This window comes from Parasteatoda tepidariorum, chromosome 11 (genome assembly GCF_982258835.1).
Source record: "Parasteatoda tepidariorum strain Cologne lab strain chromosome 11, Ptep-v5.0, whole genome shotgun sequence".
In the NCBI taxonomy this organism is placed as follows: Eukaryota; Metazoa; Arthropoda; class Arachnida; order Araneae; family Theridiidae; genus Parasteatoda; species Parasteatoda tepidariorum.
Genome location: NC_141765.1, coordinates 37,114,396 through 37,232,123, shown reverse-complemented (window position 1 = coordinate 37,232,123; position 117,728 = coordinate 37,114,396). Strand labels below are relative to the sequence as shown.

The 117,728-nt window shown below is 28.6% G+C and overlaps 2 protein-coding genes and 1 long non-coding RNA gene across 4 annotated transcripts; 2 read left to right on the top strand and 1 right to left on the bottom strand.

Moving 5' to 3' along the window:
• Positions 1 to 603: 603 nt before the first annotated feature.
• LOC107443761 (proton channel OtopLc) lies at positions 604 to 32,356 on the top strand. 2 transcript variants are annotated; one of them, XM_016057725.4, is made up of 7 exons: positions 604 to 777; positions 7,936 to 8,127; positions 11,452 to 11,572; positions 15,334 to 15,526; positions 17,614 to 17,768; positions 22,148 to 22,394; positions 28,461 to 32,356. In XM_016057725.4, exons 2-7 carry the CDS (start codon positions 7,949 to 7,951, stop codon positions 29,345 to 29,347), a joined length of 1,782 nt encoding a protein of 593 aa, XP_015913211.2. In that variant the 5' UTR covers positions 604 to 777; positions 7,936 to 7,948; the 3' UTR covers positions 29,348 to 32,356. The 2 variants fall into 2 exon arrangements, with proteins under 2 accessions (XP_015913211.2, XP_015913212.2); XM_016057726.4 differs by lacking the exon at positions 604 to 777 and adding an exon at positions 1,212 to 1,402.
• Positions 19,624 to 91,809, bottom strand: LOC139427066 (uncharacterized). Its single transcript, XR_011638227.2, has 3 exons — positions 91,666 to 91,809; positions 45,903 to 46,028; positions 19,624 to 19,760 (listed from the first exon to the last, which is right to left on the bottom strand). It is a non-coding gene; the product is annotated as an uncharacterized LOC139427066 (long non-coding RNA).
• LOC107443756 (proton channel OtopLc) lies at positions 37,282 to 65,065 on the top strand. The gene is made up of 7 exons (XM_087155394.1): positions 37,282 to 37,431; positions 50,430 to 50,579; positions 53,289 to 53,415; positions 56,748 to 56,943; positions 57,468 to 57,622; positions 60,867 to 61,113; positions 63,210 to 65,065. The coding sequence occupies exons 2-7, from the start codon at positions 50,446 to 50,448 to the stop codon at positions 64,142 to 64,144; spliced, it is 1,794 nt and encodes a 597-aa protein (XP_087011520.1). The 5' UTR covers positions 37,282 to 37,431; positions 50,430 to 50,445; the 3' UTR covers positions 64,145 to 65,065.
• Positions 91,810 to 117,728: the final 25,919 nt, after the last annotated feature.

Here is a 117,728-nt window from a genome sequence, read left to right as displayed (position 1 = left end):
CACGCAAGGCGCAGAGTAATAAAAATTAACACATTTTTTGCTACTACATAATATTTTGGATTTGTCATGATATGAATCAAAAGTTCAATTAACCAGAAGAAAGATTAACTATACATGTAGTATTATTTAAAATATTATATTCAAAATTCATCACAATTATCAAATAGTTTAATAAATAACTTCAGTTTTATTGTATTAAATCTTGTTGTTTTCCAATGCTTAAATTTATAGAGACTCGCTTCAATTACTGTAAGTATCGTTATGAGAAACACATGATTTTATGACTATGCAGCAATTTTAAGTTCTGAAATTATAATATTATTTTTTTTAATTCAAAACCAAATTATCTGTTTGAAAATATCGCCTCACACAACAAACTGCAGTAAGCAGCTGTAAACTTTCAGAAGACGTGAAGGTACGGATCTCGAGATTTGCTTTTGTTTACATCCATCCATTGGTCGTTACAGGCAACTGATTGATCATTGATGAATTTTCAGTTGCTAAGAAAAGGAAGTGACGTCAATTTAAACACCTCCATTTAATGGACTATGCTATCTGCTAAGCTGCAAGTTAATATTTTAAACAAGCTTGATTGAACTGAAGTTTGAAGAAAACCAAAACCGCAAGAGAATAGTGTTTTTGTTTGTGTTTATTCTCCTAAGAATTTTTATACTATTGACAGATTAATTTTCTATAATTATCAAATCGAGAAAAGTGCTCATGATGTTTTCTTAGTTGATGAGTTTCTTTAAGTGTTTTTTTTTTATCTTCAACCATGTAAATTTAATAATTTATCATTCTTTATATAACTTGTCTCTCAGTTTACTAATTTTATATTATGCATACCAGTAATATTTATTTTGAATTGTATTCTTGCATTGATAATTCCGACTTACGGGTTTTTACTTACTGACTGAGGAATTTATTGATAAATGTGTACATGTTTAAAAAAAAAAGTTGTTAAAAATGTAGCTAAGTTAATAAAGTAACTTCAAATTTGTTAATATATTTTATTAATTTGTTTAACTTAATGTCGAATTTTGATTGATGTTTTAAATGTAATTTAATAATAAGAGTTACCTTACAATCATTTTATTATTTATATTTATGTATTACTTGTAATAATGACATTAACTTTTAATAATAGATGCTAGAATTCAACGAAATTAGAACTTCTAAATAATGCTTATTTTGTAAACTTTTATGATATATTTATCGAAGAAAAATAAATCTTCGTAGCTGTATTTCTTAGTTATTTACCTTCTTCACCAAAACATGGACTCTATTTCCCCAAACTGCACTACTTAACCTTTTTACGTTTGCACCAGAAAATGAATAAATTAGGTGACATGGAACTTTTGCAGCCCGCTCCAAGTTGTTCTGAGGATGAAACTTAATTCAGGTTGAAACTTTTAAGCTGTTTTCATCTTTAAAGAAAAATAGAAATTTTTCTTCCTTCTCTCTTTGTTATAAATAAACGATTTTTTTATAGAATTCAAATGTTTTCGAAACAAATTTTTCATTTTAATACGAAATATATTCCAAAACTGCACCAACAATAAAAAGGTTTTGATAAGGCTACTATATAAATAACTTGAATTCCTTAAGGATACAAATGTTATTGTAAAAAAATAATGAGAGAGCCATTAAAAAATATTAATTTAAAATACGTGAAGAAAAATGAAAGTTGTATGAAACTAAATTTATTCCTTTCTTATTAAAGGAAACAATGTTTTCTGACAGAAAGTAAGAAATTATAATTAACATGGTAGACCTGAATGACATTTTGAATTACGTCTGCAAAAATTTAATTACCAGCAAATTCATTGAATTATCAGCAAAATATGAATTTCATATTTTGCTGGTTTTTCATTTGACATTCCATAGAATGACTGGGAAATGTCTAAAATAAAAATTGAATTATACACAGCTCTCCCTAGGAATAAAAGAGGATAGTGGATACTCACCACTGTTAAAATTTATCAAAATATGTAATATTACGTAATAACTGAGTTTAATCTGCAATTTTTAGATTACCTTCTTATAATGTTTTATGTGTATATTTCTCAAAGTAATTCTCATTCATTATCAAAATAACAGAAAAATTTGGAGCTTTTGAAAAATAATTGAAGACAAGCTAAAAGACAATCTATGTGTATAAATTTTGTTGAAAAAAGTACGCTGTAAAAATTATTAATTGATGAACAACTTTAAAGCATTTTCTGTAATTTAAGCTAAAAATTATGAGAAAATAAAAATTTAAAGGAGCATTTTTAAGTAAAAGGAATTTATTTAAAATATATAATGGTAAAATTTAAAACCACTAAAAAATTCGTTAATATCTCCCTCCCCAATTAAAAAAATAACTAGACAACATAAGGAAAATCTTACTAAAATGAAGGAATCAAACTAAAGTTAAATAATAATCAGTCACTAAATAAATCAGAAGTGACTTTTCATCAAAACAAATTAATAATAAATGAAAGTTAAGAAATCAACCTTTTCCTGAAAAAATAAAGTAACAGTGTTTTTATGGGATGACAGTTTATTTTTACAAAAGAGCAATGAGGACGCATTTATAGTGATCAAGGGTAAGTGGGACGGATCGCCCTTCTAAAAACGTTAAGGGAGAACACTGCTTCATACACTTCCCATAGTTTTAGGCATTGTATACAATATCCTAGGTATTCTATAGATTGCCAGATTTCAAACTTACCTGGTAATGTACATAATAACTTGAAGTTTAAAATTATTAATTCAGTATACTAATTACAATTTAGCTGTCAAAAGTTCTATGAGAGCAGGGTTCGCCAAGTGGGCCCACTTTGAAAAAACCCGCCCGGGTTTTATTGGGCGGGCCCACCTTGAAAAAACCCACTTGGAACGATAAGTGGGTTTTTTCAAAAAAAAAAATTTTTTTTTTACTAAAACTTATTGTTTTGCATTTACTTTTATATAATTTATAGTGCAGCATAAATTTGTCATGATTTATATGATTAAGTTTTTAATATCAGTAAAGTAAAAGAAACTGGAATCTTCATGTAATTTTATAGTAGGTATCTACTATTGAAAACTTCAAGTGGGTTTTTTCAAAAAGTTATATTTTAATAATATTAAATCAAATAAAAATTTAAATAATATACTCTGAAAAGATCAATTTTTCAAATATAGTTGCATGCTTTATATATTAATAAACAGGTTATTATTATTAATTCATATGTTTAAAAAAATTGAAAAGAATTTTTTTTTTCTTTTTTTTCCAAGTGATACATTAACAAATTTGAACAGTTTTATTTTCTGGCTTTAAAAAAAAAAATCTAAAACTTTTTATAAGAGAACTTTTTAAAATTATTTATCTAAAAATGAAATCATTTTCCTAGGGTTAATTATTTGAAAACAAATGGGACAAGTAACTGATACTCTTTATAATTATTCGTAGTTTTAATTTCACTTTCTATTAACTTTATTATAAAAACATGTAAGACCATTAAATATTTATTTCAGTTTTTTATTTAACTCAAGTCAGATGAAATTTTAGTTTTTACTGATTATAAATATTTACAGATTATAATTTTATAATAGGTAATATCCATATGTTTAATAAATATAGTAAATAAATGTGTGTGAAAACAAAAAGATTAATAAACTTGTTCCTTTTATATTACTGCATTTATATTTTATAGTTCCTAATTTAAAAAATTATGAAACATAATGCACTTAACAATAAAGAAGATTCAAATAGGTAGTGATAATGCGCTATTTAAATTTAATATGAAATACATATAACCAGGGTTCCCCAAGTGAGCCCACTTTGAAAAAACCCACTTGATGTTTTTTTACAAATTGGTTTTTTTAAAATTTGATTAAAAAAGAAGTAGCTCCACTATCATTGGACTATCATTGTACTATCATTGGACACATCGTTGAAGTTAACAAATATTTTAGAAATGTGCATCAAGCACATGGATGGGCAAATGAAAAAAACTGCTTGATGACCCAATGACACTAGGTGAAATTCATATTATGAGCACGTAAAAACTTTTGCCAATAATTACCATATATATGAAGGGATTGTTCTTGAACATCAAAATGAATCTAATAATAATATGTCAAAAATATTAAATAATGTTGGGCTTTACCAATAAACTATCAATTGGGAAAAACAGGTATCAATTGTTTCTTAAGCTTTAAAAAAGCTTCAATCAGAAAACATTTCAATTTCAGAAGCTGTTGAAATATGAATTAACTTACTATCGTGTGATGAATTAGAACCCCATAAACATTTTGTAAAAAGATTCAATCAGGCTGTTCAGCCACATCATTTATTAGCATATGCGTCCTGGATCCCGAAACAAGAGACAATTTTTAAATGATGAACAAGACCAATTAGCAGAAAACTGTCTTTCTAAGCATCATCCAGAATTTCTGCCACGTGTTATGGCATTCAAAATTTCCGATCCTGAATACTTTCCAAAATCAATGATGCTTGAGTGCAAAAAATAGTGGTAAATTATGGCAAAAAAATAAGTAAATAAATAAAATTCCTAGCTTCCACAAAATTTCTGTCAATTCTTTTTTATTTGAACTCAGCACCAGCATCCTCTGTCTCTATCGAAAGACACTTTTCAAGTTTCGGTTTGGTGCAGAGTAAACTTCGAAATAGATTAGGAATAGATAAAGCTACAAAACTCGTAAAAGTGTATCACCATCTAAGAGAGAAATGTAGACCCTTTGAATCTGTTGTATGATAATAATAATAAAGGAAAAAATTGGACCTTTTTTTTTAAGTTAACTCTTAACATCTGCTGACAATTTTTAACTATTTGGAGAAAGTTTATCACAATTAAAAAACAGTTAAAAATTAAAATATTACTTTTAAGGTTTTTTAAATATTATTTTTAAGATTTCATTTGAATACAATTTATTTTGTTTCTTTTAATCATGTTTAAAATAATGAAAGCAAACAAAAAAAAATTTCTATTAAGTGATACATTAAACAACAATAAACAAATTTAAAGTTTTATTTTCTGATTTTAAAAAAATAAGCTATAACTTTTTATATATGCTTTTTTTATAATTTTAAGATTAATTTGTCTTTTGAAACTATAAAGTTAAAATGTATCTAAAGATGCATATATTTATCTAAATATTTGAAAAAAGGGGCAAATAACTGATACTCTTTATAATTATACGTAATTTTAATTTCACTTTCTGTTAATCGTATTATAAAAACATGGAAGACCATTAAATATTTATTCCAGTTTAATTTTATTACAGGTAAAAGTCAGATGAAATTTTAGTGTTTACTTGTACAACTCTATTTAATAAATAAAAATATTTTCACAGTAAAATTTATGAGCACTAAATGAAAAAACCCAATTTCCCCCGGGTTTTTTCAAATAAAACCCAATTTTCCCCGGGTTTTTTCAATAAAACCCAGGTGGGTTGGGTTTTTTCAAAAATCCCCGGGTTTTTTCAAACCCTGTATGAGAGTGAATAGAATTTCTGATATAAAACATAGATTTCTAAACTTTTCGAAGTTAAGGTACCGTTACTCATATATTTGTCTGCAGTGCATTAATAATTACAGTTGATAAGCAACCATAATAAAGGGAGAGATGGCAGGGACAACAGGCATGGGGCCCTGGCTGTTGGTGCATTCTTTGAAACTCATGAAATGCTTCTATTTCATTGCATATTAGTTTTTCTTCATAAATATTTAAATATCTTGACAATGTTTAATAATTTTATTGAACGAAGTCTTTACATTTAATACATATTAATAAATACTGTCAAACCCCGCTATAGTGAACACGGTTTATAGTGAACTCCCGGATATTGTGAACGAAATTTTCAGTCCCGTGCCTTGCTATACACGTATAATGTTATTTTTTGTGGATATAGTGAACCAAAAAAGTGATGAAGTTGGATATAATGAACTTTTTTCTGTCTTCGACTGATTTTTTTCTTCATTTTTTTGCAATAATTTTAAAATTTCTACTTCGAAATAAATACATATACCGATTTTTAAGACCATCTATAGAGGGGAATGTAGCGATAAGCATTTTTTCTTGTTTGCTTCTTTTATCTCACTTTCCCATCCCTAAATGAACCAAGCAGATATTTCTAACTCAGGCAGATGATACACCTGTAAGGTGTCAGTGGGATCAATATACATTTTCTGTCAGAGGGAATGAGTAATTATTAATTATTAGTCAAAGGGTTGGACACTGATCTATGTAGATAAGGCCCTTATTTCATCTCCTTTTTGCTCTCAGTTCAGTTAAAAAAAAGCCTGTAGACAAGTGTCTCAAATTTAACTATGGCAAGCAGTAAACATAAAGCGTTCTCCATTGATGTTAAAATGGGCATAATCAGAAAAATTGAAAATGGATGTAATCAAGCTGATATTTACGGAGAATATAAACTATTCAAATCTACAGTTTGTAATATATGAAAAAAAAAGGCAATTAACAATTTCTGCTCATGAAAAAAATTTAGGTGACAGAAAAAAGTTGAGAAAAGCAGATCACAAGGATGTTGAAGAAGCATTACTGAAGTGGTTCAGCATTCGAAGAGGCCAAAATCTTCCAGTATCTGGGCATATGTTGACGAATTTGCTGTGCCATTTTGTGAGACTACTTTTATGTGATCGAATGGCAGATTAGACAGGTTTATAAAGCTGAATAACAGAAACTCAGGATCTGAGATTCGGGAAGTGTTTCCATATCTGATGTTGAGGATTGCTCATCAGCTAAAGATTACTAATTTTTTTTTTGTACGTAAGAAGAAGAGTAATAAAAAATAACACATTTTTTGCTTCTATATAATATTTTTCAGTCATTTATTTGAATAATGTGTAATAAAAGCGAGGAGTTTGGGAACCATTAGTTAAATTGCCTGAGTAACGGATATACTGAACTCCCGGTTATAGTGAACCGAAATTTCGGTCCCCTGAAAGTTCACTATATTTGTGACTGTATATAAATCAGCAAACATTTAGTTTTTAGCTAAAATAAGTACGAGAAAATATTGATTAATACTTTAATATATAATTAAAAAATTTTATTCCAACAATCAAAGTAAAGAACATAGTTTGAAAAGTATTTTTGAAAAAGCTTACAAAATATGAAAATTGGAATTTTCATATTTTTGGGAAAAGGCCTGTAAAAAATTTATCCTAGACCCTGTAAATTCTTTGTTCACTCTTGATAATAAGTATTTATAATATTAGGAAATATATCAATTATCTTTCATACTCAAAACAATTATAAATTCTTTTAATCCCAAGAACGATCTTCATGCTCGTTGCATAATTTTTCAAATCAAGGAATAAAGCTCAACATAGCTACTTGCACTGTTTTTTTAAAGCAATATTTTCATCTCTCTTTCGAGCAACCGTTAAAGATTCTGCATTTTTCTCTGAGTTTAGAGCAACAGCTAAATCCTAGCTTCTTACAGGTATAAAGTCCAAAATGAGCAAAACTGTACTTTCATTTTTAATAGATTTCCAAAATTCTATCAAATCAATATAAATAAATTTAGTTTTGAAATTTTTCTTACAACTATTATGCTTATAAAATTTGCTTCAGATAGGGACTACTTTAGTTTGGGAGTGAAGAAACTATTTTTCGACTTGTTATTAAAAGCTATTTGCTAAAAGTTAGATTAGTGATTTTGAAATCCAAAATCTCACTTTTCAAATCAAAATCTTTTAATCTCACTTTTCACTACTGTGCTGCAAGAGATATTTCTCTGCTAAGAATTGGGTAAAATTGCAGACATTTCAACAACGGTTGAGAAATTAGTATTTGTAAATGCATTAAAATAATTATTTAATGTATAATAATTGTAATTTATGTATTTTTTATTTTACAAATAAATCATGTAAATTATATATATATATATTTTAATAATTTGCTTTTTTGACTGTAGAATAAATTCAAAAATGTATTCTGGCAAAGTTGAACTTGGTGATCTACCTCCCAGTATTGATATTAAGGATGAAAGTGTCTGCTGCATAAAACTAAATGGATTAAAAGAGAATGAACCATGCCACTTTAATTTGTCTGATGAGGCTACAAATCCGGAAACATCAGATGATCATGAAACTGTTCACTCATCTTTGTAAGTAACTTTATAAACTTTAAATTGTTAAGATTAATCATTATAAAAAAAGTGTTTAGCAATCATGGAAATTGGCTTTGAGTCATTCACAGAATATTATATTACCTGGTTATATTACCTATGTCTGTATTACCTGATATTACCTGATTATAGTATATCCTATGTTTAAATTATTGTACCTTTTGTGTAGGAGGTGTTGCTTAGGTGGGTAAAACTAGGACATGGCATTTTGGCATTTCTAACAGGTTTTGTGCCATGTATAAAGTATTCTTAGTTTTTAAAATGGGATTGTTGGATAAAGACATAACCATCTGTCAAACATGACCGAATAGTACAAAAAGCTAAGCTACTGGTGAAAATATAGGATAAGTGTATTCAGTGTTTCATGTGTACAGGATTGACCCAGGAAACCTCTGGCCAGGAAGAAAAGCATCCTCAAAATTTCATGTTTTGTTCTTAAATCTGATCAGCTAACTCAGTTTACTAAAAGTTAAAAAAATGTTTTATTTAAACTTACTTGTGTTCCTGAATCTATAAATCCCTCTAAGATAATCAATGTAGGAAGGTAATTTTACTTGTGTAATGTTATGAATAAATATTTCAGTTTAAAAAAATGAGTATTTATTTGTTAATCTATATTTATATGTACTTGGTGATATCATTACAGGTTGGCTATAACCAGGTACTGGTATAATTTCAAAAAATATTAATTTACTTTACAGAATATGATTCTTTTCACATGAAATATTGTTCTTGAAACTAAAGGGCTAATATGTCATTGAATTATATATATATATATATATATATAGCTGCTTAGGTAAATTAGAAGAAACTGAAGATTTCTGTTCAATTTTCTCCAATATCCATTGACAGATTTAAAAAAAGACTTGTTGTGGAATATCCTACACAGTATTACTATTTATCTGCTATAATTTGCAATTTGATTTTCTTTCATTTTTCATAAATGTATTTAGTTTTTGGATTTTTCAAAAATATTTTGTTGCTTTGAAGCTTTTATGCACTTAATATAATTTTTGCATTTTAAAATTTTTGTATTATTTAATTTTTTTTCTTATTAAGGTAATCTAGCAGTCACACTTTTTTTTAGAATTATTAAAAGTTGTGAAAGTAAATGATCAACTTCTTATTTTTAATCGAAAGTAGGCAAAATTTGCTACAAATATTGTTTTATATTTATATATACATACACACTAGCGTGCAAAAGTTTTTGGTCAACGCGTGAAGGACATTTTAACCTTTCTATGCGTTTTTTTTTTTTTTTTGTAGAAATGATTTACGTTTTATTTAGTCTAGCCAACATATATATATTACACTTGATTTCCGAATTTTTACTTTTCTGGCAATTTAATGGAAAATTTTATCTTCTTTGAATTAAATTTGTTTAAATCTTTGAACTCAGTTCAGTTGAATATTTGTTTTTTTAATATAATTCGAGTTTTGTAAGAACTAATTCTTCAAAAATGAATGTCAATAATAAATTAAAGTTAAAATCACGATTTCCGTAAATAAATATGCAAAACTTATGCTTATTTGTTAAAATTGTATCCTTCAATTATATTTTCATCCAATACTTAGATGTAAAAGAAATCGCTTCACGAAAAACAAATACCTGACTAATATGAAAATTGCATTTGATTTAAAGTGACTTTCAAAGAGCTAACTTTGTTTTCTGATTGATAAGCATATAATGTTTAGGAATAAATTATACATTATTTATTACATTTCCAATCAACCATTTATAATATTGAGTTTGACCAAAGACTTTGCAAGTGTGGGTATATATATATATAGCATAATAAACAAAAACAAAAAAACATGAAGAAAATTAAGAAAAACAATAACTTTTATTTATTGCACATAACTGCAAGTAAATAGAACTCATAAAATAAGTTCAAAATGTAGAGAAAACAAGGGAAAAATTACAGAACAATGAAAAAAGGGAAGAAAGAAAAAGAAAAATAATAATAAAAATAACAAAAAACCGGAAAAAAAGGACAAAAAATTAAAATATTTTAAAAAATCCGGAATATAAAAGATATAATCTTTTCATCAGCTCACAGGATTATATCCGCTAAAAAGAGTGCTTTCTAATATTGCATCAATATAGCCAAAGCAAAATATATCAATACAATAGTGTGAGAAGCACTCAAGAAATTCTACAAAAGAATTACAAGAAATAAAATAGAACACAAGAAATAAAAATATCACGTAAAAACAGAAAATGAAATATAAGGAAAAAACAGAGTAAAACATGAAATGAAATCTATAAAGCGAGCAGCGAATTCAAATGAACTTACGTGAGCGGGAAATTTTTCAAGAATGATTTAAAATATTTTCGTAACGAAATTGCCAGATTGCAAAAAAATGAAAACAAAAGCGTAAATTGAGCTAAGCGTAACCAAGGGAGTTTTGTATTAAAGTGCATTCTTGCTGCATTACAGAAGTGTGTTTAATTTGTTAGTTACCAAGAATGGTCCTGAAAATGGATGGTATTATACCTTGGTATAATACCAAGGTATAATATTACGTAGCGCACATCCATTTTTTTTCTGGTTTTTTGTTATTTTTATTATTATTATTCTTTTTTCCCCCATTTTTCCTTATTCTGTAATTTTCCCCTTGTTTTCTCTACATTTTGAACTTATATATATATATATAAACACTGCTACTTTGATAACTCATGTACAAAATTTATAGGTTAATAAATTTTTTATAGGTCTTATCAATAACGGAATATGATCAATTCTAAACCATTTGTTTAATATTAAAATAAGGTATGTAAGTAATGCCTGCGCATTTTAGACTCAAGAACAAAAATTAAAAAGTACGAAAAATTTAATTGTATCTACTCACTCACTCTATTCAAGAATGAACATAGTGAAGCTTATAGTTCAATGAATTTTTAACTGATTACGTGTTGGTACAGTAAACAGTACAGTAATTACGATCTCTAAATAACAGTAACCTCCAAAGAATGACCATATGTTTTATGGTACCAAATGTCTTCTATAAAATTTACATTATGCAAAGCCTCTGAACAGTGAACCATCTTTTAATCCCAGTCACAGCCCTGTAACGGACTGTTGTTCGAAGGTTTTACTGTATAGTAAATTTTAAATTCATGCAATATTGTTGAGTTGCATAAAACAAACTTAAAAATGTGTTTTATTTTATTATTTTTTTAAAATTTATTTATTTATTTTTGAAATGAAGAATACATATTTTTACGTGATTTTCTTTGTCCTACTCTGATATTTTATATATTGGAAAATTAATTTTTATTGTTTGTGAATTGTTTTACAGCTCAAGTGATAATATATTGCATACTTTAAGTGGATTTTATGCTACATTACTTGTTGTGGTTACTTCAATTGCTATATTTTCTGAATTGCTTCATGAACGTCTTGCATTGTTTTATATTCATGTGAGTAGTTTTTTTTTAAAATTACACTTTAGCTAAAATGGTATGTATCTGCATATCTTTGAATCTTTTTTTTCATTCAATTACATGGAGAAAAGCTGCTTTGCTCTTTCAAGAAAGCATCCAGGGGCAATCCCTTTATACTTTCCTGAAGAGCAAATGAGCCTTTAAAGTTGTGAATCAACAGTAGAATAGTCGAAGTAGTTTTTTCAAATAAGAGGAAGTGGGTGATATGAACCGTATTGTACAGTAGAGAACCAATTAACCGGGATGCTCGGGACCATCGCTATCCCGGATGTCTGAATTTTCTGGATTGGCCAAAAGTGCCGTTATTCAATGTTTTATCAAACCTAAATTACAAGGCAAAAGTTAAACATATTTAAAAATCGGGAAAAAACAAATAGATCTCTTAAATTAAAAAAAAATGGTAGAAAAATAACATTTAAAAGGATAAAAACATTTGCAAATTTAATGATCTTCATGGTCAATGATCTAATGATCTTCAAGGTCAGGGGAAGAATTGAAGTTCCTCTGGGCAAGTGAGGAGAAGAATTCCCCCCTTTCTCTCTACTCAACTTTAAAGATGAGTCAAATTTCTGCTTTTTTTATAATCCTTATAGTACTTTAAAATAGCGGGAAAAGCAAGCAAAATTCTTCCCGGTTATTTGGATACGGGATAAATGGTTCTCTACTGTACTTAGAATTTTAATTTTAAATTGAGCCTGAATAATTCAAAATGTTATTCAATTCAAATTTTTATTTACTCCTCACGGTGGAAAGAATTATCAAGTTACAAGCAACAAAACCACTGAGACTGTTACTCATTTTCATAATTTGTTATTTTTAGAGGGTAATAAAGTTAATTAAATTTTTGAAGAATGTGTGAATTTACTTATAATTGTTTTGCTTATTATACTATGTCTGGGTTGCAAAAAGAGTCAGGCTTTTTAAATTTCTAAGGTTGGCAGGACTGAACTTAAGCTTAGATTTTAGAAGTTGATATATAATTAATTTCTCATTTTTATGGTAAGCTGAACTATGAATCAAAGTATGTTTCTTTAAAGATTTTTAAAAAATTTTTCGTGTATTTATTTATTACTTTTTTTACCTAGACCAAGAAAATGAATTAATTTACAAAGAATTATCTTTAACTTGTGATTCCTTTCATTAAATTTGATAGGTCTGATGACATATATCTTGTGTATGAAACATTAAAATTTTCAAAAACTAAACATTTTATGAATACTGTTTTTTGAGTATATTGTTTATTATTCTAATGCAGTTAATTTTGATAATTTTTATTTTTTACTCTTCAACTTAATTCATTTTATCTCATTTATTATCATTTAAATTGACTTATTTGCCATCTACTCTAAGTATTTCACAACTAAGCAATGTAAGAATTATTTTAAATAATTTTAGTATAATTAATTTTAGTACTCATGTTTCTTTTTATAATTTATTTCAAATATATTTATTTATTCTTTAAAATATACTTGAATATTAGAATTATGCTGCAGAATAAATGCTGCACAAATTAAATCTTGCTTTATTTAAGTATGCCAAAAATTGTGGTGCATATACCTGTAATGTGTGCAAAGTTACACTGTTTGTTTAAATAAAAAAGAAAGACTAGTAATTTACTTTTTTATTTACAATCAGTTGTATTCAATGAATCTGAAATAAGTATTTTTTTTCAATGTTTTCTTTTTTTACACTTAGTTTATTTAATTAAAATATTTATTTTAAATTACTGTTTTCTGAGTAGTTGGATTTGATGTTTCTGAGACTATTTTTTGAATACATGACACACTTATTAAGAACTGACTTGTCAACATACAAGCTATTCCTGATTTAAAAATTTTTACTATCTACTTCTTTTTTTACAGGCAGTTTGATTTAAATTCAAGCAAATCACCATTTAAATATACTTATTATTTATGAATATAACTAAGTAAATATAGTCATAGTTTATTGTATACTTAGTACAGTGATAAAAATGAAAGTACAGTGTGTTTCATGATACAGTCATCCCCACTTATTGCATATCAGATAATCAAATAATCAGTTTATATGAATGAAATTTAGTGGAACCAAATTATTTTATAAGAAACCAATGTTAAATCTCCTCATTTAAATAATTATTTATAGTTACCAGTCTTTGTTTAATTGCATAAAGAAGTGAAAAGAAAAATTCTTTAAAAAATGTTTCATCAGCCAAAATGGAAGATGGGAATTAGAGATGAGCTAAGAAGAGGAGAATAAGAGATGAGTTAAGAAGATAAGAATACAATAGGTGCTACTTCAATGGGGACTTTCTATTGAAGTGAATGTTAATAATATAATAGGGAATCCATTTCCTGCTTTAGATAAGTTTCAGGGAGGTTCTTTAAAAATTAATCAAATCTTGTTAGCAATTATATATTAAACCAAGAAGAGTTTACCTCTCTTTGATACACTTCATTTAGAATGTAGGAAGGTAAGAAACAGAGAAATGATCAGTTAAATGTGGGTAAACAGTCTTCAGTTAGCATTCTTTGGAGGGAAATAATAGTATACTTTTCATTAGTAGAGTACTGATTTATTTTTATGTAAACTTACATGTCATTTATATTTTGCGATTCTGACACTTAATAATTATAATTGTTTATTGATCATTAAAATGTCTTTATTCACTCAAAACTTAAAAACTTATGACTTTATTACTGACTATGTATTGCATACATTTTAAAATAAAATTTCGAAGAAAAATAGTATTTGAGATTGACTAATACACTCCCCTTATAATTCAATGACCTACTTATTGTAATACACTCGGTTAAAAGCAATAATTTTCTTTTAAGCTGGGCTGACTGCCCTTTAATTTTTTGCACTGTTGTGTAGCTTGTACAGTGATTTACTGAAAATGCTAACATTTAGTTAATTGGGAATTACTGCCTATATGTAATTAATTAGTTTAAATTAGTTTACAATTTTATTATTTTTGGTTAGTTGACAATTTTTTGTGTGCTATGGAGGAAAAGCATTGAAATGTGAATTTCTTACATCATCCTGAGTTAACTTCATGTATTTAGACACCAAAGGGAATCAATATTTATTAATTATTCTTTGAATTTTGCATTTATCTAATTTATATAGTCATCTCTTAACCTTTTTATATTAGAGCAAGGTAAAAATTCAAAATAAAAAGATTCATAGAACTGAATTTTCTTCATTATTATTATTTGTTTTGCTTATTATTATTCAAATTGTATCTATGAGATACTTCTTAATTAATCACAAAAGTTTTTAGGTGTATTTCTGAAACTATTCACAATTTTTCCATGTTAGCTGATTAAAATTAATTTTTGATGTAACCTTGTCAAAAATTTTTTCATTATTTATTTTTTGTTTTTGTCTGATAGGTTAAAGCTGAAACAATTTTTTGCTTTTGAATCTTTTACCAAAACAAAATAGTAGTATTTTGTCATTGTTAATAAAATAAATTTTGCTTTACTCTATATATTTTTAAAATATGCCTTCTGTTGAAAATCCAGGTAAACAGGGTCGCTGAAAGCTTAGATCAATATAAATTTCTTTTTAAATCTTCAAAGCATTAAGTACAGGAATTTTCTTCCAATTCTCTTATTTCCTATTGAATGACATGGGGAAAAGTATGTTTGTTGAACAAGTTAATATTTATTATTAAATGTTATATAATGTTCAGTTTTGCTTAGTACATTCATTTTATTTTTATGTTTTTATAATTCATATGTATATTGCAGGATTATCTTTTTCTCTATCTTCTAAGTATTGGGATACTTCTGCTTATTGGAGCATTTGCTAACAAACTTCATGAGAAATGTTTTCGTGTAAACATAAGAGATTTAGTGAAAATGCCTCAATACTTGTCTAAAAAGTTAGTAGGAGAAGTTAAAAAATCAAATATTGATCAATGTTTTAAAGTTGGGATTTATAGTAAGTATTAAAATGTTTGTACAATTTTAAAAAAATAATAATTATGTTATGATTATTTAAAATCAGTAGTTTTTTGTAATATTTTGTGATAAAATTTAATGTTCGGTAAAAATTTCTGCAGACTTTTGAATTTATATATTGTGAAACTTTAATACAGATTTTTTATTTTTATTTTATAAGTTTCTTTTCACTATTTTGTTATTCTTTTTACAGAAATTCTTATTTCTTTGTATGTGACTATTTGCCACAAATTTTTATTTATACAGTAATGTATCCTTAAGATGAACTTAATAAAATAAAAAAGCATATGTTAGTTTAATTTCCCATTTTTTTTTTGTCAATCTTCTCCTAAAAAACATTACAGTGACCACCATTTATTAAAATCACTTTCACTCTGAAATCATTTGATTTTATAAATAGTTAAACTTTATAAATATACCAAAAGCTAAATTACTAAATTTATATTTCATGTTAACTACTTCAATTCCATTTGGCATACAGTTTCATTAAACATGAGCAGTATTTAACAGAAAAGTCTTAAAATATTTACGTGAATATAAATTAGCAGAATTTGAAATTAAAGAATCAGCATCATTTTAAAGTTTATAAAAGTTCTTATGATTTTCAATATTATCTACCTCAAGGTTCATAAAAATTTTATTACATTTTGAATTCACTTATTGCACTCAAATTTTGCTATTTAGATATGGTGCTAGCAAACAAATGTAAAAGTATATCAACCTGCAACCTTTATTCATAGTTGAACTATAATGGATCATGAACAGGTAAAAAGTTTAAAATTAATCATAATTCATAAATATTCTAGCTCCATTTTTGTTAATTTTATAAAATCATCTGCATAATGGATATTTGTTAGTTGTATGGCTTATTTCATTGAATATGTAAGAAATTTAATTTATTCTTTAGTTTTTGTTTCTTGCATTTGCATTCTTTTTCCACCCTGTTTTGGCTGGTTCAATCTTTCTTAACTGTTATAGTCAATGAGTGAGTAATGATCACTGACATTGAATGTTCATGGGCATTCAATAAGAAGTTCTCTTTTGGATTCTTTCGAACTACCCCTTCCTTTTTCATTATTTATTTACTAATTTAACCCTTTGATTTGATCAAGAAGTGTGATCTACACCTGTAGCTTTGTTTCTTTTGTTCTTGGTTGGCAAACAGACTTTATCCACAACATATCTTTCTACACATGATAGAAAGTAAATTCTAAGCATTCATATGAGAAAAAGTATGCATTTTTTACTGTTGAAAACAAATCTTTACCGAAACAATTTCTCTACCTTTATAAAATGGCAATCATGATTTTATTAAAGAATAGTTTCTGTATGTTTTTATAATGTGAGTGATCTGAATAGTACTGTAGAAATCTGTTCTTGCAGATTTCAAAAAATTGCGATTTTATAATCTAGTGATTTTATTAATGGTGGTCACTGTATCACTAGTATTAGAAATTGGAAATATCTCAAAACTAATATATGTATTATGTTTTTTATTTATTTTTAAATTTACTTGTGTTAAAATATTATTGCATTTATTAAAAAGGTGTAAAAAATCTATGTTTTCAAAGCTTATAATTTCAAATTTCTGTGAGTGTAAAGTTTGAGTGTTGTATGTTTTCATTGCAACCCCATTAATTTTAATAATCGTTGGTATTTCTGATGAAAATTTCATTAAAAATGGTGCAAATCAAATTGAAGATGCATTTTAAGTTGTTTCTTTTAAACAGAATTCTTATTTTTACTTATTTGAAGAGTAATATGTTCTTATTGAGATTATTTATTATTTCTTTTCAATAAATATGAACAAGTTCTAATTTATATATCTTGGATGCCATGAACTATAAAAATTAAAATAGCTTACAGTTCATGAAAGTGATAAATAAAATAATTTTTTGATAAAATTATTTTGTTGTTTATGTTTACTTAAAATAAAGTGAAGTTTTATTTTTAGTTTTTTATTATTTTTTAAAATTTTTTATTATTATTTTTTTAAGTAAATAATAGTGCACTAAGCTTCTCTTGTCATTCTTTTTTTATTTATTTATTTATTTATTTTCTTTTTAGTGTTTGGCTTAGTGGTGCTTATTTCAAATGGATTAGAGGCGCTAACTATATTTATGTCTCCTATTACTTGTTTATACCTGGCTAGCACAACTCAAACTATTTTGCGTTTTATTTTTAATGGCCTTCAGATAGCATTTTTTCTATTAAACTCAAAAGTAAGTCATTATAATTTTTCTCAGCTTTCTATTTTAATTCTATACTAGTTATAAAATATAGTCAATTTGTTATAACTATTTACTGAACTATAGCTATTTACTGAAATATTAATGTAGCTTAATTTTTTTTTTATGAGCCTGACCTTTTTATCTTTTATTTGATCCAAAGAGGTAACAACTTCTTGTTCTTTCTTTTTGTAATCTATTTACAATAGACTTAACTGTTCAAACCAGGTTGAGTCAGTATGGGAGAAAGAAATATTACCCATGAAACCGTTGTGTTCTTTTGCCCATATTGGTTTCATTGTCCTCATCAATACTGCAAATGTATTCCAGAGGATTGCATTTTAAGTCCACCAAATTCTGGATGAACTTCTTTGTCTTTATCATTTTCTCTAGAGTTTGTATGAAATTATTTCTTATCATGGAAAAAGTCTTAGCAAAAGATAAAAAACTTTTTCTTTTCCAGATTAAATTATTTCATTAAAACTTTCCTTAGCAGTTAAATAATTCTTCTATTAAATTATTCTATTAATGATGTGAACAGAAATTTTACCATGAAAGAGAAAGATATAGCGTTAAAGTATGAATTCCACCGAATACTGTTTCTACCATGGTAAAAGAAAAAGAAATATTTTTAAATGATATTAATTCATGAAGTCTCTGACAAAAAGGATTATTACTATTGTTTTAAAGGAAAAAACTGAAGTTGACCGTCAAGTAATAACAATAAAGTCAGAAACTAAGATTTCCCTTAAGTCATATTTTTTGTTGCTTCTATTAGGTTTAAGTTATCAGAAACTGACATTTTGACTTTTAAATCATGGTGAAGAATTACTAATTTCATTCTTTATTAGTGTGATTTTTTTATTAAATATAACTTTGATAATTGCATGCTCACTGAAATATTTAAACCAAAAAAGTAGATTTAGTCCTCTTATACTACCAAATATTGAAGAATTTTGATTATTCTGTCCCCTAAAGAAAACTATACATTTTTTCTTTTTGTAAACTAAAATGAAATTATGTAAACGGGAACCACCCTAATCAATTTCGTAAACTATTACTAGTTATTAATAAAAAATATGAATACTAGTAAAAATTATTCTGTCTTTATTTATAAAAGATAATGAATCTTAGTTTTAACAGGTTCTGTAATAAGTGCAATGAAATGTTATTTTTGAGGGATTTGCATTATTAAAATTGTTTGTCTTTTTAAAAATGAATTGACAAAAATCAAAAGCTTAGGGTAACAATGATAAATCACACTTTTAAGTTATCTAGGACAGCCTTTTCTAGGAGAGAAAATTCTATGATTTCTAAGATAAGCAATAAGATTTTTCTGTGTATTGTGCTGTTATCTTATGAAAATTTTGAAAACTTGTAACTACATGGGAACAATATTAAGGAACAGTTTGATGTAAAAATGTAGTCTTTGGAGAAATATGTTAATATTATATTAATTCTTTTATTTTAATAATAAAAAATATGTACACATAATGTTTTATTATTAAAATAAAAGAATGAAACTTTGAATCAGTTTTATTCGTTTTGTAAATAGTTTATTTGGAATGAGAAACAAAGCTTAATTAATAAATTTTCTACCATTTTTTCTTTATTTAACTTTTGACCTTATATACTACTAAAACATTTAAAAAGAAATACTATCAAGAGCCTTCTTTAGCATTTTTTTAAACCTTTACTCATAAACTATAAAATTTCATTTTAGTTATATTATTAGAAACTGATAAAATTTATTTGTTTGAACAATGAGAAATAATTTAAATAAAATATATATCATAGAAAGTGTCTTGAAAAAAATATTGTTATTTTAAGAATAAAAACATTAAAATGATTAGGATGCTTTCATAATAATCAAGACACTTATAGTGTTGACTTCTGAAATATGGAGCTGAGCTGCAGTTTTATATGTTTCTTCTCTTCTCTGCCTAGATCTGTTTTCAAACTGTGTTGCATAGTATACAAGCTGGGCTGCAATAAATAAATAAAATAAAAGGTTAAAGAAAATTCAAAGAATTATAATTGAAAGCAAAATCTACAAATTTATAACACTGATAAAAAAAAGTTGATTCTTAACATGTTTTAATGCTAAGCACTATTACATTTTTGCCATCAAAAACTGGTTAAAAATCTGAAATTGTAGTTACAGAAGTTATAATGCATAATGCAGTTTCATTTATGACCTAAAAGTGAGTAATATTTTTTCTTTAAAAATCCAATTTGCTTGAAAGTTTTTGCAATTTTAAGTACATTTTTAAAAATTCTTTTTTTTTTTTTTTTTTTTGCTTTATATGATGATAATTAGTATTCAGTTGTAGAAAAAATATATTTTTCGCTTGAGGTATACATTTTATAAGCTTTTGCTTGACATGATGTCAAAAGTAATAAAAAAATATAGATAAAATTGAGGAAAAAAAGTTAAAAAATTAGATGTTGCCAGATATCAATCTTAACATTTATGAAGTTTTTAAAAATACAAAATATTCAAAAGAAACCATTTAAAATTTCAATTGTTACATAATATATGGTTGTCATTATATATTGAAAACAAGTAAAATTACTTCTTGTGTCACATAATCAGTATTCCTAAGTTTTAAAATTTTTTTTAATTGCAGCTGCTTATTTTACAAATCTTAATCCAAATAATTATTTATTTTGTTACAATTAACATAGTAACAAAATGTTCTTACATAAAATTATTATAATTAAATATTTTAAAAAGAAAATATATTTTTAAGAAAAAATATTAACTTTCAGGTAAAAGACTTAAGATAACCCAGATAGTTTTGTGTGCTATTACAATGACATGAAAAAATAAATTTTCTTTACTGTTATACAGTAATGTGTAGGTTCATTAATTGTGTGGGTAATACTTAGGTATGTTAGTAAATATAGCCAAGCCTCTTCCTCAGACTGCATTTTGGCTGCTGATAATAAAAAAATACTAGAAATCAATTTATTTCTATTTATGGAGAACATTGGTAGCCAAAGTTAGATTTTCCAGTAGGATAATGCCTCCAATTACATTGTTAAATCTTCTAAGTGTTGGTTTTTGCATATAAGGTGCATGTCATGAATGGCCTACCTGAACTATTGAAACTGACCTTTTACCTGGCCTATGGGGATATCCCTAAGAAAATGAGAGAGAGTTGTCTTCAGTAGGACTGTATACATCAAAAAGCAGTTTCAGTTTGTGGTAGAATTAAGGAGCTGTCATAATTTGAACTTTGGATAATATTGATTCAAATATTCTCGAGGGTTTGATAAATAAATACATAACATCATATATTTCAAGTCATATATAAACATGACAGATTTATTAGCTATAATTAGAAGTGTCTCCATTTTGATTTTTTTCCCTTTTCTTTATTTGATGTTCTTTTTCTGTCCAGTTATGGTAAAGAATGAAGGCCGATTTATTTAGTTAGGACGCATTGTATGGTTAACTATTTTTACATGTATTGCATAATTTTATTGCTATAATATTATAAAGGATTTTGTTTATATAGTCTACTACCATTACAACTAGTGTTGATTTGGAAAATAAAGGAGGGTTTACTTAATGCTTAGGTTTATATAAAGTGAAAAATCAAACGTAATCTCACATTAAACAGAGAAGCAATTGTTTTGGTATAACAAAGCATTTCTTCATTGTTTAGCTAACATCAATGAATTTACTATCATTAATTTTCAAATAATTAGTGCAAACTTTGCTTATATATATGCGCACCAGTTTAAATTGTTTTATCTCTGTACTTTACTTTAACTTAGTTTTAAAATGATAAAAAAACATTTAAAAAATGTTTTAATCTAAATAATTTCTTAAAAATGATTGAATGTGCTTGAAAAGAAGAGTTAAAATTTCTTTTTTTATGAAAAAGAAATTTTATCTCAAGAAAGTTTCTTTTTTTATAAAACTTTTTTTATTTATCCTTATTTTGTTATCTTTATAGCTATTAAATTACAATTTTATACCTACTATTAATTATAATATTCTAGATATATCAAATTATGATATATAAAAAATTCTACTTCTTACTAGGAAAAAAATATAAGTAATTTTTTTACATTTATTAAAACTGTTTTAATTCCTATAAGATTTTTTTGTAATGCTGATTTATTTGTTGTTTAGTATTATTTTACTAATTCCTTTCTATCCAACTTGTACTGCATTTTTATGAGTGAACTGTTTTTATCTGCATTAAAGAATAGTTGGAATAACTCTTAGGTTTTTTTTTTATAATGCTGTATTACGAAAAATGCTTTTTTTTTCTGCATTCATTTCAATTTTTGGACAAATGTAAAATTAAAAATTCTTTGTTTCATCTTTATTTCTAATTTTATCATTATTTATGTAGGAAATATGGAATATTTTTGGGTGTGTTAGAAACTTAGCGTTTATGCATTTACTGGCTACCAATCTTACTGTGTGGATACGATTATTACTTTGGGAGAGTGCTAAAGATTGGGAATCAGCAGTTCATGTAAAACACAATTCATCCAGGAAGTGGCATCAAAATGAATTAAATATTACCCTTCATTCTTTAGAATCAGATATAAACTCTGTGGATTCCAGTAAACATTCTCCTATTCATACTGTACATTGTAAGTTGATATTTAACTTTTGTTCCAGTAAATATTGTTAAGTGATAAGCAATGCATTTAGAAATTTTTAATATTTAACAATTATCAAGTCTTGTATAATGTAAAATTTCTTTTATTATAGCCTCAGTATAAAATACCACTTCATTTCCAAATATTTTTATACAGGATTTTCAACAGGGTTGCCACTCCACTGGGAGAACAGGGAAAACCTGGAAAATACAGGGAATTTAAAAATAACAGGGAAAATGCAGGGAATTTTGAGTTTTTCTTTAGAAACTGGGAAAATACAGGGAATTTTGTTTCTTATTTTTGTCTTTTAAAAAATGGTGACCACTCAAAGCGTAATCTATGGGATGTTTAAGGATGATTTTTCAGCTATACTAAACTATTTCATTTATCATAGCATTATTTAAGTACGTTCAGCTGTTTTCCCACCGATTAAAACTAATAAATATAGTTAGCCCTATATAGCTCACACAAGAGCACAGTAATTGTTGTTTCCTCTTAATATATTGTGTATAACATGTACAGGGAAAATACAGGGAATTTTGTTTCCAGATTTGAGTGGCAACCCCAATGCCAATACAAATTTTTTTAATTCTTTTCAAAAATGAAATGCTGATACTTGTTAGCTTTTCTGATTCTGGCAAAAGACTTCCATATTTTTTACCTGTTTTATGATCTTTTGATCAAAATCAAAACTCTTTCACTATTTTTAAGTTTTTTCTTTTCATACAATTAATTTTTAAGTAAGAGAGAAATTTTTAAAAAAGCACAAATAAAAAAATATTTATTTTTAAAGCTATTGAAGTGCGCTGTTATAATAAAATAATAAGTCATCAAATCTTCCTCATGTTTTCACCTTTTTTTTTTTTTTTTTTTGCTTGTTACCAGAATAAATCAAGTAGTTCAAGTAGAAAAATTCTGTGTTGCAAATCACACGAGTTACTTAGTGCAAACAAATAATCCTTGTTTCTATTCCACAGAGATGAATTTTTTTTGCTTTTTTAAAATTTTTTATACAGGATGACAATAAATAATGGGGATAAATATTTTCAAAATTTTTTCATTAATCTAAAGAAATTTAAGAAAAATAATAATTGCTTTGACCTTTTCTAAAAACATATTCAAAATTTTTTTAAGTGGTTCCTCGGTGAGTATAGGGCCAAACGTGGCTTATAAAAATGTGAAAAATAAACAATGCAAACACACAATATCTTAGTATTCCCAGTTTATCACACACTTTCCTTCCAACAACATTTAGACAAATTTTCAGATTTTTTTAAAAATGGCCCGTTTGAGTTATGATCATTCAAATGTAGCTCAGGATTAGCTTGCAAAGAGCCTGATTTTCCAACGTATACAGTCTTTGTTTAAAATAAAATTTGCCATAAAACTACTATAAGGACTTTTAGATTGCTGTCTTCACTTATTCAAAAATATAATTATTTAGTACGAAAAAAGGAAACTCTGCCAAAACTTGGTTCTGTTTTTTCTACTTAACATAGATAAAATAAATGTAATTAAAGTTTAAGTTTCATTTAGTATTCAAGTAATGGAAAAAAAAATACTGGAATATGTTAAATAGTTTTGATACCGTTACCCAATTAAAAATGTGTCTTCTTCATGTTATTTTTTTTAAAATGAGATTTTTGGTTACTACTGTATCAACAAAATTTTATTTATTACTTGTTCAAAATCTTTTTAGGATATTTCATAACTCTAGCAACCGTAACAACATTTATTTTTTCAAAAAAAAGTCAGTAATAATCACCTGATATATTTTGATAGTAGCTGCTCGAATTGAGATAAAATGACTTGAAAGTTATCACATTCTATTATTCTTAAAAATATAGGAAATAAATATCTTATTGAATTATTAAGTGAAATCGTTGTTTAAATCTTCTTCTTCCTAATCCCCAAAATTAGCTTGACTAAACAATGTCCATGAAATTCATGACCTGGAGGAAGTCGGCTACCAAAAGTGGGTTTTCTAGAATGTCCCTCTTGTCCAGTCCAAGACAGTCCAGTATATGTTGGGAAGAAGCCTGCATGTTGTGGCACCTGGGGCAGTTTGGGAAGATTTTAACACTACCCTCGAAAGAAAGAGACTTAAGGTGGCCGCTGGTAAGCGCTGTTTGATCCTTGCTGTTGCACCGAATGTTGAGTGCACCTCCTGGACGGGTGCTCTGGTACCAGTGATGTTTGGGGGGTACGAGCATGGAATCATTGTCTTCTTTTTCGATGCCAGTTCCATGAAGGTGAGTGAATTTGGACTCATCAAAGTACCTTCTGTCCCCTCCTTAGCCAGAGTGTCGGCGATATCATTGCCCAGAACCCCAACGTTAGAAGGGATCCACTGGAGGTGGACTTCACGCAGTCGTGAGAGGATTTTAAGTTTGTGCAGGATTGAAGCACCTGTTTTGTCTCTCACCTTCCTCCAATGCGATAAGTACTGTATGGAACTGAGACTGTCAGAGTATCCAGATATTATTGTGATCCTGTAGCGTTAGAAGTGATTCCAGGGCAGTATCAATAGCAATGAGTTCACTTCTAAAAACTGACCAGTAATCAGGATTCCTTTTGGTGATGTTAAAGGAGTAATTAATTGATTTAATGTAGACACTACTGCCAGATGATGATGTGTCCATCTTGCTTCCGTCTGTGTACACCAGTATTGAGTGTTTGGGGATAGTATTTATAACCTCCAAAGCAAGTTGTTTAAGCATCACCAGGTGATCCAATTTCTTGTTAACTTGTGATGAAAGGTGTTGGTGGAAATAAACCCCAGGAAGTCCTTCAGTTGGGTCAATGAATTGTTTATTAAGGCAATCCTCAACATTTCCAGCAAGAACTTTGTTAACTACAACCTGGCTAAATGGGCTATTCTTCTTTAGTCTTTGGTTGCTGCTCCACCTTTGTAGATAATCTGCTGTTCTGTTTTGGTGTCCGAGGCTAGAGCTTATTAAAGTATTTAGTTAGGAAATAATTTCTTCTGAGGCCTAAAGGCTAGAGGTCGGCCTCAAACAAGATAATGTCATTTGGGCAACTGTTTCTGAGTTCAGTAATAGTGCAAGCAGCAGAAAGCTGGACTCATTCAAGAAGTTGAAGGTTTGAAGCAGATGCACAACTATAGACTGGTGCTCCATATTCCAGGATTGGCCTGATGAGAGCAAGATATGCGGCTCTTAAGGTGGTAGCGTCAGCACCCCAATCTCACCCAGCAATATACTTTAAGATTTCTCTTCCTATTTTTCAACACTAAGTTGTTGATATGCTTATTGTTGGTGAGTTCAGGATCTAGAAAGAAGCCCAAGTAACTGGGGTGTTTTTCAACAAGTAGAGTTTGACCATACAGGGTGATATTGGGTTGAAATCTGTAGAGTCGTTTGTTAGTAGTGACGAAACTAATAGATGATTTTGAATGATTAAAGGTTAATTTGTTACTCTTTGCAAATTCTTGAATTTCCATTAAAGTTAGATTAAGGTTATTTTCGATATTGCTGACATCTGAATCAGAGCACCATAAGACAATGTCGTCAGAGAATAGTCCTACCTCACATCACTTCGAAATGACCCTCTCAATGCCGGCCAGAAACTAACAAAACAGAGTTGGACTCAGGGTGGATTCTTGTGGAAGTCCCTGCTTCTGTGTAGAGGTGTCAGATAAAACATTGTTGAACTTAACGTTAAAAAGTCTGTATTTCAAGAAATCATTAATCCATGGCAAGGCAAATCCATCAATTTTGAAGAAAGTAAAGAGTTTGACAATAAGTTTTTGTTTCCAAACTCTATCAAATGCCTTAGTCAAGTCCAAAAAGGCAGCTCCAGTATGTTTAGTGGGCCGGTGATTATGGGCATCACATATTCGCTGTCCAAAGAATAGTACGTGATCTGTAGTACTGTGTCCTGTCCTAAAGCCGTATTGTTCCTTCGGAAGTAAGTTATGCCTCTCAGGAAAAAAGACGAGTCGATTTAAAATCATCCTTTCCATAATCTTGCAAGCAGTGCTGGTGAGTGCGATTGGCCTATAACTATCGGGAGAGCTAGCTTCTGTGTTGGGTTTTCTGATCAGAATGATGATTGCTCTTTTCCACTCATTGGGAAGGCGACCTAGTCGCCAAGATTGATTTATGATGTCTAGGAATCTACTCAAAAACTTCTTACTCAGATGTTTTAACATTTGACCTTGGATGCCTTCCGGTCCCGGGGACTTGTTAAGATTTGCTCCATTCATTGCACTCGTCAATTAGTGCAAATTAAAGTTACTTGTGAAGATTGTGTTTCTTGTTGAAGAGGTGCGACAACCATGTAAAACGTTTTTGGCCTTATTTTTGACCTTTGAATCCTCCTTGGAAAAATTCAAGGTGCTTGCATCCCGATAAAATAAACCTAATAGGTTAGCAGCCGATTTGTCGTCTTGTGCAAAATTACTATTTTCGTCAACAATGGTGTTAAATTTTTCGCGTTGCTGTTGTTCCTTATTGAGGCTCTTAAAAATTTTCCAAAGTTTAGTGTCAGATGATCTTGAGTCAAACTTGGAGCAAAGTTGCAACCATTTCAATCTTTTGTTTCCAGCAGAAGATCTTCTGATGTCTGCATTGACCCTGTTTAGCTCAATTCTAGAATGAACATTAGTAGAGTTGGTCAGCTCTGTGATCAGTTAATTCCTCTTGTCCAACAGTGGCTTTAACTGAGGGGAATTATGATTGAAAAATGGAATATAATTCTTCACGTTACCTCTTGGAATTGTCCTACGAGCTGTCTGTAATATGGCATATTTGAAAGATTTCCAATTGCAATTTATATCCTCTTCAAGCTGTGTGGTTGTTTCATTATCTAGCTTTGTAGTGAAACTGCTCCAATCAGCTTTTTTGAAATTCCAATACCTTCTGCTTGTTTTTTGTAGTCATTGGCGCTTGCAGAGTTCAATCAGAATAGGTAGATGGTCACTACCAATGTTCTCCAACACTGACCATTTGCAGCCAGGAGAAATATCAGGAGTAACTAAGGCTATGTCAAGTGCCTTGAAATTGTTGTAACTGTAAGAGAAGTGCGTTGTGGATCCATCATTGAGTAAAGTAAAGCCGCTATCATCCAGTAAGTTTAGGAGGGTTATTACCTCTCTGATTTTGATCTGACCAACTCCAAATTTGGTGCTTTGCGTTAAGATCCCCAATGAAAATAGTGTTATCAACAAAGCCATCACAAAAATTAGTTGGAAGATCTTTGTTATTTGGATGATAAAGATTGATAATGTTAAGCAACTTACCTCTCTAAGCCACCTGGATTCCCTGTGTCTCAAGGTCAGAATTGTTCCCAATGAGCTATTGATGTCTAAGCTCCTATAATTAATGTCTCTGATGAGAAACGCAAGGCCACTTCCATTGCCTTGTCTATCACAAAGGGAGATGTTATATCCCTTTACTTTAAGTTACACATTGTTATTTAATTTGGTTTCTTGGAGGGCAACAATCTGTACCCCATGAGTGTTTGCAAGTTCCAACACCTGATCTAGTTTGACTTTTGAGGCTGTGGTTGCGATCCCATTGATGTTTCATTGAAGGATTTTCAGAGTTCCATTGGAAGTACTTGAGGAAGGTAGTATATTTTTCGAGCGTGGTCCACTTCCAAATCAACAAACGCGATCCTTTTTATCCTGCACGACGATCGAAGCAGTATGAGAGTTAGAACAAGACATGAAATTCATAGTTGGGGTAATAATGCAGCTTCTGAAGTTCTATGACTGGAGCACTATGCTGGCAGAAGTCTGACTTGGCTCCTTCGCCTGTTGAATTTAGCTGAGTGTAATGGAACGGCCTTCTCGCCAAGGGTGACCTTTCCAGGAGTAAAACTCCAGACGTACATCACCCGTTCCACCCCCTCGCCACGATGAGGCAGCCAACAGGACTTGAGGGGGTCCATTCTTGATAATGTAGCTCAAAAATTTTCATAACTGGATTAAAAAAAAGCTATGATTTATACCGTAAAATATAAACAAATCTTTAATTTTTGCATCACAATTAACTTTTTCATACTTTTATATACTATTTTCTCCTATTTTAGATACTTACAACTGCTACTGGAGAGTTAAAAATTCTGATGAAATGGATGTTATATCAGTTCAAAGTTGTCTTGAGAATTCTACTGTTGGATATGCCTGGTCCAAAACAACTGAATTTTTATATCCAATTATATCTCAATATTATTTCATAATTTTGTGTATTATATATATTATATGGATTAATGGCGATTCAAATCACATTGATAATTATTGCTTTACTTCACCTAAAAAGAGCAGGAATGAGTCTGTATGTAGCCGATCTACTAAAGGTCTCTTCCTTGGGTTAATAATTTTGGCTGTGTGTGTTATAATATCTATAGTATTTTTTTCAGTATCTACTGATTTAAGATTTTCTCTTAGAATTTTGTATTGTGTAATTTTTGGTTCATCATCATTTTCTGCTTTCATGGGAACAATACAATCCTGTAAAATGAAAGCCAGAAACTTTTCTGATACTTATTACAATGGCTTTCTACAAAATTTTGGTCTATTAGCTGTTTACATCTATGGATCTTGTAATGTGTTGGCTGGTGCTATTTCAGATGAGGAAATGAGCTTTGTGCTCATCATTGAAGCAGTTTTCATGGTGGTTCATGCTTCTATTCAAAACATATTCATTACTCAAATTTCTCAAAAGAAAGTTGATCAGTCTAACTACAATGAAAAGCCTGCTAGACAGTCAGTCATGTTTCTCTTTCTTTGTAATATTTCTTTATGGATTGCTGAGTGTGTTATATCCTGGACTATAGTAAAAAGAGATCTTCAGTTGTACACTTTTGGTAATATAGCTTGGCCTCTTATAACTCGAATGGTATACCCAGTTCTTGTGTTTTATCGGTATCATTCAGCTGTCCTACTTTATAAAATTTGGAAAAAATCCTATTCATAAATTTTAACATTTTGATTTAAATGCAAGTAGCTGATTTATTTCATAAGTAAAATCAGCTTTATGTACTGTGAAATTGCAGTTGAATTTGAATGCTTTTTCACTGAAGAATTGAAGTTCAACGAATTAAAACATAAATGTTGTATGATAATGGTGCCTTATTAGCATTTTTAGCTTTCTTTTCTGAGTATCAATATTGAATGATATTTTCTCAAGAATTCTTATATTTTGTGAGAGTAACTATTTATGCAAAAAAAATTTATTATTTTTTTATAATGCAAAATTTATGTGGAAATATTGTAAAAACTTTTTTAAAAGTTAACTAAAAAATTGAAAATATTTTAAAGTTTAGTCTGTTGAAAATTATTCGCTAGCATAAGTATTTGACTACAACATTGACTACACTATTATACTTCATTCAAGTTTTATTAAAATTTAATGCAAGTTGTAATTTTTTTTTACTTTATTGTAATAGCCTTGAACATGAATGGTCTCTTAAATAAATATCTTTTGCACACGTTTAATTTTTTACACAAAAAAGTGCACAGCATTTTAGTTTATGTTTCTTGGTGAAAAAATACTTTTAAAATGGTTTTATCAAAGGGTTTAGATCTGATTTTTTTTTGCATTGTTTTGTTCATTCAGTTTTATAATGATCTGGTTTTTTTGTTAGGTTTTCCTCCCTTCTATATAGGACTCGGAGAAAAAGTTCAAAACTTAATTTTTTTTATTAAAATCTATTTTTAAATTATCTTCATTTTATAATTAAGTAAATTAATTTTTTATTAATCTCAGTTTTTTTTCCAATTTGAATGGCTGAAATCATTTCCTCTCATTAACGAAATTAAAATGTATTGTAATATAAGTTAATATATAATTTTCAACATATTTTATGTGGCATATTGTAATCTTGTATTATTAAAGTCCATGTTAGTCTTTGTATTTTAGATTTCTTTTATAAACTAGTTTACATTTACAATTATGTAGCTTTCAAACTTCATTTACACTACAAATACTTAGTCTTGAGTATATTTTTAAAGTGTAACTTAAAAAATCACTTAAATTTTTTAATTTCTCTTGCTAATTTGTTGTTTAATAGTTAGTTTTTTTTCTCTTTAAGTCTTTTCTCTCTCTCCAAAGTGGTCCTTTAATTTTGTGCTATTTTTATCAGTTTGATGTATTTTTTTTTATCTGATAGTGGTACAAATGCTTTAATTTAGTTCATTTTATATTTAAGTGTTTTGAATTAAATGTCCTATTATATTGGTGCTTTACAATTTACACTTTTATTTTATGTATATTAAATTTTTGTGATGTTTTTATTTTATAAACTTGTTTATTTTTATGTTTTACTTAATTTGGTATTATACTCTTCTTTATTTCCAAATTGATGGTTTTATATTGGTTAAATGTGTGAGTGTTACCTTTTCTTAAAAAAATTCTCAAAATTGGTTATTTGAAACATGAGTATAGTAAACAACTATTTTACAACCTTTGTTGGACTCATGATTTTATGACTTAATTGTTTTTTCAAGTTATTAATTATTTGAAAAGTTTATTTTAAGTATTAGAGAAACAGTATTTCTTTAAAAATTAAATAATTTCCAGTTCACATCATTGTTTAAATTTATTTATTTCATATTGAACTGTGTTGCAAGCTGTAGTGTGGTTTCAAAGTTAATAATTTTTTTCTACTTGAAATTGGGATAAATTTCCTTTTAACAAATGAAACTATAGTATATTTTTTGATCATGTAAGAGTTCAGATTCTACATTGAAGAATAATGATTGAATTTACTTTAGCTTGTAGAAACAGCTATATAATGATGGCATTTTATTAATACCTTTACGTAATATGTGTATAGAATAAAATTTATTTGTTACTAAATATTGATATATATTTATATATATATGCTTTTAATATTTTTGATGTTGGGGAAAATTTAGGAAAGATACTTTTTAATCTTTTTTCTTTTTAAATTTTTTTTGGCAAGTCTTTCATTCTATTTTCTTGCAAAACTGCTAAAAGTATTATATCATAGTATTTTTTTTTTCTTCTTATTGTTGATTTCACTTTTTACACAATAAATAATTTGAAAGGACTATCGTTGCAGTGAAATTAATATTGGTTCTTACTTTATTTTCATTGTTGTATGATTTACAGATTCAAATTAGTGAAGTATCATTTTTAAAATTAAATTCAATTGCTATCAACGAGTTCATAATGAATGTGTTTTCAATGGAGATAAAATACATAATTTGATATCCATTAACTTAGATATGTAAATCAAACCTTATAAGGCTATAAAGGCTATCTTTTCATCAATTGCAATTTTAATTTTTTCATAGTTTTGTTATCCAGGCCATACATGTAATCAACATATTTGAAATTGTTTTAACTGAAGTGAAAATGAAACAAGTGTTGATTTTAAACTTTTATTCCCGGTGTGATTTCAGCGTTGGAGTAAAATTATGTATTGATTCTCTTTCATGAGTTTTATTCTATTGTTTGTTTTAAATGTTAAGCAGCATGTAGACTGTTACAAATGTTGGCTCCCAATTCAGCTCTTGTTGGAATTATATTACTTTCCAATATGACTAATTGTTATCTTTTTCTTCCTTTTGTACAAAAATACCTATAGCTGTACAGCTAGAGGAGTTATCTATTTTTCAGGGATCAAAGTAACCTAAATATTTGGCAAGATATTTTCTTTAAACTATTAAAATTTTTTATCCTATAATTGTTTTTTTAAGAAAATATATTACTGTTACAACATTTGTCTAAACAATTTTATATTGAATATATATGTATGTTTTTGCTATTATTTTTATAATGCTCTTTTCAACCAAATTTATCTGCATTCTTGTTACAATGTTGAACATATTTTTATTATAGTATATTGTTAAGGGAAATATTTAAATGTTTAAGTACAAGATGTGGAACTTGTGCCATATAACTATTTTGTAACTGATTGTATGCTTTTTTTTAAATAAATATCACTTAAGGTCTCTGTACATTGATATCATTTCATTAACAATTTTTTTAAATTTTAACATTTAGGATCAAACACATTTTACTTAGCATGCTATTGTGTGTGTTGTTTTTACCTGTGAGTAATGGTACTGACTTCATGCATTAAGCTAGATGATGAGAGTAGTGTTTTCAAGTGCAGTAATCTAATGGTAGTGAGTTTATATAATTGTATTTTGGTATTCTTTTTAGCTTAATTGTCTCATTTAGATCATACCTTGAACATTTGGATCTCATTGCTCATCTAAGTTTTTGGATCACTATTTTGTCAAGGCTCTTATCTCATCAGTGGCAATTAATATTTCCTTTTGTTTCATTTTAAGCTGTAATTTTCCTAAAATCTATAACATAGAATTCTTGTTTAACTTTCTAGTTCTGTTTGTCAAAAATACAATTTTTAAAATACTATCTTAAGATTTTAATGAACTTAGCTTAACTCTTGTCTTTTTTTTCCAAACATTTCTGAAGGTTATTTGCTAATAGTTTTCAGAACTGATCAATAAGTAAATAAATAAAAAATTAAAAAAGAAATCAGCTCTAAAAGTTTATTTTTTAGGAAATTAATATTAAAATCAAATCCTACTTCTAACGTTTGTTAACTAAATGGTATTTAAAAAATTCAAGTTAATAATTTAAAGTTTAAGGAAGATGGTAAATACAGGGTGTCTCAGTTAAGCGTTTCAGAACTTCTGAGAGGGGTAGGGGGCATCCTGACGACTCGAAATCATATAGCAATGTGGGGTCAGAAATGCTTTCCTGAAGCAGTGACGTACACAGAAGCACCATAAAGAAAAGAGACCGTAAGTGAAAAATCGTTTTAATAATGCATTGAAAAAAGCATAAGGCTCATGGGTCAAAGTAAGTGTTCGAAGTTTCTGCCACCGGCGACAATGCACACCTCACATCTCCGGTGCATGGGCATCCGAACATTCTGCAATACTCCAGGCATATCTCGAATTTCCCCGGCAGCTACTGAGATTCTTGTAACCAGCTCCTCAGCATTGTCAACGGGGGTGTCATAAACCAGTGTTTTCATATGACCCCAGAAATAAAAATCAAGACATGATATGTCGGGTGACTGAGGAGGCCAACGCACTGGAAAGCTCGTTTGGAACTTACGAACAGCGCCATCTACCGCGTCAGGAAAGCATTTCCGACCCCGCATTGCTATATGATTTCGAGTCGTCAGGATGTCCCCTACCCCCCTTTGAAGTTCTGAAACGCTTAACTGAGACACCCTGTATATTGCATTTGTTAATCAAGTTGTAGTTAGGTCATCGTTATTATATTAATTAGTATAAAATTATTAATTTGGTGAAATATTTGTTTTGGATATTCTAGAATAAACTTTTTTTTATTCAAAATAATATGAGGATAACTGCTTAGGCAGTTAAAAATTCTTCAATGGAAAATTTTTTGGGTGGGTGTTGCTGAATTAAAATAAAATGTAGTATAACATAATTGGGATTTTCGATTTCAATCTAGGACCATTACACCTGAAATTAAGAATGTTCAAATTATTAAAATAAAGATGTGCCAGTGAAAAGAAAGTAAATTTGCACAAACAATTGAATTACAAGCAAATTTTGACAATGTTAATCAATGCAAATTAAAAGTGCTTTGTATAATTTTGCTTGAAAGTTCTACATTCATATTGAGGGTAATATAATACATATGAAATAATAATAAAAGATGAATGGTTTCCTTAAACCTATGGATTTTGTAAGCAAAAAGTTAATAAAGGAGGGTGATTGGGTTACTTAACCACTGAATACAAATTTGAGTCAACATTCTGTTTACCTAAAAAAAAAAAGAGTTTCAAAAATATTAAGAGTTTCTAGAACAATGGTAACAAATTTTAGTTTTCTCCTGCAAATAAATCAATTGTGATAAATCTATTTTATAAATAATTGATATTTAAAATCAATTACTAATTAATATTTCATTATATTAAATATTAATAAATGTTTGTTTTTAGCAAATAATTACTCATTAGTACAATTTTTTTATTTCAATATGAATGTAATTTGCATCTTTTGTTAAATTTACTTTATTTTATAATTCGCCATTAAATCAATAAAATAAGCATTTCATGTTTAAAACTAGTCCATTGTTGTGTGAGTAAAGAAATTTTTTTTTAACTATGCCAAAATAAAAAAAAAACTACTAAAGCAATTCTTAACACTAGATTGCATAAAGAAATCATTTTGACTGCTTTTAATTTCAATTAGAAAAACAATGATGTATATAATGACACAATTTCTTAGAATTTTATACAGCATATAATTTTTTTTATTGTTAATATTTACTAATAACTTGTTATAGAACTGTAAATAATTTAAAAAATATTAAAAATTAATTTTAAACAAATTTCTTTACGCATTATTTATTCTTTCACAATCCAGTCATTTTGACTGCTTTTGGGCAATATAGGTATATACTAAGTTTGTCTTTCTAGTGTTAACTATTTTTTTTAATTTCATCTGAGAAAAGTAAATTTATTTACTGCCATGATACTTTTCAATGAAGTAGTTTTATCCTTTATTAATACATAAATTTTTTATTTAATTTTCATAAAGAAATACTGCTAATGTGTTTTTATTAAGGCAGAACAAAAATTGGGGTTATTAAAACCTGTGGACAATTGAAACATGCAGTGAAATATAATAAAAATTTTTAAACAAGGAAGAGCACAGGTTTATCAAAAATTTGAATTTAGCTCTAAAAACATAATGATATTGCACCGTTAATTATTTTTAGTCTTTTTACTCTTAAAAGTATAATCTTTACTGTTGCAAATGAAAAAATAGCATTTTGTTTCAATTGTTTCCCTCAGGTGAAAAAATTTCCCTCTCCTGATGTTCCTTCATCAGTAATTCTTTAACATACAAAGTTCCATAAAGACCACTTAATATACATTTTTAAAAATGAAAACATACTTTACAAATGGAGGTTTACGAACTAGTATTCAAGTGAGAAAAAAACAAAGAAGCTTTCGAAATTTGGCTGATTACAGAAGAAAACAAATGTAATTAACACCAGAACAAGTTTATTTAGAGGTTGAAAGTTGAAGATGTTTCTGATAATCCTCCTTCAACTCCTCTCTGTTTCTTCCTGCAGTCTAACTTACCTTATTATTTACTATGTTCACCTTCATGTGCTGTAATTTGTTTGATTTTGGTAGTGTTTTTGTTTTTCGCTCTCAAGTATCAATTTGAGAATGCGATGTAACTACTTATTTGTTTTTATTTTTGAAAAGATTCTAAAAATATAAATTATTCTTTATGGAACTCCTTGTTTGTATCACAAAAATGTGGAATCCCAATTAACTTTTGATAAAATAATCAGAATTTTACCTATTAATATACAAATTTCATGGTTTGGAGGCCTCACTTGTGATAGTTTTTTATGTGAAAAAATGTCTACGGCTAGTTAAGGGTTACATAGGTTTTGAAGGAAAAAGAAATATTTGTTTCGTTATTTTTTTAACTATCGTAAAGAGTTATTTTGTTCAAACTTTAAACATATAAAGGAACGATATGTTGTAAAATTTTTCTGAAAATTTTTTTTTCAAAATGTATCTGTTAAGAACTGATTTTCGAAGACCCTCTTAAAAAAATTATTCTCTCAAATGACGCAATTTCTTAAAAAAAAAAAAAATGCACCAGTTATTGGAAATTTAACACAACTCTTCTTAGAAAGAATTGGCTCGTGATCGAACAGAAGATTGAAAAAAAGCAAATTTTTTGCAAAGTTGTAAAAAAGTTATTTTCATTAAAATATCTCTTTTAATGAAATACAGCATATCTGAAACCATTTAAGACGGCAAATTGGACATCCCTTCTAGTTAAATTGATTAGCGCTGTGTTTACATCAACTGTGGAACGAGATGCCGCTGGACATCAGAAAGGATTTGTATGCCTCATTGTCCAACTGTATCGCAAACCGTATTTGCACCAAAGAGTACTAAAACCTCCAATCATTTCTATTTTTTCCTGGTATAAATGATAATTTTACTTATATATTTTAATCATTAACTATTATAAACTTTGAACTTACGAGTGTAAAATTTCATTTCATTCTGACAACTCTTTTTAGGTGCGCTAATATTTATGGCAATGAGTGTAGTTTAAGTTTTATAAACTTATCTATAAAGCACACACAATATTATATTTAGTTGTATGATCCTAAACTTGACTGATGGCATAAAAGTTAACAATAAAAGCAGTGTTGCTTAAATTAGATCAACGTTCAAAAATTACCCGACAAAATAGATTATTTTTTTGCTGATTGTTGTGCGTGTACCTGCCTATGATATAAGACTAAATTAAGAAGAAAAAAATTAAGACATAGGTTATCTGAAGGATTACGTTACTTCACTATTGTGGTGGCTCGAACCTTGAAAAGAGAATAGCTTAAAAAATTATTTTTGTTAAATTCTTTTCTCTTAAAAAGAATTTATTGGCCATTTAAAATTTCAACAATTCAATGTTTATTATTAATTTAAATTTCATGACATAAAAGCTTTGATCTCGGTTGCCCCAGTTTTCGTTTTTTTAAACTATAGTAGGTATAATTTTTTCAAACTATAACTAATGTTCCTCTTTATCGATTTTAAATAAAAGGTTTTGAATAACATGGTTGCCTACACATGCTTTTAAAACAACAAAAAGATTTTTTTAAGAGAAGCAGTTGGAGCATCATAAGTGAAATAAACACTACGATTTAATATTATTTCCTTATAATTAATATTATTTTGAAAGAAGTTTTCTTCACTTCCTGGCAAACTAAATAATCGTGAACTTCAACAATGAACTAGTTATGTCCCGAGTGAAAATTAGGAGCAACTGTGAAGAGCCTAATTCAATAAAATTGTGTGCTTGTAGAAAGGTAGAAAAAAAGGCCGTTTTACCCTTGCAATTTATCACGTGATCTTAAATTAGTTTTATAAAGGCCACTTACAAAAAAGAAGAGGCAATTTTTCAAAGCTATGTCTCCGTTATTATTTCTGTCGACTTCAAATTCCTCAATGGTCATAACATGCTGTGATGTGCTAAGTATGTATTATTCATTTTTTTTTTTTGATTTCACAATAATGAATACTTTTATTGCTTGTTATTAGTAGCTAAAATTAAAGGTAGGTATATCATTTCTAATAAATTATTCTTTAATCGAAAAACCAATGAAAATTTATCATAAATTAAATAGTAAATAGCGTTAAAACTATTGTAATCTAAGCTAATTAAAGAAATATTGATAGTTTGGAATTGAAAGGTTTCGTTTTTTTCAATAATTTTGTTTTTACTTCCCTACATTATTTAAACATTTCTTTTCAACTTAAATTAATTATTAAAGAACTCTTAAGTAAAATCTGTTTGTAAAACTAATCAATAAATCAGTAGAAGAAATAACGTTTTGGTATGAAAACTGATTAAAAAATTATTTATTAAAAGGGATTCCTTGCATTGAATTTGAACATATTTATAATTGTTAAGGGTTTTGGACGCGAGTTTTCTTAAACGGCAAAAAGTTTGTACTATTTCGAACTCATTATTCCTTCGTACTCATTATTCATTAGTTTTTACAATTTCAAGAGTTACATTCAATAATATGCTCGATATCTCACTCAGCAGTTATACTATTATTCTGATTACTATTATGCCTTGTTTTCTTTTTCCAGACTTTTGAAAATGTTATTATGTAGTTGTTTTTAATTTTAAATTACCTAAGAAATTTAAGCATCTGTTTAAAAGTTCACAACAAATTAAATTATCAAGAATCTACTCATTGGCGTAGCACAAGGAGAAGTGGTGTACCCAATGCGAAACTTCATAGGGGCGGCAAAAACGTTAATATAAACAGTTTCTATTGTGTTACTCCGTAAATTTGAATTTATTTAAGTATAAATTATTGAAGGGCCCTACAACTGTTATGATTTATATCTTTTTCATAATTTTTTTTTTTTTTAGTTTCTTTTCCAATTATTTTTAGAGGGCATCAAAATTAGGATAATTTTTTGCTTCTTTTTTTAAAAAAAAATTAATTTTTGGAAGTACTTAAAGAGCAGAAATTTTATATGTTTGTTTAAATAAAATATAAACAAAATTTGTTTACCTCTATATATTTTGAGAAATGTATGCTATAGTTATGTGTGCTATGCTAACTGTTTTGTATTTAATGCGTATTATGCTATTAGTAAAAAAAAAAAGTCATAAATTATTTTTCTTTTTTTAAATTTACGCTCTAAGTTAGTTATTCTTAAATTTTTTGAAGGAAATTAAATTATTGGAACCCATAATTCAAATCATTTATTAATTTTAAATGTTACTTTAAAATTAATAAATGATTTGAATTAAGCTAAATTTTCTGAAAATTATTTGAGAACTTGAAAATGTTATTTCTTTTTTCTTAAAATATTTTTTTTATTCTCAAAATCCTTACACTGGTTGTAGTTAAAACAATATTCGTTAAAAATAAGTTAGCAAAAATTTTGATAGTTATGCAAATAAAAATTTGTTCCAGGTAATAGCGATTATTCAGGTGAAACTCTCTTATTACTCATAATTGGATGGCAAACCGACAGAAAAAGAATGCAAACGATGTCAAATATTCTGTGTGCGACTCATTTTTATAATAAAATTAAAAAACATTTAAATGCAATTAATACTGATTCAATGTTAATAAAAATATTATTTATTTTTTAACAAATGTATTTATTATTTAGTTTAGTGCTGACGTAAAATATCCTCAGTGGTAGACGGATCATGAGATAGAGTCCCCTTGCCGTCAGGCTAACTGTGAGAGGTTTTCGTGGTTTCCCTCTTCATGTAACGCAAATGCGGGTTAGTTCCATCAAACAGTTCTCCACGAAGGCAAATTTCTCCCGATGCTTGATCCAGGAGTTTCCTTGTCTTCTGGATTGGTTTTAAAATTACAAGGCTACGGAGTTGAAGATTAGTAGTAGTAAACTCAAAATTTGGGTCTGCTGTTCAACGACGTATATAAAATAAAAATATAAAATGTATTTATTAGAACCGTGGTTGTTCAGGAGGAGAGCATTCGCTTCCCAATGAAATTCAATATTCGCCCCCCAGGTTCGAATCCTAGCAATGACTAGTCTATACGAATCCTGCACCCGATTCGCACCGACCAGAGTGCTGATAAAAAAAGAATCCTCAGTGGTACATGGATCGTGGATTAGAGACCCCTTGCCATCAGGCTAACCTTGGGAGATTTTCGGGGTTTTCCTCTCCGTGTAACGCAAATGCGGATTAGTTCTATCAAAAAGTCCTCCACAAAGGCAATTTCTTCCCAATACTTGATCCAGGAATTCCTATGTATTCTAGATTGGGTTCAAAAATACAAGGCTTCGGAGTTGATCCTTGGAAATCGTAAACTCAAAATTGGGTCAGCTGTTCAACAACGGTTATAAAATAAAAAAATATTAAAAATGTATTTATTTCATTTTTGAAAATTAATTTCTGAATTTTACGAAAATCATGATATCATTTAAAAATAATCATGTTATTTCAAATATGCTCATGGGAGCGAACTTAAAAGGAATCTGAGTAATGTTATTATGTGTAGTAATTATATTAAACTTAATTCTCAAAATTGCTCTTAGTTCAGAACATTATACCTTTAAGTTAACTACGTAAACAGTAAGGTCAAGTGAAGTAATTTTTTAATAGTGTCTTAATTAATTCAACTACACAGTTTCCTTGTTTTCGTTCTTTTTCTTTTTTTAAAAATCATTTTGCACAGTAATGCTTGAAAAAGTTACTACAGTAAAAGCACATTACAGTAATTCTCGATACATCTCACTTCGGTATATCGCGTAATCAATATATATATCGTTACTTTTTATATCACCTAAGAAAAAATTCAAACTACTGAAAATTTTTAATGCCTCAGAATTCCAGAAATTGTAGTTTTATTTCATTAAGAAAAAATGATCATCGTTTTTTATAAAGTCATAATTTCAAGTCAAGAATTTGAGATGCCTAAAGATTTGAGAATTTGAGATGCATAAAGTCAAGAATTTGAGATGCAAAAAAAATTTTTTTTTGGCAACTGATTCAAAGTTCCCTGTTTCTTAGGATAGAAAAGTTATTTGAAAATCATTTACCATTCTTACGTTTAAATAACAAATAATAACTGTGGAATTAAAAGTAAAATAACAATAAAATTAAGTGTTATTGCTTATTGTTATTAATTAAGTTGTCTTATATGCTATCACTCATTAATTTCAATAAACCTTCGATTTTTTAAAAAATCTTTCATAAAAAGCGAACTAAATAGAGTGCATTAATGAATTATTAATGAAGCTGTTGCTTTTAAAACGTTTAACCACTCATTTCTGCACTAATCATCAGTAAAAATATCGTTTTAGCACGTTATCTCTAACTTTAATTTACTTCATTATATTATGCAAAATACATATGAGGGTAGGCATATCATTAGGACACGTATCATTAAATGAAAATGTTTGTGTGGGCATGTTGTGGCTCTGTGAGAGGTGATTCAATGCAGTTGGAATAACATTGGATTTTAAATTTTAGACAGACCAGTGTATGTGTGTTTTGGGTGAGGGGATCACTTATAAAGGGGATTATTTAGACTAAGACAAAATTATGTTGTATGCTTTCAATTATGTAAAGTAATAAGTGTATTGACTTGCAAAAAAAGCAAAAAATTGAAGCTAAAGTTTATTAATTTGCATATTTCTTAGAAAAACTATAACATGGGTGTATTGAAGTTAATGAGTAATATAGTATATGTTATTGTTTGGTTATTTTACTGATACTTCCCATTCTTTTCTAACATCTCAAGAAGCAGGATGCAATCAGAGGTTACTATTGTATTTACTTTTGATTATTTACTTTTGATCTAGTGATAGGATTTTCACGTTTTAGGATTCAATTTTAATGGTTCGAGGGCTTAACCTTATATATGCTAATTAATTAGTGCAGATGATATTTTAAGTCACGAAATCAAACCCCAAAACGTAATTTCTCATAATTTTTTTTTTCTTTGACGGATTTGGAATTTTGATCCTTGAAAATAGGCTGGCTAGTCGCTACCTAAAAAATATGATTCCTATAGTTTAATCAAGAGAAAGATCAAAAGTTTGAACCCCTTAATGTTAATTCCACTTTTTGGATATTTCAACATATCTTCAAAACTAATGAAGTGAAGCAAAAAACTTTTACATGCCATTATAAAGCATGTTTATTCAAAGATAAAAATATTTATAATAATTTAATATTTATTATTATTTATTTTAATAATGAGCTGAAAGTTTGAATTTAAAGGTATAAAATAAATTGCACACTTTTAATCTTCGTAGATTTAAACGACAAAATCCAAAATTTGAAAAGAATCAGTCCATTAGTTAATTTAAAATAAATCTTTAAAAATACGACTTCTTTGAGATTATGAAGTTTACAAATAGTAAAAGTATTATTGAGGGGTTCAAACTTCCGAAATTTCTCGCGCCTAAATTTTGGAGCCATATTTTATAGATTGAGGCTGATTGGAAAATAAATATTTAGAAATACGACTTCTTCGAGATTATGAAGTCTACAAATAGTAAAAGTATCATTGAGGGGTCCAAACTTTCGAAATTTCTCCCGCCTGAACTTTGGGACCATATTTTCTAGATTGAGGCTGATTGAAAAATAAATATTTAAAAATACGACTTCTTTGAGATTATGAAGTCTACAAATAGTAAAAGTATCATTGAGGGGTTCAAACTTCCGAAATTTCTCCCGTCTAAATTTTGGAGCCATATTTTATAGATTGAGGCTGATTGGAAAATAAATGCTTAAAAATACGACTTCCTTGAGATTATAAAGTCTACAAATAGTAAAAGTATCATTGAGGGGTCCAAACTTCCGAAATTTCACCCGTCTAAATTTTGGGACCATATTTTCTAGATTGAGACTTCCCCTTTGCTAAGGGCGTAAGAGTCAGGATTACGAGTGCCGTCGCATAAAAAAATATATTTAATCACGAAAAGTACGTTTTTGTGTCTCATATATTAAATTTAAATATTGTCTAATCTAATTAATTGGCACATTAAAGGTTAGACCCTTGAACCATTAAGATTGAGTGGTAATTTATTTATACGTGAAAATCCAATGATTAGATCCAAAGTTGTTCAGTGTGTTCGCTTTTTTCATCTTGCTTATTGTAAATCCACACTAAACGTGAATTTTCTATATCATTAGAGGCGGTATTTTATTAATGGCATGGTGATATCTTTAACTACCTTTTAACCCGTTAATCTCAGTACATAATGTTAGCTTCATTTTTTTGAGACTTTTGTGCTAATTTCCTAATAAACTATATATTTTTTTCTTTTTCAAGAATGATCACATTGAGGTTGGTTAGTCAGAATAGATAAAATAGCAATAAATAAACAGAAAGTCTTATTTTAAAAAATGTTTTTTTTCTTCCTTACTTGGTAATTTATTTGTTACTTATGTATTGTCTGAATTAATGGAATTGGCTTCGTTTGTTTATAAAATAATATCTAAATGTTGGGCTCATTTTTGATTTCATATTAATTGAAATTAAACCATTTCCTTTTGTTTCATATCACATCTTTAATGTAAAAGGCTTAGGATAAAACATAAATAACTAAATTCAGTACTTTGTTTGAAGGTACAAAATTGTTTGTGTAAAAAGTTAGTTATAAAGTTCATTTTTGTGTGCAACAAAATATTTTCCCCGATACTCTTCAATATTATTTTTCAGCTGATGAATAATTTAATTTCATGTTTTTTATTGTACTCCACTTAGTTTTTCATTATTTTTTTTATAATTCTAGTTTTTTAACAATTTTGATGTATTTCGAAAAAAAATTATTATATTTTCCGTTACAAATGATGTTTCGATAAATGCTTCAAGCTATAACTTCATAAATATTTCAAATATCAAACTTTTTTGACTGGTATAGGATTTCACATAATTTACAAGATTTTCAAAATCATAAAATTTATATTTTTATCGAATAATTGATGTTCTGGGAAACACATTATGGGCACTAATGGGAACAGTTAAAATTAATTTATGTGGGAAAATTATGCTCTAAAATAATAATTAAAAATATTTTTTTCTGATACCGTAATTCCTCTGTAAGCGCAGAATTACAACTACTTGTATTTAGTCAGTTAAAAAAAATTCCGAATAACTTTTAGTCTAATGAACGGATATACATGTATATTAAGATGCATTCTAAATGGGAAAGAAATGTTTTAATTACCAGACGAAAAAAACGCCTTTTCTTGAAATAAATATTTTATTTTGACAGATTTGAACTTTTTAGCCTCAAATACGGGTTACTTCAATCTGGAAAATAAGGTCTTATCGAATTCTTATGAAAGTTAATGTTACTTTTATAGTTAGCGATTTTCTTTTCAATCTCTAAAACTAATCACGCAAATTTTAAAAATATTGCACAAGTTTGAAACTCATTTACCCAAATGGATTTAATAAATACAGGGTCTTTATAATTAAAGTTCCACTTTGAAATGGCTATAAAAATAAAACTACCCGATCAAATGTCATCAAACTTGGTAAATGTCTATAAAAGATCATAGGATTTTAGTTCCCGCAAAAAAAAAAAGAAAAAAAAAAAAAGTCAAAAATTTAGCACCAGCGGAGAATGGCGCTGTATGCAATAGTGTTAAACAAATGTGAAATATGCAAATTTGTTTTACACGTCATGTGACTTTGCAGTTATAAAAGTGAGGCGCCTTGTCTGAGCTGTCAGTGTTCTGAGTCGACAATGTCTGTTACCATGCAAGACCGTGCTTTGCTCGTGAAATATTACTATGAATGCGACAGCAATGAACGGAGGGCTTTACAAAAGTTCCGTACTGTAAGAGGAAAACGCCGAGGTCCAATGACACCGCAAGGTTTACGGCAAATTCACGGTAAAAGACATGTAAAACAAATTCGTATATTTCACATTTGTTTAACACTATTGCATACAGCGCCATTCTCCGCTAGAGGTGAATTTTTTAACTTTTTTTTTTTTTTTTTTTGCGGGAACTAAAATTCCATGACCTCTTATAGACGTTTACCATGTTTGATGACATTTGGTCGAGTAGTTTTATTTTTATAGCCATTTCAAAGTGGAACTTTAATTATAAAGACCCTGTATTTTTTAAGTATTTTCAACTTCTCACGCTGTGTAATTGTGAAGAACAAAATTCTAATTTTGAATAAAGTAAGTTAAATACCCAACAAGAAATAAAAAATGCGATTTTATTATTTTAGGTAAGAAGGTCCTGTTCGTTCAAATTTTCTCGAAAAGTGAATTTTCTCTTAAAGCTCCGAAAGGTTTGCTTACTGACTTGATAAGAAGCGTTACATTTAAATCACAGATGTAATGAGAAAAAAAAATTTTAAAGAAAAATTTAAATGTTAAAATACATCATTTTTTACATCATCAAAATATATCATTTTTTATTTTATTTTTTAGAATATAACTGCTAATGTTAATGCAAGTTTCCTGCTGTCACGTAACTGACGCTACATTTTTACAACAAATGGCTTTCAAATCAAACTAGCATATTTTGAATAATTCTAATATTCTCTCTTATATATTGGATAAACGAATTCGAATTGAAATAATGACCTATCTATTATTTGTGACAGAAATCTTAAGACAATTAGAATTCATAATTAAATTATTTTCCTGCTGTCACGTAACTGACACTACATTTTTACAATAAATGGCTTTCAAATCAAAATAGCATATTTTGAATAATTCTAATATTCTCTCTTATATCTTGGATAAACGAATTCGAATTGAAATAACGACCTATCTATTATTTGCGACAGAAATCTTAGTTAGGACAATTAGAATTTACAATTAAATTATTTTCCTGCTGTCAAGTAACTGACACTACATTTTTACAACAAATGGCTTTCAAATCAAAATAGTAGATTTAGAATAATTCTAATATTCTCTCTTATATATTGGATAAACGAATTCGAATTGAAATAATGACCTATCTATTATTTGTGTCAGAAATCTTACTTAGGACAATTAGAATTTACAATTAAATTATTTTCCTGCTATCACGTAACTGACACCATATTTTTACAAAAAATGGCTTTCAAATCAAAATAGCATATTTTGAATATTTCTAATATTCTCTCTTATATATTGGATAAACGAGTTTGAATTGAAATAACAACCTATCTATTATTTGTGGCAGAAATCTTAGTTAGGACAATTGGAATTTACAATTAAATACTTGGTGGGTCATTTCATATATGTTCCCTCGATTTATTATAGATTGACAACTCTTATATATCTAAAGAACTATCTATTAATTGTGATGGAAATCTAAATTATAACAATTAACATTTGCAATTATATTCCTGATGGGTAAGTGCGTACGTTCCCTCTGTTTATAGGTTGACAATTCCTATATATCTAAAAAGTTTTTAAAGTAAAAAAGTTTTGAAAAAGAAAGGAAGTAAGATAAATGATATAACAATTCATTACCGTAACGCAGATTTCTCAGTTGGCTCTAATTTTTGTTCCTTCGCTTTGAGTAGAACTCATTAATGTTATATTTTCAGATGACAAGACGTTGTCCTCAACAGCGATTAACATTTGAATGCATTTATCCTAAAGAGAAAATGATAAAGTAAATTAATTTCGTTGTGCATTTCCAATTAATCAATTTATATCATTGTTTATTACCAGGGATAGGATTTTAATGATAAATGCATTTTTTTTTTTACTTCATAGAGCATGAATCTGTGTTCTTTTTTTCACTTTTTAGGTTTTTATTTCTTTCCTCAATCATTTCTTATGAATTTTGTATGATATTTTTCATTTCAACAGCAGTTGCTTGTGAATTTTGCTTTCTAATTAGCATAAAGTTTGCATTGCTAGGCGTTTGTGCTAAACAAAGTTTTTCAAGACATATTTAATTTGCTTTTGGACAATAGGTATATATTTTTACTATAATTTGAAGAACATTAAAAACATATAATAAAATTGAGTTCAGATGTAATAAAATTGAGTTCTTAGTTTTTTAATAGCTCTTAAAATTTTTCCAGTTTAGAACAAAAAAAAGAAGAATTTTTGTGTTTTTAATTTCTGGATGATTTTGTAAATTCTACATAGATAATTTGGTCTGGCTGATATATGTAGTATTTATTTTCATTCTAATATCTAATAATTAGGACATACTTATCATATTATTATCTGAAATTCAATTTTCTTTTTGTAATTAAAATATTATGTTCTTTATAATAACAACACCGGAGACCAAATTTTTTGTTGCATTTATTCAAATACTAGATATTGTTTTATTCCGATGTGGGGATTTCAAATCTGTAATAAGTTTTGCTGCTAAAACTCCAGATATTTTTAAATGACATTTTTAGTCTATTTTTTTTAAATGTACAAGTTTAAAAACATTATATACATAAACGTTATACACGTTATAAACGTTAAACACGTCACATAAATGATGCGTCAAACTTCTAGGGGAGTTAGGGCACATCATCTGGATTTAAATTGTCGATTATCCTTCCGATTGTGACTTATTATCCTTGACCTATTATCTTTCTCTATTACGACCTGTTCAGAACCCCACGATTACCCATAGCGGCGTATAGCGATATTTTCGGGCATAGTTTCTATGTAGTTTTAATCCTGATGGCCTATTTTAACTCCCCTAGAAGTTTGTCAAAACATTTATGAGATTCCTTGATATATATATATATATATACAGTGAATTCGCGATAACTCGAATCTGATAGGACTGACGAAAAACTTCGACATATCGTAAGTTCGACTTTCCGTTAGTTTCGGTTTGGGACTTTCAAAATATTGTCGGATTATTTAATTAATGCTTATTAATTACAAATCTTCTAAATGCTTACAATATTTAAGATCATTTTTCTGACAAGCCATTTACGATTAGACTGTTTGAAGCACTTTATAATACCCTGGTCCATCGATTGCAACTTTGCTGTTGTGTTTGGCGGGGGAAACTGCAAGTTTACTGCTTTCAAATTAGGTAGATCACTATGCGTTGTGCATTTATCCATAAAGAGTATCACTTTTCTTTTTTTGGCGAAGAATTTCCGATCCAATTTTCTTACATAGTTTTCAAGTAAAACTGATGTCATCCAAAACTTTTTGTTAGACTTGTAATCCGAAGGATACGTTTTTACATTCTTGAAACATCGGGGATTTCGATATTTTCCGATAACAAGTAAGGGCAATTTCTCTGTCCCAGACGCATTTCCTCCAACTAGGACAGTCAAACGTTCCTTGCTCATTTTACCCCCTGAGCAGTTTTCATCCTGAAACATCATAGTCTTATTTGGAAGACATTTAAAAAATAAACCCATTTCATCAATATTGAAAACATCATTTTCACTGTTGGTAATAAATTTGTAAATTTGGGTTGGTTGTAAATTTGGTAACTTTTCGTTTAACCACTGTTCACATACTTCAAGAGGGACAGCTTTAGCTCCTCCATGAAGAGTGCGAAAGACATTGTGTGTGTGTGTTGCAAAGGAAGGGGCAAGATATCAGCTCCTAGGTTTTTTTTCTTGCTTTAAAAGATCCACAAAAAAAATCGAGTTAAAGGGAGTAAAATTCGAGTAATCGAGAATAATTAACATGAAATTGAAGATAAAAGGGTCGGGACCTCATAAAAAAATCGAGTTATAGTAATATTCGAGTTATCGTACTTCGAGTTATAGCGAATTGACTGTATATATATATATATATATATATATATATATATATATATATATATATATATATATATATAACATTTTTAAACCTGTACCATTTCGATGAAAAATAGACAAAATTTGAATAAAAACTGGTGCTCAGAGAGGGAAATTAATTGAAGATTTGATATTAACGATACTAAAGTATCAAAGATCTGTTAAAAAAAATCTAGTACAACCAAAAATGTTAAAAAAGGAGGGTGGGGAAGAAAAAAATGTTCCCCGGTGTAAAGAATGTTTCTTTTTATGACAAAAATTTCAAATTAAGAGCTGAAACTTAAAACCACTCGCAGCGCATAAATATATAGTAAAATTTTCGGAGTCTTAGCGGAGCTCGAGCCGGAGCTTTATCTTATTATCTGGGAGCAGAGCTGGAGCATCAAAAAATTTCGGCTCCGGATCCCAGGGCACTATGATTTAATGCTAAATTGTTATTAAAGTTATTATAGTAAAGTTATTATAATTGTTATTATAGTTTTTTTTTCCTTTTTTTTACATGTCGCATTAGCAAAATGCTTTCAGTAATAAAATTAAGGTGCTTTTCTAGTACCAACTACCTGAATTTCCAGATCACCACAAATCTTTGTTTTCCTAACTCACGTGACCACAATATAAAATAACAGGCGTTGTTTTCTTTGACCTAAATTCATTGTTGAATTAAATGATCTAGTATGTCGATTGTGTTTTCTACTAACAGTTAAGAGTCAATTTAAAATTTAGACTGAAGTCTGTTATTTGGGATCTGAAATGTGTGGGCGGGTCTTTTGAAGGTTGATTCAATTTCAAAACAGGACTTTCTTTTTCGGTTTCTTTCCTTTGATGCCGTTTAAGATGGAAGAAAGCCAAAACACTTCCTGATTAACTATTAGTTGTTTGCAAAAACTCAAGGAGAAATCTTGAAACATGGAACTGTCATTTCTTAAAAAATTAAATCCATATTTTATAATCTTTATTACAATTAAATTTAACTAACAAATATACAACCGAATAAGAATACCTAATTTGCCACTTTTATATTACGTAAAAATTTACCAAAGTTTTTGTGGAATTGAAGATTGGAGTTAACCTCAGAGTTATGTTATTTATAATTTTGATAATATTTATATATTTATTGATCTGTGAAAATTCAAAGTGGTTCAACTAAGTTTTCTACTGTTAAACCACTATAATTTATTTGAATAGTGGTTCAACACTACCTTCAACACTACCTCAGGTTCAACACTACCTCATTTTCAGATATAGAGATTCTAATACATCTTAAGATCTTTCACGTCATCTCACGATGACGTGATTGATCTTAAAATCTTCACAAGGTCCTTCCTCTCCCCACCGAACCCAACAGTTGAAGGGGTAGGGATATTCTAAATATGTTTTTAATAATTTTTATTTTTCACAAATAAACTAATGTTGGATATTTACTTTTCTAGGCAATATTTTTCGATGCATGCAAAATGTAATTCTGTCACCCAATCTCAAAATAATGCCAACACAATTCTGCAATCGAAAGTTTTTGATGGGTAGTTAAATAGTATACAGCTGCCTGTTTTTAGATTTTTGATATGTATTTTTTGATTTTATGCAACAAACGTTAAAAGAATTTTTTAACGTTATCCAAATCGGTTTTCATCAGTTTAAATTGCAATAAAATTAGATTTTGAAAAATCTGAAATCCTATAAACGTGCAGCTATTACTATTATAAATGCGTATTTATTAATTATTTACTCAAAACCACAAAATGCATAATTTTATTGCCTTAAAATTTTGAGGAAAAATTCATAGAATTTCTAAAAATTATCGAGTGCTATTTCTCTTACTCTAATAAAGTGGTCCCTTTATTTTCTACTTTTTTTCGAAAGGTACTGCTGTCTAATAAAACAATATAATCAAAAGTTTGTTAAGTGCAAAAAAATACCGAGAAAAAACAATTTAAAAATTTAGCCAAAAATCCAAGGTGGAGGAGACAGTGGCCTCTTAAAGCACAATGAGGGTATTGTTTTTCATGCCTTGTCTGACTTATGGTGGAAGTGTACTAATTTCAAAATGAAATGATTTGTATGTGCATGAAGTTAGATTAATTTCATTATTTCAATATGTGGAGTTTGATCACTATTAAAATAAGTCCTTAATTTTTACTCAATATTTCTCTGAATTTTTCTGTACTCGATCAAAAAGTGTAATGTGATAAAAATATAGAGAAAATTATACATTATTTTTTTTATTAGGAAATTCTATTAAGATTATATTTAACCTATAAATAATGTTATTTAGATAAAGACTGAGAATCATGGCATCGCAAGAAACAGAGTTGTGTGTTGGTGGGGATCAAAAAAACGATCAAAAGAATGTTTTCATAGTGGATCCTGGAAAGCAAAACAATGATCATGATGAAAACAGTATTGAGGGTATGACGTCTGAAAGGTAATTTGTTTAAGTGAATAATCAACTATAATTCTGAATATATCATGTGGTGACTATTCTGATTTAAAAATTTTAAAAAAGTTACTTCTTGTGTAAAAATTTTAATTTCATGATTTTGTTTGAGTATGCTGAATTAAAAATGTTGTGATCGTTAGTAAAAATACTTCAGAGAAAAAAGATTCCTCGAAAGATCCTTCCAAGTACTGAGCTGAAAGATTTTTGGGATTCAAAATTTCATGAATTTTCTTCAGAATTTAAAAAAAAATTTTGAATTGTGCGTACTACTCAAATTTAAAATTATATTTTTCTGTAGAACAAAGGGGGCTAGTATCATTACAATTTTATATATAAACAGGACTACCTCACTTTCTACCCTTTTTGGAAAGGTTTTTTATAGTGGTAGCTAAGATTATGCAAGTTATATCTTTGTTTTGTAAATTTGATTTAAAGTTATTTTCCGCACCACTGCATGTAAATTATTTAAATATTCATATGAAACGTTACTTTTTTCAGTTCTCTCATGGTGAGGCTCTTAAAGTTTTGACAAAATTACCGAAAACTCTGAAAGTGTTAGTTTTTAAATATCTACCACTCTATAAATTATTCTACAGAAAGCGTAGTAGTTGGCAGCCCTGTATAAGCAAAAAAAAGTTTACTCATAATCATTTTGAACATATCCTATACATTTTTTATTATTACTTAAACGTTTATCTTTATTTTGAATAAATTCCACAAAAAAATAGGGACGAATACTTTTCGAATATTTTTTTAATGTGTTTGTCCACAAATTTTCTGCTCTGATCCATGACATACGAATAGTGAGGACAATAGTCATGAAATTTATAATCTAATTAGTTGTTGCTTATAAAAAAGCAAGTAAAACTAAAATGAAACTTATTTCAACATAAAATATTATCTTGGATAAATAATCTTAACAATAGTTATTCCAATAACTGTTGAATTTTAACAAGTGATAAATTATTATTAACAATGACACCATAATATCGAATATATTAAAAACACTTCGTAAAACAAGCTACTGCAATAGAAACTTATTTTTAGTATTTATATAGTAGAGAAAATATTGTCTTATTAAGTCAAATTTAGTTTTATTCTCTTAAGTAGTTTGAAAAACCAATATTAAATGTCCTCAACGTTTCAAAACAAAAATCTAATTTTTTTTTTCGAGTACTTGACACCGTTTCTTCTTTTTCTTATTTAAAAGGATTAATTTGAATTCAAATAAGACTCGCTTTTTACTTTTTAATTTTTATTTTGAGGGGACATTTTTCATGAAGTACGTTATAAATATTGAATTTACATAGTGAGAAAGGAACTCTCCCTTTATTTATCTCTTCTTGATCATTTAATAGTCACGAATTTGTTTGGGATGAAGGATAAAGGATTATTTTTACAATTTCCTGCAAGGAGCCAGAGAGGTTAAAAAAAACTCTAAAAAAGAGCAGTGATAGAAAAAAAGAACCATTTTGCGTAATCACCTGCAATGATAACAGGGTAGAGTCATTGGAATTTCGAAAGTTAACTTTAAAAACTGTTAAAAAATTTTAAAAAATTCAGCGGTAATTAATATTTTGAATAGAAATCAAATAAGCTTAAAACACGTTAAAGCATTAGTATTTCATAAATTTTGCATTTTGTAAGAACTAATTGAATTTAAAAAACAAAAAAAATATATGGAAAGAAATTATTTGAAAAATCAATTAAAACTTTATAAAATTAAACTAATTTAGAAAACAAATGTCTTAATAAGCGATATATTGTTAATACATATTATTATCATAGAAAGTTTAAAAATATCTTGTCCTCAGTAGTTCTACAACTATGTGGCCACATTAGCTCGGTGTAGTTATTTGTTTATGTAAGCTTATCGTTAATTTAACAAAAGGCAAATCAAAATTGTTTTTTTAAAATATGTAATAGGCATATTCATAAATAACATAATAATAAAAGTAGTTTTCAAAATACGTAATAAGTATGCTCATTTTATTATGTTATATTATATTATATTATATATCACTATTTTATTATATGAAACAGAGAATGAAAATTATATAAAATAGCAATCAAAGAAAATTAAGAATTTATTTTTTTCATCTTGAAACAATTGTTTTTTAATTCGCTATTTAACAATCAAGTGTGTTGTTAGGCAGCAGCATAGTAAAGTATAACAAAATTTTGTTAATCTGCCTGAAGTTGTAGTGAAAGTTAAGAAAAATTTCTGAGTTAGTAATAAATAATAGAAGTATTTTAGCTGTCCACAATTACAGCAGATTCAACACTCCTTCCCATCTATGTAAAAAAAAATTAAAATTTTTATAAATTTCATGAGGAATTAGCAAGCAAAAAAATAAATAAGTAAATAAATAAAACTATTATGTTTTTTTAGTTAGTTTGTTTTTAGTTAAGTTTGTATCAATATATATATATATATATATATATATATATATATATATATATATATATATATATATATATATATATATATATATATATATATATATATATATATATATATATATATATATATATATATATATATATATATATATATATATATATATATATATATATATATATATATATATATATAGATAGATAGATAGTGAGAGAAATTGTAGAAAATATTATTATTAGTGAACTATTACTGAGTTAAAGATTTACTTCAGATTTATTTTTACATTTTTTCAGCAATCACAATAACGAAGGTACAGCTCATGCTTTAAGTGGACTCTATGCTCAGATAGTTGTAGTTATTGCAGCTGTATTAGTTTTTACAGAGCTTATTAATGGTCCAGTGCCATTTTTCTTTTTTCATGTAAGTATGTTTCGCTTATAACTTTTCAAAAAATTATTAGTTAAACAAAGTAACAGACTGCACTGTTATTCATTCGAAATCAACAATATGTCCTTTTACCGAAAAGTTATTCAATTCTTTTGTAAATAGATACCACATATTTCATTGACAGAATTTAATAAACAATTCAAAATGAAAGGCAAGAAGTTTAACATTCATTTTTGTGTTCACGAAAAGTTTATATAAATTTAAATATTCAAATTGAATTTAGTAGTTTTGTGGCTAGAGCTACTGCAAATAATGGTTTCAGTTAAAACAATAGGTAATTATTTATGAAATATGCTAGTTTCAATAAGTATATTTAGCAAAAAAAACTGTTTTATGGCATTTTTTATGTGCCGAAAATTAGTTTTCTAATTCATAATGGGTGCGTAAAACTGATAATTTTCGGGTTAAAAATTAGTGGTTTATTACAACGAATCATTTCCTATTTTATCTATCCCTCTTTTTTCATTAGTATACATATTTTTTGTCACACGTGAATACTGATAAATGATTCATAAAACAATATGCCCCATTGTGTGGTATTTTTGTGTACTTTTGCATTCTTGGGACCTGATTTTTAATGATAATGGCTACATTTAAAAAAAAAAAAAAAAAAAAAAAAAAAAAAAAAAAAAAAAAGTCTCAATTTACGTGTGCAATGTGCTTAGTAATGACCAACCTTAATGCATATTTTCAGAAACCTTGTCAAAAAATTATTAATACACTGCTGGACAATTGCTAAGGACGGATAACACTATCATCCATAGCAACCACAAAATGAAAGGCAGCAAAATGTGGAAAATTAGAATAAGTGCGGGATATAGTAAGAAGAGGTATGAGTATGCAAATTTTTTTTACACGTCTGTTCATCACGTGATAGCGCTGATAAGAGCTTTAAAGGTTTTGACGCGTGTGGAGAGTTGTTGTTTCAAGTTAAAGTTTTACAGGAAAGATTTAGATGACGAACTTGAAATTTTCGGCATGTCTTCCCGATGTCACTTAGATGATTTTAAGCGTGGTCGAATTATTGGAAAGATCGAAGAAGGGCGAAAAATAACAGATGTCGCCAGGGAGTTCGACATCGCTCACAGCGTTGTTTCACGGCTGTGGAAATCATTTAAAACTACTGGAATGTGCAGTAGGCGGCACAGGGGAGATCATGTTAGAAGTACGACGCCTGCAGAAGACAGAGACATCGTCCTATCAGCAAAAATGAACAGGCGCACCACAGCTCAGCAGGTGGCAAATCAGTTTCTTGCTGCCACAGGAAAGCAGATCTCCCGAAAAACTATTGCCAGACGTTTGAGGGGAGGAGGACTATACGCCCGCAAACCTGCTGTGTGTGAACTATTGACCAGACAGCACCGTACTGCCCGTTTGCAATGGTGTCGTGAGCATCAGAATTGGACTGAACAGGACTGGACATGCGTACTATTCTCAGATGATAGTAGGTTCAGTCTGTCATCGGATTGTGGACGCCAACTGATCTGGCGCGAGAGTGGTACTGGTTATCGTCCAGAAAATATCCAGGAAAGGGACCGATATCCGACATGCAGTGTCATGTTGTGGGCCGGCTTCATGATGAATGGCCGCACGCCCCTACATGTGGTTGCGAATGGGACTATGACGGGCCAACGATACATTGATGAAGTTCTACTTCCTCTTGTTCGTCTTTTCCGTGGTGCTGTCGGTGATAAATTTGTTTTTATGTACGACAACGCAACATGTCATCGAACACTCGCTGTGCAGGATTGTCTAGACAGCGAGGGTATTCAACGTCTCGTATGGCCATCACGTTCTTCAGATCTAAACCCCATTGAAAATGCTTGGGTTGCTTTGGGGAGGCAACTTGCTGGTCGAAACTATCCTCCGACAAACAAGAACACCCTCATCCGTGCACTGACAGAGGAATGGGATAAATTGCCTCAACAGCTGCTGGATAATGTTGTGCAAAGTATGATACGACGTGTAGAATGCTGCATCACACTCCACGGTGGACATATCCCGTACTGACACCTTTCCTCAATTTGTCTGCTGACATTTAGATGCATTGTTCCATTTTTTCGTACACAGCATCAAATGAACATTTTTTTTCTTTCAGATGTTTCATAGCTTTTGTACTTTCCAGAACAATGAGTATTCTTTATTCTAATGTCTGAACAGTGTGGCAACTATATTTTATCCTACTAGGCCTCATGTCTCGCTTAATGTTATGCTACATTGCAATTTGTGATCCGTCCTTAGCAATTGTCCAGCAGTGTATTATATTTATTATATTAATATATATATATATTAATATTTAACTCATATTAATATTTAAACAAAGAAGCAAAAAAGTTGTCGAAACCTAACGAATCACTTCTGAGGAAGGCGAAACTGAAAACATCAAAATCCGTTTATTGGCAGAGAAACCTGAGAGGAGTAGGAAAAAAAATTATTTAAAACATCTTCAAGTTTCATAAGGCAATCAAACTGGTTTTGACCCTTTCAATACCTCCTGATACCTCCGTCGATAGCGTTTTTGTTTCTTCTCAGCTTTAATATTACTTTTTAACCCCTAAGTTATGTACGTTTTTTACTTTCTTTTTGACAAGGATTTTCAAGATAAATATATAAATGCGTGATTACGTAATACAATGTATTTAATTAATTTTATAAACTATACTTGGAGTAAATGTAAAAATTACTATAGTTTCGAAACAAAGACTCGAAAAGTTATATGCACAACAGAAAGAGATGATCTTGATGGATTTTAAATTTTCCTAAGCCTAGAAATTAAATGCACAAAATTTACAAAAAAATATTACACGTGACAGGCATTTTATAATATGGGCATTCAAGACAAAAGGCATTTCCAGGTAATAGGACCCATCTTTCCTGTAGATAATAAACTCCCTGATATATTTTGTTTACTACAATTTAAATTCGAACATAGTAAAAAAAAAACTATTAAATAAATTATCGTTCTATTTTCACGTGCACTTTTCAAAAGTCTTGAATAATACTAAGAATTCGATTTATTAGATATTAAAATAGACGATCTGCTATTTATATTAATTTTTATTAAATACTTAAAATTATCAAGTATGCATAGCTATACATAAAACGGCATGTTTTTAAGTTTTTTAATTTCTTTACCTCACCAATATATGTTTCGCGCGCGGTAAAATAACAATATATTTTATAAATAACAATTTATTAAAATTATCAATTAATATTTACGAATCTACGTTTTACGCCGTAAAAACTTTATTGAATTTATAAATTTATCGTAATATATTTTAATGACTGATATGTATAATTTACAGGGATATTTGTTTACATTTCTGGTTGGAGGGGCGATAATATTCTTTATAATCGCTTATGTGAATATGACTCTTAAAAAATGTCCTGGAATGTCAAATAACTCTTTTGAAGGTAAAAGGAGGTCAGTTTTCTCTGCTCAATTTGTTCGAAGTTTGTTCTATTCAGACATCAGTATATTTCTCAGAATAGGATCAGTCGGTAAGTATTTCCCTTTAACTATATTTTAAATATACAGTATATAGATTAATAAGAAATTTAAGAAAGTTGTGAAGTATGAGAAATTCACATAATTATAATTCTCTTAAAAGAAACTGAGATGACTGGGTACTAGCTTGAAACATGTCGTCAGTTATTTCCAACTTGCTAATTTTTGAAGCTGATCAAGTTTTTAACCAAGAAATAATATTATTATTTAAATATCCTTATTTGAAACTTTTACTAATACCTTATTTAAAAGTTTTACCGAATCTGTTTTGTTTTTAATTAATTTTTAGACTTAGTAAATTAATAAATAAATTACAAAAAATTATTAATACTAATTAAATTTAAACTTATTAACAAATAAAAAATAATAAAATACAATATCTTGTATATAGTGTATGTGTGTGTGTGTTAAACGTCCTATTATAATAATAAAAAATAAGAAAAAATAATTCTAAATGTCATAAGAAAAAAAATAAGAAAAAAAATTCGTATTTACTTTTTATTATTTTTATTTATAGTTTTTGGACTGGGCGCTTTGATATCTAGTGGTTTAGAGGTTTCTTCTGTTTTTACTACGCCTGATGGATGCATAGATGAATTAAATATGATACAGCCCATACTACTAGCCTTATTCAACTTCATACAAATGCATTTTCTTTTTATGAGTACTAAGGTGAGTATAGTATAAACATTACATTAGAATCACGGGTAACACACTATTTTCGCGGGTGGTGCGCTAAAATAAAATTATTCCTGTTTAACGCAATATCTAGTATATAAGTTAAGTTTGATGAACGTCAAAATAAAATAAAAACAAATTTAACATTATTAAATAGAGAAGAAATTCGTTAAAAATTTATTGCAATATTATGAAATAAAAATACGCAAAATAAGATCAAAGAATGAAATAAGATTAGAATAATAATAAAATAATTTCAACAGAAAAAAAAAACTTATCAAGCATTCGACAAACTTTTGGGAATTTTCCACGGATTTATTTAGTTATTTTCAGATTTAAATGTTGCTTGAACAAGACGTCCTTTAATTTAATTACGAATATTTAACCCTGGCAACAATATTTATTTTTGAAAGAGTGAAAAAAGAATAATTTTATTTAAATTTTGTTAGCAAAAATAATGATATTGTAAAAAAAAGTTCACTTCATCAATGAGTGAACCGTAATATTAAATTTTTTATTCAGTCTACTTTTAAAAAATTTATGAAAGTGTACTTTTAAGAAAATTTGTTAGATAGTAAATAAATAATTTGTTTTTCATTCAAATTAATTAGATAATATTGAAACTAGGTTCATGAATGGAACCTGCCTATTTTAACGAAATCAGTGGTATTTCCAGTAGTGAGCAGGGGTGCAAAGGCATTTGCCCTAGGCATATGCAAGTGGTATTTATTCGTTTAAATTGTATCGACGATTTACAACTTTAAATTTATTACCGCTTCTTTTAGGAACAAATAGGATTTCCAAACAAATTAGGAGATTTAAAATATTGTAGAAAAGATTACTTAAAAATTTTATTTATTTAAATTTCAGAAAAAATCTATGTTTTGCAGTAAGCAATTAAATTCTTATAATAGAATAATTTCCGCTTATACAGGGTTATTCATAATTCCCTCCTCCTATAAACGCCATTTTTCTTTACTGCAACTGGCTTTAGTGGTACATGTTACTGCCATCTGCCGGCAACTGCTTAAATTAAAACTTGAATACTTTCGGAATAATTTAATATGTTCTTTTTTGCCATATTCGTCTTCGTTTTTTTACTATAACGCTTCGAAACCCCGGAGGGAATTATGAATAACCCTGTATTTACCCAAAATATTAAAATTCTAGCTATAACTAGTTTTCTTATGATTAAATAAATCCTAGATGTAAGTCATGGCGTAATATTGTTATTACCTGATTATTTTTTTACGTACGGTGCACTCATTATGCTGCCTGTGATTCAAGAGGCGAGAAATTTGGAGCAAAAGTTTGCAGAAATACTCACTTTGTCGCATTTATTAAAAAAAATATAAGTATAAAGCATGGGTACCTGCAAAGGGGCTAAGAAAGGGCTTTTGCACCCCTAGGAAATCCTACAATTAAAAAATTACAGATTGCTGTAATTCTCCTTAACTTATTTTCATTATAAATAATTATGATTAATGCTGTTTACGTGTTGTACTGAATCTATTCTGACTTCTAGAACAGTCGCAAAAGCTGCATTTTCAATTTATTACAATAATTAAACAATATTTTCTGTTTAATTCGAAGATGTAACAAAGATATTTAAAAATAAACAGAAAAATTATGGATCACTAGCCTAACTGCTCTTTTGTTCTTAATAACATAATTAAATTTAATAACATTGTTCTTAATAACATATTTCAATGGAGCATGTTTTTTTGTTATAAAATTTAAATATTATCAAAAACGTGAATTTTTTGCCTTAATTTGTTGGTTTAGTAGATTTTGATTCAATTATTAAAATTGTGTATGAAAATTTCTGATCCCCATTTGCAAATTTAATCTTCAGAAAAAAATTATTATTTTCTCCTGATGCAACCCTCCCCCATGAAAAATTTCTGCTGGCTCACTTGATACAAATTTCTTTTCAAACTTTAAACATGTTATGAATGCAGTTGTAAAAGCGAATAATTATATTCGTTAGAGAGTAAGATTTAATTTAAATTTTTACCAAAATTAGAAAAACAGCAACTTAGATTAAAATTAACTGTTATCCTCTTCCCACTACTGCGGAATTTCTTTACCCATATTATTTAAGTCAAGTTTCACTTATGTTTATTTAATTCCAAAGTTCATAGCTGTGCCCTTGGGTAAAAAAAATTGAAAACCTCTAATTTAGATGAAAGAAAAAAATACTTATTGATATGTATGCTTCAAAATGACATATCATAAAGCAAGTTCACTGCTTCCAAAATCATAAAGAATAAATTTTAAAAAAATAATAAAAATATCGTAATAATGAATTAAATTGAAATATACAGATAGAACATAAAGTTTCTTTTATTTAAAAGGTTTTAACAAATTAAAAAAACACCACTAGAAGAAAAAAATATCTCAATATATTGAAAACTATGCATACGTTTATACGAAACAAATCAAAATATGCTTTATTGTCCCAAGGAATAATCAGCAAATGATTAAAATAAAACCATTGCTGTCGTCAATCAAAATGAACTATCATTATTTTTCATAACTGAAACATTTTGTAATCTTTTCTCCTGTATTCAAATAAAATTCTGATAAATAGCTTTAGAAATTAATATCCAGAAAAAAATGTAAATTAAAAAAAAAGTTAAATAATAAAATTTTCCTTCTCTCCAGCGAAATAATTCAATGCTTCACTTTGGGTGCTGACTTTTGTTGTGCTTATTATGCATTGGTTAAGACAATAGTTAGAAATAAAAGTAACGATAATGTTGCTACTAGGTTCTTAGAAATTATCAAGGTGCAGCATTCTCCTTAATCTTTCATTAGGCTAAATTGAGGTGTTCTGCAGTTCAGTTGTTCTTACATTATATTGCTCTTGCATTTATTTCAAACTGAATAAAAAAAGAGAAAGTAGAAGCGTTTATGCTGGTTGTAAATAGTTTTCTCAAGGTCACATTATTTCTCTTTTCTCCACACTTTCCCCCTCTCCATTATCATAGTTTCGAAAAATTTTGCTTTTTTTCTCACGGTGGTGCGCTTCAGTAAAAAATTGGAATGCACTAATATGTGGAAAAGCAAGATTTTCCGAAATCATGGAAAGGGAGAAAGTGGAGAGTGGGAAAATCACGTACCTTGGGAGAGTGGGAAACCTTGAGAGATCTATTCTATTTACAAAGAATAAAGTTCTACTTCAACAGCAATTTATGAAAAATAGAGTAATTTTTTATACGAAATCTTATTATAGGAAATGGCAAGTTCTTTTCGTTGGTTTCGTCATATTGCACTTATGCACTTAGTGGCGACAAATCTAGCCATATGGATTAGAATAATGATGTGGGAAAGTGCAAAAGATTGGTTAGATGCGACTCATCACAAACATAACTCTAGTGTTGAATGGGACCATACAAAAATCAATTTTAGTCTGCACTCTCTGGACTCAGATGAAAAACATCAGGATGAGTTTTATCATAAACCTCAACATCGAGTACACAGTAAGCACATTTCTTTATTATAGATAATTGATTTTGTATAATTCTGATTATTTTTTATGAAATTACCATTAAAAGTTAATTTAATAGGAAATCGATTTTATAATAGCATTTAGGAAAAACTAAACTTGTTTGTGTTTGCAATTAACACCACTGTTAAAATAGTAATCTGGTTTTCCCGTTATCTTTTGTTGCTCCCTAATAGATTTCATATGAACTTAAGGAGTTGTACAGTTATAAATAAATCTGTCATCCCCCCTATTCTCGCTAGTTCTGCTCTCTCTCTCTCTCTTTAGTATGCCTGTTAAGGCAGAGAGGTGCGATTGTTTTTCAGTGGCGCCATCTATAGCCAAGAATTCGACTTCTGCCACACCGGTACTTCACACCCGTTTATAGGACTGACCCAATCATACATCCATTCATTCATCCACAGATCGTAATTTTGACCTGAATCAGAGAAAGATCAATCACCAATTAAGTACCCCCAGAAATATTGATTTGTTATGGGAACATGGAGGACTTTGCGACTCGATGCATTTAACGTGATCCGTCACCATTTACTACACAGGGAGTTTTCGGCCGGCGGGATTTGAACCCACGAACTCTCGGACTTGGGGCCCAGCGTCTTACCGACCAGGCTTTCCCGGCCCGCTAGTTCTGCTACTGGAAATATATTACCAACTGCGTCAGTTAAAAATAAACAGTTTATGAATTGAACTGGAATCACAAATCATGCACGATAGAAATATGGACTTTTGATAATTTAATTGACTTAAACAATACATAGCAACTGAATTAAACAAATAGATGTTTATTGATTTTTAATCTTCTTCCATTTTCTTGTGTTTGAGTCCCATTTTGCGTAACAAAAACAATTAATTAGTGTTATGTTTTTTTCGAAATCAGTATTCGACCTAAATTCTGGAGGGAAAAATCACTTTTTACAAGTTAAATAGGTGGTGACATGCATGCTTCAAATATGGCCTCTGAACCATATTTTAGTTTTGAAATATCAAAATAATAATAAAATTATCTGAGTTTATTTATATTATTTTAGGAAAACTACCTGGTTTTAGAATGTATTTATATACTTATTTTTAATTTAATGCTATTAATAAAATTCATATTAATTAAAGTAATGTTATTAACTTTTTATTATACTTCAAAATCACAAAATTTCCGAAAGTGTTCAACACTAACTCAAATTAAACTAATTATAAACATACAATACTTAAAATGTCGTTAGTTTTTGAAAAAGGCTTATTTAACTCAAATCAGCTAGTGGTTCCCTCTTATTGTTCCCATTTTTTTAAATAATTTTTAATATATTTGGTGGGTTGATTTTAACCACGGAAGCATTGTTTTTCGAGCAGTGTAACTTTAAGCTATTCTTAAGATTAACTCATTTGGGCTGAATCTCGAATTGCAAGTTTGTAGAGAGTAGAGGTAAAATTAAGAAAAAAATTTTTTTTGTCACATTTAAAAAGAGTGTACATAATACAATCAACTTCAGTTTAAAAAATTTTAACAACTAAGAAAATTTTTTTCGTGATTGCAAAAATAACATATTTGATAACCTAACTTCGCTGCTTGTCCGAAAGTAAAACTGATGGAGAAAAATTGTTTTGAAACTTTTTCACAAAATGTAATAGTCGCACTCAATTTTGAAATTTCATGCACCGAGCGAAAAAAATCTTTAACAGCAATTTTTTTAAAAAAAACTAAAAGTTTTTCCTTTTTATTTTTTGCTTCGCAATTTTCAAAAAAAAAAAAAAAAAAAAAAGAAATGCTTTAAAAAAAATCCTCCTCCTTTTCATTTTATTCATTTTTGAAATTCTTCATTAATTGAATTTTATTTCGTTTAAATACAATAGTAAAAATCAATTTTATGCATAAAAAAATTCTTTATTCCAGTGTTTTCAAATATTTTATTCCAAAAAGTTTTTTTTTTAATTTTCTTCCATCGAACAATTTTGTTAAGTAATTTTTTTCGCTATTTCCTAAAAAAAATTTAAATTTGTGTTTACAAAACAATGTTTCTCCCCTTTTTATTTTAGTCATTTTTAAATTTCTTCATCAATTGAATTTTCTTTTCGCAGCTACATCCAAATGTTTTTGGGAAAGTTTCAAAGTACACAACGAAACAGAGGGTTTGATGACTTATCATGTCTGTGTACAAAACTCTACAATTGGTGAAATATGGGAGAAAGCCATGCCTTATTTGTATCCCTTTATTGTACAATACAGTTTAGTTGCCACTGCTATTATTTACACAACATGGTCTAACCTGCAAGTGCAACGAGTCAAACTGCAACGATTTGCTGCTGTTTCGGTTTACGGCAGAGAACAAACATCAGAGGATATTAATTGCGGTGGCTCTACTCGTGGCATGTTTTTAGGATTTTTAATTCTTGTCGTGGGAATTATTGCTGTTGTATTATTTTTTGTTCTTGCAAAAGATAGAAGTTTCAATGTTCACTTCATGATTGCCATAATAGAATGCGTTATATTTGCTCTCTCTACTTTGATAATAATAATTGGAATAGTACAGATTAAGAAAATGAAGAGTAAAACATCAAGACAAGGAAAGTTATCAGATTTTCTTCAAAGAATAGGGTTGCTGGCAGTTTATGTATATGGTATTTGCAACATCATTGTAGGCGGAGTTTATATTGATACATTGGAAAGTTTTGTCTTATTTATCGATGGCTTCTTGATGGTTGTTCAAGCATGCTTGCAATCATTATTTATCCATCAAGTTTCAAAAAAGAGACTTAGTCCCTTGAACATCGATGAAAAGCCTGGTCGTCAAGTTGTTATCTTCCTTGTGTTTGTCAACATTTCTCTTTGGATCCTCGAGTCATTTACAACTCAAAGGCAGCTGAGAAGTCAACTGCAACTGAAATTTTATGGAGATATTGCTTGGCCTGTAATAACAAGAATCATTATGCCTTTTGTCATTTTCTATCGATTTCATTCAGCTGTGGCTTTATTGGAAGCTTGGAGGAAATCTTACCGTGTTAAGCAAAATTAATGAATGATACAATTTGCCAGTACTATTTGCCTTCCTCTAATAAACTAAAAACTTCTTATGTGCTGATGAATATTTTTAAAAGAACAATATTATTTTATATTTTTATTCATGTATAGCATATATAATTAAGTCATTTAATTTGAAAACCAACTCAGTCCAATTTTAGAAATACTACGGAAGGAACTCAACCCAGGCATTTGATTTCAAATCAACAACTTTAAAAAATACTGTGGAAAGGGGTTGAATGGCATCTGGCATTTGATCCAAATGACCGAATTTTCAACTTCTATGATTCAAAGCTCGCATCTTAAGTATGCTCTTTGGGCACACGGAAAAATCAACTCGCCCCTCATTAGAGGTAGCGCAGATCCGTATTTGTACCGCCCGTCAGAGAGGAAAGAGTTTTAAAACTAAAAGGAATTTTTTTTGTACTAGCCAGAAAACAAAATTAAAAATTTTGAAACATTTATGAAAGATTGTGGAAGGAATAGTTTTCGATTGTAATCCCTCAAAGTGACTATTTAGACAAAAATAGACTATTTTGGAAAAATGTGGATTTATCTGGTTTAAAAAACAAATGCCTTAATTGTGTGTTATAAAAGTAGCAGGTGTATTTTTAAATTGGTTCTTTAAAACTTTTGGCATGTAAGTATCATAACCATTGGTTTTGATTACAAAGGGCAATTGTATTTTCATTGCTGAATTCGACGAACAGCATGACAAATAAGCTTAATATTCATTCTGGCAGAAATGAATATTAATTATATCGTGGAATTTCGTTTCAATATCATTACTTGCTTACAATTTTAATGATATATCTTTTTAATGATACAATTTTAATGATATAATGATATATCACATATTCTGCTGGTTATGTTAACGCTGTATGAGAAGTAAATAAAATTTTTATACGATTTTAAAGCATTTTGTCATTTGTATAGAAGTGTCATATTTAAAAAATTTTGTAAATGTGACTTTTTTTCCCCTCTAAATTCCTTAATACACATATGAATTTAACAACTTCATCTTTTAAATTAAAATTTAAAATTAGATTACCTCGAATAATTTATTCATGCTTAAAATACTAAAATTTATTATGTTGTTAGTATAGTCATACTAAATATTCGTACATGGAATTTTCAACGCATGATATGTAGTTATGGAATGAAATACTTCGAAAATATTTTTTTCCGATTATTTGATCAAATTTTGCTGGATTTAATTTTCACGGACTTGATGATGTCATCCATGAACTACAAATTAAGTTACATAAAGTAATAGATTTTTCTCATCTAAATTAATATATTTTTCCCCAATGGAAACAGGCTTAGCATCTTTAAATTGGATATAGAATACAATAACAATAATTTAGACTGGGAAGCGTAAAAAATTTACCATTCGAAAAACTGACTGATGGCTTTAAAAAAAACGAAAAGCAACCCCATTATAATTCGTGATTTTGTAAGTTGGAACATGTTGATTCTTTTGTTAGTTGCAGAAGTATAATAAAATACATTCGAAAAAAGGATATGAAGGTACCAACCAAACGGAATATTTTATTCAACGTTGACTTAATTTATTTATTTATATTTTTTGGTGCATTCGAAACCCTTTCTTATATATTATCTTGAAAGATTGTTGAAACTTTGGAAATATTAATAAAATTATTATTATACGAAAAATATCAATTTAAAGCAGGGTTATTTTCAACGAAATAAAACAGAAAATCTAAATGAGGAAAACGGACTAATGAGATTGCATTCGGCAGTTGTAATCTTATGTTTACATTATTTGTATGACAGTTTTCTAAAATATGTTCGTTAAAGAAGAAAAAATAAAGCATGGTGGATTAAGTTACCCCTCAATAAGGGGTAATTAAGAGCAACTCTAAGAATTTATATCTTTTAAATATCTTTAAAATTTATATCTTTAATTTATATCTTTTAAATATTTGGATTGTGTTAGTAGGTGATGAGGTAACAAAAGTATAAAATAAATATACACAATCTACTCAAAGCACCGATTAGTAAGAATAATGCTTAAAATTTTTTTTTAACATTTTTATTTCAGTAAGTTTAGACAATAAATAAAAGTAAAAACCAAACATTTTAATTTAAATCTGATTTTATTTTATTTTGTAACCGTCACTGAACAACCGAGCCAATTCTTGGGTTTACGACTACTAATGTTCAACTTTATAATTTTGAACCCAATCTGGAAGACAAGGGAACTCCTGGATCAAGTATTGGGAGAAATGTGCTTTTTGGAGGACTTTTTTTATGGAATTAATCCGTATTTGCGTTATATGGTGAGGAAAACCATGGGAAACACCCACGGTTAGCCTGACTGCAAGGGGACTCTGACCCATGATCCGTCTACTACTGAGAGTATTTTACGTCATCATAGTGGTCCGTGCAAGCTGGATGCGGAATTCGTATCCCGGTTCAGCTCATTGGAAGGCAAACGCTCTTTCCTTGTCGTAGTACACGGCTAGGGGCGCTTGCCTATCATGACCTGTGGACCTCTTCAGAAGCACGTGAAGATACAGTTCATAATAGAAAAAGCGCCCCTAAAGCGTATGACGACATTTCTGGGTATGGGTTCCTTTGCAATTTTAATCCTGATGCGTGTTCTTTTGAACTTAGAAGTTTGTCACAACATATATGCAACCCCCTGTTTTATATAGCGTTTTTAAATTTGTACATTTCGACAAAAAAAAAAAAGAAGAAAAAAAAAAGACTAAAAATGTCATTTTCAATAAAAAGTGGAACAAGGGCGAGAGAAACCTATTGCGGATTTGAAATCAGTGAAACAAAAGTATTTAAGGTCTAAAAACTCTCATAAAACAGAAAATGAAAAAAAAAAAATGAAGAAATAAAATGTGCTCCCCAGTGTTATTTAAAATAGTATAATAAAATTTTACAACGCGAGCTGAAAAAAATTACACTTTTAAATTATTTATTTTTTCTTAGAAAGTTATTTTATTAAATTATTTTATGTACAATTCCTATCCTTATTAAATATATTAAGTGCAGTTTAAGATGCAATTTTAACAACACATAGGAAATTTTAATTTTAGTAAAACAAGTTGTTTTAATTGATTCAAAGTAATCTATTTTGAAATACTTGGTTGGCTGAGACTCTGTATGGTAGTGGAACAATTATGAGTAAGAACTCATTTTTAGAAATTTCTGATTTGCCTGGCTCTGAAAGACCAATAAAATCTTTTAACAGACCTACTTATAACATTTATTAGTTTATCTTAGTTTATATTCAACCTTCTTTGCATCAATAACAAATGGAAAGAAATCTTTCGTTGCATTTATATAAATGCTTGATCTTGCCTAAATTGGCTGTGGGGATTTTAAATCTGAAATTAGTTTTGCTCTTAGAGTTACAGATTTCTTTTTGTAAATTGCATTTTTAGTCTGTTTTTGGTCAAAATGTGCATATTTAGAAACATAATATAATACAAGAAGTCTCGTAAATGTTGCGACAAACTTTTAAGGAGTTAGCGACATCATCAGGATTAAAATGTCATTGAAACCCATGCCAAGAAATGTAGTCATACGCGGTCAGTGTCGTTTCCTTATTTTGACCTGTTCAAAAGCACGTAATGAAAAGTTCATAGAAGGGGAATGATGCTGCGTATGATGACTTTTACAGGTATAGTTTCCTTGCAATTTTAGTCCTGATGATGTGCTCCAACTCTCCGAGAAGTTTGCTCCAGCATTTACGCGAGTCCCAGTTATATATAGCGTCTTTAAACTTGTACGTTTCGACGAAAACTAGATTAAAAATGTCATTAAAAAAACTCTAGCTTGAAGAGAGAAACCGATTTTGGATTTGAAATCAGCAATGCGAAAATATCTAAGATCAATGAAAAATAATGTTTCTCAGTGCAGAACTTGATAGGTCATCTGTATTACAAACTATTGCAACTCATGTAAAACAGTTGAGATACCTAAGCACCACATGCATATATAACACATTTATTTCTAATACAACAAATTTTGTGTCCTCTTTAAGATCATAAATAAATTACTCTATAGTTCTTACTCTTTCTTTGATTTTTGATTGTTCTTTTTATTTTAAAAATATTTTGTATAAAAAATTCAGTAGAAATTATAAATTAATGTTAATATTTTTCTAATAGTCATTTCGATCCCCACCATTTTATTGTTTGTAGGGGTGAGTAGAGACAGGGCAGAAGTGACAAAATGCTGAAAAATGGTATTTTGCCTAAACAGTTTATTTAATCTCATTAAGCCTTAAATTTAACCTAAAATTTAACTCATTAAACCTAAAATTTGATTTTTCCTTGAGGGTAATGGATAATTTAATAAAAACTTAGTTACAGAATTTAAAACAGAATGTAGAAGGTAGTAACATGTAATAAAAACATTCTCACTTTTAATTTGATTTGGATCAAAAAATATATAGTCTGAAAATTAACTATTTCACCTGTATATGAGAACTAAAGAATCACGTTAATAAATCATTCCTAGTTCTGCCCCCTCTGAATAAACATCATTATTTTCTACATTCCTGTAATTTAAAGAGGAGGAATGGAAAACATATTATTTATACATTTTTATTGGCAATACTATTTTTTGTTACTTTACCTAACGAGGAAAAAAAATTTGTTTCTTGAATTATTTTTTTTTATGATATGGAAAAAAAATATGATGCGATATTTTTGTATTAAATATTTAGATATTTGAAGATAATCCTGAGTAGATTGTATGACATGGCTTTGCAACCATATTGATGACTAAATAAAAAAAATTTTCCCGATAGATAATGATTTCTCCAAATTCTAGCCTTAATCTGGGAATTATAGTCCTTAATAGTTAGATCAAGAGAGCGGTCCAAAGTTTGGACCCTTAAATGTAAATTATACTTTTGCTAGAGAATATCTTCCATATCTAGAGAACGAATAGAAAAATCTTTACACACAATTATAAAATTCGTTTATAGAAAGATAAATGAATGTATAATTATAACTGTGTGCTATAAAATTTCCCTATTTTTGTAACACAAATAATTTTTAGTATTTATAATTTTTAATATTTATTAATTTTTTTAATATTCTGTTTAATAATCGCAAAAAAATTTTGAGTAGAGAGGTAAACAAATTTCTAAATCATTTTAAAGAATATTATTTTATATGGCAAAATGCAAAATGTAAACGAAATCGGTTGAATAATGCCTGAGAAATCGAATTTTAAATATTTGACTTCTTTAACCCTATATTTTGGGAGTCAGGAATCATAACCTGGTAAGCAAAGAGTACGTTTTTATGTCTGATTTCATATTTTAAAATACCTTCTGCACTAATTTGTTAACATTCTCCGTCTCCAACCATTGAGTCCTTAGTACGCATAAATACAAAAGTTATTTCGAGTGTTTCGTTTATTTTTTGCTCACTGTATATTAAATCAATTTTTTTTTAAATTTATTTTAATTAAAATATGAAGCAACGGTTATATTTTAATTAAAAAAATTTTTTAATTAATGATAAAAAATTTAGTGAAATAGTTTTGTTTTTCAAAAGTACACAATTCAAACTGTCAATAATTTGAGTTGAGAACAATATTTTATTCTTTACTCTGTATTTTCTTTTTAACTGGGCTGCAAATACTGAGAGTATTCTTCCCTCCTTTCCATTCTATATTATTTCTATAGCAGTACTATTCTTATTTTTTCTTCACTAGTGAAGAATTAAAGAAATGAAAATTTTTAGTAGTTCACATGAAGTTCAATAGATGGCGGTAGATGGGAACACTCTCTTCGGTTGAAATCTAGAAGTTATTTTCATTTGAAAAAAGAATTCTCTTTTTTTCAACGTTTCGATGATATTGCAGATAAAAACAGAATATTTATGAGTTTGTTTACTGTTTTAACATGATATTTCGAAAAATTAGAGAAAACAATTAATTTTTTTTAAAAATTATTATTGTATTTCTTAAAAAAATTTATGATTCAGAATTTGCAAATTTTAAAAAATAACAATAATATCTGTCGAAAGAACAACTGAAAGATAACTATAAATTACTGCAGAAATGAAAAACAATTGAAAGATTTCAATAATTATCATTTTCTACTTATTAATACTATTGATATTAATTGTTGCACTTGATTAATTTACCAACTCCTAACTTTGAAAGACTAAACCATAAAACTTCAAGAAATAAGTTATTAGTAAAAATGCGTAAAGAACACAAAATTTTTTTCTTCCTTTACTAATAATTTCTTAATTACTTTTTAAATTATTTGAAATATGGAAACAAACAATTTATCCAATAAATAAGCTAAAAATGATATAGTTTAGTCGCTAATAGTGTATTAGACATGTGTAGAATTTCTGCTAAAAACAAGAACAATTTCTAATTTGAATTCTGACTTGTAAAAGTGAGTATTAACTAGAAGCGTTATTTTATCCACATGTATACAGGATGTTCCGTAATCACCTCTATTAATATATGAATTTAAAATTTTTAAGAAGCCCAAAAAGTACATAGATTAGTGTTCTAAAATTAATACTCAATCATGAGAAAAACGCTATGTATAACGAATCACTTGTGAGGAAAGAAAGGCTTAAAAAACATCAAAACTTGCTGGATTGCTGCTAAAAATAGCGAGGAGTTGAAAGGATATTATCAGAAATAACTAAATGTCACTTTAAGCATCAAATTGGTTTTGATATTTCCAGTTCCGTCTTCCTTATTCTAGAGATTCCTCAAATTTCGATAAGTTTTTTGTTTGTTTGTTTCTAGTTTAAATACCAATTCGGGGCTGAGATGGCTCAGAAGTTAAGGCACTAAGCAGTCATTGTGAAAAAATCGGGTTAGGTCCCTAGTGGTGGTAATCTTGTGTACCAACTTGTCTAGGAAGTAAAGGCGGCGTGTGAGCAATGCAGACCAAATTGTCACAATCATGCCTTTGGTCATGAAAATGCAGAATCTTTAATTTCTACTAGCCCACAACGGGCTGGATGTGCATTTTCTTTTTGACAAGGATTCTTAATTTATGCGTTAAGAGCGGTCATTACGGGACACCCTGTATATTTATTAAAATTTCTGGAAGTGACCAACTTATATTTTTTTCAGAGTTGATTGTCACAAAATTACTTCCCATAGTATCATTTGTATTCAACTTTACATTATTTTAAATACTATGGTATATTTTAAATTTATCGTGGGTATTGTAACATAATACAACCTGAAAGAAACATGGTTAATTAAGCCGTATATCGTGTTGTAACTGTGTATGGTGTTGTAAACATGTGTCAATTTGTAACCTTGTATCGTATTGTTATTGCGTACCGTGTACGATATATCACAGTGCTATGCAATAAATTTTATGATTTATTTATTTATTTCCTTATTATGGTAGAGAGCAGTGAATTTCAACAATGTAATTGTTGAACACGATGCAAAGTTTCTTACAGTGTAATTTAAAAATAAAAAATTTTCTGAAAAAACTAAAAATTATATTTTTCCGAATTCTGTTAAACTTGTATCTTTACACAAATTTACGATTTTTTCTTTTTTTTTTTAATTTTGGAAACATGTTATAAAAATGCAAAGTTGGATCTCGATATTTTAAAATTCGATACTCTTTCATGGCTCTGTGTATTGTACATGTTGTTACGATTTAATAAATATACAACCGAATTAAACAGAATGTAGTCTTTTTCCTACAAATAAAGTAAAACTGTAATTTGAGCGTTTAGATTATGATCGAAAACAGAGGATGGCGTCATTAGTCCATTTGCAGATTAAAAATCTGAGCAGTCCAATATAACTGGGATCAGGGGTAAAGAAAGACTGTCGCCAAAATTACTATTCGTCCCTTTTTCCCTGTCTGCTTGTTATCGCTTGATAATTACGTCTTCGTCTGTAGATATTGAGTAAGAAATCTTTCTTTTAGAATTTAAAGCTTATTTTATCTTTCCCGTAAAGAAGAAATTTGGTGTTGGGTATCATTCTTATCCTTTTTACAACTTGGAAGTTCAGAAAGATGAGGAGAATTGTCATGAAAAGGAAACATGAAGATGAATGGATTTTTTTTTTTTATCTTTCTTTTACTAGAATTTGAAAAAAGCAAATTTTTAAAAATGGTTAAAAAAAAATTCAATAAGGTAAGGATTTTATATAAGTATTTTATTTTATTTTATATCCGTCGTTGAACAGCCGACCCAATATTTTTTGGGTTTACGACTACTAATGTTCAACTCCGTAGCCTTGTAATTTTGAACCCAATTCAGAAGACAAGGGAACTCCTGGATCAAGTATTAGAAGAAATTTGCCTTCGTGGAGGACTTTTTTGATGGAACTAACCCGCGTTTGCGTTACATGGAGGGGAAGACCACGAGAACCACCCACGGTTAGCCTGACGGCAAGGGGACTCTAACCCATGATCCGTCTACCACTGAGGATATTTCACGTCAGCACTGTGGTCGGTGCAAGCCGTATGCAGATTCGCATCGATCAGCCATCGCCGGGAATCGAACCGGTTCACCTCATTGGAAGGCGGATGCTCTATCCCCTGAGCCATCGCGGCTCTATATAAGTATTAAAAAAAAAACTAATTAACTAAATTAAAAAAAAAACAGAATCAGTCAATAACAATTTATGCAAAAAACGTTATTTTAAATACGATATAGCCGACAAAAAGAAATCAGTCTGAGCCCACAAAACAGAATCAGTCAATAATAATTTATGCAAAAAACGTTATTTTAAATACGATATAGCCGACAAAAAGAAATCAGCCTGAGCCCACTGTTTGAAATAGGAGCCAGCTTGCGACTGAAATGGCTAGGTGCTGAATTGTTTCGTGCCGAAAGTTAATATGACAGATAAAGGATGGAATTTGTAAGTATATAAATTAGAAACTTGCCATGCAAAAAGTCAAATGAAATAAATTAATGATACTGCTTATTTACGAATATAATACTTCTAACTTAGTACAAATGATATTATCTTCAGATTTTTTGTTAAATTTAATAAAAATATCAAATGGATTTTGATATATTTCTTTAGTTTGAATCTTAAAAAAGTAAATGAAAACTTTATCCCGTGCCCGGGCGTGACTCACCTGTGCTACACTGTAAAAAATTCGGTTCAAAAAACTGTAAAAAGTATCGGCACCTTTACCGTATAACCTATTTTCTCGAAATATTCTACGGAACAAAAAAGATAATATTTTTACTGTAATAATTACCGTAAAATCAGTGAATCACTCTAATTACATAAATATTACAGTAAAAATTTCGGTGCAATACTTTACGATAAACTTTTGGCTACTTTCACCCCATCTGGAGCATCACGTGTAAATTGCACGTATAATTTTCTTAAATTGTCAGATAAAATAGAGACTACTTTTTCACTTAAATTCTAGTCTTTCCAAATTTTCCATATAGTTAACAAGTGTATCCGGTTTTGCCTCACTAGTGGGGTAAGACTGGGTAATTTGTCTTTTTCTAGAAAAAAATAATTATAAAAAAAAGTTGCACATAAATGACTTTTCAGGAATAATATTATACATAACTAAATAATGAATATCTTAATTAAATCTGACAGTTTCTAAATCGAACAGTTTAATTTCAATAGGCCTTAGAATCTTAGCTATCCGATATTACCCCACTTTCCCCTATGTGAAAACATAAAACATCTATAATAAAGATGTCTGTTTATACGAAATAGATATTTTTTGTTTTACGTACAACTTTGCCCTTAAAAAGATCTGTGCCTTCAATTTAAATATAAATAATTTAATTTATATGTTATTGTGTCTTCAAAATAAATATAATAATCTAACTCTTGAGCTATCAATTTTTTATTTTGTCCTTTTAATATGTCGCTCAAATTAGTGTTGAACATAAAAGCGCACTTTCTCTGAATAAACACATCGAATTTATGACTCACGAAATATAAGAGTCTTTAAACTATAAAATATATTTTCTCATAGTTAGGGGGGTTGTCGAAAGTTTGGGGTTCTTTGTTCATGCTTTTGTTGAATATAATCATATCTGGAACTATCAATGCAAATGAAATATTTTCGCATACCATTATAAAAATCGTTTTTCAAAAGACAATAAATATTTTTATTTTTGTTTCATTCTATTTTTTTAAAGAATTGAATAGTAAGGTATACAAATTTTTGCATTATTTAAAACTGCATAACTTTTACTGATATTATTGAAAATGAACAGAAGTTATGAATTGTACCTATAAGAGCAGTTTAAGAAATAAATAAGTAAAGCCTTCCCGCAGCAGCTCGTTTTCAGCTAGGAGGGTTAAGGATCCACAATTTCGTGACCAACGGTATGATTTTATTTTTTTTATAACCGTCGTTGAACAGCCTACCCTATTTTGGGTTTAGGACTACTAATGCTCAACTCCGTAGCCTTGTAATTTGGTACACAATCCAGAAGATAAAGGAACTCCTGAATCAAGTATAGGGAGGAATATCCCATTGTGGAGTACTTTTTGATGGAACTAACCAACCTTTGCGTTACATGGAGAATAAAACCGCGAAAACCTCCCATGGTTAGCACGATGGCAATGGATATTTTACGCAAGCACTGTGGTCGTTGCGAATCGTGTGTGGATTTCGTATCGACAATCCATTGCTATGATTCGAACCCGGTTCACCTCAGTGAAAGGCGAACGCTTTATCCCCTGAGCCACTACGGTATTATTGTGGTAATGTGGTTAGGATTGCGAACAGGCCGCCTTTCCAGACAAGCTGGCACCCATCAATTTGAAGCTGTATGAGCATCAAGCCGACACTGGGGATCGAACCTCAGTTCTTCACAATGACAGTTCAGTGCCTTAACCACAGCGCCATCGCGATTCATCAATTAAATAAATAAATAAAATAAATAATGAATATATCAAATTAATAAAATTAAAAACAAGCAGTATCAAAAGTCAGTTTAAGACTAACTTATTAAATGTTGCCGCCAAAAATATTTCATTGAAGTCACTACAGGTTTTAAAATTTGCATTATTTAATTATATATTGAGTTAATTGGCTATATTAGAGCAATTCCAAGTATTATAATGTAAACTCAACCATAAACAAATGTTGCAAACACATTAAAACAAATTAGTTTAGTTTTAACTAGTATTGTATTTTTTAAAGTTATTTATGCATACACATTACATATTAATTTATTATATTATTTTACACATACAGTACATAATTCTTAGAATTGGTCTCATCGTTTCTTGTTTTTTTTTTAATAAGATAACATCGCGTAGTACATAAAATATTATCTATAATAATTATAAGAATGAGTTAAAAGACATTTTTTGAAAATTAAAAGTAGTATTCATTTTGCGAAAAAGCATGATTTTTTCCCATAAAATAAATTTGTATTTTCTACAATAATCGTTACATTACTGATAAACTATTATATTACATGTCCAAAGCTTGAAAGTGGTTTAAAATTTTTGTGAATTCTTTAATATCGAAAAAGAATATACTTGAGTAAATAAAACTTGCCATATAGCACTATCTTTTGGAAAACATTTATTATTGGTTTTTCTAAGATTAGTTTTGATACGTAAAAATAAACACAACCTCCATCTTTAAGTTCAATCCTTTGACCTTTCCTAAGAAGGAGATAAACCCCTCAAAAATAACTTGAAAGGTGTGGTTAAAGCGGCTTTCTTTTATGAATTTTGAATCCTCTTTGAAGATTTTATACCAGCATTTACTTAATACAATGTTTATTTCGCTTTATTTTTTATTTTACATATAATAAATCTATTTGCAAAATAAACACATTGAGTATAATCAAAAATATATGTACGTATGTTTAGAAAAACATATCTTAAGTCAAATGCTACATAAAATATAAACGATAGATTAGACTTGGTCACTTCTAGTTGTTATAAACTTTATCCAGATGATTTGATCATTTTGATATAAGTCACGATTAAACTAAAGATATATTGACTTTGGCAGTGAACACAAAAAGAGCACCAGGAAAAAAAAACACTAGAAAATCATTTCTTAGGATAAATCATTTAATTAGATTAATTAGGAGTGATTTTGTTTAAGTATAGAATTTCTTAATAATTTTTTACCACATTTTCATAAATAATTTTAATTAATGCTTGTACAATGAAAAATCTACAAACGACTAATGTTTTAACAAATTTTGATAACAATAATTCAAAAAAATAATTATTGCGGAATTTTTATTCTTTATTGTATTCATAAAATTGATATTTCCGAAATGCTATTATTGCTTCTCATCTCACATTTAATATTAATTTGCAAAGTATAGTTTATAAAATCAAAATCAAAGGGACTTAAATAATAATAAAAAAAATTCTAAAAGAAATATTTAAAATGCTTTTGTGATTGAAACAATTTTTTTAAATTCATTTGTTATTGCATATTAGACCTTAGTGTTAATTAAAATAAAAAAAATTTTGAGATATTTTACTTCAGACTATATTTTTTAATTAAAATTAATTTCAATTTTATTATACTTGCTGTTCTTGAAATCAACAATAGTTTAAAAAATAATTTTTTTTTGCTGTTCACTCTCACCCTTTTACTTACTTTCGATTCAAATATTTAAAAATTCACGTAAATCGATCGAAAGATCATATCATGACCATTAAACTGTCATTAAATTCGTTTGTCATTAAACAGTCGTAAATTTACATTTTCTCTTTTCTGGTACTTTTTTCCAGTGTCTTTTTTGCGGTACTTTTTTCTAGGTGTTTCTCCTGACTTTTTTTTCCGTGATTTGACACCCCAAAGAAGCAATGAGTTTAAATTACTTTAGTACAGGGGTTGACAAACTTTTTGATCATCGACCCCTACATAATTTTTCGAAATCTCCATCGACCCCCATAAAAGTAATTTTCTGTTAATTAAGATAAAACTCTATTAGATACTGTGTTTGTACATTTATTTTATGATTTTGAACATTTATTAAAGTAATAGTACATAGTTATGAAAAATATTTTAATGTTGAAATATAAATACCATAATATTTATGAAATAATAAGTAATTATAAGTAGAAATAATAAGTAAAGTAACTACGGATTTATTGCTTCTTAATCAATGATGAGCAGAAAATGGCACAATAATCCAATCAGGGATGTCAATGTTTTCCAAATCAACAAAACGCAGTTTAAAATCGTCGCTCAATTTTTGAAGATTACCTGTATATATTTCCAAGTCTTTTATTTTTAATTGTCACATATCTGAAAAACACAGATAATCCTTCGACCAATCGACCCTTCCGGTTCGGATCGACCCCCATTCTACCCCCTGGCTCAGATCGACCCCCGCTTATGTTAAATAGACCCCTGGGGGTCTATATAGACCACTTTGGCGACCTCTGCTTTAGTACGTTCTGTCATTTCTGTGTATTGAATCTGTCACTTTTGGAGTTACCTTATTTAAGTTTACCATTATAACATTAAAAATGTTAAAAAGTTAAGCGGTAAAAAAAGCACAAAACGAGGGTATCTAGAGAAAAATTCCATGAAAAAAAAAGAAGAAAAAGTCCCATTGGTATCAGAATTCAAAATCTAAAATTCGCACTTTAAAAATTATATGAATTTAACATCTGATTCCGATCGGGTTAACAAGCGGATTTTCATGTAGCTGATTTCTCTAATCGTGAGATATGTTTTATTTATAATTAATACCTGAAGATTAATTAAAAGCTTAAGGAAGGGAAATGTTTTATATCTTAAAAGTTTGAATTAAATGATTAGTACTTGAGAAGCTCCTAAAGTTTTCTTACATTTTTTTATTTGAGCTGAAATAACACATTTAATAATTTCTTAAATATATTTTTTCCTCATCACAATATAAATCCCTTAAAGAGACTAATTGATACATTATGTACGGTAATTTTATTATAGGAGATTTACAAGAAACGTTAAATATAAAAAGTTCCTTGTCATTAACTTCAAATTAATCCATGTATATTAATTAATAGTTTCAAAAAAGACCTAATTACATTCGGATAAATATTCCATTTCATTAAATTAGGGCAACCATTCAATTTAACTTGGTCAGTTGATTTATTGTGTTTAAATTTTCATTGGAAAGTAATTAGATATTATTAAACAGTAATTAATATACGAGAAATACGGAAAGGAACTTCTAATATTTTATATCTTTTACGTGTAAATCTTCCATATCGTTGGCACTTCGCCAAAAGCTTGAATTGCCGAGTTGAGTTTTTTATTTTTGAACAGTGTCCATTTTCTTAAACACACAGTTTAAACTGTGTCCAGAATGAAATGTTCACAGACGGAATTCGTGTTTTTGACCTGGTGCTAGTGACACATTAAGTATTAATTAACAACTATATCTCAAAGGATTAACCTTGCGATTAAGTTAGAAATATGTTCAAAAATGAAATATTTTATTCTTATACAATTTAAAAAAAATCAGTACTTGATAATTATTTATTGTATACGAATATTATAGTTGAAATTTTGAAGTATTTTCAAATGTTCTTAAGTTTTCTAATAATTTAGTTAATCAGTAAAAAACTTGAAAAGTTGATAAATTTGCGATAAAGAAAGCGCTTGTTAAAATTGCTTTTGGGAGACTTGTAAACATGATAGATTATTTGTTTTCCCCCACTTTTAAAAAAATGCTATTATATGCTATTATATTATGCTATTATATTATTGCTATTATATTCTGCTAGATTTTTAGCTTTAAAATTTGATTTGCTTATTTATAAAATCAAAACCTTAAATTTTTGAATAATTTTGTTATTATTATTCGTATAAAAGTTGGTGAGATATTTTAATATGACATTTTTGTTATAAAAATAAATCGATATATGGTTGATATTCACGTATATTTATAAATCGATATATGGTCGGTATTCAGGTATATTTATACATCGATATGATCGATAAATATAAAATAATACATCGAAATATCTTAGTTTTTGATGCGCAGTTTCAATTCACATAAAACAGTGAAAATTTTCTGAAATGTAAGTATTAGATGACAACAATATCATTCAGAACTTGCGAAGATTAAAACTAATACCCTTTGCCAAAATCATTTATTTTGATAAACAGAAAGAGCTTCATGAAGCGGGGGTGCTTATGACTACTTCGTTTTCAACTTCCCCCGATTCCCTTTACACGTAATGACTAAAAAAAACAGAAGACGACGTTTGTTCCTTTGAGAAGATTAAGTTGAAACATTTTTCGGTAGATAAAAGACTATAATATAAACAGGATCAAATATCGGAAAAATAGACATTTCATTTTCACTTAACTCTGTGTCAACATTTCTCTGTTCAACAACAAAGTAAAAGTGTCTATCAGCTAAAGTCACATAAGATCAAGATTTTTGCTCAACTTATGGTGTTAATTTATGATTTATTTATTAACTACATTATTAACTCACTTTTTTATAACATATATACTGATATAACACATATTGTAGATTTGTAACCTAAATTCTCCTTTTAATTAATTAAAAAATAATTGATTATATGGATGTATAATTTACTTCTGTTGTGTTTTATACACCTGTTGGAATTATAAATCTATACCGATTTTAGTGACACAGTCCCGTAGACTTTGAAGAGAACACTTTATAGATGATGGTAAAGCATTAAGGAAAAGTAAGAATTTTTTTCTGTTCAATTTGTAAACTTATTTGCAAGCCATACTTTTTAATTCAACAATAATATTTTTCTGTATGCTTGTTTCTTTACACTTCTTACATACACATAGTATCCAAAACATATAAATTAGAATGTAAAATACTAAGATTATGTTACAAATTTTACGCTTTTTTTGCAGAATTTTTTTTGAAGAAAAATATTCACTTGACATTTTTTTACTTTTTTCTTTACTATTGCTGCTCTAGAGCATCAGACTTATTTCTTATAAACATTCGACTACAGCGTCATTCTCATTGCAACCCATTGACGGACACGCGTAAGAATTTCACCAAACAGATTCGAAAAATTAGTTTAGCCTTGTTTCTTTTCTAACGATTAAAGTCGTTTGCAGGAATCACTACAAATTAATGCTTTTTTTTTTTTATTCCTACTCTCACTATACACTTCTCACAAATGTCGCACCTACAGTAGTTTGGGTTTTTGAAAGGTGCTATACCTCCACCCACTGGTAATAATAAAATAATCTTCTTATAATTTTAGTCAACAAAGAATTTAGTCAACAATTTTAGAGCTTTCATTCCCAATTCCATTGTAACCCACCTCAAAAATTATTCTCAATTTTTTCTCGTCAAAATACTTATGTAAGATCCCTAATGAATTAGCATTTTTTATACTTCGTTTTTGTGAGTGATTTTTAAACTATATATTAAGGGTGGTGATTGCAGAATATACATTTTAAGATCTGGTCAAAAAATGCATTTAGAATTTTTCAAAAAAAAACTCGTGAAACAAAGCGTAATAAATAAATATGCTGTCAAACATTAGTAAAACAAAATAGTGTTAACAGAACAATGACATTGTTTGCTGACTGGGAAGCTTCAAGCTTATCAAAATATTGTGACGCAATTGTTGAAGAGAAATTGAAATATTAAACTTCAACACTGAGATATTTCTAAAATAATATCGTCCTTTAAAATATTTAGTGTCAACAAACATTTACTAAAAGAAATTATATCGACTGTAATTTTTTGATCATCGTGTAGGGAGCAAGCTTTAGCTCTGTAAGCTTTTTAATAAGTGTATATGTTTGGTAACTATACAGTACTTTGTTTAATAGTTAAAATATATCTTTTAGGCTATATGAAAGAAGAAAAGAGTGTTTATAATGAAGCCGAAAGAAATAGATGCAATTCTAAACAACCACCTCCAAATTTTTAAATGTCAATTTGAAGCTCAGTTATTCCTTATACTTTCAGTAAAGCATGGGCGTCGTTGGCTGGGGGCACAGTGGGTGTGAGTGTCCCCCTCAAAATTAGAAATCTCCAATACCCCCTCCATATTCCTGACAATAAAGAAAATTTTTGTGGATTATCATTGATTTAAATTACTTATTCCTTAAAGTAAAAACAAAGGAAAAAAATAATTAATCTTTTGGCATGTATTTACCATATTTAAATTTTATTTTTATTTGTGAAAGTTAAAGAATTATTGCGACTGTGTAATTTAATTTCGTCCCCCTCAAAAATTGGGTCCCTGTGAAGCCTACGCAGTATAGTAAAAATTTAAAGTTCGAACTCAGTCATTGAATGTGAATTATGCATTTTTGTCTAACGAATAAGATTCTGAATTAAGACAATGGAATTCCATTTTCCTCCATCCTCAAAATTCCTTAAAATCGTCATCTATCTTGCTTTCTTTCTTTTTTTTTTTTAACAATAACCGCCAAATTCCGTACATATTCAATTGTTACAAAAAAGAAAAAGAAAAAATGCTTATCAAATGGTTCCATGCAAGGAAAAATATTGTCCACAAAAAGTGTTTCACTATTCATTACCAAATTCCACACTTGTCTAGTGTCTTTGTGACTCTTGTTGTAGGAAGAACGGGGTCATACGCGACTATTTTTAAGAAATCGGTGGTTCTCTCTCCCGTCCGATAAGCGAAAAGGCAAAAGTGCCTGAAATTCAATCTTACAGTGAGAGGGTCTCGAAGATAAAATGAAAAAGGGAAAGCCGCTACTCCCCCCTTCTTTTCTTCGAGATAAAAGAACTGCTTGTGTGAGCAGGAGGGGGGAACGTGTTTGGAGAGTTCTCGATGCGTGGGAGTGGCTCGGGCATCAATCTCATGCTTGCGCAGCCATCAAAAAATTGCTCTATCTTCACTCATGCTCCTGGAGAACTCTTTTTTGATAGCTTTATCACCGAATACCCCTTGTTTTCTTCCCCCATAAAAAAAAGTTTTATTCAAAGTTTCGAGTGGGTTTTAAAATATTGCATTAACATTTTTAAGTATTTAACATTAGAGGACATAGATTAGTCCTGTTTTTTTTATAAATTCAATTTTCTCCTTGTCTAATTCAACGGATTTTTCTGATGGGATGAACAAAAAAAAGATGAAAATAATGATAAAAGACCTAAATTATAATTAAAAAAAATATCCTCTAAAAATGTTGCTTTCTTACAATTGTTTATTGATTAAATTTGACGACTGAATTTGATTACATAGAAACGATCAAGAAAATATTCAGTGTGTGCCTGTATCCTTTATTTTGGCACATTCTACTTAATATAGATTAAAGAGATTTTTTTTCTTTAAATTTTCCTTTAATCGAATTTTTTAACTATTATTCTTATCATTTTACGAAAAATTTGGTTTACATGGTGTGAATCGTAAAATTTTATGGAACTGTAATTTTTCCTGGTGCCTCGCTCTGTTTTATTTGAATTTTTTATTCCTTAAGCATATGAGGCACATATCTATGAATTATTGCACCGAAAAATAAGTATGCTTATTTTCTAAAAAAATATTTAATTCAATAAATTTATACCGAAGCGAATAAAGTTTACTGCTAGGTAGACCAATTGAAATATTGCTAATTATGATTTGAAAAAAAATAGTGAAATCACCAATCGATTCAATCAATAGTGAAAAGAAAAATATTAATGGCTATTTTAAGGAATTATAAGGCTGGTAGAAAATGCCAATTCTATTGTCGTAACACTAAATCTTATTCGTTAAAGGTTCTTGCTTCATTATCAACTTCTTTGCATTCGAATTTAAGCCTTTTAATTCTTTTTTCTTTTAAATTATAGTTGTAAATTTTGACTCATAAAAGAAGATTCAGAATATAAAATCACTTTTCTAGATTCTAAGAAGCTTTTTAATTTAAGAAAATTCAGAAGCTTTCTAAATTTTAAGATCTGAATGGTAATTTTACATCAGTTTCACTATTCACTTAAGTGAATTTTGCATCGACTTTTATCTTTTGCTTTTTTTAGGTTTTTTTATCGGGTGTTTTTTTTTCTGGTGCCTTTTTTGGTACTTTTTCCGGTGTTTTTTCCACTGTTTTTATTCTAGGTTTCTTCCCAGTGCTTTTATTCCCGGTGCTTTGTTCCGAGATTTATAGAAATATCGAAAAGGTGTTTACAAAAAATATTTTAGCATTAAATGCCGCTTATCGAAAAAAAAATTTTTTTTTTTGCAAAAAAGATAAGTGTTCTATAATTGACTCGGAAATATAAGAGTTTTTAAAATGTCCCTCTACATGGGTTCTTATTAAACTTCCTTAATAATATTGGTGTTTGAAATACTTTAAAATAAAAGTAATTTTTTTAATATTTATTACTATGTTATTATTTATTTATTTTCCGCGGAAAAAAGATATTTTTTTAAATTCATAGTGAAATTCATATGAATTTTTTGGAAAGTACATTAAAAAGAAACTACTTTAAATAATGCCGAACGTACAAAAGATGTAAAATAAATAAATGGAGCATTATCAACTACAAAAATTTAAGGAAGAATTAAAATTCGATGCTTTTTTTAAAAATTGTGTACCTAGGTAAATTAGAAAATAAATTTAATTGTATACTATATTTCAAAATAACTGCAATTTCAGAAATAAACTAACAAATATTGCAAGTAATAGCAAAAATTATGCATCTGCAAGCGACAAATTCATTTTACTACATCATAGATCGTTATTCTAAATTTCCGACTTCATTCTAAAGAAGATAAGAATGAAAGGATGGTGTAAAGATCATTGGTAATCACATTTATTCAAGAACTGCAAGAAACTTGAATCAAGACATTGATGCCTCCAAGCTAGATAACCCGAGATTTACAACCTCTTGACGATTTTTAAGGGTATGGGAAGAAGAATTATATCTTTTGAGAGAAGATAAAATGATTAGTATTTAAAGGACAGGCTTCATAATATGACTTACAATCGGTAAGTCATAGCAACAGCTTGAAAGTCGTATATGAAGCTGTATGAATCATATGATCAGAGTATTCACAAATATGATCTCTTAGCAATTATTTATTATGTGATAGATTTAATTTCAAGTAATGCAGTTTTTACGCAAAGTCTTTTTTTAAAATAAATATTCTAGTTCTGTTTACAGTTTATTTAAAAATGATAAAAAAAATTTTTGAATCAGATTACAGCTACTAAGTTATCTATATTTGTAACTATAAGTATATTGTGTAACTATATTGTGCATATATTACCACAACTTTATCTATATTGTGTACTAGCTAGTTAATAACTATATGATAAACTATTATGTGCTCTTATATCACGTATAGTTTCTTACGTGGAAAAAAAAAGCATCGGAAAAAGAACCGAAAAAAAATACAAAAAAATCAATTCTTATGATATATTATTGATAAATCAGAATAATTTTGCTTAAGTATAGAGTTTCTTTGTAATCTTTATATATACTTTCTTATATAATTTCAATTCATGCTTGAACAAAGGAAAATGTTCAAGAAATCAACGTTTTAAAGCATTTTAATATTAATAACTCAAAATAATAATTACCGGTGTAATTTTATTTCTTTTACCTTAACAAAATGGGTATTTCTAAAATGATATTATTGATCTCTGACATTTAATATTAATTTGCAGTGTATAGATTATAAAAAAAAATTGACGTTAATAATAAAAAATATTTAACTACTTTTGTTTTTACTTAGTTGGAATTAAGTTCACTTGTTTATTATAAATCAATACTTATTAGATCTTAATATTAATCAAAATAAAAAAATGTTAAGATTATTTACTTCAGACTCTGTTTTTTGGGTAAAATAAGTTCTATTTTGATTACACTTGCTTTTTTTAAAATCAATAAGTTTAAAAACTAATTTTATTACTTGTTGATACTTACCCCTTTGCCTATTTAAAATGCACATGTATCGACTCTGAGATCATTTTATGACCATTATGTATTTTCAATTAAATTATGTGTTCAAATTTGTATGTCCTTAAACAGTCGTAAATTTTTTTTTTAAATTCTTCAAATCAAAACGTTAATAGTTCTGAAGCTTCCAATATTTTTATTACATATTGTGCAAAATATAATATTATGCCCCATCTTTGCACTAATTTTTATTTACAAATGAAGTGAATTCGAACACCTTTCAATTCGAATAAGATCCACCTTGATTTTAGGGGAAAGGGCAGAAAAAAAAGTTCTTTTTTTTCTTCCTTTTCCTACAAAGATCTTTTCAAAAATACATTTTGAAGTAAAATTAAATTGTGTACTTTTATTCGGGAAACGTTGTTCAACTAATGCAATTCTTAAATTTAAATAATTACATCTATAAAATAATAAAATATTACAACAATTATTATAATAATGTAAAAAGTACCAACACTACTTCATTGTTATCAGTGTTCAATTCTATTATAATAGTTCCTTCAGTAAAAATTTTAAAGATTGTTAACGCGAATTGCTATAATTCTGAATTAAACTGAAAAAAAGTGCTAAAATTACGTGAATTATACTAATAACTTAAGCAAAACATTGTGATAAAGTGTTTATAAAAACTATATTTTAGGTTGAAATATCGTTAAAAATCTCTTAACTCACGAACTGTTAAGTCTTTGGGTATGTTTGTAAGTATTTATTACCTCATTACTTTACTTTGCAATTAAATAATACAGGAAAAAAGTATTTGGGAAAAAAAAACACGCAAATTTGCATGAAAGTTTTTTTGTATAAAAAGTAAAATAAATTTTTTTTTCTCCTAAGTTTTTTTTAATTAAATCATGATTTTCTATGATTTAACTTTAAAAAATGTATGGTAATACCACTGGAAATATTTAAAAAATACGAATGAAAGGAGTAGTGAATAAATTTTCATGAACTTTTTTTACTTTTGACGTACCTTTCGCATTAAATTTTAATTAAAAAAATTAACTGAATTAAATTTTATTAAATTATTATTAAATAATAAAATAAAATGCACTTTAAATTTTAACTAAAAAAAAGTATAGGCTCTTCCTATTGCGTTTTAGAAAATTTTTAAAAAGAAATGTGTAATTTCAACTTCATTGACCAGAATAGGCATTTTTCAAACTTTCACTGCGCTATATTATTAAAAAAGTTACTTACGATTGTTTAACAGTGATACTTTCTTAGAATAATTATGACATCTCATTCTTGTGTTTCTTTAGAATTAATCACTGCGCACGAGATATTTCTAAACTTATTGCTAACACCAAGATATGTCTATTAAAAGTTTTAAATATAAAATTAGCAAAAGCTCTTCCAATTACGGTTAAGAAATTTTTTTAAAAAGTATCTAAACACAAGTTCATTGATATCAGAAAATATATTTTAAGATTTTTTGTAAACTGATAACGCTTTGAATGCTGTTTCAAAAGAGTTTAACTGTCAATGAAGTTGTGGTCGGAGGATTTAATTTTCACATATAAGTTAATTATTGTTATTCATTCTATTTGGTAATATTTTTCGAAATATATAAAATACAAGATCGTCACTTCAATCAAATAAGAGATTTATAACATGCAGTATTTAAGAATTTCAGTGGTTCAATTGTTTTGTTCTTTTTTGTCCACACTGTCTAAAATGTTGGTGTAACTGCCACCATTTTCGGTGTTCAGGTAAACAAAAACTTTTTTGCACATAACTATAGCTATGGTCCAAAAAATTATATAAATTTGCCAAAATAACAATTGCTTGAGGGAATTTTAGTGTGAATATATTACTAAAAATGTGCTTGTTTTTTAAACGAAATATTTTTGCTATGACGTCATAAAATGATTCGAATGAGCATGGAAATTTGTGTTGTCAGTAAGTAAACAAACAAACAAGAAATGAGTAATTAAATGAACAAAAATAACAGAAAAAGCAAATAAAAAAATTTGACTACATACACTGTAAAAATGTTTAGCTTACCTCAACACCAAAAATGGTGGCAACTATGAACCAAAACTTTTTTACTGCGTATTTGAAAAATGTAGTTCTATTTAACTATTTTATTATTTCATCTAACTTCTTAAGAAACTAATAATAAAAACAAATCTACATTATTTAGTAGAACTCTTATTTCAAACCATCAATATTATTACATGAAGTTAAATAAAATAAAATCCACTCAGCAGTGTTTTCAAAACAATAATTAACTGTTACAAAACAATACTTGACTGTTAATTACTTTAAAATGTTTATTATTTTAAAGTTGAAATTGTTTCGGAGTTTGTTAGAACCATTTAATTAATATTCATTAAGCAAATGCGATTATTACATTCAAATAAAAGTTAGAGCAATCGGAGCAATCGGATATTTGACTGTAATTGCTTCATGACCTTTCAAGACGAATAGTGACAAAAATATCGAGATCATAAACCAGCTGCCCAAGAAGCTATCCCATGAGCCTTCTTTCTTTTTAGTAATTATTCATTTTAAAAGTAAATAAAGTCACTTTTAAAACCAGCCGGGAAATGATTTTCATCAAATGTAAACTAATACACGCGTATCCCCTTATTCGCCTAAACATCCTGTAATTATTTCTTGCTAAAATTAACTCGCTTTTTAAGTAGTTGGTTGAAATTTCTAATGCTTTTACAATCACTTCCTGTCAATAAAGTGCCTAACAGCAATTATTAACAAGATAGGTAACTGCGCAAATCATGAAGTGTCCGTAAACAAACAAATAAGCAAGAAATGAGTAATTAAATGAACAAAAATAACAGAAAAAGCAAATAAAAAAAAATGTGACTACATACACTGTAAAATTTTTTAGCTTACCTCAACACCAAAAATGGTGGCAACTATGCACCAAACCTTTTTTACTGCGTACTTGAAAAATGTAGTTCTATTTAACTATTTTATTATTTCCTCTAACTTCTTAAGAAACTAATAATAAAAACTAATCTACATTATTTAGTAGAACTCTTATTTCAAACCATCAATATTACTACATGAAGTTAAATAAAATAAAATCCACTCAGCAGTGTTTTCAAAACAATAATTAACTGTTACAAAACAATACTTGACTGTTAATTACTTTAAAATGTTTATTATTTTTAAGTTGAAATTGTTTCGGAGTTTGTTAAAGCCATTTAATTAATATTCATTAAGCAAATACGATTATTACATTCAAATAAAAGTTAGAGCAATCGGATATTTGACTGTAATTGCTTCATGACCTTTCAAGACGAATAGTGAAAAAAATATCGAGATCATAAACCAGCTGGCCAAGAAGCTATCCCATGAGCCTTCCTTCTTTCTTTTTAGTAATTATTCATTTTAAAACTAAATAAAGTCACTTTTAAAACCAGCCGGGAAATGATTTTCATCAAATGTAAACTAATACACGCGTATCCCCTTATTAGCCTAAACATCCTGTAATAATTTCTTGCTAAAATTAACTCGCTTTTTAAGTAGTTGGTTGAAATTTCTAATGCTTTTACCATCACTTCCTGTCAATAAAGTGCCTAACAGCAATTATTAACAAGATAGGTAACTGCGCAAATCATGAAGTGGATTGCTATTGTAAACATTTAATTTTTTCCCACTTACGTCAATGCAAACATTAATATCAATTCTTAGCGATTTTGCCAAAGTATGTTTTTAAAGTATATGTAACATGCATGTCAAAAATACCGTACACAAATTAAATGCGACTCGTGAATTAATTGACAGTGGTTCCCGAGGACTTATATGAAATTGAATTTTTCAAACAATTATTTCGCATTTATTTGGCTTTTGTTTATTCCGATGAAAATATATTTTTTTAAATGAAAAATGAAGAAATGAGGAATTGATCTGGTGATTGATTAAATGATGAATTGATATTACAGATCAATAAACGAGGAATTGGTCTAATAGATCGATAAACGATGAGTTGATCTAATAGATGAATACATGAGGAATTGATATGATAGTAATAAATGAGGAATCAATCTGATAAATCGATCAAGTAAATTTGTGAAATAAATAAAGAAATGATGAATATATCTGATAAACAAATAAATAATTAATTGATTTGATTAATGAATAAATTGATTAACTCATCAGAGGAATAAATTATGAAATAATATGATGGAAAAAAAACGATGTCTTAATAATAATTGAGGAATAAATAATAAAGAGGAATAAATCTGAAAGAAAGAAAAAACACGATTATATTTATTCCAATTAATCGATAATAATTATATAATGAAATATATGTTTCAGATTAAAGAATTATAAACATAAAAAAAAGTACCACTGATATGTGAAATGAATTTAAATGTATTATAATTACTGATATATAATTGTTTATAAGTAGACTTAAAAAGAAGTTCCGATTACTAAAAATATAAATATTAATAGTAATAATCATTTTGTAATAGTCATTTAATAAATAATTTTTAACAAATAAATAATCATTTTGGTATCTGTTCGATAAAAAAATTGTCAGGAAGGGTTATTTTGACAAGAATTACATTTGATGAACGGTTCTAAACTGTGGTCATTATACAGTAGAGTGTTCCATAAAAATACTTTTTAAAAAGCAATGACACCAATAAAAGAAAATTGCACACATTAGGGAATTAAAATTAATATTTAAGCTTAGTAAAACAAAAAAGATAATAAAATTTGACAAATCATTAAGAAGGAAAGTGTGTCTGTAAAAAATATCCAATCCTGTTTGATTACGGGAGGGTACGGAGAAGATATATAGAACGTTTGTTAGAAGCGATTGTTGGAATGCTTTCAACTAAATTGGTTTTGGAATTTTGTACGCCCGCTTTTCCTAAAAGTGATTTGTCGGATTTTGATACAGTTTGTATTTTTCATTGCTCAAATCTAAGTTTGCGACCTCAAATGTGCAATTTCTTGACTTCATTTTTCACAAGGATTCTTACGTTTATTCAAAAAAAAAAAAAAAAAAAAAAAAAAAAAAAAAAAAAAAAAGGGGAAAAAAAAACATTCTGTACAATAAAACTGCATTATTTTTTATTTTACTTTTCCAAGTATTGGTAGAAATCTGTCTTCATGGCAGACTTTTTGATGGAACTAACGCGCATTTGCGTTACATAGAGAGGAAAACCACAAAAACCTTCCACGGTTAGTCCGAAGGCAAGGAGACTAACTCAAGATCCGTCTACCACTGAGGATATTTTACGTCAGCAGTGTGAAGCGGAATTTGTATCAACCATTCACAGCAGGGATTCGAACCTGGTTCACCTCCTTGGAAGATGAGTGCTCTCTTCTCTGAGCCACCACGGCTCAAACTGCGAAATTGATATTAGGTCACAGAATTGAAATGAAATTAGAAACAGGGTGAGATGGCATATCTGGAACCCTCGGTGACTCGGGGGAGACAGCTCTCTCCTCCCCAGGTTCGAAAGCCAGTAATGACTGATCGATACGAAATCTGCCCCTGGCTCGCACTGACCATAGTGCTGACGAAACATATTCGCAGAGATAGACTGATCTTAAATTAGAATCTTCTTGCCGTCAGGCTACCTTGTGAGGTATTCGCTGCTTTTCTCTCCATGTAACGCAAATACGTATTAGTTCCATCAAAGAGTCTTTCTCTAAGGCTAGTTTGTTCAATGCTTGATCTAGGTGTTACCTTGTCTTCTGAATAGGGTTCAATATTACAAGGCTACTGAGTTAAAAACTGGTAGTCGTAAATTTTCAATTTGGTCAGCTGTTCAATGCCTGTTATAAAATAAAATATAAAAAAGTCGTGTTTACTCACAGAAAGTACGTTTTTGATTCTGATTTCGTAACTTTAAATACTATCTGCACTAATTAATTATCATATTTGAGTTCACCAACTCGAACCATAAGAACTGAGTCCTAGAAGGTGAGGATTTAATTACTAGATCAAAATTTTTTCTGAATGGTCCATTTTTTTTTAGTACTGTACGTACTATAAAGCTACGTTTCATTGATTAAGAATAATGATGAAAAAAGATGAATTACAGTAATTTAATCCGTTGAATGAAATGTAAATTCAGATTTTTTTTTTACAATTATTGAACTCTTGTTAAAAAAAAAAAAAGAAAAACCTAAGTGGTTGTGATTATTATTTTCATTTTCGTAAGCGAAAATTCAGAATTTTGGAATATATAATTGGATTCTACGCTTGAATATTTGTTTACTTCTATAACACTTCGATTCTTTTCATCAAATTTTCATACAAATATGAAAATACTTTATAAATGTGACACTAAATACAAGACTGAAAATTTTCAAATTGAAATAGCCTGAAAATTGAAATAATCTGAAAATTTTCAAATTGAAATCTTTGATTTAAATAAATTTCTCCCAAAAATGTTTGTTTTTAAATGTGGAATCAAATTAAAACGTAACCAATTTTTATGTTATTATATAGCTGGGGTTTTAAAAATTATTTGTTGATTTATTTTGTTTGTTTATACAAACAAAACCCTAATCGTCTGTTATATAAAATTTCAGATAATTTGGCGTAATGGCCAAGAGAGTTTAAGATAAAGAAATTTAGATAAGTTGTTCTTTGCTTACAATTTTACAGCGAATGTTTTCTTTATAAAGATAAACTCATCTACCAAATAAATGAAAGAAAAAAAATACTAACTTGTTTCGTTCCAATTATAGCTGAGATTGTAAATTTCGTCTCTTGTCACTGATAAAAAGGGCTCATGTAAAAAGAAAAAAATTCTTCCTCTCCAATTTTCTGTAAGATAAAGTACAAAAACCAAGGATGTAAGAAAGCAAGATGAACGACTCTCATTTTTGAAAAGATTTACTTTAATGTGTTTTATTAGTAAATACATTTACCTTTTTAATTATATCAGAAGGACTAAGAATTACATTTTGTTTTTTTATTTATTTATTATTACACATACCTATGCAAGCTTGTGTGCTTATTGTGTCCCGCAGTGAATTGAAGACTCTTCCCAATTGAACACTGAAGTCAAGCATCACTGACTGCTGTCAGTAAGTGTGTGGGTGACCACTTTGATCAGCCTGCATAGGGACCGAGGGTGCACGGTATTGATCCTCGTTAAACTGTTATACCGTAAAGGGCTCGACTTCGCACGCAGGTTGTCGGGTTAGCAAAGTGGGTAGCCATCCCCTCTGGAGAAGATCAACATTGTGATGGCATGTCTTCGGATTATCCTCAGTGATGTTTTCTAGACGTTTGCCAATAGCCCATTGTGCGGCTCTAGTGTACGCACGTGTGCTTATTGCAAAGTAAGGCTTCTAAGCCTTGTCAAGTTGAAGAACATAGCAAAAGAAGGTGAGGGACATCACAAAGCTGCACTTTACGAGGCTACGGTTTTCAAACTCGCTACCTCCACGTTAGGTGGCTGGACAAGACCACTCGACTGGATTGGCCCTACAACATCTTCGATAGATTTGGATCGAAAATGCGATGAGCTTTCTGTAACGAAATCAATATGAGTTCTAGAACTCTCCAGTGCCTAGAATTGTATAAGAGTGTAAATAGTAAGGAGGTAGTAGTAGTAGTACTTTATTTACGTTGTACTAGTGCTGCTTCGCGCGCAGGTCGTCGGGCTACCGAAGCGGGGGTGCCACCCCCTCCGCAGAGGATCAAAATTGTGATGGCATGTCTTCGGATCATCCTCCGGGATGTTTCCCAGACCGTCGCCAATAGCCCATTGTGCAGCTCTAGTGCGACGTTAATTAAGAACAACAAGAACAACAACTACTAGTGCTGCACAATGAGTTGTTGGTGACGGTCTGAGAAACTGCTGGACTTCTACTTGATAGAGACTTTTAAGTCGTACAAATGTAATTACGTACACAAGTCTGCATGATGTGTGCCAATAAATTAAAAAAAAAACAAATAAATAATGATATTTATTTATTAATTATTATAACTAAGTAATTTAAAGAAGGGAAGCACCAGTATACAGACAGGGTTCCGCTGCAATTCGAACCCGCTACCTCCATGCTATAGAATGTTTGGTGGAGTGAAAAAAAACACTAAAAACTGCAATAAAAGTTCTATGCGGATCTTTGAAAACTCACTGCTTCTTCTTCCTAATTTAATATTTTGAGAACAGAAGTTCCTCGAATAAGTAATCTAACAGAAATAACTTTTTTTTTGAATAATTGCAAAGATAAAGAGATGAGTTTTCGAATGCTCTGGGCATTGCTAGCAAAGTAGTTAGAGAATCGGACTTCGGTCCGGAGGGGCCGGGGTTCGATCCTCGACTCCGTTAGACTCACCGAGTGCGTGCGACATTCGTGCTCGTAAAATCTGTGCAATCGAAAGCCCTGTGGTCGGTTGCTAAGCAGTATCATGGGTACAGGGATCTAGAAAAAATTTCCTCTTCAGATCTGTGTCTAAATTGCAGAGGGGCCTCCCTGGCCGAGCGGTATCACTCGCCAAACACTCTGTTAAGCTTGGAGGTGACGGGTTTGAATCCCGCCGTAACCTTGGATGTATTCTTCGTGATGTTCTTCTCTGTGTTGTGTTGTGGTCCCGCAGTGGACTTATCGTTAAGATACGGTTCTCAGCAGATCACCGAAGTCAAGCATCACTGCCTGCAGTCAGTGTGCGGGTGGGTGACCACTTGGATCAGTCTGTGTAGGGACCGAGGGTGTGCGGTATTAACCCTCGTTAAACTGTTCTACCGTAAAGTGCTCGACTTCGCATGCAGGTCGTCGGGCTACCAAAGCGGGGGTGCCATCCCCTCTGAAGAGGATCAAAATTGTGATGGCATGTCTTCGGATCATCCTCAGGGATGTTTCCCAGACCGTCACCAATAGCCCATTGTGCAGCTCTAGTGCGACGTAAATTAACAACAACAACATCTACTTGACAAAGGTTTATAAGCCTTAATTGAGCACACAAGCCTGAAAATGTATGTTGTACCAATAAACAATAAATTCTCCAAAAGTATTGGAACCACCAAATGCTAGTTTTTAATTTTTCTAATCTTCCTCTCCAAAAGTGTTTTGGAAAATATTTAATTTTGATCTCTACTGTAAACTTGTTTCGCTTCTTCAAGAACAGCGTGCACTCTCATCACCTCATCGTCATCATCTTCAGCATCAACAACTCAACTCACAAAAATACACCTTACAGCAAGGGGGATAAAAGCGAGTAGCAGAGATCCCCCCCACATCATCATCAACATCAACATCATCAACAATAAATTGAGGAAGTGGCCTTTCACAAAATTGTGATGGCATGTCTTCGGATCCTCCTTTCAAAAATTTTATTACTGGTTTTTTTTTTTTAACTTTCTGAGAATGTTGGTCAGTAACTCTGACTACACATTTCACTCGTTTTTTCAGGTACTTTTTAAGCAATTTGTGTTGCAACGAATTTATAAGTAGTTCTATGTATCTGCAAAAAATCTTTGCCTTGTGCGTTTCGTATTTGATTCATATCAATTGCATAAAAAGGTGGCCTTGACGAGTACAGGAAGATATAAGTTTATGCTGGAAAAAGAGTTTAAAAGTAAGTGATGCACAAATTCTAAGAAATTATTTAACCTGTAACTCAAAACATCTATTACCAAACATCTATGTCATTTATACAGCGATATTGAGAGCTCACTTCACAGTTAAAGAATTAAGACCTCTCAGGACGGTGACATGATTTTATCAACAAAAAAAAATTAAGTGGATAAAAAACTATTAATATTTTTATGCAGAATTAAAGACCATAGTTTACTACAGAGCTGCCATGCCCAGCTAGGTAAATTATAATTTGATACTGTTAAATTTATCTGATCGTATTTTTACTCGGGCCATAAACAAAATCTTCTTAAGTGCAAATTTAGAAATTCAAACTTTTGTTGTCTTATAATATGATTCATAGGATTAAACAAGTTGCTAAAATTTGATATAGTAGAATTTATCTTTAATTAAATATTTTGGCAAATCACCCTGTAAAGTTTTAGACCTCAGTTCGATTTTTTGAGATTTGACCGCTTCTTCTCAAAAATCTTCCTTTGCTCGTAAAAAGTATATCAGAAAAAACACTATGAGGGAAACCGGCCGGAATTAACCTTTTTTACAATTACCGTATAATTACGCCCTAGAATTTTACTAAAAGGGTAGACAATGTGCTAAACAGTTGTAACATACCCTGATTAAAAGTTTGAACTGATTCTATTATCAAACTATACATTTTCTTTTAACATATTAAAAATACTTTAAGTTTTTCAAACAGTTCTAATAATAGATAGCAAGCTTTTTATTTGAAAATTTAGTTTTTGCGGTATATGATAGATTCAGTTTTTGATGCTTCATTTTAAGAAAACTAAATACGCAATAATTTTTTAGCTGAAAAAAGATATTTTTGCATGGAAAATGGTGCAAATTTTAAAAAAGCATGTGCCATCCATTTAACCGCAATTTTTCATTTAATGTAAATAACATTATTTACAAGAATGTTAATTATTATCAATTTTTTTTAGCATTAACTAGCATACTCTATTGGAAATTTATATATAAATATATTGAAATAGAAATTCGTAAATGTTAAGTTTAAAACTCAGTACAAATTTTAATAATACTTTGATAGTTCATGTTTTCTTTTTGACAGATCACCGAGATAAACATATTGTGAAATTATACCAGATTTAAACTTTTTATAGATCATTTGATCGGAGCCATAACGAACACGTGCACTATATTCTAATCTCTATTGAGAAGATATGCGCTCTTAGCATCTCGCATCTTCAAGTACGCAAGTTCTGCACTATCTGTATAGGAAAAAGAGTGTTCTACAGTAACTGCCCTGATGGGTACGTGAAAGTATGGAATATTAAGTGAAAGCACTAAAACTCCCTAATATCATTTTTAGAGGATAGTCTTTTGTTGTAATTAAGTAACAGCAAAAGATTAAATGAAGCTAAACATAGTTAAAACAGTTTGATTTACTGAAAAATTAGTTTTTTCATTTACTGATAGTTTGCCTTTATATCTTGAGATTTTTCAAATCTTTCAACAGATTTTATTTAAATTCTATTGTTACTGACATATTTTATTACAGATTACAGTTCAATTATTTTTTGTTTTTAGGAATTATTTTATTTTGTTTTTAGGCTTATTGAATTAAGGTTTTTAATGTTCTTTCTTATAGAAATTAATATTCAAATAAATTTAAAAATAATTTTGATAAAATCACACCACGAATAAAAGTCAGTTATACCCCAGTATACTGTAAAAAAACTACTGTAACTGCGTGATGAAAACTACGGTATCCGGATCAAATTACGGTAAAAAATACTGGCACTCAGGGTGCTAGCACTTTTAAACTTAAAATCTATTCTTACCGGAACATGTTAAGGAAAAGCAAAAATCAGACATACCGTAATTTTGGCAGTAATAATTACCTTAAAATTACTGAACGACTCGCATTAAATAAATATTTCTGCAAAAATTACGGTAAAATGCTTTTCGCTAAAAATGGATATTACGGGATATTCTTCCAAAGTGCCGGTTCTTTATACTGTAATTTTCTGCAGCATATATATACGTATGATATTTGGGTCTATCAAATAGGTTTTTTACATTACGACACTACTAATGTGGTAAATCTTTTATAATGTTACTATCACTATAATTTGTTAATCAAAATTATTTAACTAATAAATATAATTCGTTATTCCGTGTTAAGTAATTTAAATTTTAAATTTGGTCTTTCATTGTTTGTCATAAAAATGTTGCAAGGATTTAATAAACATCATTTTAAAGAAATTATAAGTAACAAAATATTACATGGCATCACCCATAATCTCTAAGATATTAAACATCTGTTATGGTTGTTTTTTCGCCCTAATAAATGTGTTTTGTTGAAAGAACATGAATTTTTCATCAATTTAAAATTTGCTCCACTTATGGTTTGGGAGAAATTCTTAAGAGATGATTTCACGATACTGTCTCGCTCATGACGCATGAAATTAATTATTATATTAGTCAATAAAATATTTTCTTATTATGTATCGTATTACCAAATGTGAACAGATAAGAATATTAAGAATAAATTTTTATTAAAAAATCTTGTTTTTCAAAATTCCTCAGTTGTTTCCCCTTTTCTTTTGGTTCCCATCAGGCACTTTTATTAAATTATTCAAATTTTAAAAAAGAGCATCTTGATGCACATTTTAGAATTTTTTCAGTAAAAATATTTTCTTATTATGTATCTATACATGGAGTATCGTATTACCAAATGTGAACAGATAAGAATATTAAGAATAAATTTTTATTAAAAAATCTTGTTTTTCAAAATTCCTCAGTTGTTTCCCCTTTTCTTTTGGTTCCCATCAGGCACTTTTATTAAATTATTCAAATTTTAAAAAAGAGCATCTTGATGCACATTTTAGAATTTTTTCAGTAAAAATATTTTCTTATTATGTATCTATACATGGAGTATCGTATTACCAAATGTGAACAGATAAGAATATTAAGAATAAATTTTTATTAAAAAATCTTGTTTTTCAAAATTCCTCAGTTGTTTCCCCTTTTCTTTTGGTTCCCATCAGGCACTTTTATTAAATTATTCAAATTTTAAAAAAGAGCATCTTGATGCACATTTTAGAATTTTTTCAGTAAAAATATTTTCTTATTATGTATCTATACATGGAGTATCGTATTACCAAATGTGAACAGATAAGAATATTAAGAATAAATTTTTATTAAAAAATCTTGTTTTTCAAAATTCCTCAGTTGTTTCCCCTTTTCTTTTGGTTCCCATCAGGCACTTTTATTAAATTATTCAAATTTTAAAAAAGAGCATCTTGATGCACATTTTAGAATTTTTTCAGTAAAAATATTTTCTTATTATGTATCTATACATGGAGTATCGTATTACCAAATGTGAACAGATAAGAATATTAAGAATAAATTTTTATTAAAAAATCTTGTTTTTCAAAATTCCTCAGTTGTTTCCCCTTTTCTTTTGGTTCCCATCAGGCACTTTTATTAAATTATTCAAATTTTAAAAAAGAGCATCTTGATGCACATTTTAGAATTTTTTCAGTAAAAATATTTTCTTATTATGTATCTATACATGGAGTATCGTATTACCAAATGTGAACAGATAAGAATATTAAGAATAAATTTTTATTAAAAAATCTTGTTTTTCAAAATTCCTCAGTTGTTTCCCCTTTTCTTTTGGTTCCCATCAGGCACTTTTATTAAATTATTCAAATTTTAAAAAAGAGCATCTTGATGCACATTTTAGAATTTTTTCAGTAAAAATATTTTCTTATTATGTATCTATACATGGAGTATCGTATTACCAAATGTGAACAGATAAGAATATTAAGAATAAATTTTTATTAAAAAATCTTGTTTTTCAAAATTCCTCAGTTGTTTCCCCTTTTCTTTTGGTTCCCATCAGGCACTTTTATTAAATTATTCAAATTTTAAAAAAGAGCATCTTGATGCACATTTTAGAATTTTTTCAGTAAAAATATTTTCTTATTATGTATCTATACATGGAGTATCGTATTACCAAATGTGAACAGATAAGAATATTAAGAATAAATTTTTATTAAAAAATCTTGTTTTTCAAAATTCCTCAGTTGTTTCCCCTTTTCTTTTGGTTCCCATCAGGCACTTTTATTAAATTATTCAAATTTTAAAAAAGAGCATCTTGATGCACATTTTAGAATTTTTTCAGTTATAAGACGTTTTACGATTTCTTTATGCTCTTAAATACATTCATTCTAAAGTAATATCAATGGTTTTATCGAACAGTACTCAAAAAAATCGGACCGCCTTGAATTCCTCTTGATCTAACAAACGGATCTTCAAGTTCTGGGACTCAAATTTAATGCTTCGAAGGGGTTGACCTCAAATATGCAAATAATTAGTGCAGAAGATATTTTAAGTTACGAAATCGGACGCAAAAACACACTTTCTTTGAATATATTTTTCGTTTGGCGATTTCGGATGTCTGATCTCGAAGGTCTAGAGCAGGAGTCCCCAACTCTATGCTCACGGGCACCATGGCGCCCGTCGATCAGTCTAGGTGCGCCCGCTGCTTGTGCCCAACGATAAAATATTTCCATTTTCCCATAAAATGCTATGCAATTTTTTTTGCTTCTTCAATATTGATGATAAACTCAACCAAAATAGAAATCGCCAGGGAAAACGAGCTCCATCCTCACTGATATATTGATAGATTTATACATTTAATTGAAGAAATGAAAAATTATCCTGCTGCCAAAAATTAAATATTTTTAGAACTTAGAGATCCTCTTTGGCTAACAGATTTGTCTTTCGTAACAGACATAATGGAAAAACTAGATAATTTAAAGTTGGAGCTGCAGGGAAGGATAAACATATAGCAAGAAGGATAGCGGCTATAAACTCGTTCAGAGTTAGGCTAGTTTTGTGAATGTCACATTTAAAAATGAAGTCTCAGGTGCATTTTCCAAACATGGAAAAAAAATGATACACAGCAGTTAAATTGAATTATCAACATTTGTCATCAACCTCCAATTGCTTCAAGATCAATTTGAAAAGCGCTTTCAACAATTTAATATCATCGAGCTTATGGTTACCTTTTTTGTAAATCCTTTTACCAAACAAATAAACGTAACCGAAACAGCAACATACATTTCGGAATTTCTTCAAGCAAGGCGAGAAAAAGTGAAGATGGAATTTTTGATCTTCAGAATGACATTATCCTCAAAACTATTATATCTGAATCTGAAAAACGAGAAATTCTGGAATACAGAAATAAATTTTCATTCTTAAAAAGAGCAGCTTATGAAATAAAGTCGTTTTTTGGTTCCACATATACTTGTGTGAATCATTGCTTTCGACAATAAATATCATAAAATTTAAAATATAGATCACGACGACTTACAGATGAACACCTTGACGATTGCTTGCGAGCAGGAATTTCATCATATTCTCCCAATTCTGAAGCGTTGGCCAGTGAAATGCAAAAACAAAGATCACATTAACTGTATTTTATATATTTTATAAATAATTTTTATACTTCGTATGCTTTGCAATTAATTTAGTAATCATTTATTTTACACAAGAATATTAATACTAATTATTCATAAATTAAATTAATTTTTAAAATTAAATTTTCTGTGCATTACATGTAGTGTGTATTATTACCCATGTCTACCAACCAAAAAATTATCTTAAAAAAATAAATGGTGCCCGCCATTCGACCGATATTCTGGTATTTGCTCCTAGGCACAGAAAGGTTGGGAACCCCTGATCTAGAGGGTAGTCGCACTCTGGGAGATTTGGTTCCAATAGTTTGGTCATGAGAGCGCGTCCCAAAAATAGGATCCCTATTTGTTGATTTTACTTTTGAGTATTTTGCCATATCTCGAGAACTTTTTAAGCGAATTAAAAAATTGAAATTCCGTGCAAATAATTACTTTTAGTAAATATTTATTATTTTTTATTATTTTATTTAATAATGGTCGAAACAATATTGAATTTTAAGGTTTACAATTATTTACGTCATTTTACAGAATGTTATTTTACATGGCCAATTGCAAAGATTGAGCAAAAATTGAACCTGAGGAGCTGAATTTTAAAAAAGCCGCACTGTAAATGGCTTTAAAACTATGGCCTTGTGCTTTTAGTGTTCAATCTTTCATTAGAATGTTTTCAATCTTTCATAAGAAAGAGCATAATTCCAAACAAGTGTCAGATGCTTTCTGGGGTGTAAAATCTAAACAGTGGACAAATATCTTGGCATCTCACGTTACTTCTCAACAACTCGCATTCTCACCTACTTTAAGAATTTATAGTACCTACCGCTGATTCTCAGTAGAAAGCTATAAAATCCATAAAGATGTCAGGTTTTGGACTCCATTTTTATGACCATTGAGGACAAAATTCTTTTACTTGTTTCCTTTAAATGTGAAGAAAGAGAAAAACAAGCGAGGATTAAAGGCAAAATCTTGTCAACATATAGTCGGTGGGGCTTTGCCCCCCACGGAACGTTAGGTCTTCTACATATATACATTTCATTCACAAACCCCATGGGAATGTTTAGTCTAGTTAAAGTGACCTAAAGTGAGATTAACCTTTTCGCAATAAAAATGGGGTGAAAAATTCCATCAACATCGGTAAACATTAAATGCTCCCTAAAAATTGCTATTCTAGGGTGGGCTAAAAAAATTTGCTTCTGTTCTATTTGATATGGGTGATGAAATTAGCTGTAAACGTTCGTAGTATTGGAACTGACTGCTATAATTTTAACGAATTTTTTTTTGTCTTACCTTCAATCCTTATTCAGCGCCAGTTGATATTTTTAATTGACGGCAGTTGGTGTTTTTGATTTGCAAAAATGTATTCAAACATGACAAATTTTAATTTAATAATTGTATTTAAAAAAAAACGATTTAAATAGCTATTATTTATTTGGTAAACGACAAAAAAGCACCCCAAAAAATAAGTACCTGTAAAAAAAAAGTCCCTTGAAAGATGTCTTTTTAAGATGTTTTTTTAAGAAACTAAACCTGAACTTGATTGTTATTGAATATATATTCGAATATAATTAAATATTATTTTAATGAATATATGAAGATTAATTTGAAATTAATTTAAAGGCTTGTTTAAATTGTTAAGATTTAAAGATTAAATTTTTAAGATCTTAAGATTTAAAACCGTTCCATTCATCATACTGTAAACTGTGATATAATTTTCGTACAAAAATAATAATGTTTCAACTAGTGATTGCTTTTTAAACTATATTTAAAAGATAAATTTAATTATTTTTATTAATACTCTTAACTTATTACGAAAGTAACCCTCTGAGAGTTGTTTCCCAACAATAATACTGTTATATTACTGTAACTGAATTGAAACTGCTACTGTATTATGATACTGTAATAGTATATTTGATAATATTGTTGTAAGATAACTAAAATTATAAAAACAAAATATTAAAGTCTTTGAATCATAAACGTTGCATTTATCATTAGATCTTAATTACTTTTTTAAGTAGACCTTTAGTTTCAATCGAATAAATATTCAATTACATTAAATTCGGGATCAACGACTTTAATTTAATTGGTCGTGAAATTCATATCATATTTGAAGTGAATACCATTGAGAAAGTTTTTCTTAGCGATGGAACTTAAATTTTAACAATTTTCTATCCGATAACTTTTTTTCTGGGATATTTCTTTCCTTTGATACGGTAAATTGTTTTAACTTTTTTCAATCACGCACTAATTTAAATTATCTTAATTTTATTCGGGTTTATACATTTACTTTAATTATATAACTTTTATACAGGTGCTATAACTTTTATACAGGTTATTAGCTATTATAAAGTTACGATGTTTGTTTTGTATTAAGTTATATATAAAACCTGATCTTGAGATCTTATTTAAATTCTACTGCATTAGTTCAGAATATTTTATAATAACTAATTGACGAAGTATAACTAATTGATTAATTTAAAGTTTACGAATTATGCATTATTCAATGCTAAGATTTATGGCGAAAATACGTTAGTTTTGACAATACAGTTAGAAAAAAGTTAAAGAGGCTTGCCTAAAATCTTGCTATTATAGTTCAATTTCCTGCGAAATAAATTGAGTTTTTTCATAACAGTGGAAAAATTAAAAGTAAAGAATGAAAAAAAGTCAACAAAGTAAAGAATGAAAAAAAGTCAAACCAAAGAGGTCGAAGAAATTTTTTATAATTATAAATATTATTGATTGGTCTTAGTAGCAAAATGCTTAGCAAAACAAAAGTAGCAAAACTGAAATTAAAAGAAAAATAAATAAAAAAACATAATAATTCTTGTTGAAACCAAATTTTTAAATTAAAAATTATTTTTGATCCAATAAAGTGAGTAGTTAAAATAAAAGCTAAAGTCAGTGAATAGTTAAATAAAGTAGTTATAATAGAAGTTAAAAGTACATTCATAAAAACTGATGTTTCTATAATTTGTTATTTTTCTTTAATGTTTTCAAATTCTATTTAAAGAATAGAATAAAATGATAATTACAGGAAATTCTTTAAATGTTCGTGAAGTAATTTTATTTTACTTCGATATTGATAGGTTTATTTTATCACAATCTCTTACTGCTATTTTAGTCTTATATTCATTATACTAGGAAATATTTAGTTCAGTCGGATTAATTTCATAAAAAGAAAGAAGCATGAAATATGAAACATCAATTTACTTAATATTAATTGATAACATTGCAAAATTAATATTTTATTTTGAATCAATTTAAAGAGATTTATCAAAATAACAGGAAAAGACTGCAAATTTGCATTTACAAAATTTTAATTAAAATTTGAAGTTATGAAATTGCAATAAAATGAAAGAATAAGAAAGCATATGAAGAAAACAGTAAGAAAGCATAAGAACCAAGTAAAATAAAAGATTGATTTTTTTTTAAATCTTTCTCAGGTCATAAAGTTTTTATTTTCTGATATTTACAATAAAAGAAATTAAGAAAACGTAAATAACTTGAGTAGCATAAAAAATATTTTAAGAATAATATGATCAGTGTTTAAAAATACTTAATTTTTTTTGTATAATAATTATAGCATAAGATCTTAATGTAATCGTAACCACATGTAATCGCTCACTACTTGGGGGGCTTACCTATTATAAAATATTTCTTCATGTGCCTTTGAAAAAGTTCTTTTGCTTATCTTTATCTTAATTTCATGTTAATTTTATATTTCATATAAATTTTTGTCGAAAATTGCATTCATATAGGCTCAGAAATAGTTGTTTTATTTTAATTTAATGATTCGAAATTTTCGAAAATAATTATTAGAAAACATTAAAAATAAGATAATTTAGACAAACAAAAGTACCCCTTAAAAGACGCATGTAACAGTTTATAATAATGAAGCGTCCCTAGCGGCAAACGATGACGTTTTACAGTCATAATTTAATATGCAATTCTTAATCTTTTTGATGTTCCATATTACTCTGTGCTTATTTATATATATATGCAAGAAAAGAATTATAATCGTCGGAAAATGTGATTCATTTACCTAAAAATCTTCCTTCAGTGACAAAAAACAAAAAAGGAATCAACTCGAAAGAATAGAATGGAGATTAGAAAAACAATGCACCTAACGTAAGGGAAGTTAAATATATATTTTTAAAAAATTATATCTTAGTATTTTGAATCCATATAAAAAAAATTCTTTTTATCTGAAAAAAACTCAAGCGTTAAGGACTTATATAAAAGGTATTAAAAGGCGTGGAACTAATTGATTTAACCACGCAAATCTGAAGTAACGCAAAACCCCGAATTGAAAAAGTAGAAACAGAAAAAAAAGGATAAAAGAAAAAACGCTATTGAAGACTTATTCCTGAGTACGAAATTTTCTTTTACTTCCTCTGTAAAGAACGAAATTTATGACACGCCAAAGAAGAAAAAAACTGTATCCCTCAGGAACATAAGTATCGAAATAAATTAAGCTTCTAAGTTAGTTCTCATGGTTCAGCATAAGTATCTATTTCATGTACTTAAGTTGGAAGCTATGAACTAATTGCAATTAAATCTAAAACTTGTTTTGATCTTTAAATGAATTATGCGTCCCCTTGAGCTCCATTTCAAACCTTTTTTATTATATGAAATGGTTGTATCATCAATAAGAAAAACTATAAAATGTCTTCAAATGTTTCGGCGCGTTTTAATTACATAAAATGATGAATTTATTAGATAGCTGTAGTTAATTTAATTCTGTAGTAAGATTGCCAGTAAGTGAATGAACACGTTAAAAGGTTCTAACACGTTTTGGGCGTGAAATTTCCTTTTTATGAGAAGTAACATTTTTATCCATATAATTTCAAAAGTAATCCAAAAATATCTCTCTAAGAATTAAAGAATAGCTCCAATTTTTTTTAAAATTCTATTAGCATGGACTCTATACTCAATTTTCCTAAATTATTGTAATGGAATATTCTGAATTATATAAATATTCGTAAAAGTTACCTCTGTTTAGTAACAAAAATGGCTAAATCCTTACAGAGACCTTGTTACTTTACCGTTTTTATTTTCTCCGTTTGCTTTAAAATTGCTTATATCCTCCCCCGTTTTGGTTTCTAAGTTATTTTTAAGCCTGTTAACAAAATCAAACTTAAGTCTCGTAAAGATCCTTTCTATAAGCTGTTAGATCCTATCTTTTAGCTATTTCATATCCGTCATTGAACAGCAGACCCAATTTTTGGGTTTACGACTATTAATGTTTAACTTTAGAGCCTTGTAATTTTGAACCAATCCAGAAGACAAGGAAACTTCTGGATCAGTACTCCAGAGGTATTGATTTGTTATGGGAACATGGAGGACTTTGCAACTCGACAGATTTAACGTGCACCAGTCACCATTTACTACTCTTCGGCCAGCCTGAGATCGAACCCACGAATTCTTGGATATGGGCCCAGTGCCCTACCAACCAGGCTTTCCCGGCCTATCTTTTGGCTATTAGAGTCTATTAGCTTGGACAATCACAGTGGCATTTACCACATTCCTTGTCAGCGTGACCTTGTCTACATCTGACAAAGTAGACGCTCTTTAACATCCAGATTTCAGGAATACGATAGATATGTCCATTATCAAATATATGAGAAATCAATTGCTGGACATTGTTGGAATCTTGAGTATTAATTGAATTTCGACAATGCCAAAACTATTTCCACCCTATTCGCATCAGCTGTTATTGATGCCCTGAAATTATGTTTTATGCATATGAATGCTGATTCCTTTGTTAATGACTTAAGTTCCTCACCATATCTCCATAGCGTGTGGAAAGGCATTTAAACCTGATTTGCCCCTCTCGGCTACTGCGGTTTTCCTTGTTCTGTTTTTTTTCTCTCTCGACTTCTGCATTTTTCCTAGTTTTGCTTCTCACCTTTATTTTTTTATTTTTCACTGGCAATTTTGCGTTTCTATATTTCAAATCACTTTTGTTTCTTTTCATTCACTTATGGCAAGTCTTGAAAATAGGCACCTATTTTTGTACGCTTGAAACATGTCTAACTGTTATTTCCTATTTATTTATATTTGAACCGAATGAAGTTTTTAATCAAGTAATTAAAAAAAGACATCAGTTATATTCCAGCTCTACAAGTCATGGACCATATCGTCCAAAATTTTAACATAAGTATAATTTTTTCACCCTGCTCTTTGTAGCAAAATTGCATACATTTATAACATCTAAAAAATTTTAAAAAATGCATAATTATATACATAAAACCTACTGCAAATTCCACCATGAGGTTTCAAACTTCGAAGTATTATATTTTCTTAAATTGTTCAAATATGAAGATGTTCCTTAAAAAAAATATAATGCTGCAGTTGTGTCAAAAATGTAAACGGAATTTACATTGAAATATCTCTACTTTAAAAAACAAGAGAAATTATTTGATATGTATACAACCAAGCCCATAATTTTAACAGAAAAATTAAGAACTTAAACAAGTAAAAGAATTGGGAAAAATTATTTTTTGTTTATTATTTTTAAGGAGAAAGAATATTTACTAAAATTATTGAAGGAATTCAATACTTTTAGTATCCATGAATTATATTTTTAACTTCTTTATATACCGTCATTTTGAAGAAAGTAAATAGTTTCGAATTGCAAAAAAGAAATTTATTTTAATTTAAAATTTTATTACAAACTTTTCTAAGCTTTATTACTATTTCCTGGTATTGTATTGTTTATTATTGAATTTCTATCGTTTTTTTATTGACAATATTAAGCCCTTTAAGTAGAAAAACCATTTACAAGTTTTACAAGGCTTTATTTAATGAAAAGTGATTCACAATTGAAAATATCAGTTCACTAATTAAAGTTTAGAGATTTTATTGTACATACCTTTGGAAAATTTAACTTGTATCTAATATCTTTTAGCTATTATCTAAATAATTACAATAGATCTTATTTTAAATTTACAGACATTTTTGTATATTTGTCTCAAAACATACAAGATTTTCACTAATTAGCAGCCAGTTAACAAATTATTTATTTATGTACGCATTTTGCATAAAAGCAATAAAAGAATATATTGTTTAAGTAACTGAACTAATATCATGTATGCAAGCTCTCAAAAGCATTTTTGGACCTAATACTCGTTGGATATGGGATGTAAGATAAGCGAGAAAAAAAGCAACAAGTAAAAGCACCAAAAAAAGAGTACCTTTAAAATCACAATTTAAAAAATGAGTCATAAGTTAATGTATTCGAGTTATTATTTAAAAATTAACTATTATACAAGTTTATAGATAAGAACTTTTCACAATTCATACATTTTAACTAAATAATTAGGACTATAAGTAAACCAATAATTTTTCTGAATTACAATATAATATTTGAAAATAGTGTATAATTTTTTTAATCTAATTTGCCTAAATGACTTTAAATTTTTTAATTTGCGTAAATTCTTTTTAAAAAGCTTTTAACTTTCCACAACAACAACCAGAAAGGTAAATTAATACATTATATATAATTATATTGCTTAAAGTAATCTACAATTAAGAAATATAAAATATTAAAAGTGACTTTCCGTAGATTTCACAAAAACCGTTCTAATTCCATTTTTTTTTTAAAAAAAGAAACAGCTTAATACATTTGAATAAAAAGTAAAATACAATAAATTCTGCATCAGCGAACGGAATTCAATTTGTCTTCCACTTAATTAATGAAATTGTTTTTCAATTCTTACAATTGTTAAAGCAGTATTTTTCAAGTGTTTTTTTTTCCAGGTACTTTTTCACCCCCGTGAATTCATTTATATATAACTAATAATACAAAAAAAAAATCTTTAATCTTCACTTTTTATTTTTAAAATAATACCATTCACGTCAAAATAAATATTATTAAATTGGGTTAGACAACACGTCATTTAAGATTTCGAATAACTTAGCGAAATTTTCTGTATATGAATGAATAGTATTGGGAAACAGCGTTAGGACGTAAATTTTGTATAGTGATGTAAATAAAAATGAATAGTTTGCAAAGTTCTCTATTAAGTGGAAAAAAATAATTGTTTCAATGAATTTATTGCTTTGTATTAATTTTTCTTACTAGCGTCTTCCTGTGTAAATAAAAGAAGAAGTTTGCCGCAGCATCGATGACAATTGTATCGTTATTCTTCATTGATTATAAACAGTTTACGAACACTGTTTTTTATGCTTTAATATTTGTATTTCCTCTGTGCACTTCCTCATGACCACCCAAAACGCAAGAGAATAAGGGAAACATTTTTGTTGCACTTTTATTGCTACATTTTTTATATTTCTTTTTTTAGAAATTTTTTTTCTCTTTTCAAGAAGCATTTCGTCGATCAGAAGATCAACAAATGTTTACGTTATATTAAACAATTTTTTTCCGCCATGCTTCAACACTCATTATTTATAAGGTGAGTGAATGTTTACTTCTACTATGTATAAATCATCTCGTGGGTTCTAAATAGGTTACTTTTTAAAAATATTAATTTATGGAAATATAAAATGCTTAATTAAACTGCGTTATATATTTCATCAACTTAGTCGAAACTTTTTTCAGATAACTTTTTAAAAAAAAAAATATAGCAACTGTAGTTGAAGACGTAAAACATGATTTTTGTCTACCAAAATTTGTAAGGGTATGCACAAAAAAAATTAATATAACCTTAGATTTTAAACTTTTAACTTTAAATTTAAAAACTAAACATTTTAAGTATAATAATAAATCTCTCGTTTTCAATAGTTCAAATAATAAAAGTTTACCGAAACAGTTAAAATTCTGTGGAAAAAATTTTTGAGTATTATAAAAAAGCAATTTTGTCAAATCTGTGATAATCTAAATTAATATAAAAGCAGAACTTCTTTTTTCATAAATAGACTTTTTATCTTTGCATAATGAAAACTCTATTGATGACAATATTAACAATGTGAATTGAATGCTTAGTTTCATGGTACAAAATCAGACGTGATTATGCTGCGCCTAACTGACGACAGAAATATTTATGTTAAGTACGCAGGGTAATAAAACCGATCAGTTCCTGAAACTATGTCACAAGTAAAAATCAAAATAAGAGGAAAAAAAAGAATCAAGAAAAGAAACTAAAATTCATGAATAACATTACCAGGGAATCTTGAGATAGTAAAAACTCGTTTTTATCCATTTTTCTAATCAACTGAGTACTTGATGGAACAGTAAAAAATTTTCCGGAATCGACTTCTAACTATGTATTATTTTTAAATTTACAATGAAAGACCAGTTTTAAATATGTTAAATTTTAAAACTGGTCTTTTATTGTTTGTCATAAAAATGTTACGAAAATTTAATAAACATCATTTTAAAGAAATTATAAGCAACAAAATATTACATGGCATCACTCGTAATCTCGAAGATCCTGAACATCTGTTTTAGTTGTTTTTCCCCCTCATATAAATGTTTCTTATAGAAAGAACGTGACTTTTTAATTAATTTAAAATTTGCTCCACTTATGGTTTGGGAGAAATTCTTATGAGGAGATTTTACGGTACTGTCTTGCTAATGACGAATGAAATTAATAAATATATTAGTCAATAAAATGCTTTCTAATTATGTATTTATGCATGAAATATCGTATTACCAAATGTGAACAGATTAGAATATTTTAAGAATAAATTCTTATTATAAAGTCTTGTTTTTCAAAATTCCTGTGTCACAGGCACTTTTATTAACACACTTATACAAATTTTAAAACTTTTTTGAAAGAAACATAAATTTTTTTGAAAGCCAATTTTAAAATGTTTTCAATTATAAAATGTTTTATGATTTCTTAATGCTGTTAAATACATTCTTTTTAAAGTAATATCAATGATTTTATCGTACAGCGAGCAAAAAGAAAAAAAAATCGGATCCCCTTGAATTACTTTTGATTAAATAAACGGATCTTCACGTTCTATAACTCAAATATGCTAATTAATTAGTGTGGACGATATTTTAGGTCACGAAATAAGACGCAAAAACACACTTAATCTGAGTAAATGTACTTTTCTTTTGACGATTTCGGATCTCTGACTCCAAAAATATAGGGGGTAGCAGCAATCTGGTAAATATGGTCCCCATAGTTTTGTCAGGAGAGCGATCCAAAGTTTGGACCCCCCAAATTTAATTTATTTATTGCGTATTTTGCCATATCTCGAACTTTTTAAGTGAATTGAAAAATCTTTGCATAAAATTACGAAATTCGCTTATCCATAAAGATAAAACTGCCAAAGAAAATTTTTATTTAGCGATTGTCGGTAAAAAAATTTAAATGTAAGGTATAAAATGTTTTACATATTTTTAAAGTATCTAATTTTACACGGCAAAATACGAAATTTGAGCGAAATTGGTTGAATGGTTCCTGAGAAATTAAATTTTAAAAAAGTCGCATATTTAAAATTTGATTTCTCAAGAACTATTCAACCGATTCCTCTCAAATTTTGTATTCTGTCATGCAAGATAAGAAAATTAAGTAATATAATTTGTAATTAAAATTTTCATACCTAACAATTCAAATGGTTTGCGACTGCTATTAAATAAAATTATAAAAATCGTAAATATTTACTAAAGTGTATTTTTTTTTTTTTTTTGCATGGAATAATCTTTGGATAAACGAATTATATAATTGTGTGCGAAGATGTTTCAATTCGATTTAAAATTTCTCGAAATATGGCCAAATACGCAAAAAATAAATTTGACAATAGGGGATCTAAACTTTGAATCGCTCTCCAGGCCAAACTATGGGGACCAAACTATGGACTGTGGCTACCCCTATATTTTGAGAATCAGAAATCCGTATTCATCGAAAAAAAAGGCATGTTTATTCAGAGAAAGTACGTTTTTGTGTCTTATTTCTTAATTTAAGATATTGTCTTCACTAATTAATTAGCATATTTGAAGTCACCCTCTTGAACCATTAAGAATGAGTCCTTGAATCCAATCATTAGAACAAAATTTTTCCGGTTGGTCCATTTTTTTGGCGCACTGTATATGGAATATAGATTGTACGTATTCATTTCACTTAAAAAAAAAAATCATTTTCACAAAAATTGAACTTGTGGTGTCCCATTACTTGAAATAATTTTAATAGCTGAAATAAAATTCTAAATAACAGTTTTAATGTATGTAGTAATATATTTTACGTAGTATATGTAATATATTTTTTAGTAAATGTAGATACATAGAAATTAGCATTTTAAAAATGATACTTGTGTAATACCTTTTAAATACGTCAGATACAGCTAAATTGTCATTTCTCAGCGTTCTTTGCTTCTTATTTTACTGTGATTAAACCCGTTGACTGAAATTAATTTTAATATATCTAATTGTGAAAATTGTGTTATATGTAATATACAGCACAGCTCATCTAAATATTTTGGAGTGAAAATCAGTAAAAATCAATCATTTTAATGTTATCCCAAGATATTTTTCCCTCTGTTGCCATAATTATCGTATTAAGTTATTTCTGTTGAAATGGCAAAAATGGGTCCTAAGGTTCCTTATTTATCCATCCGTCTGTGAAATAAAAAATAATCTTCGCATATTTTTCTCATAAATGAAGTAATTATTCGATACCACGTTGGGTGTATGGTTTCCAGTTGTTGTGGTTTTTCAATAGTTCTTTTATAGTTTTATCGAACAGCACAATTACTCGAAACAAACAACGTAAGGACACATTTGTATACTTTAAATTTTAAACTAATTAATTATTAACAGCCATTATGTATATAAGTCGGATTTTATAGATTCCAAAAAATGCTGTTTGTCCCATCATGTATATTTAAGTTCTGCTAGAATTGTTTAAGGAAGACGCATTTTCTAACTACCTTTTTGCAGGTATTGAACCATATTTGTGGCTAGAGTTGCTGCAGACGTTTAAAATGCCAAATAATGTCTAATTGTAGTAATTTTGTTACGAATTATCTTATTTACTTCTTTTTTTAAAAAAATGAAGTTGCAGTTCTGTTTGAAAATAAGCAGTTTTTGGGGTATAACGAACCTTGACTAAATTATTGTGCAAATGTAATTGATAATGAAATGCAATTGTTAAACTTTAACAGTAATTTGCAAACTAATGACTTATATTGACTCTTTATTAAATTAGCAGCCTTTGAACAGTTCTCTTTTTTTTCGAGTTTACTTTTTCTATGAATTTCTATTTAATGTACTAGTTTTTTTTTCTTCAAAAAAGTAAAAATGCTTCAGAAAAATTTTATTAAAATTTGCACCAAATGTTCGATATTTAAATTCCCATTAAATGTATTTTCATCTTAAACTCGACATGTAGATGATTTTTCTTCCCATTTGCCAAAATTGAAAACCTATTTTTACCTTTAAGCAACTTTGTCTCAAATCGATTAAAAATGTATTAACCAAGTGAAATTGATGGACAAGGGCGATAAATGTCAGTTTAATAGTAGCCATAATTATCTGAGTGGGCAAAGTTGAAGGCCTGGGCAGCTGTGTATTATGAGAACTGGGAACTTTGTCTGTTGAAAGATTACTGACAGTGAGCACGTGCCAAACTTTCTGACAAAATGCACGTGGCCATTGGGCGTCAGGCCATCTTTCTTCACTAGCTACGCTTAGAACATGGTCAACGGTTTTGTAAGTAAATGAGAGCAGTGTTTATCTTATTGGGCTGATGAAGTGCTTTGGTACGCGTGCGGATTGAAAGAAAAAAGTCAATCGACGGTAAACTTACTAAGAGGATTTTATCGGATCGATTCTTTTAAATTGTAACATTTTGCCGTATCTGTTATCTTAATACTTGACCTGCTAGGATTAATTGACTAGTGTCGAAGAACTATCGGGGATTGCCCATATCAGGTTGCATGTATTTGAAGCGTGCAATCGGAATCACAATAATATGATATTATCAAAGAGGCTGTTGATAGATTGATTAAAAGTTCTAGTAAATATTTACTTGAAATACATAATTTTTGAAAGGAAATTTACTACAGTGTATAAACTATATACATAAATGATGCTATCCAGAAAACAGTTTAATGAACTACGTTGATTAGAATTTTTTTAGTGAAAATAAATTTATTGTTTTAGTTTGAAAACGTGGTTTATAGCGGAGTTGAACTAAATGTAATGTATTAGTGAACGATTAAGATAAATTCATAATCATAATTACTCGTAATTGTTTGTTATTAGTAAAATTCTGTTTTTTCATTAATTGTTATCATGATTAATTATCATTAAATCGTAATTAATCATTATAATCGTAATCAATTGATCATTAATTACGATTACTTGTAATAAAATACAATAACATTATCCGGTATCAGTTATATTATTACTTGACCTGCTGGAATTAATCGATTAATGTCAAATAAATATCTGGGATTGCAATATCAGGTTGCATGAATGTGAAGCTTCCATTCGGAATCACAATAAAATTGTATGATGTAAGAGGCAGCTGATAGATTGATTGGGAGTAAATATTTACTTTAATTACATAATTTTTCAAAAAAAAGTACTACAATGTATAAATCATATACATAAATGATGTTATCCAGAAAACAGTTAAGCTATATTGATTAGAATTTTTTTCATTTAAAATACTTATTGTTTTAGTTTGAAAACTTGGTTCATAGCGGAGTTGAACAAAATGCAATGGATTACTGAGTAATTAAGAGAAAAATTGTAATTATAATTACAAGTAATTGTTGATTGCTATTAATTGTAATTGTGTTTTAGCATTGGTTATGTTTTCATGATTAAAATTGTGATCATTAATTTTGTCATGATCTTGTGATGGTTTTGCCAGGATCAGATTGTTTTGAAACAATATGTACATATTTCTTAAGCTGTGTAAAAACACGATTGAACATTTCATCTGAACAACTAAGTAATCCTAAAATTTTTAGTCCAGTGACATAATTTTATCTGTCAAAAATAGTATTTGCTTGATTTAAAGATTTATGAAAAGTGTGAAATATCTTGGGTCGAAGAATTTTGCCTAATATTTTAATAAATAATATATTCAGTAAAACAAACTAATCCCTCTTTCCAAGGATTAAGGAACAATTCTGAGATTTTTAATTTGATTGGTTTCTTTGTTCGATAGGTTTTTAAAGGCAAAATCTTTTTCCCACTCTCTATTTTCTGTCCTTCACAGTTTTTCAAAATATAGTTATGACTAATGTTTTAAATCTAAGGATGTACATAAGTTATGAATATTGCACTTTAATAGAATTCTCAGAAACGTCAAGTAATGCTCATTAGTCCCATCAAGCTACTGAATCATTAGAACAACTAAGATGTCGTTATTTTGATATTTTCTTGTTTAATTAGTCAACTCATCTTAGGCCAAAGTGAGTAAACTCACCATTTCAATAAGTATTTTTTTTAACACTGTGACGCATATTTTTCTGCCATTGTCAAAGGTTCTGAAGACATCTATGAAATATTAGCAACTTAATTGAAGAAAACATTTTACGTTGAGAAATTTTTTATGTACGTCAGTTTCTTAACTTGAAACGATTACTGACAAATTCGACTTTTGAAAATTTTATAATTTATCCATTTGAAATTAATCATATGTTTTTAAGATGGATTCATTACGTGAAATCTGTGATTAAAATTAAAATCAAACTTCATAAGAGAAACTAGTGCTCAACTAAATGCTTTGTCCATTGATTTAAACAATGGTGCATATACGTACCATTTTATTTCTTGTTCAAAATATTTCTTAAATAAAATATTATTTAAATAAAATATTATTTAAATAAAATATTATTTAAATAAAATATTATTTAAATAAAATATTATTTAAACAAAATATTATTTGTACAACTTTTTTGTATCTGAATGAGTGCGTTTTAAGCATATTTCAATAAAAATTATTAAGCATTTCATAAAATTTCTATACTTGGCCTATGCGGTAATAAGTCATGTACTGCTCACGTGTGAAGTAAATTATCCTAGTATATTGCAACGAATTATTAATGTTGGATAAAATATTGATTAACCTAGAGTCACTCTATCTAACCTAATGTTTAGAGAGTTACGAAAAATTATAGCTATGTTTTATTACTTCCTTTATTCCATTCCGAAATTAATCTTAATTATTAAAAGTATATATTATGCGCAAAAGTAATGTTAATTAATCTTTTATTTTTTAAAAGAATTGACTTCTAAAAGCAATGATATCTATACTGGGTACTTTAATCTTGTGTTTATAATCTGGGTTTATAATTTTTGGTACTAGGTTTATTTATGCCATTATATCAAAGTGTGAATTTTCTGCTATCTCAGAAAGGTAAAAAGTTGACCAACCAACGCCATGCAAGTGAACCCATGCCTGTCAAGTTTTATCGGAACATTTTTCCACAATATTTAAATTGGTATAAAAGCAGCAATAAATGTTAGAAGATATATATATATTTTTTAATTTAGTCTGCTATATAACACATTATAGCATGACTATCAAGTATTTTTAAATGTCTTTGAGATAATGGCTAAAGTCTTTTTAAGTCATATTTATATAATTGAAAAATATGCAGTGAAATCTTTGCTACCACAAGAAAAAACTCTTCCGGATGAAACAAAATTTTGTAGCTATTGAATCCTTTTTACACTTGATTACGTGTTACCAAATTTAATTTTGAGCAGAAGTATAGTTCAACGCATTGCTTACTTTAAGATGTAGAGTATTTGAACGATATTCTGATTCAGTGTCAGGAAGAATTAGCTTCTCATCTGTTAACATTGTTCGTTTATGAAAAGATGAGCTAACTCGTCACAGGTCAACAATGTGTTAAGTGAACTCGTATGGTCCTATACAGCCAGTCTATGCAAAAATAGCCAACTGTGACATCTTTTTTGGGGGGGAATCTTCAAATCTTCCAGAATTGTTCAACACATGGGTTTGTGAATTGTGGAAAAGTCTACTTTTAAAACTAAAACGTAAAAACTTTTGTAAAAAAAAATTACCTTTTAATATTAAGAAAATTAGCAATAAATTTCAAAAAACCTCTGAGCTAAAATGCGTATTTTAATCAAGGAAACAAAACGAAGCAAAAAAGGTTTCTAAAATGCACTAAATACAATGCACTAAATCATGTCAATAGTTACGTTCTAGGAAGATAAAAAATCAATTCTTCCTAAACAAAATTGAAGATTTTTGGCGATCACGACATTTGCACACAATATTACGATAGCGACTAAGTCGCCTATTAGAATCAACCCATTGGCGTCCATTAACCAGTTGTTTTTCCTGCCAAAACACCAGTTTTCCTTTTTGTTATAGAATAAATTTTATAAAGTGTAAGGAGGAGAAAGTATCAGCTATGTATTGACGAGAAATTTTGTTGCAAACTTGCTCGAAATTGAAAACTAAGAAAAAAAAATTGAAAAAGAAAAGAAAACAATTACAAATTTTAACCTAAACAATTTGATAATTACATTTGATTAACCTTAAACTTTTCTCTTAGCCTAGATAACTTTTTCTTCATATTTAAAAATCTATTGCAATGAATCATTTCTATTGAAGAACCTATTCATTTTCAAAAAATCTTTAGCAAATAAATAAAGCAATTATTAATCAGTCTTTCTTTTGGCCAAAAAAGCAATATACACAAAACTTATACCACAATATTATACCTCTCGAGACTAATATTATACATTTAAAGGTCTCAGTCAGTTCAAATACATAGCGACTATTGCTACAGTTAATGATGCCAAAACAGAAATTAACAACAGGATGATGGCTAATAAGTGTTATTTTGGATTGAAAAACGAACTAAAATCAATGCTTATTATCATTAAAATTAAAATTAATTAATATAATACTCTAATTAAACCTGTATTACTTTATGTCAGCGCATACTGGCTTTTAAATATATCTGATGGAAAAAAACTACTAATTTTTAGGGGCCGGGATAGCCTGGTTGGTTGAACTTGAACCCATGTCTGAGCGGTCGTGAGTTCAATTCCCTCTGACTGTAGATTCCCAGTGTAGTAAATGGTGACTGGTGCACGTTAAATTTGTCGGATCACAAAGTTTTCCATTTCTCATAACAAATCATACCTCTCAGGGCACTGAATTGGAAGTTGATCGTTCTCTGGTTCTGGTCAAAATTACGACATGTAGATGAATGAATGGGTCCTCCTTATAAACAGACAGTGACGTGTGCGTGGCTGAAATCGTATTCATGGCTATAGATGGCGTCACCGAAAAACAGGAACTGAACCATCTGCGTTAAATTCGCTTGGTTTCAAAAAGCAGTGGCAAGTGTCATTAGAAACAACAACTAATTTTTGAAAGAAAATTACTCAGAGCCATCTTCGGAGATGTTAAAGAAAGCTATGTATGGCAGACTCAGAACAATTATGAATTATACAGAAAATTTAAATTATAATTTCCAAATATAACTTCCGTTATTAAATCTTATATCTGGTCACATTGGATTGCTGGGTCACATCTGAAGATAAAATGATAAGAATAGCTGACTCTTGGAAAATTTACTGGAAGAAAAGAAAGGGGAAGACCAAACACGGGATGGTGATTCCATGGATGAATGTCTGAAAATCATGGGTATATATATATTCATTTTAGTTTTTATATTAATTTTTATACAAATCAATATCGAGTGTTCTGTCTCTATGATCGCGTTTTCCTTCCCCATTCACCTAAGTAAAGTGTGTGTGACGTTAGTCTATAATTTCTTCTTTCGATAATTTTCTTAATTTTCATAGAGTTATTTA

Bases quoted from the DNA above. Each gene is read 5' to 3' on its own strand.
- LOC107443761 (XM_016057725.4), top strand. From the start codon at position 7,949: ATGTATTCTGGCAAAGTTGAACTTGGTGATCTACCTCCCAGTATTGAT. The intron at 15,527-17,613 runs GTAAGTATTAAA...TTTTCTTTTTAG, and splicing joins TTTTAAAGTTGGGATTTATA to TGTTTGGCTTAGTGGTGCTT. The intron at 22,395-28,460 runs GTAAGTTGATAT...CTCCTATTTTAG, and splicing joins TCCTATTCATACTGTACATT to ATACTTACAACTGCTACTGG.
- LOC107443756 (XM_087155394.1), top strand. From the start codon at position 50,446: ATGGCATCGCAAGAAACAGAGTTGTGTGTTGGTGGGGATCAAAAAAAC. The intron at 53,416-56,747 runs GTAAGTATGTTT...TATAATTTACAG, and splicing joins TGCCATTTTTCTTTTTTCAT to GGATATTTGTTTACATTTCT. The intron at 56,944-57,467 runs GTAAGTATTTCC...TTTTATTTATAG, and splicing joins TCTCAGAATAGGATCAGTCG to TTTTTGGACTGGGCGCTTTG.